Genomic DNA, 144,179 nt, shown 5'->3' with positions numbered 1-144,179 from the left:
CAACAACCGGTTTCAGTTTGGGACCATCTTCACGGATACTATCCCAAGGTACAAATAATTTTATGTAGTATATAGGAAATGTTAACGGTTCTTTTTCAAAGAAGTGCAAAATAACATCAACACGTACAGAATTAAAATGGTTTAAGGCAACACTTTACATTTGTTATTACTTAAATAATGTGTAGAGCATGTCATGAAGATCAACATACGACACAGGACTGGGTCCTACATTGGTACTCGTGACATGCTCTACACATTATTTAAGTAATGACAAATGTAACGTGGTGGCTTAAACCATTTTAATTCAGTACGTGTTGATGTTATTTTGCACTTCTTTGAAAAAGAACCGTTAATATTTCCTATATATTAGATATAATTTTTGTATCTTTCGATAGTAGTGTTCAAGACTGAAACCGGTTGATACTTGGGTTTAAAATAAAAACAGGTGATGGTCGAGCATGCATTTCATACACTACACGATGGCTGTTGATATTCACCTTCCACAAGTGTTTCAAATAATTATACAGTGTCATGCTGCTGCTAAATTGGCGAAAGTGTTATGCCGTCCAAACCCCATTTGACGAATAGCTTTTTGTTTCTAACAGTAGTGTGTCGATACGCAGAGTTTCGCACAATTTCCTAAGTTTCGAAGATGCTGCTTAATATGAACCAAGTGGCAACATCTTTTTCTTGAATAACCGTTCTTTTTTTTTCATTGTCTGTTTACCTATATAATACAGTCATGTCGTAAGTTTATCTACGTAATGTAAACTATTTACGTACATTAATATCATAAATTTCACGGAGTAAAAATATTTCGTTCTGACTCGTACTTATATTTGCTGCTATTTTGTGCACTGTTCTGAAAATTACTGTTTGTTTTTCACATATTTGTGTATGCAACCTCATCGCATAAGAATAAAATGTGTGTAAATTTAAAACAAAAATAAGAAACCATGAAATATTAAACAAAATAAAAAATTGAAAGTAACAAAATTATAAATATACCAAAAAACCAAAAAATGAAAAGAAATTAAAAAAATAAGAAACCAAACAAAACGCTTCAAGCGTGTATGCGTCCTTGACGTGGTTTGGAGGCTTCTGTGGTCTGAAGACGCAGCAGGCTATATTGGACAAATTGAAACACGCCAGTTAACCACAGAGGGGCAACACTAACATTGCCCAACTCAAGCAACATAGTTCGATAGACAATAAAAAAACCTATACCGAATCAGTCGTCTCCAAATCAATAAATATCTACATCGGTTATCAAGCTACGGAAGCCTAATGTCAAAAATATGCTAGAGTAAAAGTTGGCAACCAGAATGAAAAATGCTCCTATCATAGCACAAAAAAGGTGAATATGTCCTGGGCAGTGTTAGGGATAGAACATAAGGGAATTAGTTTTCCAACATGTCTGGCAGCTTCAAAGACATTTAAATCAAATCATCTTTACATATACGCCCTTTCCCACTAGTTCAATCTGCTTCCCCAACCCAGTCAGCTCTCTTAACTGCGAGGTGGTGGCACCCATGCGTCTCGTAACTTACAGCTCAAGTCTCTGATCCTGTGCCCAAAATCCAGAGGATTCGGCAGCCATGGTAAACAGTGTATAATGTTTTATGGCTGAAGAGCTTACGTGTAAGAGTTAAAAAGAGTTTTTCTGTGGGGATGAAACTCTTGGCAGTGGATTTGTTCTTGGGGGGGGGGGGGGAGGGTGCTGAAACAATTTTTGGATTTCTGGGTGAGGTGGGATTGATATTTCTCCCAGACGGAGCCATTTCTCCCTCCCTCCGCCCCCCCCCTTCTAATCTCAATATCACCCATATTACACGTATGGTGAGGGGTGTAACAATAGATGGACATAAGCGTATCTGTTTCAAGAGAGTGGGATGCATCTACATTAGGAATTATTCGAGATTGGGGATGCATCTATTATACGAAATATCCCAAACGGGGGATGCGTGCATTCTAAACTTTAAAGACACGTTTTCTCATGCTGCACGACATGACAGGTACCATGTTTGATGACATGATGGCGTGTGTGTCATACTATACGATATGGCAGCATGTATCACTTTACATGCCACCATACGTTGTGCCACAAGACAAGGGTACTAATCACAACTAGAAAAAAAAGCGCATGTACTTCAAGATGTTTTGACTTAAATTTCTCCGAATTGCCAGATAAATCGGAAAGCTAATATTCATCTTACATATTCCTAACACTGCCCGGGACATAATTGCCTTTTTCTGCTATATAGGAGTATTCTTCATTCTGGCCACTATTTCACTCATTTCACTGGTGCTGTAATTTTGATGACATATGTTTTGCGACTTTTTGGTGGGTAGTGCTTTTTTAAGTTCTTGGGATGCGAAGGCACCTGGGAGCTGCTGCTGCAGTCCGCTGATTGCGGACCAGATGACGTTTCCACGTTACAGCTCCCCTGATCCACCTGCTCTCGTTCGTCTGTGCTCTCTCTTCCCGACAGTGTAGTACCTTTTCGTTTTTTTTTTTTTTTACTTGAAACATTACAAAATAATCGAGTGGTAGTAAACATCTGTATTACAAAAATATTCAGATGACTGTTTCAATCATAAATAACAATCTACTATACCCATAATACGTTATATATTATCATTTGGTAGCTCGTTGCTCAGTACCAAGACAGTTAAAGCAATGTTATTAAAATTAGGGCGTTACAGGACCTTTGTCCCTTTATCATAATTCTGTCCTCTATGTGTGGGTAATGTGTCCCGAAAGACTTGCAAAATATTATTCCTCGGTCCAGGACTAATGTTTTCTAGATGGGATTTTTTTCTGTTCAAAGCGTCATAAATTTGAAATTAGGGAAAACAGGTAAGGGTGTGAAAGAGAAGCAGAGAAATGCAGTGCTCCCACAATTTGAGTGGGTATTATACATAACTGCTCGATGTGGAACAGTTTCACACTCCCAAATAAATCGCAAGCTAGTTACTGTGTTTTGACAGCTGCTGTAGGGAAACTGGCAAGCGGCGGAAAGAGAATATGGTCAGAGGAGAAGGCTACGCACTGTGGTATTAAGGCGATATTTCACGGAAACAGCCAGCGCAGAAATGAATTACGTTTCTGCGCAGGAGCAGGGATATCAGGACGCATTTACACATCCCATTCGTGCCCTCAACTATTCCTGGTCAGAATATTCGTTCTTCCGACGACAGCTGCTAAAATATCGCAACGTTCGTGATTTAGAAATGTGCCATGAAAACGTGTTCCATCTCGTGCACTAAATAATCGGTGTCAGTTTCGTTCTATAAATCTCCTGCCAGGTATTCTGTGACAAGATAGTATTTCTAAGGTTTGTCAACGATTCCAACCGCCTCAGATATATTTCTATCATTTTCTATCCTTATAAGAGATGAAATCTGTTGTGCTGACTATATACTCGAAACAGACAATTAACTATAACTTTTGAAACAGCCATATACACCTTGATATCAGATCCAGTTATAAATTATTATCCTTACGTACCACGAACTGGTATTTTAAATTAGGTCGTATTTATCACTGGAATTATTTCCATAAAGTACAAAATTGTTCAGATGGGTCTGAGCACTATGGCACTTAACTTCTGAGGTCATCAGTCCCATAGAACGTAAAACTACTTAAACCTAACTAAACGAAGGACATCACACTCATCCATGCCCGAGGCAGGATCCGTACCTGCGACCGTAGCAGTCGCGCGGTTCCGGACTGAAGCGCCTAGAACCGCTCGGCCACCGAGGCCTGCCATAAAGTACATTATCTTAAAATTTTTCATCTGTTATTTATTCCCTCTATTGTAATTTCCGGATTATATTTACTATAATTTCATTATCGCGTGTTTTATGTTGACCTGCTGTAATTTTTGATCTTCTTCTTCTTTCAAAAAGCTAAGCCTTGTGTCTCTGGCTTCAGCTCCCTCTCTTCTTAAATTTTCCTGTAGGTGATACGCATGGGATATCCAAATACATCATTCATGCGAAAGCTTCCCATTGTTTCCCAGATACCCATGCGGTTGTCCTTGGTGCCCCATTCTCCTTCAGAGATACCGCAGTTTGTGATCTCAAGGGCATGTGGGTATCACGCCTCTACAACACTCTTTCGCCCACCGAGGAGACAGTTGGGACTTGACAGTTGTTGACCCATTCATGAGAAACTCGGTTCCCATTTACATTTGCTGCCAGAAGTATTACACGAGGACCCGTAGGTTGGGCTTTTCCCATCAGTGAAGATGAGATCGTAAGGCATTCCTCATGCATCTCCAGTACCTTTTGTGAGAAATTTCTGATCATATGTCTACACTTTTCTTGTGAGGTCATAGTGAGTCTCTGTGACACAGCCTTCTTTGGCGAGATTGCCGCCGAATGACAACTGCGATTTTAGTGCCCGCCAGAAAGTTAGTTTTGGTCCTATTTCTTTTCTTTCCTTACCTGTCTCGTGTTTCGAATGCTTATTTTTAGTATATTTAGTGTTTATTATACGGAAGGTTTTCCTGTGCTCTGCGTTTCCGATACATGGTCACTATCTGGGTGCGACGTTTGTCTACACGCTGAGCTCACGTTCATAGCATATATTTTACATACATTTTTGCAGACAACATCTACACTAGTCTTCAATGGTTTGATAAGCACTTCGTGGCCCCTAGGAAATATTTCTTCATGATTTTAATTTGTGTTACGTGTGTCTTCGGTCTAACACTTTTGTTTATGTACGTACCTCTGACGTTACTGAACGTGAGGTAGTAGCGAACACAACATATTATTATCGTGAAGGTAAATGCTTTTACAGTGGAATAAACTTAATATATTACTGGGTATTCTAACAGTTTTACATATTTAGGGATTTCTTTTACTGAAGTTATCTTACTTGTCGCGCGTATGTAAGCTGTGATGTCGTCCGAAGAGCGAGTTGCGGTACCTCTCAATGCAACCGCAAAAGAAGGTAGCCGCTAGAAGGTACGTCGAAGAAAAACGAGACGACGCGTGTAGCCACGCCCAGAAACGTTTCGCTACGCTGCCGTATCGGCTCGTCTGCTTACGGCCGAGCACGACACACTACCGCTCTGCCCAAGTCCGCGACCATCGCGTCAGAAAACCGCATGGTATTCTAGTAGACCAGTTTATGGGATCAATATTTTGGGCAGCACTCAACGTGAAAGTTAGTGTCAAATCTATTCTGAGTGAGAGAATTGTATTCTGTCTGTGTCAAGTGCTACGTAAATGTTCAGAGAAAAGTTTTAAACATTCAAGACATTCCTGTTGAAATGAATTGTATGCAGATAAGTGATTCATCTTATCTGTTTTGTAAGAAAGCGAACTTTATTTTATGTGTTGTAATATTCATTTGGTCTCCTCCCGGAGCAAACCAAGGAACTCACCGTTGTAGCAATAAGTGTATTTTCGTCTTTTGTAACATAAGCTGTGGGAGTTCCCACAGCGAAGTGATCAGTGCGTTTCATTGTGGGAGCTGTAGGAAATGCTTTCACTGCCAATGTGGGGGAGTTGAGACCCCCCACTAGGAGCTACGAAATATACGGCAGGAGTAGACCGATAGAATGACGGAAGAGGATGAAAGGAGGATCTGTGTTATTCAGGTACATTTGTAGTACGGTAGAAGTAGTGAGCGCGTATGCAGGCAGCTGTGACTGGGCTGGTTGGGAACTGGCAGTTGGTAGAAAGACCAGCAAGAAAAGCCGCGATCTGACAGTTTTGTTGTGTCCACCAGTAACAGGTTCCAGCTGCCAGAGTTGAGAGGAGAGGAACTTCAAAATGGAGTAGCAGATGTGCAGCAAACTCTGCCCGTGAAACACTAACGTTGGGAAGAAGAGGGTATAGCTGTTAGGGATTAGTCATGACAGAGGCGTAGGGTCCTTATTACAGGAGAAGTTAGGGAACGGGTGTCAGGGCTCCAGCATTTACAAACAGAGCTGAGCTGAATCAGGTGACCCAGGACTTAAGTCTTGGTTCAAGGATTTCACAGAAGATGATCAAATAGTGATGATGAATGGGGCAGGGAACAGCTTGGATAGTGTAACGTCTCTTAGCAAAAGACATATTATGTAATAAAGAGAAAACATTGTGGGTCATGTTTTGTTCTTGTATAAAATTATGTACTTTTTTTTTTATTTATTTTAGATAATATCTGTGTCGGCGAGTACTGAAACCGCCACAGACGATAAATATCAAACAAAAATGAGAATATGTGACTAGTATAAATAATACAGAACGAACATTAATGTCTCTGTCGTCTTCTTGGAGTTACGTGAGTAGGATAGCCTGTGATGTTATATTGTACGCTAGCGTAGCATTCTTTTGTCAAGTTTGTAAGAGGGACGCCATTAAGTAAAGTTTTGGAATGGTGTGTAATTAATTGAATTGTTTAAATGTTTTGAATAGAGTTACTTAGTGAAACCTTGCATTATGATTTTTAATAAGCTTGCCTGGTATTTTATCCCATCCCTTTAAGACATTTTCAGTTATTTAAATATTAGTCGTGGTGCAGAGCTGCGCTACGAACGAACGAGCCGCTGCCGCGGCGCATTCAAATTGCATTAAATAAAATCCATCATACCGCAAAGAAGCGGGCAGGTAATAGTGAAGTAAAATTATTTCTTTCAGCTTTCAGAATTGCAGAGCAGAGCAGCAGATTTTATGATGTGTTTTACAGGTTGACGCGGGCTGCTGATAATATATTACTAACAGTTCAAAAAGATAATTTACTTTCATAACATTAAAGAAATCTTGCTGTGCGTAGTTCTGGTCTGGCAACCTTATAGTAAAAACATCTTTTTTCTCCGATAATAGTCTCATGTTCTCGTGTTAGTCGTGGTACTTATTGTTGTTTTACTGTTAACAAAAATCCACTGCAAAATTATGATGTTGAACAATCATTGCGTACCGTAACCTCAGTATTGATAACGAAGTAATTTTCATTAACCTTTTTAATAACTATAAAGTAAGGAAGATATGTTGAACTTTATGGCGAGTTACAGTAACGAAAAAATGTTCCTTTAATAGAAAGCCAGATCCAGAACAATAAGAACATAATATATTTCGTTTTGTTGAAAATTAATGATCCAAAGAAAGGCATAGCACAGCATCACTAAAAGGTATTTCGGGTCTCTTTTCGTAGTAACATATTTTATCTCATACATTAGTTGATACGCGAGTAACAGTAAAATAAAACCAACAGAAAAGAGACGAAGCGAAAATAGCTACCAACATAAGTGGTGACGTGAGCTAACAGCTTCGTTAACCGGTGACATCAATGTGAGAATTGCAGAGCTATTCCAGCGACATGACACTGTTGAACGGGAGTCAATCCGTAGCTGGAAATGATGTTGAAGATTGCAGAGTGGGAGCACATTGCATTAGTACCAGTGGGGAATATCGTGAGACGGGTCTGCACTAGGTACCCCTTGCATCTCAACAGGACTGGGAAACTGAGGATGGCGGAATTAGAGAGAAAGAAATGGGTAAGGGGCCGCAAATGGTCAAATAACTGTTGCCGTTGGCAGGACGGCTGGGCAATTTTTAGAATAAGTCATGACAACAGGTTTCCTTCCCTTTAAAGTGTCACAACATGTGAACATTTTTAGGTTAGGCTTTACCGTGACTGTTACTGACATTAAATGAAACAACAAGTTCACTGTTACCAGTCACCGTTTTATTTATTTCCACGACGCGTTTCGAAGATTTAAACCTCCATCATCGGGTGGATTTACATTAGTAAGTATTACATTTGTGTGTGTGTTGTGTGTTGTGCCACAAGTTCCTCCAAAAAATCGTAACACAACACACACACAAATGTAATACTTACTAATGTAAATCCACCCGATGATGGAGGTTTAAACCTTCGAAACGCGTCGTGGAAATAAATAAAACGGTGACTGGTAACAGTGAACTTGTTGTTTCATTTAATGTCACAACATGTTCTGAAAATTCTCGAATGCTTACACAGAAGCGTACCCTCACCAGTTAAGAGAAATTAAAACAAATCATATGGAAAAATAATACAAAAATTTTCTCAGAGTTATCCATTCGTCATCAAATACACAGTCTGTTAAGAATAAAGTACTTCAACTTGAAACAGAGATACAGACTCTTAACGGCACACTGCTATGCGCTACAGAGAACTAATGAAGAGACACTGGAACACAGTCTGCAAGTTACATTCTTGTCCAGCCCACTGAAAGATATGTTTGTATTCTCTATTTGCTCAGCGGGATCAGGACTATGATTATAAATGAAGATTTTGAGTTCTAATTGATAGATATATTCGGTAAAGTTTCACACGCCCAACATTGTAATATTCAGTATGTTACTACTGATAATAAATTTCTCTTTCTTAAACAGCACTATGAGCAGTTCAGAGACGACCTCTACAGTAAGTTCCTATTAAATTGTCTTTTGCCCTGACTTTTGATAATCAAAATAACTGCTCGCCACAAAACAGGAAAATAATTGTCACCAGTTGCGACGCAGTTTTTGTTAACATTACGAGCTGCACGCTAACAGTTACTTCGGCGAAATCTAACGATGCAGGATGGTGTACAGTCCTCACTTTCTATTATTACTGAAAATTAGCGTTAGTAACAGCCTGTCTCTGACGTCGTCCGAGGCGCGCAGCGCGCACTCTGGGGTTTGACTGAAGCTGATCGTACAGTTGCTGGGTGCGAACTGAAGCCTAGTCTTGCATCTGGGGCCGTATTTATACGAGGGTTGGAACTTAAATAGTGGCAACTATTTATTCACAACCAATACAAAAGAGTTACATGCTTGGACCTGTTACTGTCCTTCAAAGTAGTCACCAGCGTAATGTAGGACCCGTTGCCAGTGACGTAGAAGGCATGGTATACCGTTAGCAGAGCCTGTTCGGTTGATGGTGCCAATGAAGCGGTCTGTTGCCTGTCGAATCTCTGGAACAGTTCTGTAGCGAATGCCACGTAGTGGTTCCTTCATCTTCGGAATCAAATCAACGTCACAAGGACTTAAGTCCGGGGAGTATGGTGGGCGGTACAGTACTTTCCAGTCCCATCGACCGAACAGAGCAGCCACAAAAAGTTGTTCAAATGGCTCTGAGCATTATGGGACTTAACTTCTAAGGTTAATTAAAGAAATATTTTAGTCTTGTACCAATTAATTTTGATATACATCTAACCATTGTGAGCAATTTTTGGGTTTCTTGATTTATTATTTACCGTCACTTATTGTTTTCTTAAAACGATGTATTCAGGGAAAAATATTGACTTGATCATTCGGAGACTTGACAGTTTGCAAATTAATATACTAAAGCAAATGCCAACAAATTTTGGAGAAGCACCTTTAACTTTTAATTCAGTTCTTAAATTATGGTGCAATACTTGTGTCTACTAGCTGTGATCTGGGTAAATCCCGGCACACCCGCTCGCCTCTGTATCTCTCAAATGATAAAGCGCTTGTTTCGCCACATTACGGTCATACGAATATACACTCTGCTGCTGCAGAACTACGTTAAAGGATGTGGATCCTGTCTTTCTAGCTAAAATATAGAGATGCGGCCCCTCCACGCCCGCACCAACGTGGTGACCAAACCAAAAGTTCTACTGTCACCTCCGTAAAACATGTTAGTTATCTAGTAAGTGGATCACAGGATGCTGGGCTGCGATGTTGTCCGTGCGTCTGGGTAAGGCTACGCATTAACACGGTCCATCAGGTGATAGATAGTGGACGAAACGCGAGTGAGGGTAGCGATTTGAAGAGCAGAGGGAAAAAAGTGCCATGGCTCGTGCCGTGGGAAAAAAACCTCTGCGACAGTGGGATGGGTAGTAAGAGCAGTAGTGGCTTACTAGCTGCGATAGCTCATGCAAGGTTGGATTTGTTAGTATGGGTATCATGCATCATTACCGTGACAAGCGATGGCGATGTATCCCAGTGGCTGCGGCTGCTACATTCCTGGAACATTCAAGATCGTTATACAGTAGTGGGAGATAGGCCATAGATCGTCTCACTGTGTGGGGGATGTGTGGAGCTTGTTTGCATGCGGTGTACGGTACGGCTTCCCTGTGTGGTGCCAGTTATTCGGCAGTGTATTTCAGCTGGATATCCAGTAATAGCGTCTGATTAACAGGGGCTCGCCTGTGCCGTTATGTTTGCGTATGCTTGGCCATAGATGTTATGCCCTTACAAGTATGTCTTTTGGTCTTTTATGTTTCCATCTATGGTTATGGTCGTAGTTCCCCAGATTCAGAATAAACGGGTTCTGCGAATGTCTGGAGTTTCTGTATAGTCTTGTGGTGAGTTTGTGGATTACCTCCGTGAGAGTCTCAAGTCGGTATTCCCGGTGAAGGTCCGCGATGCGTGTGTATCGTGGAGCATTGCTTATGATTTTGAGTACTTTGTTTTGTATGAGCTGCAGACGGCGCAGGCGTGTAGGCGCAGCGTATCCCCAGACAGGAGCTGCGTACGTCATCAGGGGTCGGATAAGTGTCATGTACATGCTAAAGTTGCACTCACTATAGAGGTACAGAATATCTGATACCAAATAGTGTAGATAAGGGTTTTAAACTGTCAGCTGTTGACCTAACAAAACTGGATATTCACAAAGAGTTAATAATTCTGCAAAAGCCAGGATTACCCCTTCAGCAAGGCCACTGGCGCACACCTTTCCTAATCTGTTTACCTCTGTCGGTAACGATCTCGTCTTCGAAGGGAAGTTAAATACCGATCTTCCTGGCTTCAAGACACAGTTTGTTTGCTCTCTACCCGCAAGTATGGATGTGATTCACGAAGAAGCGACTAATGATTCTCGTAACAACTCCAAGATAGGAAATGTCACAGACTAAAGTGGCCGGTCCCAGGCTGTGCCAGAGTTGTCCAGAAGCTACGGCAAAGAGGGACTTCACAGCGGCGGCCGTGTGACAGATCCGGAAGGTACGTCACTGTTTTCCTGTCGATGAAGCTAAACTTCAAATTTCCGGACTCGCTGTGACATTCAGCAGAAAATCCAAAATACTGACTGCTTTTTGTCTGCTCTATGGTCTATGACGCGCACAGTCAAAGAAAACTACGACAATAAGCCTAACACAGAACTGTGACAAGGCCTTTTAAGGTTACGTCGGAAAATTCAAGCAGATGTTTCATAAAAAGATTTCATTACAGGAGCAACTGCAGAGAGACAAGGTAACATTTAGACAAAATATAAATTTCAAGGAAAAAACCTAGTTTCTCCGTATGTAGCACTACTGCACCCACAAGTGACGTAGGTAACCTATTATAGTGTAAATTAAACTGATTCAGACTCTGCCCTGTCCGGAAGATGTCTGTTTGAAATGCTTGCCATATAAGACAGTAAATGGAGCAATGGCTACTGCTTCGGATCTGTGCCTAACTATGGTGTGGTAGCTTTCACTTGCCGCCTCAGAGATTTTCGTGGTGATGGAAACAACTACTAACCGTTGCTACTACCAGCGTCGCCATTCAAGCTTTTACAACCGGACGGTAATATTTTAATATGATATTATGAATGTTTTAGTGGGTATTACGGAAGTGCTCCATGATTTCGAATGGGAATCCCTGAAGGAATTGAGACGTTCTTTTCGCTAAGCAATAATGAGAAATTTTAGAGAACCGGCATTTGTGATATACTGAAGACCGCACTGACTACCACTAGCGTACATCTCGCGAAGACAGTATAAGAGAGAGATCGTAGAGAAGCATACAGAGAGTCGTTCTCCCCTCACACCATTTCCATGGTACAAGGCAGACACCACCATGCTCCATATGGCAGCTTATGATGTATGTTGCAAGTGCTACTGTGAGAGAAATCAGTGGCGGGCTGCATCAAATCAGTCAGAAGGCTGATGACTCAAGATAAAAAAGAAGTGTATGTATTTACTATGGAATGTAGAAACGATTAGGTGATCTGCATTGCTGTACACGTAGTTCATAGCTGTCATGGTGCTTTAAATTACTACGAAAGCCCAAATGAATCTCCTCCATGACATAACAATGGTCTCACAGGTCTGCGTCTTGCAGCACTGTGCGTGTTTCGAGCATCCGATCGTCTGGATGGCAGCATATCCACACAACAATCGACATGGTGTACCAAGAAAAGTAGTTCATCCAATTAGGCAACAGTTTCCATTGACCCATAATCCAAACTCGATTTCGATGGCCACTGCTGTCGTAACTGACGATGAAGTTTGGCTACATGGAATCACGGAGCGGTCAACTACTTCAGAGCCCGATGTTCAACGATGTACTCTGAGCGGTGTGCTCTGTAACACTTGTGGCAATATTGGCTCATACTCAGTCCTCAGCTCGTTCACTGATCACCGCCTGTTCTGCTTTGCGGGATGGGCGAGTCATGGACCTGAACGTCCCGTGATGGGCCTGCACGACTGACACCTTATCGCCAGTTCGTGGTTTCACAGTTCTTCAACCACAGTCCATGAGAGATTACGACAAACGCACACGAACAGTTCACCGCCTTCGCGTTTTCCGACATACCCGCTCCCAGGCTTTTCTCCATCAAAATCTGTCCTCTGTTAAAATCACTTATCTCAACGCATTTCCCGATTTGCGACTCTTATCGTCGCAAATGTGATTCCTCATTCCTCTGCTCGGTTTGTGAAATTCCCTTACGACATCACGTTCCCACAGCGCCTCCATATGGCACACAATTTCGTGGTGGTCGGTGGTCGTGATGTTTCCTATAATCAGTGTACACTGAGGTGCCAAAGTCATGGGATACCTCCTAATATCGTATCAGATCTCCTTTTGCCCAGTATAATGCAGCAACCCTACATAACACGGACGCAGCAACCCATTGGAAGTCCGCTGGAAAAAATATTGAGCTCTGCTGCCTCTATAGCTGTCCATAATTCCGAAAGTGTTGCCGGCGCAAGATTGTGTGCACATACTGACCTCTCTATTATGTCGGGGATGTCTGATAGGGCTCATTTTGGGGGATATGGGTGGCCAGATCATTCACTCGAACGCTCTTGAGCGTTCGTCAAACCAATTTCGAACAATTGTGACCCTGTGATATCGTTGTTTAGGAACATGAAGTACACGAATGCAAATGGTCTCCAAGTAGCCAGATATAACCATTTCCATTAAACGATACGTTCAGGTGGACTAACTTTTCCTGTCAATGATAAGTTCAGGTGGACCAGAGGAGCCAGTCCATTCCATGTAAACACAGGCACCATCATGGAGCAACCACCAGCTAGCACAGTACCTTGTTGACAACTTGGATCCATGGCTTCGTGCGGTCTGCGCCATTCTCGGACCCTGCCATCAGCTCTTACGAACTGAAATCGAGACTCATCTGACCAGGCCACGATTTTGCAGTCGTCTAGAGTCGAACCAATAAGCTCACGAGCCCAGGAGAGGCGCTGCAGGCGATGTCGCGCTGCCGGCTGGAGTGGCCGAGCGGTTCTAGTCGCTTCAGTCTAGAACCGCGCGACCGCTACGGTCGCAGGTTAGAATCCTGCCTCGGGCATGGATGTGTGTGTTGTCCTTAGGTTAGTTTAGGTTTAAGTAGTTCTGAGACTAGGGAACCGATGACCTCAGATGTTAAGTCCCATAGTGCTCAGAGCCATTTGAACCATATTACATTCCTGGAAATGGAAAAAAGAACACATTGACACCGGTGTGTCAGACCCACCATACTTGCTCCGGACACTGCGAGAGGGCTGTACAAGCAATAATCACACGCACGGCACAGCGGACACACCAGAAACCGCGGTGTTGGCCGTCGAATGGCGCTAGCTGCGCAGCATTTGTGCACCGCCGCCGTCAGTGTCAGCCAGTTTGCCGTGGCATACGGAGCTCCATCGCAGTCTTTAACACTGGTAGCATGCCGCGACAGCGCGGACGTGAACCGTATGTGCAGTTGACGGACTTTGAGCGAGGGCGTATAGTGGGCATGCGGGAGGCCGGGTGGACGTACCGCCGAATTGCTCAACACGTGGGGCGTGAGGTCTCCACAGTACATCGATGTTGTCGCCAGTGGTCGGCGGAAGGTGCACGTGCCCGTCGACCTGGGACAGGACCGCAGCGACGCACGAATGCACGCCAAGACCGTAGGATCCGACGCAGTGCCGTAGGGGTCCGCACCGCCACTTCCCAGCAAATTAGGGACACTGTTGCTCCTGGGGTATCGGCGAGGACCATTCGCAACCGTCTCCATGAAGCTGGTCTACGGTCCCGCACACCGTTAGGCCGTCTTCCACTCACGCCCCAACATCGTGCAGCCCGCCTCCAGTGGTGTCGCGACAGGCGTGAATGGAGGGACGAATGGAGACGTGTCGTCTTCAGCGATGAGAGTCGCTTCTGCCTTGGTGCCAATGATGGTCGTATGCGTGTTTGGCGCCGTGCAGGTGAGCGCCACAATCAGGACTGCATACGACCGAGGCACACAGGGCCAACACCCGGCATCATGGTGTGGGGAGCGATCTCCTACACTGGCCGTACACCACTGAATAGTGCACGGTACATCCAAACCGTCATCGAACCCATCGTTCTACCATTCCTAGACCGGCAAGGGAACTTGCTGTTCCAACAGGACAATGCACGTCCGCATGTATCCCGTGCCACCCAACGTGCTCTAGAAGGTGTAAGTCAACTATCCTGGCCAGCAAGATCTCCGGATCTGTCCCCCATTGAGCATGTTTGGGACTGGATGAAGCGTCGTCTCACGCGATCTGCACGTCCAGCACGAACGCTGGTCCAACTGAGGCGCCAGGTGGAAATGGCATGGCAAGCCGTTCCACAGGACTACATCCAGCATCTCTACGATCGTCTCCATGGGAGAATAGCAGCCTGCATTGCTGCGAAAGGTGGATATACACTGTACTAGTGCCGACATTGTGCATGCTCTGTTGCCTGTGTCTATGTGCCTGTGGTTCTGTCAGTGTGATCATGTGATGTATCTGACCCCAGGAATGTGTCAATAAAGTTTCCCCTTCCTGGGACAATGAATTCACGGTGTTCTTATTTCAATTCCCAGGAGTGTATGATGTCGCGCTGTTTTCAAAGGCACTGGCGTCGGTCGTCTGTTGCCGTAGCCCAGTAACGCAAAATTTCGCAGCACTGTCATAATGGATACGTTAGTCGTAGGTCCCACTTTGATTTCTGCGGTATTTCACGCAGTGTTGCTTGTCTGATAGCACTGACAATTCTACGCAAACGCCGCTGGAATGAGTCACTAAGTGAAGGCCGTCGGCCACTGCGTTGTCCGTGGTATTCTCGGAATACTCTTCACACAGTGGATCTTGGAATATGGAATTTCCTAAGGACTTCCGAAATGGAATGTCCCATGCGTCTAGATCCAACACAATTTCACGTTCAAAGTCTGCTAATTCCCGTAGTGCGGCCTTAATCAAGTTGCAAAATATTTTTCCATTTATGACCGAATACAAAGGACAGCTCCGCTAAGGCACTCCCGTTTTATTCCTTATGTACGCGATACTGTCGCCATAAGTATTGTGCTTATTGCTACACCATGTCTTTTGTCATTACTGTATTTTATGAATTTGTCAATACTAATGAAAAGTTTTTTAAAGGTACAAGACTGCAGTTATAGGTATCTAAGGGCACGAAAGGAAACAATAGTAGAGAAGCGAGTGAAACAAGATTGTGGCTAATCTCCAATGTTTGACAGACAGCCCCCCCATATAATAACTTTATCGGGTTACTGGACGCTTTTCAAGGAGCTCTCGATAAGTCAGTTGTTTCCGTAGACACTGTGAGATGTAGTTCTATCTACTGGAATTATCTTTGTATACCTTAATTTTGTTTTATAGTGACGCTTCAGTTTCAGAATTTTAGGACGAAATTAACGTTACTAGCTTAGAGTATAATGTTTCACATGGGTGCCAAGGTTTCTGATTTTATTTTTTCGTGAATAACACATTGTCTATTGATCGATTCGCTACCGCGTAGTTGCACATTTTATCAATTTGTTTCAATCTCCCTGATTTAAATAAATTAAATGAGCGCCTAATGCGGTTATGGAGTTATAGATTTCCCCATTATTTGTGAACTGTGTTATCCGGTCAGCCACATTTCCGTTTGATGCTGCGATAGTGTCGACGTCTTCTGCTGTAGTAGTCTATCGTAACTTCACGAATTCAGTATCTGGAATGCGTTTATTTTCATTAAGATTTGAATGTTGATGCTAGCCCGCATCTCGCGGTCGTGCGGTAGCGTTCTCGCTTCCCACGCCCGGGTTCCCGGGTTCGATTCCCGGCGGGGTCAGGGATTTTCTCTGCCTCGTGATGGCTGGGTGTTGTGTGCTGTCCTTAGGTTAGTTAGGTTTAAGTAGTTCTAAGTTCTAGGGGACTGATGACATCAGGAGTTAAGTCCCATAGTGCTCAGAGCCATTTGAACCATTTTTTTTTTTTGTTGATGCTAAATTGTTGAGTTTCAAACTTCGTGTTCTGAGGTATGGGCTTGATCTGTTATTCTGCGCAACGGATTAATGTGAGATGTACCTTTTACCCTGTGGCTCCTGCAAGACGCAATTTCCACCCCCACACTACTACAGAAGTCAGACAGACACTCCAAACGTTCTAAAGAGAAATGCCTGAAAAACTTTCAGCGATAAATATCTTCTGGAGTCGTCCGCTGTAAGGAAATGACACAAAAATGCTTACGTAACTAGTGGTATACTTGGGTACTGGAGTAGTGCTAGTTCGTGTAAGAAAAACATGAAACTAACGAAAGTTATTATTTATTTTGCAAAAATCCTGAGAAATCACAATTTCACTTTTAGTTATGAATTGAACAAGTTATATCCTGGTTCTTTTCGGAATGTGAAGTTACCTTTCAAGGAAAGGATCCGCTAATGAAATTTCTGCACAAAGTTTAAGATCGTTGTTAACTTGGCAAAATGGCTGAGAGGCGCGCCTACTCAACTTGAATAATTATCCTATAGAATGTTGCTAGGTACGGTCGAGGCTGTCGTGTGTGAAATGCAGTGAAGTGTAGTGTCGTGGAGGAAATATGGGGCTCGCAATAGCTGTAGCACACAATACCGTAAGCTGCGATGACTGCTGTCTGCGCCGCTCGCTGCTGACAAATAAGATAACTCTCGTTCTATCTGGATTGACCTTCACCAATCACACTCTCCCTATGGCTTGATGAAGTCAAGGATTCCTATTCGCCCCTAGTCTAACTATTGGCGTGGTACACCAGTCAGATGACCAGTCCACCGCGATGCCACTCAAAATTCGCTCGCAGGCGTTTAACTATAACTCTGTCCGTTCACACCGCACATTGTGTCCGCCAACACAGTGAACAATGCTTAATCGCAAGGACTCAATATAGAGTCGCCCTTTGATTCGCTCTCGACGTAGGTGCTCTCCCAGTGAAGTATTGAGGGGAGACTTGTTCCTCGGTCTTTCGAGTACACGTACGAGCGCGCACGCTCTCGTTACGTGTTCTCGATCCAAGAGCGACAACGGAACCGCGCCTATCCACACCAGACGTGGAGGGGTATATCTTTCGGTCTCTTCCATTATTCCATCAGCTCAAGGCGTCAGAAATATCGTCTGCCAATCAGCATTGCTCTTCTAAAACGGGAGTACGACGTTTCGTTTAAGGCGACCAATCCGGAAACTTGTAGCCTTGGCGTTTGGCGTTTGCTGTCTCCCTGTGAAAATCTCTGAAACTGCGTGCTATGTGTAAAGAATGCGTAGGCTGGCCGCTCCCACACAATGTAGCGGAATTTGCTTTTAAGCCGAACACAGGGTTGTTCCCCCCTTTCCACTCGGGCCCACGCTGTCCTCCACGGGGGTCACCGGCCGACATGGGCTGTGTCTTCCTCTGAAGGGCTTGGCGTCCCGCTGTGCGGCCTCTCTCCCAAACTAAAAGTTCCTGTGACCGTCGTGTCTTGAATGTATGTGTGCACGCCAGCCTCGAGTATTTCAGGCACGGTGCGCTCACTTATCAATTGCATATCGTTTACATGAATTCATGCAACATGGACCTTATCTTATCGAGTTTGGGTTCGAATGAAGCGTCTTGATGTGCGGAATATGATTGTGAGGGCGGAACATGTAAGCAATGAAGGCTAGGAGACCACGACATATTACATACCTCCCTCCTTCTGACAAAATTTTTGTCTGGAGTTTGTCAATGCCGAGGAAAACATTGACCAAGTCAGGAAAAAATTGTTCTTTTAGATTTTCCAGTAAAAATTTCTCAGCCATTCTTAACAATTTTTTTTCTAATGATTTCTTTATAGCTATTGCTTCTATTTTTTGAATTTTACAATTTATGTTTTTTTGTTAGGCAAATATAGGCTTTACAAAGGTTGTTATTCTTTGTCGTTGCCAGTACGTGTCTCTGTTTCTCTTTTTCATTTCCTAAAATTTGTTTTTACAATATTAATTTTTTCTAAACTCGTAAGTGTACAGTGTATCATGTTTTAGTGTGGTTATATCTTTTCTTTAGTTAAGCTTGCGTAAATGTTCGCTAAAGCTGTGTTGTGTTACTTTGTTTTATTTGTTTAGGCATTATCTTCTTCTTTATGTGTCACTGCATTTTTTTTATTTTTTGTAAGATTGAAGCGTTGTTTCCTCTTAATTCTATCCTCGGTATTAATATTATTACCCCAAAGAGGTGTTTTTGAATGTTACTTAAAGAAGATAAATCCTGCATAAATCCTTTTCTAAATTTACATATAAAAGAAATATGTAGACTTTCCATGAGTTTATGAGATTATATAACTATACTAAGTAAGTTTCTTTACAAAAGATTTAAGGTATATATAAATTGTGGACTTTACATACATAATAAAATAATTACTTTTGCAAAAACGGAAAAGAAAATATTTTTACAAAAATATCATTTTCTTAACTCTACATTCGTATTTTATCAATTTTTTGTTTTGTTTTGCGGTGCGTCAGTTTCTGTGTTCGACGATCCCCACTGAAATGCTGGAAGGCGTCGACACATTTGTAAGGGTGCCACAAATCATGAGAGAAGCACTCTAGCATGCGATGCCGGGTCTTACTTGTTGACGTTGTCATCACGGAGTGGTATTTTTAACCGATGATGATGCCTGTGGTTTACTGCATAAACAGTGATGTCTTGGTACTCCTTTGCTGTCACACCTGGGACGGTATGGCAGTTGTAGATGACTACCGACGATCGTCACCCAATATTCTGCTGTGACGTCTTGGTACTTCACATCTGGCCCGGTATGGCGATTTGATGATGTGGTAGGGAGAATACTGTTCATTTTGCTGAATCTATTTCTCGATAATGTTGGTTGGTACTACTTAATATTCCGTTTGCCGTTCGCTTGCATTTGTTTGACGATCCAAGGTTTATTTTTGGAGAGGTGGTTGTAGTAGTTGCCATGCCTCAAAGTTCATGAAAAGACATTTGTAGCAATTTACTTTGTAGGATAGGAGAGAAAGGTATCTTGCTGTCTTCTGGCCTTCTTCATCTTGCATCTTCTGTTCTTCTCTTCTTTCTTGCAATCTTCTGTTCTTCTTGGGCTAGGAATATGTGAATTTTAGTGTAGGAGTGATATAGGATTTGTAGGATCTGACTGCCTTTCCAACTGTTACTTGATGAGTTTGTAGATCTTACTAATTTTTTGTACCTTCATTGTCTTCTCGTCGTATTATGGTTTTCCCCACGCTCTTCCGTTGTGTTGTGGTGTCGTAACATATGAAATGTCTGTGCTGCACGTTGTCCTTCCGAAGTCCAACCTGGTTGCAACCTGCATTTCCAGTGTGGTGTTAGTCTTCATGTTGTTGTTATTGCCCTAAGTGCTTTCTCAACATGTCTGTACCCTCTCCGTCGCTATCTCGAAGCATCTGGTGTTAAGGGAGCTGATCATTGGTGTCGGTGGCGATGTTCCTCTGATGCGTAGAAATATTTACAATTTTTTTACATATATTTGTTATTTACAAGAAAAACTCTGATTTTATATAATGCAAAAATTTTCTGTTAGTGGCAAAAATTATTAGATAGATATATTTCTTTATTCTAATTATGTCGTACTACTTCTTCATTCTTTTAATTGTTGTGTACCATTTATTGTTTGTGTGCATGTTGTAGTGTACTTGATACTACAAGATATTGTTAGTGTGAACTGTGTCTCTCTTTTCTTTTAATTAATGTGTTATTTTCTGGATTCTTAATTTATTTTTTGATTTAGTGGTTAGTACACGATTTGCGATTGCCCCTCTGTCTGTTTCCCTTTCTTCTCTTTTACCATTTCTTTCATTTACATTCTTTTAGGTGGCTCACGTGGTAGATGCCAATACTGTTACCTGTTTTTGGATTCGTTAGCTCTACGGCATTTTCGTGAGCAGTCCTGGAAATTATCATTGGCCCTTTATAGATTGCAAAATATTTTCCGCATTTATATTGAGTCTTGTGTGAAAGGTAATGAGTATTTACGAATACTTTTTGGCCCAGTGTGAAGTGTTTCTTTGTGGCAGATTTGTCTTGAGTGATTTTACGACTCATTGCTGCTGAGCGAATGTTTTGTAGGGCAGAAGCGACGATTTGTCTATATTGCTTTCGGAAAAAACTGGAAATTTAATCATTTCTTTTATTTTTTCTGGTGGATCTATATTCTTTAATACTGTAATTGGTGGATAAGTGGTGGTACTATGTGGTGTCTCATTAATTACCTCTTGGAAGTCTCGTATATATAGGTCCCTAGTACAATGGTTCTTTCTACAAAACAGTCTACAAAGTGTTCCCAAATATTTCATGGTATTTTTGGCCGGATTTCCACTTGGTTTATATTTGGAAATAAAGGTGGGTTTGATTTTTAATTTGTCTAATGTGTTTTTCCAATGCACTGATCTGTATTGGGGCCCATTATCTGAGATGATCCTTTTCACTCTCCCAACTTGTTGTATAAAGTCCTTTTGAAATGCTTTACTAATTGTAAATCCAGTGGCTTTCTTTAAGGGTGTAAGTGTAGTGTATTTTGATGCTAGTTAAATTACAACACATATGTAGGTGAAGCCTTTCCTTGTTCGTGGAATTGGACCATAAATATCGGTTGCAGCAATCTGTCTTAATTCATCAGGGATAATGGGAAACATTGGGAGTCTGGTCTGATATGTCACATGTTTTGACTGTATGCATTTTTTACAACTTTTAAGAACGCGTCGAATACGTCGCTCCATGTTTGGGAAGTGTACTGTTTGTTTCATTTTTAGATAGCATTTCTTGGGTCCAAAATGTCCACTGCTAAAGTGCGTGTACCAAATGTATTTATTAATAAGTTCGTCAGGGATGCATGCTAACCATTGTGAAGTATCATTATTACGTTTGAAAAATAGGATATTATCTTTTATTATGTGATTTTTTTCTAATTTCTGTGTTGGTTTTATCGGTGAGTTGGTGTTTAATCTTGAGGAGGGTCTGATCTTTGTTTTTTTCGTCAGATAAATTTTTTAAAGCATTTGTGATAAAATTTTCGAATGGTACGTTTTTTAGATAATGGATAGTCCGTTCTTCATCTTCAATGTTGATTTTCTGGTCCTCTGCCATTCTCTGTGGTGAACGAGTCAATGCATCGGCCAGAATATTTACAGGTCCTGGTATGTATGTGATTGAGAAGTCATACTCCTGCAGTATTTGCATCCAACTTGCCAAACGTCCGTGGGTTAATTTGGAGGAGATTAAAGACTCTTATGCTTTATGGTCTGTATATACTTGCGTTTTTCTGCCAGACAGAAAATGTCGAAATTTTTGAAATGCCCATACTATGGCTAGAGCTTCTAATTCTGTTATGGAATAATTCTTTTCTGCTTTCGATAGTACTCTGCTTGCAAAGGCTATTGTTTTATGTATTTTCTTACTTTTTCCTCAATTTGTTGAAATAGTACCGCCCCTAGACCGGTCTTTGCACTATCAGTTACTAGACAGAACTCCTGAATTAAGTCTGAGTGTGATAAAATTGGAGCATTATTCAATGCCTCCTTCAACTTATGAAATTCTTCATCTGCTTGTTTGTCCCATATCCACGGTGTGTTTTTTCCTGTCAGTGCACACAGTCTAGGTGCTGCAAGTGTGTCTATCGATATAAATTTTTTGTAAAAATTTATCAACCCCAAGAATCCCCTTAGACTTTTCTTGTTGTAGGGGGTAGGAATATTACGAATAGCGTCTATCTTTTGCAGATACGTTATGTCCTAAAAATTTAATTTCTGATTTTCCAAAATGCGACTAAGTAATGTTGACGGTGACCCCATGTTTTTTCATAATTTGTAGGAAATTATCCAGTATATAATTATGTTCTGCCCAAGTTGCCTCCGCCACAAGAACATCGTCCACGTAGCAAGTAATTTTCTGAAGTATGTCGAGATGTAGTACAGAATTTAGACGGCGAATAAAGGCAGCTGACAAAATTTTGAGGCCAAACGGTAAACGTTTGAATTGGTAGCAACGACCAAAGACAATAAAGGCTGTGCATTTTCGACATGAAGGCTCCAATTCTATTTGCCAAAAACTTGAACGCAAATCGATGGATGAAAAAATCTGTACTCCATGAAACTTCTGAATTAACTCTTCCAATTTCTCTGGTCTATCTGTTTCCGAAATTATAATTGTATTTATTTGTCTTGAATCGAGTACGAAACGTATGCTCCCATCCTTCTTACATACAACATGTAAGGGTGAATTATATGGTGACTTGGCGGGTTCAATTATGTCATCATCCAACATTTTTCTGATTTCAAGAAATACTTGCTCTCGATAACTATATGGTATGGAATAAGGTGGAACACAAAAGGGTTTATGATCTTTGACCTCAAATTTGTATTGAAAATCTTTAATGCTACCTGTCTTTGGTGCAAATACCTCCGCATGTGATCTTAGTATGCCTTCTAAATTTTTTTTATCGTGGAGTGAAATATCGTCTATTTCCTCTATCTTCTTATTAATTTCTTGATGGATTTCTTCGATTATTTCGGGTGGGAGTGAGTCAAGGTTTTCCTCAAACTTATATCTAGGGTGTCTCTCCTCCTCTATTTCATTCCCTTCTTGACTTAAATATAATTGCTTTACTTTTCCCTTTTCTTTTTCATCGTTCAAAGTTTGAATAAAATATAGTATTACATCATCTACTGTTACGAAGCCTTGTGGTATGCATATGTGAACCTTGCGCTCATTAATGAAATCTACACCGATTATCATATGAGCTGTAAGTTTTGGTACGATTATAAAATTGTTTTCAAATTCGTAATCTTGGCAATTGAATGAAAGACGTGTTTGGTATTTCACCTCTGTTGCATTTTTTCCTAAGGCTCCAAAAACTCTTATCCTTTTTGTCCTTAAACTCGGTAATTCTTTCTCTCTATTGCATCTTTCAAATAGGCTTTCTGATATAGCCGTCACTTGACTCCCACTATCTATGATTGCTTGTGTCGTGATTTCACCAATAGTTATCTTTAATATGGGTTGTATAATTGTGGATGTTACGATTTCCTTTTCTTGCATCAAATCCTCTGCTATAGATTCATAGCTTAACCTGTTGATAATTGTACCTTCCCTTTGTGTTTGTGTTTGCTTTGTTGTTAACTCTGTAAGCAAGTCCGTTTGCGACCTATCTACCTCTTTTCGTCTGTTTTCGAGCTCCTTTCTCTCCTTTTCCTTCATTTCCAAACATTCCCGAATGTACTCTCTCTCTATCTCCTCATAGTCACCCATGTTGTATACATTATACGTCTCTTGTGTTCATGGCGTCTGTTTTTTGTTTTTATCTACGATACTGTGCTGTGTTTTATCGCGTTCGTTTACTTGCTTCTCGTCAAATGTATTGCTAAGTCCGGTTAACAATTCTTCATTGCTTAGTTCTTTAATACACGGAAGTGGTGGCAGTTCATCCTCGGTTTCAGAATTTTCCCATTCCATGCTGCTTTTCCAGGCTATGTAGCGTAATTTAAGTGTATCTGGTGCTGACTCCTTATCGGAAATTTTCGTAAGCGCCTGTTTGTCTGAATTTTGGCTATTTTGAGTTTTTTCTAATTTTGATCTAGCTACTTCCAAAACATGAATGTCCTTTTCTGAGGATTTTAATGAATGGACGTCAGTTTGCCTAACCTCTTCCGGATTTTCCCGTCAATCTTTACGTTTTTCAGGATTTGGTGGCCTAATTTCTACTTCTGGTTTCCCTTTGCTGTGTTGTTCTTGTCTTTGTGGACCATAATTTCCTCGGTAATTATTCGTGCTCTGGTCTCGCCAGTTGCTGTTTCTAACATCGTGACCTCTTTCAAAGTACCCTTGACCGTTGGCATTTTGATTCTTAAACCCATATCCGCCACTGTATGAGTGTCCATTACCGTTCCTATTTCGGTACCAATTATTCTGGTTATCGTTTCTACGACAATTGTCTCCATTGCGCCACTGTCATTGTCTGTTAAATTGCCTGAAATTGTTAGTGTTAGGATTACGATTATTATTATTCTTGGAATATTCGTTCCTAGTCCTCTCCTTTTGCTGTTCCCTTTCCTTTCTTTTTTCTTTCCCCTCGTCTTCTTTAAACATAAATTCAAGTTCCCTTAAAACCTCTTTGAATTCTTCGGTATTTTCATTTTTTCCTAATGTCACCTGTTGATACTTTACCGGTAATTTCATTCTACACAGACGTATCAGCTCTCCGTTACTGTATGGTTTGTCTAGGCATTGATTCTTTTTGTCCATTGTATCAAAGAATTTTACCACGCTTTTCTCTCCTGAGTTTTCATATGGTGTCATCTGAAGCAACTCGTATTTAATTTTGTTTTGCGCCTCCTTGTACCAGTATCTTTCGAGAAATGCTGTTCTGAACTGTAGGTAAGACGTACAGGTAGCAGCAATCTTTTGCATCACCTCTGCTACTGTCCCTGACATGTGTGCACAAATGAAGTGAAGTTTGTAAGCTACGCTTCAGTGGTTTGGTAAGCCTATTTGAAACTGGTCTATGAATGTGCGTGCATGCAAGCTACCGCCTTCTTCCTTGAAATGTTGAAATTTTCTAACTGTAAGGAAGTGGTCTGTATCATATCTACTCATAAATCCGGTTTGTGGCTGATTCATGGACTCAAATAATCTGCCATTGCTTGTGTCGTCTTGTTTATTCTCTGGTAATCTACTGCCTGTCTGCCTATTCTCAATTTCCTGACTCATATCCGCGTCATATCGTATCATTGGTGAGCAATAGTGTTGTTCGTGTGTTTCTACTCTCGTCGTTCGCGGTATAGTACCTGTGCTGCTATTATGTTGTGTCAGTGGATTTACTGGTTCAGTTACCTGTCTTTCGATTGGTATCGGCTGAATGTATGTGTTCCGTTTTTCTGGGTACTGTGCCTGGTCCTGTGGCATGTCATGTATTACTTTAATCGGGGTTTCCTGTTTCGATTTCTGCACGAGTGTTACGTCTAGCCTTGGTTCTGCTTGAACTTTCTTAGACGGCGCGTGCTCATGTACTGAATTAATGCTTGACGCGTCAGTTTATTCGCTACAGGTGTAATCGGTCTCGATCTTTTCTTCGATAGTTTGTATCAACTCTGTTCGAAGATTCTCAAGCTGATACTTGTTTTTAAGTTCTATTTTATTAATCCGCTGATCATACTTTTTCAGTGCAACCTTTGCGACCTTCCTTTGAATTGACAAACTGCCTATTGGCTTCTGTCTCGGGTTCTTCGGCCGACGTTCATCTAATGATTTTTCTGACGTTTCGCCAGCACGAGTGGCTGGCATTGTCAAAGCTTCACCCTCCATTGCCGGTGGTGAACTGGAGGCGAGCTCGCGGCCGCAGACTATATGTACCTGGCGCGCCAATGTCCGAGGGCTTCTCCGCGGTCATTTCCGGTGCGGTTCTCCTCTTGCTACCTGCGACGTCCGTTCGCTGCAGTACGGGAAGCCAGGATCCGTTTACCTTCCCGTACTGCAGCGAACGACCGTCGCAGGTAGCAAGAGGAGAACCGCACCGGAAATGACCGCGGAGAAGCCCTCGGACGTTGGCGCGCCAGGTACATATAGTCTGCGGCCGCGAGCTCGCCTCCCATTCTGAGTTAGTCAGCGGTGGCGAGCGGGTGCGTGTTGTCGGGCGCTCTGCAACTGCCGCGCGAAGAGTAAGAGAGGGCGGTTCTGTGGTGAGTGCGCGCGTCTCGGCAATATTGTCGTGTTGCTTCAAAGCAAATTGTCGTGAAGAGACGCCGCACTTGCCATGGGTAAAGGGAAACGCGGGAAGGGCAACTCGTCCGCTAAGATGCTAACTCGCGCAGACTTTCTCCGGTCGGACGGCAGCGAGCGCAGCGTCTCTTCAGACCGACGCAGCTGCCCCGTGGCACCGTCTCCGTCTACCCGTGCAGAAGAAGAGTTGGTAGCACCATCATCTTGTCGGTCCTCCGCCCAAGTTCTCCCTGTGTGCATACGCTACACGGGTCGAGACTGGGTGGAGACATACGACGAGGTGACAATGGAGCTGCGCTACCAACCAAAAGTGCAGACGTTGGACAATGACGCCGCACTGTCCATCCAGCCACGATCGCAGGAGGATCGAAAGATTCTCTGCGATAGGCTGGAACCGTACCTCATGGAGCCACCCACTATTTACAAGAAGAAACCGCGGCTGAAAGTTCTACTAAGGGGGCTACCATGGGTCATGACGACCGACGCGGTGCGTAAAGCCCTGTTGCACCATAACTATGATGCCATAGTTAAGCTGCACAACAGGACGAACAAGGAGAGGCCGCCACTGTTCATCCTGGCTGTCGAGTCGCCTCAAGAAGACTCCAGCCAAGAAGGCAACAAAGACAGCGGAATCTGCGGGTTAACAACCCTTGCAGGTTTCGACGTGACGGTAGAGCCACTTCCGCTTGACCTCGACACGAAACCCCAGTGTTTCAAGTGTCAGAGGGAGGGTCACGTGGCAAAGCACTGCCGCCACGAAACAAAGTGCGCCAAATGTGGAGGCGGCCACGACACCCGCGAGTGCACTCTACGCAGAGATGACAAGCCAACTTGTGCGCGCTGTGGCGGCGACCATGTTGCCAGCTGGCGAGGCTGCAGGGCCTTTTCAGCGCACACAGATGTCGGTAGCAAGAAGAATCCGATGCCAGCGAAGAGGAGGAGGAGGAGGCGTAAGCGCATCAGCGCTGATGCCCCAGAGAAGGCGAACCAAGCAGCAGCGTCTCGCCACAACGAGCGGCCGGCCCCTCCACCCGGCAGCGGCGGTGGTGGGGGGCCCTCGGGCGAGCAGGAGGGACGCCACTCAGCAGGAGGCAGCGGAGGGAACAACACCGACGCGCTGATGGAGGAAGCCGTGTCACGTTTCCGGATGGCACTCCACGCGGAAATGGAGGCTGCCTGCCTCCTGCTAAGGGAAGCATGGGCTGCCCACCGGCAACGTGACGTGCCGACGGCACGTAGCAGCGCGTCCGCGGCCACTCAAACAGAAGACAACAACAACAAAAAGAAGAAGAGGATGGTGGTCAACCGTGCCAGTCAGACCACGGATGTTGTACCATCCGTCCCTACGGAGACCTGCGTGCGTGTCGATGAGGGCACCCAGACGTCGTCCAAGCGGTACAAGCGCCATCGAGGCGCCCAAACCGAGACGACGGATGCGGAGTCCATCGGCACGCAAACCGAAACGGCAGCCATGGAGCCCACCAGGTCCCCATGGAAGCTGCACAAGATCGCAACATCGAGCAGCAAACTTCTCACTCCGAGATCTCCCTCTCCGGAGGTAGAAGACCTCGGAGTAAGTCGAATATTAGGTGACGCCCAAGAACGTGGCCCCAGCACAACTCTGGATGCGCCACAGAGACGACCGCCGTGCCCTAGAGAGTACGACTATATCAAACAATGGAAGCCAAAATAGGTCCATTTAAATCAGAAGGTTGCAAACAACCAGCAGCTCCAGCCGGGTTTTGCAGGTTTTCCTTAGGCTGTAAGGTGAATACCGGAGCTGTCCCCATAAGTTCCTGCAAATAAATTCCCAACTGGGAGACAAAATCCCCCCACTTACCCCAGACCAAAAAATAAACAGAGTCCCATCAGAATTACTTTAAACTAAGGCTAAATAGAGCTGGTAGCTCTGCAGTAGCCCGCCCACTACCTCTCAGGTGTGGGAATGAAACAGTAAAAATAAAAAAAAAAAAAAAAAAAAGCTCGCCTCCAGGAGTCGTCGCGTGGACGCCGAGCGGAGAGGACCTCGCAGCGCAGCCGCCGACCGCCAGCAGCCGTAGCTCGCCCGCTACCCCCACCAACCGGCCGCGCGCCAGCCGGCCGCTACCAGCGCTCCGCAGCCAGTCGCCCGGGGAGTGCGCATCAGCCGCTCCCGGCGCAGCCGCCCAGCGGCTACCGGCCGAGTGCCGAAGGGTTGAGCCCGCTCCCCTTCGACGCAAAGCCGCGCAACCAGTCGCGGACTGCCGCGAAAGAGCTTCGGCTCGCAGCTCCCGGTAGTCTCCGGTTACCCAACGCCCCCAACGTGATTCTCACGTTCTTTTAGGGACTCTGAGACAGTACCAGGGCTCCTTCACGGGACCAAGCCCGCGTGCTACAGGCCATTCTTCTTCCGCACCTCCTTTAGGTGCCGCGCTTGCACGAACAGCGCATGTTAGCGTAAAGTAGGGACCACCCACTTCCATAGGGAACAAGCAACACTTCTCTCGCCTTTCGAGAAAAGTAAAATTGTCGTTTCCCCCTTCCCACCCAATAAATAATCCTAAGTGCGAGATGGCGGACGCTACTAGCACTTCCCCCGCTGTCACCCGCAGCAAGACTGCAACACAAGAGGCGCGAGGATCGACTGCACCCGCCGGAACTCGCGCCCCGCCCGCTACCGAAGGCAAGGGAGCGGCTGGCGACGCTCGACAGCTTGGCGCGAAAGCGCAAAAGCAGCTCGAGTCGCGCCGGCTAATCACCGAACTTTTCGGGGCGGACGTCTCTCCCACAAAAACAAGTACACTTAGCATCACATTACACTCACCTGTCACTGGACAGTCATGCACCATTCTCCCACCGACGCCGCAGCCTCAAGAGATCGAGGCAGCGACGGCGGATGTGGACACAGAAAACTATTACACAGAGCCCTGGCAGGTGGAGGGCCCAAAACGCAGACCCAAAAAAACACCAGCACAAACAAGCGAGCAACCAAACTCGCTAGGCAACCGAAAGGCGCTGTTGCCTACACCCACTAGCTCACCTCAGGCTAGCAACATTAACACACAACAAAACGCAAACACAGTTGTGGCGAACAACAACAAAGCACACAAAGCCACAACAGTGCCCACACAACATAAGACTGGTTTCCCCCCAGTTGTTATACAAAACTACGGGAACCTTAGTGCCCTTAACACTGCATTCGCGGAGAGGCACATAAACAGCACATTACATGCAAAGTACTCGGGGGATAGGGCCTCACTGTACGTTGCCACAGACAACGAATACAAAGATCTTCTGACCTTCCTCAAAGATCGGAAGATCGAACATTACACGTACAGAACGCTGGACGAGAGAACCCAGAAGTACGTGATCAAGGGAGTGGACCCCAGCACCCCCAACGAGACAGTACATGCGGCCCTTTGTTATCTGGGATTCGACTGTAAAAGTGCCTCCCGGATGACAGGGTTCCGTACACACGCACCGCTACCACACTACATGGTTGAGTTAGCCGACACGGCTGATTCCCGCGCCATCCTGCAGATAAAGAGCTTTCTGCGGATGGACGTACGTGTAGAACTTTACGAACCACCCAACGTCCCCCAACAATGCAACAACTGCCAGCGGTTCGGCCACTCGGCCCTCCGCTGCGGCCTGGCAACTCGCTGCCGCGGATGCGCTGGCAACCACAGATCCAACACTTGCACACAAACACAACCAAACCAGCGACGCTGTGCCAACTGCGGTGGGCCCCATGCGGCCAACTTCAGACAGTGCAACTCATACAAACAGGCGCTGAAGCGAAAACAAGACAAAAGCAGGGTACTGTACGACATACCATGCCCAAGGCCAGCGCCGAACCCAGTAAGGAACGGCGTAACGTTTGCCACGGTTGCACGCCCTGGCGGAACGGCACAGGCTGCGGAACCTCAGCGCCCTACACACACACGTGAAACAACCGCTGCAACAGCCACACAACAGCCACAGACAACACCTGAAACCCAACAAGCATCGGTACCAACACCTATGCCCCCAAACAACACGACCCCACTCCCGGAAATCACGAGCTGCGAAGAAACGCACCACATACAGGAAAACACATCCACACAAGAACCCCCCGAACCCCAAGCCCAGAGGAGGAATAGACGTACACGCAAACACAGGGCGGGGAACACGAAATCACCACAACAGGCCACGCAGCAACAACAGAACAGCAACACACAGGAAAACAGTCAACAAGTCACCGAGACTGTAACTCACACTACCATCCCCCTCACCACAGAAGTAACGCAGGCGCCACAACCTCTGTTACAAAACACAAATGCCGCCCCAAACAACACACCAATACCCGCACAAGCGGCCACTAACCCCACAACAGCACCTCAGGCTGCCACACCCAACACCAACACATCACCTGGGGGAATATTGGAAACACTATTCCCCCGACACACGACCATTGAAATCCTTACCAAGGTGCTGATGGCCGTCACTACACTCATCACCCAGCTCATGAGCGCCGAACCTGGGCAATACTGGGCTGTCATACACACTGCCATCACAACACTCTTTCACACTCTTACATGAATAATATACCACACCTGGCCCATAACGCAGACCCGCACACACTATCACGGATCCTGTTCTGGAATGCAGACTCGATCCACAACAAAAGGGCAGAATTTGCCGCGTTCATGGAGCGCAAGGGAATCCTTGTCGCGCTACTGAGCGAGACTAAACTTAAACCGCACAAACAATTAAACTTTCCTGGCTACTGTGTCTATCGTACCGACCGACCGGGCGACGCCGTGGCAGGTGGAACTGCAATCGTCATACACAAAGACATTGAGCACACAAACATAGAGCTCCCTGAACTGGAAAAAATCGAGGCTACGGCCGTCAGAGTCAAGTTCAACGGAGCCTACACCACACTGATATCGGTATACAACAGCCCTGTAGGCATTTCAACACGTGATATCAGCACATTACTCAACATCTCACCGCGAGTAATAGTCGCTGGAGATCTGAACGCAAAACACCCAGAATGGAATTCACGTATACGAAATCCCAACGGCAAAAAACTGTACGAACATTCACTTGGCAGAAACTACATTATACTAGCGCCGACTGAACCGACGCACATTCCCTATCAGAGGGGACTCAGGCCAGACGTGATAGACATGGCCCTCATCAAGGGCATTACAACGACACTCAACGTTGCCGTTGAAAACGATCTGCCCTCAAACCACCAACCTGTAATACTATACATTGAGGAAACACTGCAGCACATGGAACAACGCAAGATGTTGGACTACGGGCGTGCGAATTGGACAAGGTTCAAGCAAACGCTCGATAGCCACATCCCACCTATACACGAAATTAATGAAACAGCACAAATTGACGAGGCAGTAGAAACCCTCACTAACGCCGTCCAGGACGCAATGGCAGGCACCATACCTGATCGCACCTCCCAACAACGCAGTGCGGCCCTGCCCCAGGAAATCCTGGGCCTAATCTCAATGAGGAATCGCCTCAGGAGACAATGGCAGCGCACCAGGCGTCCGTACTTCAAACGGCACATTAACAGACTACAGGGCATCATACATGATAAAATACAAACACATAGAACACAACAGTGGAACCAAAAACTCGAAGGGCTGGACACCACACGACCTGGCGTGTGGCAACTAGCCCGACACTTCACCAGGGAGAAAATATACACGCCAACGCTTCAAGGGCCCGACGGACCTGCATACTCAGCGGAAGAGAAAGCAGAACTAATGGCCCGAACACTCGCAGCGTCATTCACACCGAACCTGGTACCATCAGATCCAGTGTTCACACTTTCTTCTGACCAAGAGGTTACACGCATTCTAGCCCAACCATCGCGCGACGACATTCGACATGCTAGCACAGCCGAAGTCTCCTGGGCTATAATGCATTCCGCCGCTAGGAAAGCCCCTGGTCATGATGGCATTCAAAACCGTGTCCTCCAGGAGTTCACGGATAAAGCAACTGAGTACCTAACACACATAACGAATGCCATACTAAAACACCAACACTTCCCCGCCTTTTGGAAGACGGCCAAGGTCCTGATGTTCAGGAAGCCGGGGAAAGACCACAGCCTCCCACAAAATTACCGACCCATCAGCCTTCTGAGCTCGCTCAGTAAGATTGTTGAGAAGGTGATTCTCAAACGCATCACTAGGCACTGCATAACAAATGACATCCTGAGACCAGAGCAATTCGGCTTCAGGAATCACCACTCCACAACACAACAACTCCTACGGGTCATTGAACATATGGCTCAAATGGCTCTGAGCACTATGGGACTCAACTGCTGAGGTCATTAGTCCCCTAGAACTTAGAACCAGTTAAACCTAACTAACCTAAGGACATCACACACATCCATGCCCGAGGCAGGATTCGAACCTGCGACCGTAGCGGTCTCGCGGTTCCAGACTGCAGCGCCAGAACCCGTTGAACATATAACACATGGTTTCAACATAAACAAAGCTACAGGGGCAGTGTTCCTGGACATCGAAAAGGCTTTCGACCGTCTATGGCACAACGGCCTCATCCGCAAACTCAGCGACGCGGGATTCCCCGACGGGCTGCTGCGTCTAATACACTCATACCTCACAGACAGGAGTTTCAACACTGATGTGCAGGGAAAACAATCAACACGACACGGTATACACGCGGGAGTACCCCAGGGAAGCATCCTAGGGCCCCTACTGTTTAACCTCTACATAAACGATCTCCCAACCACACACAATACAATGATGGCAATCTACGCGGATGACACAGCCATCCTTGCGCAAGATTGGAAACCATCAAACATTACGTCACGCCTACAGACTGCACTCAGAGTGGCCGAGCCTTGGTTGGAGAAATGGCTTGTTAGAATAAACGTCGACAAGTGCGAAGCCGTTCTGTTCACTAGAAGACCGAAGCAACTGCGCAAACACCGTTACTGCAGACCAATAACCCTACATGCACGTCCAATACGTTTCCGCGAGAAAGTCAAATACCTCGGTGTCTGGCTGGACCGGAAATTACTCTGGGGGGACCACATACAACACATGACCAACCGAGCTAGCGCGAGGCTCAAACAGCTCTATCCTATGCTCAACAGGCGTAGCACACTGAACAGAAGGGTGTCGAGGTCCATGTACATGACACTTATCCGACCCCTGATGACGTACGCAGCTCCTGTCTGGGGATACGCTGCGCCTACACGCCTGCGCCGTCTGCAGCTCATACAAAACAAAGTACTCAAAATCATAAGCAATGCTCCACGATACACACGCATCGCGGACCTTCACCGGGAATACCGACTTGAGACTCTCACGGAGGTAATCCACAAACTCACCACAAGACTATACAGAAACTCCAGACATTCGCAGAACCCGTTTATTCTGAATCTGGGGAACTACGACCATAACCATAGATGGAAACATAAAAGACCAAAAGACATACTTGTAAGGGCATAACATCTATGGCCAAGCATACGCAAACATAACGGCACAGGCGAGCCCCTGTTAATCAGACGCTATTACTGGATATCCAGCTGAAATACACTGCCGAATAACTGGCACCACACAGGGAAGCCGTACCGTACACCGCATGCAAACAAGCTCCACACATCCCCCACACAGTGAGACGATCTATGGCCTATCTCCCACTACTGTATAACGATCTTGAATGTTCCAGGAATGTAGCAGCCGCAGCCACTGGGATACATCGCCATCGCTTGTCACGGTAATGATGCATGATACCCATACTAACAAATCCAACCTTGCATGAGCTATCGCAGCTAGTAAGCCACTACTGCTCTTACTACCCATCCCACTGTCGCAGAGGTTTTTTTCCCACGGCACGAGCCATGGCACTTTTTTCCCTCTGCTCTTCAAATCGCTACCCTCACTCGCGTTTCGTCCACTATCTATCACCTGATGGACCGTGTTAATGCGTAGCCTTACCCAGACGCACGGACAACATCACAGCCCAGCATCCTGTGATCCACTTACTAGATAACTAACATGTTTTACGGAGGTGACAGTTGAACTTTTGGTTTGGTCACCACGTTGGTGCGGGCGTGGAGGGGCCCCATCTCTAAAAAAGCTCGCCTCCAGTTCACCACCGGCAATGGAGGGTGAAGCTTTGACAATGCCAGCCACTCGTGCTGGCGAAACGTCAGAAAAATCATTAGATGAACGTCGGCCGAAGAACCCGAGACAGAAGCAAATAGGCAGTTTGTCAACAAGTGGCCACGAAAGCCTTAACAATTTTGTATTCCTTTGAATTGCTTGTTCTTCCGAAATTTGTATTGCTGTTTGAGTGGCTTTTTTCGTAAATCGTTCCACCTTTTTGTCAACGTTTACGATGTCCAATTGGACCCTGTCCACGTCAGTGTGTAATTGCTGCTGACCTTGTGTTAGTACCTGAATTCTTTCTTTAGATTCTTTTGCGTCTTTGTTTATCTGAGTGATCTGACTATCAATTCTGGCGATTCCTTCTTCCATCTGAATTTTGACCTCTTGAATCTGTGTCTTAATCTCTTGTCTCAAGTTCTGATTATCCTGTTCGATCTGTGTCTTAATAGCCTGACTATCCTGTTTCAATTCGTGATACTGTTTTGTCACCTGCGTATTAATATCCTGAATCTGTGTATTAATGTCGTGATTCTGTTTCGTCATACTAGCGTTCTTTTTTTGTAACATCTCCATGATCGCGTCCTGTCCTGTAACACTACCCTCTGCTGAACTATGTATTCTTGATCTATTGTTTTCTACTCGGTCAGTTACGTCGTTTACTGGGCTATGCTGTGGCGTTTCTAAGTTTGATAGCTGCAATAACTCTTGCTGTCTGTGTTGAGGACTAGTTGCGTTTGTCATTGAACCATTACGTGGCGTAAACAACTCCGCATTCTGCCCTCTCTGTTGTGTATGTCTTGTGTTTGCAGGTACAGTTGCGTCTGTTGCGGAACCTTTTCGTGGCGCTCGTAATTCCGCAAAATTCTGTGTCTGCTGTTGGGGCATATTTAGAATGTGTACGATAGGTTCGTCGTATTCTAAATGTTCCCCCTCTTCCTCACTGTTTACTTCTCTTTGAACGTTAGCTAACTGCCGGTTCATTGACTGTATTGACGCGTATTCTGTCCCTGAATATGCGGCAAACAAACGCGTTTCCTGTGCCAATTTCGCTTCTAATCTTTGCCATTTCCTACGTGGGCTGTATATTTCTGGCTCAGAATGTGCCCTACCTGGAATTTCGTATTCTGGAAATTCGATGTTCTCATCCCTTCGATTCCCATCTATCTGATCTGTCTCAATTTTATCCCAGTCAAAGTGAGCCTGCTGATTCTGCCGCTCCCCGACTGTCCTATTCTCTGATTCACCGTCTGTCCTATTTTCAGGTTCACCTTCTGTCCTATTCTCAATAAGCTCGTTTACTTGCTGTCTATCTGGGCGATACTCTCCCATCTTGTCTACTTGCTGTCTCTCACGTAACCTTTTGGTTTGTGCTCTCGTTAACATGGAATTTCTTTCAACACACCACAACCCTATCTACAAATCTGTACGACCACTTACCAGTTGGTTGAAACAACAACAACAACGTCGTGACTTCTCGGCTAATGTTCTGTCTGCTCTGCTGCAGTCTCCAATCTCTACCTGTGCGCTTGCAAAGGGAGAAAAATCTTATTTCTTAATTCTAATTTATATGATGTTGCGTCACACTGCGTCTCTGTGGCACTCTGCGTCTGTGCCCATCGCCTGAAAATTCTATGCCCTAACAGCTACACAAAAATTGTAAAAAAATTCAAAATTTTCCCACACAATAACACACCCCCTTTTCCCTACAATTCTGCTTTCTTCACCACCTGTATCTATTCTGATACCAATCTTTGCAAATAGCTATTTAATACATGAAAGAAAGTTCTTCAAAGTGCTACTGCTGCGACCTGCCATACCTAACTATACTGACACTTTCATATCCTGGTAGCTCACCTATTTTACCTATCCTGAATGGGTCGCCATTTTCTGAGTGGGTGTGGGGTTGATCTGTTATTCTGCGCAACGGATTAATCTGAGATGTACCCTTTACCCTGTGGCTCCTGCAAGATGCAATTTCCACCCCCACACTACTACAGAAGTCAGACAGACGCTCCTAACGTTCTAAAGAGAAATGCCTGAAAACCTTTCAGCAATAAATATCTTCTGGAGTCGTCTGCTGTAAGGAAATGACACAAAAATTCACAAAATTTCTTATGTAACTAGTGGGATACTTGGGTACTGGATAGTGCTAGTTCGTGTAAGAAAAACACGAAACTAACGAAAGTTATTATTTATTTTGCAAAAATCCTGAGAAATCACAATTTCACTTTTAGTTATGAATTGAACAAGTTATATCCTGGTTCTTTTCGGAATGTGAAGTTACCTTTCAAGGATAGGATTCGCTAATGAAATTTCTACACAAAGTTTAAGATGGTTGTTAACTTGGAAGAATGGCTGAGAGGCGCACCTACTCAACTTGAATAATTATCCTATAGAATGTTGCTAGGTACGGTTGAGGCCGTCGTGTGTGAAATGCAGTGAAGTGTAGTGTTGTGGAGGAAATATGGGGCTCGCAATAGCTATAGCACACAATACCGTAAGCTGCAATGACTGCTGTCTGCGCCGCTCGCTGCTGACAAATAAGATAACTCTCGTTCTATCTGGATTGACCTTCGCCAATCACACTCTCCCTATGGCTTGATGAAGTCAAGGTTTCCTATTCGCCCCTAGTCTAACTATTGGCGTGGTACACCAGTCAGATAAATAGTCAACAGCGATGCCACTCAAAATTCGCTCGCAGGCGTTTAAGTATAACTCTGTCCGTTCACACCGCACAATAAGTATGTCGGCCAACACAGTGAACAATGCTTAATCGCAAGGACTCAATATAGAGTCGCCCTTTGATTCGCTCTCGGCATAGGTGCTCTCCAAGTGAAGTATTGAGGAGAGACTTGTTCCTCGGTCTTTCGAGTACACGTACGAGCGCGCACGCTCTCGTTACGTGTTCTCGATCCAAGAGTGACAACAGAACCGCGCCTATACACACCAGACGTGAAGGGGTATATCTTTCGGTCTCTTCCACTATTCCATCACCTCAAGGCGTCAGAAATATTGTCTGCCAATCAGCATTGCTCTTCTAAAACGGGAGAACGGCGTTTTGTTTTAGGCGACCAATCCGAAAAATTGTAGCTTTGGCATTTGGCGTTTGCTGTCTCCCTGTGAAAATATCTGAAACTGCGTGCTATGTGTAAAGAATGCGTAGGCTGGCCGCTCCCACACAATGTAGCGGAATTTGCTTTTAAGCCGAACACAGGGTTGTTCCCCCCTTTCCACTCGGGCCCACGCTGTCCGCCACGGGAGGTCACTGGCCGACATGGGCTGGCATCCCGCTGTGCGGCCTCTCTCCCGAACTAAAAGCCTCTATGTCCGTCGTGTCTGGAATGTATGTGATCGTTTACATGAATTCATATAACATTGACTTTATCTTAGAGAGTTTGGGTTTGAATGAAGCGTCTTGATGTGCGGAATATGATTGTGAGGGCGGAACATGTAAGCAATGAAGGTCAAGCACCGCGACCTCTTATACTGCGTTTGTCAGTGGTCTAACCTGTATTCATTAGATAACGGTGAATTGGCTATTTGTATTCACTACTGAATTGTGCTGAATTTCTTCATTAAGTGAATACCTACTCATATAGTTGAATTTTATCTCTTGTCCTTTTACTTTTTAAGTATTTCATGTTATTCTTACGTGATTACTTTGTGAGGACAGAAGTTTTCATCTAGTCACTTAGTGCGCTGTAGTTTTTCGCGTTAGACTTTTCTCTTTCTCGTACATGGAACGACTACCTGTACCTTAAACTAAATTTTGCCTTAAGTCTTCTAGTGATTCATTAGATGATTATTTCTGCCTGCCCAATAGCTCACCAGATTATGCTGGAGCATACTATAGCTTTCAGTAATCGATTGTTCTTTTTCTTTGAGACCGATAACCATGCAGTCTGGTCACTCCCCCTCCCCTCTTTTAAACCAACCAACCAACATTTCCTTTGATGCAGCATGTATAGCGGGATTATGATAGGATTTTATTTTAGTTAATTTAACGAAATTTAGCGGATTTCATATCTTCACATTGTACTAACTTTCTTACCTGCCCACTCTGCAGTACTTTCAGTAGATACAGTGCTGTGGCAGCTTCTGTCTAGCAAACTTTATTTTTGCATAGGCGATCGAGTTCAAAATATGGCTGTGAGCACTATGGGACTTAACTTCTGAGGTCATCAGTCCCCTAGATCTTAGAACTACTTAAACCTAACTAACCTAAGGACAATACACACATCCATGCCCGAGGCAGGATTCGAACCTGCGAACATAGTGGTCGCGTGGTTCCAGACTGTAGCGCCTTGAACCGCTAGGCTACTCCGGCCGGCGGCGATCGAGTGATTGATTCTGCATTTAATCGTTTCCCTTACGAATGAAAGTGTTTCCTTCCCCACTCCCACATTCTAGTGCAATGGTCTCAGCTTCCGTTTGAAATAAACGAGAGTACATTACCCATAATTGTATGTTTCTGGTTCATCTTATGCCGATCGCAGAACATTGCCGTATGTAGAGAATTGGTTGCCTTAAATCGTTTCCGGTTTCTGTTGAAACTAAAAGAAATTCGATTTTTGAATTCTTACACATCACGAATTATTCTAATTTGCCTCATCCCATACCGATCCAACCAGATGATATTAATGTATAAAGTACATTGGCTTAAATTTAAAGATAAAATGTCGTGTTCTTGCCTAAATTACATCCGGATGTTGATAAAGCGTGTGTTATGGAAAACTGAATTTGTCCCCCACATAAGATGAATGCATATGCAAAAGTGTCTGAAATTTTATCTCCGAAATAAAATTGAATTAAATGAGAATAAGCAAAGAACATGTTTTACTAACCCATGGAGGTCAGGGTAAATTAAATTCTGTAACCAGGAACAAACAGTTGTCTTTCACCCCATCAACGATAACTGAACCCAAAAGTTTGAGTCTGTTAGCACTTGGATATCAATGACGTTGCACGAATTTGTCTGTTACCTAACCAAGAGCCGTTCCTGGATAGCTCAGCAGAAAAGTGCAATCCTAGCTATAGACGAAGACCCGGATTCAAATCTTGGTCTATCAGAGAGTTGGAATCTATTCGCGTGTTCAAAAATAAAATAAAATAAAATAAAATGTGAGTAGTATGTTATTCTTTTCGGTTATATCTGAACTATGTACTGCAAAAGTATGACCATTTTAAAATTGGGATTTTTGTATGCATAGATTGATTTGAAATTTTGATAATATCCAAATGCCGTTTTTTTTTTCTTTTTCATTTGGTGGGAAGTCTATCGCTGTATATGTAGTGTATGAGGGAGAAGTAAATGAGCTGATCTGTACTAAAATATACTCAATCGTTTAAGATACTTGATGAACATGAAATGTGACTGAAAATGGTTCAAATGGCTCTGCGCACTATGCGACTTAACTTATGAGGTCATCAGTCGCCTAGAACTTCGAACTAATTAAATCTAACTAACCCAAGGACACCACACACATCCATGCCCGAGGCAGGATTCGAACCTGCGACCGTAGCGGTCACGCGGTTCCGGACTGAAGCGCCTAGAACCGCATGGCCACACCGGCCGGCTGAAATGTGACTGAATAGATCGATCAGTGAATCAATGAATGAACAGGATTCGGCAGTTTTCTGAAGGAAAGAGCACAATAGTTGGTCTGTTGTGCCCTGTCTGGTCTGTCTGGGTTGCTTACAAATTAGAGTCGCATTGACACACGTGGCTCTTGTGCTACGTCACGAGACGAGGATTTGCGTAGCACTCACGCAACAAAAGACTGCTTGGGCCGCCTTTGAAATCCGTACAAAGCTGGAAAGAGAGTAGCGAACATACGGCCAGTGGCTTGTCTCTGTCACTTCGCAGAGCAGCCCCACACAAAGCAAGATGCTCGATAAGAAGCGCCAGTGCAAACAAGAAATGATATATTGGGCCCTCTACCTCTTAAAGCGGTCGCCCTGCATCCGTTGCTCACTCCATAGCCCGCCAGCATGGCGCTGCCAAGAGGGAAAGGTAAGACGGCGGCAGCTCCGACATGTCCAACTGTTTTTGCGCCGCTTAATTAACAGGTGGCTTATGCGAATTTTTGTGAATTTGATGACGCACTGAGTAACTGACAGTGCCCGTATGAGACAGTGAGTGATGCTTCATCCAGCGAACAGCAAGTGTTTCTCATAGCAACTGCAGTTACGTAAGAGAATATTATCAATAGGCTGACGTATTATACACTAGACTGCCATACACTAGCGATTTAGTGTGGAACTGACGTGCACGATCTATGACTTGTACACAAAAACGTGTTATGTAAGCCTGAAATTATAAAGGAAATATGAGATTGCCTAATAACGCAGAAAATTTTACCTTCAGGAAAGTGTTCTTGGAACATATACATGCAGTTTTTGTCAGTAAGGTAATGGTGGAGGAAACCTACTCCGAAATATCTGCTCTATAATGTTCGATTTGTTCCTGTTGCATGATTTTCTGGGCTAGACAAGATAGTGAAGTCTTCCACATGTTAGTAAATACAACCCTGGTGTGAGTACTTGTTTACTATTCCTAGTATCATAATCATATCTGAAACGTAATTATGGGGTACTTTTGAGTTGATTAATTTGATATATCGCTGTCACCTTGCAAGCTTACTACTTACCGCGTGGTACTGAAACTGGGACTCAGACCAGGATAACAGAATCAGGTCGGAGTTCCCCGCTTCTCGTTTTAATAGACGCGGCTGCCCTAACGTGGGACCGGAAGCTTCTGCCTCGTATTTCAGTCACCTCGTGTAATACCTGCAGAATGTGACATTTACTGTGTTTGCCTAACTTCCCCGCGCTGCAGGCTGCATCATACTCTTTGTACCATCCCAAGGACTGCGTCTGTCTAAAAGCGCGTGATAATAACTGGGTCAGAGGCTTTAGATAGGAGCACAGAGATAGAGCCGTGAGCCGCAAGCAGCTACTCCTCTCCGTACGTTGAAGTGACACTTTTGCGATACGGCGAGGTTTGAACGATTTCCAGAAAGGAGAAACCACGACCTGGCTCCTGCCTGAATTGGGGAACCGTAGACGGCTAGGCTGCGACCGCCATCACAGCGCTCCGTCTCTGGGCATGCGCACTCGGCACACTGCGGGCCAATGGCTGAAAACGTTATGAGCCACACTCATGACGTCATCCAGTGACATCACTGCTCTTAAGTCACAATTGCCGTTAATGGCCCGTATTTCCCACAGTTAAATGGTTTACAAAACCAAACAGTTTGATCCTGGCCAATCAGCATCAACTGTAATGTAGCCAGCTATAACAGAAGCAATCTAACCCGCCATCATATCACTGTCCCAATTCACTCACCCCTCGGCGTGCGCTGTGACACTGAATAAACAAACACTATCTTAAATTTCACTACAACCGTCAAGTTATTTACTTACACTTTCAAAATTAACTGCGTGAATAGTAATCAGAAAAACCCTGTTACAGAATTTGACAATGAACTTGCTCAACAGACTACGTCCCACTCATAAACAAAACTTTATAGTGTTTGCACTAAATAACAGCCAAATATATGTGTGTGGTGAGGGAGGGCAGCCGGCCGCGGTGGTCTCGCGGTTCTAGGCGCGCAGTCCGGAACCGTGGGACTGCTACGGTCGCAGGTTCGAATCCTGCCTCGGGCATGGATGTGTGTGATGTCCTTAGGTTAGTTAGGTTTAAGTAGTTCTAAGTTCTAGGGGACTGATAACCACAGCAGTTGAGTCCCATAGTGCTCAGAGCCATTTTTTTGAGGGAGGGCAAAAGAAAAAGACACTCTCACAACTTCAAAGATACTACAATTCATTTCTTATAATAACACTACAGGTAAAAGATCCATACTGGGAGTAGTTCATTGCGACGAATCTGTATTTAATTTTATAAATATTAATTAATGATTTGTGATTTAATGAACTGATAAGATAATGTAATGAAAAGAAATTTCATTTTAATGCTCTCATAATGGCGTTTACTTCATGTTATAGGTGGTCTACAATAATACATTACACGCAAAAGTTTAACAATGGTCTAATTACACTAGAAAGTTTAATTTGCTGTTACGTTGTTGTTGTTCGCCTAGGACATCGTGTATAGTTCCCATAATGCTCCACTAATACTGTTGACTTGGTTTCAGTTTTTTCAGTTGGTATTACTGTAATTCATACAACAACAAATAATATTTATTATGAAATGTATTTACATCTACACTATGTGATCAAAAGTATCCGGACATCTGGCTCAAAATGACTTACACTTCAGAGGCGCCCTCCATCGGTAATGCTGGAATTCAGCATTGGCACACCCTTAGCCCTGATGACTTCTTCCAATCTCGCAGGCATACGTTCAATCCGGTGCTGGAAGGTTGCTTGGGGAATGGCAAACCATTCTTCACGGAGTGCTGCACTGAGGAGAGGTATCGATAGCGATCGGTGAGGCCTAGCACGAAGTCGGCGTTCCATAACTTCCCAAAGGTGTTCTATAGGATTCAGGTCAGGGCTCTGTGCAGGCCACTCCATTACATGGATGTTATTGTCGTGTAACCACTCCGCCACAGCTCGTGCATTATGAACAGGTGCTCGATCATGCTGAAAGATGCAATCGCCATCCCCTGATTGCTTTTCAGCAGTGGGAAGCAAGAAGGTGCTTAAAACATCAATGTAGGCCTGTGTTATGATAGTGCCACGCAATACAACAAGGGGTGCAAACCCCTCCATGAAAAACGGGACCACACAATAACACCACCGCCTCCGAATTTTACTGTTGACTCTACACACGGTGGCAGATGACGTTCCCCTTGCATTGGCCATATCCACACCCTGCCATCGAATCGCTACATTGTGTACCGTGATTCGTAACTCCACACAACGTTTTTCCAATCGTCCAATGTTTACGCTCCTTACATCAAGCGAGGCGTTGTTTGGCATTTACTGGCGTGATGTGTGGCTTATGAGCAGCCGCTCGACTATGAAATCCAAGTTTTCTCTCCTCTCGCATAACTGTCTCAGTACTTGCAGTGGATCCTGATGCAGTTTGGAATTCCTGTGTGATGGTCTGGATAGATGTCTGCCTATTAAACAGTACGACCCTCTTCAACTGACGGCTGTCTCTGTAAGTCCACAGACGAAGTCAGCCTATATGCTTTTGTGCTGTACGTGTCCCTTCGCGTTTGCACTTAATTTTCGCCTCGGAAACAGTGCAACTAGGCATGTTCAGCAGCGTGGAAATCTCGCCTACAGACACCCAATCACCTGACCACGTTCGAAGTCCGTGAGTTCAGCGGAGCACCCCATTCTGCTCCCTCACGATGTCTAAAGACTAACGAAGTCGCTGATATGGAGTAGCTGGCTGTAGCTGGCAGCACAATGCACCTAATATGAAAAACGTATGTTTTTGGGGGGTCCGGATACTTTTGATCATATAGAGTACTTAGAAATCGCTTTTGGCCTTTTGACTTTTGTATTTCCAGCTAAAACGCTGAAACTGGTCGGTTGATATATCTGTGACGTCACGAGTCACTATTTTTATCCTCTCGGATGCTGTGGATCTTGTACATTTTCCGCAATATCTCGTTAACGAGTAAACGAATTAGAAAATTGTTTACACGAGTTACAAGAGCTCCAGAATAAGCTTCTGCTGAAGAGAAAGAAAGTTGATTTTGTCTTGGAGGGAATGAGGAGTGAAAGAAATCGGTTTCTAGAGAAATCTATTGCCTTTAAACTACCGCCATCGTGTTAACCATTATCTTTGACGTCTGAGCAATTTTTTTTAAGTTATTGGGCCTGCACTGGGACCATGAGGAACTTCATCCGAATAACCCCCTACAAGGTAATTACGTATCTACATCTTTTAAAATTGTAGGGGAGCGCGCATCGCAGGATTAAAACAAAGGCTATTTCATTTTACATTTTTGTGGTGCTGGGCCCCTGTCGGCAGCCAATGTAACCTGTACATAAACGCGACCATGAGGTATGATCCTCATTACAATTAATATGTGTCAAGTATTGTTTTACTAAGTAGACAGTAATGTGGAACGTTGGGAAATACGTGGGGTGTGAATTTTGTGCAGTGCAGTGACTAGAATTCCGACACTGAATAAGTGAGTGGGTTCCCTTAAAAGAGTGGTGCCCTGCAACGTCAACCTCGGACTAGGAGAAGCTTCAAAGAGCAAGGTCCCGAGACTTGCGGGAAAAGGTTAATGCTCAGAATTTCATGTGACATGTAAGATAGTTTAATGGTGTCACATTGCCTTCAACTTTCGCCATAACACTGCCGAACACCACTGTAGACGTGTAACACGATGGGAAGATTGTCACGGCGCCCCTGTATCCACACCTCACCACTGCTCTCGGCGCCCCTCGATGGTCCGTCGTTGAAATCAAGCGGTTTTCTTATAGCTGGCTAAGGGAAACATTTCACAGATATCATATAACACAATAGTGCAGCGAATAATTCATTTTTAGCCTAATTAGTTCTGTAACCGTGTAGTAATTGTGACTTAATTTTTGTTATATGTACCTTCTACATTTTATGTTGTCATAGCCTACTACAGTACTACAAGTTTATATGCCAACTAGCTCTGCAGATGATAAAGAAATTGATGAAATGTATGATGAAATAAAAGAAATTATTCAGATAGTGAAGGGTGATGAAAATTTAATAGTCATGGGTGACTGGAGCTCGGTAGTAGGAAAAGGGAGAGAAGGAAACGTAGTAGGTGAATATGGATTGGGGCTAAGAAATGAAAGAGGAAGCCGCCTGCTAGAATTTTGCACAGAGCACAACTTAATCATAGCTAACACTTGGTTTAAGAATCATGAAAGAAGGTTGTATACATGGAAGAAGCCTGGAGATACTAAAAGGTATCAGATAGATTATACAATGGTAAGACAGAGATTTAGGAACCAGGTTTTAAATTGTAAGACATTTCCAGGGGCAGATGTGGATTCTGACCACAATCTATTGGTTATGAACTGCAGATTGAAACTGAAGAAACTGCGAAAAGGTGGGAATTTAAGGAGATGGGACCTGGATAAACTGAAAGAACCAGAGGTTGTACAGAGTTTCAGGGAGAGCATAAGGGAACAATTGACAGGAATGGGGGAAAGAAATACAGTAGAAGAAGAATGGGTAGCTCTGAGGGATGAAGTAGTGAAAGCAGCAGACGATCAAGTAGGTAAAAAGACGAGGGCTAATAGAAATCCTTGGGTAACAGAAGAAATATTGAATTTAATTGATGAAAGGAGAAAATATAAAAATGCAGTAAGTGAAGCAGGCAAAAAGGAATACAAACGTCTCAAAAATGAGATCGACAGGAAGTGCAAAATGGCTAAGCAGGGATGGCTAGAGGACAAATGTAAGGATGTAGAGGCTTGTCTCACTAGGGGTAAGATAGATACTGCCTACAGGAAAATTAAAGAGACTTTTGGAGAGAAGAGAACAACTTGTATGAATATCAAGAGCTCAGATGGCAACCCAGTTCTAAGCAAAGAAGGGAAGGCAGAAAGGTGGAAGGAGTATATAGAGGGTTTATACAAGGGCGATGCACTTGAGGACAATATTATGGAAATGGGAGAGGATGTAGATGAAGATGAAATGGGAGATAAGATACTGCGTGAAGAGTTTGACAGAGCACTGAAAGACCTGAGTCGAAACAAGGCCCCGGGAGTAGACAACATTCCATTGGAACTACTGATGGCCTTGGGAGAGCCAGTCATGACAAAACTCTACCATCTGGTGAGCAAGATGTATGAAACAGGCGAAATACCCACAGACTTCAAGAAGAATATAATAATTCCAATCCCAAAGAAAGCTGGTGTTGACAGATGTGAAAATTACCGAACTATCAATTTAATGTCAGAGCTGCAAAATACTAATGCGAATTCTTTACAGACGAATGGAAAAACTGGTAGAAGCGGACCTCGGGGAAGATCTGTTTGGATTCCGTAGAAGTGTTGGAACACGTGAGGCAATACTAACCTTACGACTTATCTTAGAAGAAAGATTAAGGAAAGGCAAGCCTACGTTTCTAGCATTTGTAGACTTAGAGAAAGCTTTTGACAACGTTAACTGGAACACTCTCTTTCAAATTCTGAAGGTGGCAGGGGTAAAATACAAGGAGCGAAAGACTATTTACAATTTGTACAGAAACCAGATGGCAGTTATAAGAGTCGAGGGGCATGAAAGGGAAGCAGTGGTTGGGAAAGGAGTGAGACAGGGTTGTAGCCTCTCCCCGATGTTATTCAAATGGTTCAAATGGCTCTGAGCACTATGGGACTCAACTGCTGAGGTCATTAGTCCCCTAGAACTTAGAACTAGTTAAACCTAACTAACCTAAGGACATCACAAACATCAATGCCCGAGGCAGGATTCGAACCTGCGACCGTAGCGGTCTTGCGGTTCCAGACTGCAGCGCCTTTAACCGCACGGCCACTTCGGCCGGCGATGTTATTCAATCTGTATATTGAGCAAGCAGTAAAGGAAACAAAAGAAAAATTCGGAGTAGGTATTAAAATTCATGGAGAAGAATAAAAACTTTGAGGTTCGCCGATGACGTTGTAATTCTGTCAGAGACAGCAAAGGACTTGGAAGAGCAGTTGAACGGAATGGACAGTGTCTTGGAAGGAGGATATAAGATGAACATCAACAAAAGCAAAACGAGGATAATGGAATGTAGTCAAATTAAATCGGGAAGATGCTGAGGGGATTAGATTAGGAAATGAGACACTTAAAGTAGTAAAGGAGTTTTGCTATTTTGGGAGTAAAATAACTGATGATGGTCGAAGTAGAGAGGATATAAAATGTAGACTGGCAATGGCAAGGAAATCGTTTCTGAAGAAGAGAAATTTGTTAACATCGAGTATAGATTTAAGTGTCAGGAAGTCGTTTCTGAAAGTATTTGTATGGAGTGTAGCCATGTATGGAAGTGAAACATGGACGACAACCAGTTTGGACAAGAAGAGAATAGAAGCTTTCGAAATGTGGTGTTACAGAAGAATGCTGAAGATAAAGTGGGTAGATCACGTAACTGATGAGGAGGTATTGAATAGGATTGGGGAGAAGAGAAGTTTGTGGCACAACTTGACTAGAAGAAGGGATCGGTTGGTAGGACATGTTTTGAGGCATCAAGGGATCACAAATTTAGCATTGGAGGGCAGCGTGGAGGGTAAAAATCGTAGAGGGAGACCAAGAGATGAATACACTAAGCAGATTCAGAAGGATGTAGGTTGAAGTAGGTACTGGGAAATGAAGAAGCTTGCACAGGATAGAGTAGCATGGAGAGCTGCATCAAACCAGTCTCAGGACTGAAGACCACAACAACAGTATTAGATGTGAAAGAATTAATTCAAACGAACTAATTAATTAATAAAATTTTAATTATGATGTAGTAAAGTCGCTGGCCTAGTCAGGGACGTTTACTAGTCAAAGAACAAAAAAATGGTTCAAATGGCTCTAAGTACTATGGGACATAACATCTGAGGTCATCAGTCCCAGGACTTAGGACTACTTAAACCTAACCAACCTAAGGACATCACACACATCCATGCCCGAGGTAGGATTCGAACCTGCGACCGTAGCAGTCACGCGGTTCCGGACTGTAGCGCTTAGAACCGCACGGTTACAGCGGCCGGCGTCAAAGAACACGTTTGAAGTAAGGAGTATTGTCACTCGGCCCGTCAAAGCGAGGAGTCGGGCACAAGTAGCAGGCGGAGAGAGTTGCTGGGGGACAAGTGGCGAAGTGGAGACGCGGTGCACGTGATTCTAAGGAGCAAACAACAAGAATTTTTCGTGTATGGCCAGGCGTATTATGTGGTTGTAAAGGGGCACAGCACAATATCATCAATAAGATTTAATATTAATGAAGAGTACTGTGGGCGCAAACTTGTTACATGCAGCGACGATAAAGAAAAACCGGCTGTCGTACATTGTCAACGAATAATGGCTCACATCGCACCAGCAGCAACTCATCAAATGAACATCCGACCCGTTTCATCTTCTGATTGTGCAATTCTAGAAGGCGTAGTAGTTATTAGTAGATAAAGAACAGACTGTTTAGTGCAGTGTCCTATCCAGTCACCATTACTGACTCCAAAAATACCGCCAACGAAAGAACAGTAAAATACTGAAAGTGGTGAGCTTATTTAATTCCCGTAATTACGATAAGGAGGTGCAATTTGCAAAACTGATATCTATCCAACCGGTAGTGCTGCGCAACGAATAAGTATTGGCTTGGATATGGGGACTTTTTGTAAATTTCGCGCAGCTATGACTGAAAGATAGCATTTAAGGGACTGTTATCACATCGGATGGAAGACGTGGGCAATTTTGACATTTAGTAAACGATTCTGAAAGACAGATTTACGATACCACGCTCAGGCGAGAAGGTACGGCCTGGTGGACACGGCGTACAGGTGTGAAGTGATCAGGGAATTACAAGGCACTGACATGCTGTTACAACAGCGCCCCGTAACCCGTGTGTAGAGGCCGAAGAGGGCTGAGGAAAGCTGACGTAATTATTAAAGAGCACTCCAATAGTCCCCTCCGGGTAACTACGTCAGAGGCATAGGGAAAAGACGTATAAATAAGAGAGCCTAGAGGCTCAAAGGGGGCAGTCGTCTCGCCATTCTGTCTGCGTGTGGAACCAGAGAGAACGACGATTCGTTAAGCTGCAGGCCAGCCACGACGATCTTCTAGTGATGGATATCGACGGCCAACCGGTCCGCTGAAGCAGCCTCCAACCTCCGCACCACGAACGCGCCATAGCTGTGGTGGGGCGCGTCGCAACTTGGAGCTGCACTGGTGCCCGGAGCGAAAGGGCTGCTATCCTCCGCTCACAGGGTGACATCGTCCGGCGGACTGCAAGCTACCATCCGCAGGAGCGGGACCGGGGTGCGATCTCGTGCCCCCCAGGGTGCAGAGCTGTCTGCCGCTTCTGACCGAGCTGCCCTGGGCAGTCGGTCGGAGCTGCTAAGGCTATCGGATCTTTCCCTTCTGTGCTCTACATGGGGTCCACGAGCTGCTCTTGAGGGGCAACCAGCTGTTACTGAGCTACCAGCTCAGACAATGCGCCGCAGACACTCAGTCACGGCGCTACGTCTAAAAGGCTGGGCGGCCGGACGCCGACGCAGCACATCTACATCTACATTTATACTCCGCAAGCCACCCAGCGGTGTGTGACGGAGGGCACTTTACGTGCCACTGTCATTACCTCCCTTTCCTGTTCCAGACGCGTAAGGTTCGCGGGAAGAACGACTGCCGGAAAGCCTCCGCGCTCGCTCGAATCCCTCTAATTTCACATTCGTGATCTCTTCGGGAGGTATAAGCAGGGGGAAGCAATATATTCGATACCTCATCCAGAAACGCACCGTCTCGAAACGTGGACAGCAAGCTACACCGCGATGCAGAGCGCCTCACTTGCAGAGGCTGCCACTTGAGTTTGCTAAACATCTCCGTAACGCTATCTCGCTTACCAAATAACCCTGTGACGAAACGCACCGCTCTTCTTTGGATCTCCTCTATCTCTTCTGTCAACCCGACCAGGTACGGATCCCACACTGATGAGCAATACTCAAGTATAGGTCGAACGAGTGTTTTGTAAGCCACCTCCTTTGTTGATGGACTACATTTTCTAAGGACTCTCGCAATGAATCTCAACCTGGCACCCGCCTTAATTTTATATGACCATTCCACTTCAAATCGTTCCGCTTACGCTTCACTGTTACGTACTCTGCAAATATGAGCACAGTTTGCAGTGCACAGAAGAAAAAAACTGCGTTACTCTGAATTAATATGTTTTTTGCAACAATCATTTAAATTAGGCTTTTACTATTTTGCTGTTCGTCGTTATTCTTCAACTAGTTGTGCCTCTTAAGCCCATCGGCTCTGGCGCTCTGGCGCCGACACATGGACGCACACCGCGCGTCCCCTCCTGGGGATTAGCGGAAGGTCCACTGGATACCTTCAGAGCAATAGTCACTTGCCGGTGTTTCTCTGCACGTTGCGGCGTGAGTCACCCCTCTCTCCCAAATCATACCTGTCAGTCGGTGTGACATATTACAACCCCTGAGATCGGGGTACTGAACTTTTCTGTTTAATAGAACAACTAGTTAAAGAATAACGACGATCAGCAAAATAGTAAAAGCCTAATTTAAACGATTGTTGCAAGAAACATATTAATTCAGAGTAATGCAGTTTTTTTTCCTGTGCACTGCAAACTGTGCTCATATTTGCAGAGTACGCAACAGTGAAGCGTAAGATTCTTCGCTTAATAAGACATCATAAACTTTCCAGAAATAACTTGCTGTGATAGAAAAATAGTACTCATGAGCATCTGCATTCCTTACATCATTAGCCGTTAGCACTGCAGCGAGTAATGCAAAGTTATTCATAAAGCGAATTTATTTGCTAACATCTTTTATGTGCATGTGCTTAGTGCTAACTGTTCTTGTGGGTTTGTGATTAACTTTAATTCACGGTATTAAAAATTTCACATCCGAGCTTGAGTTAGTACTTCTGGTTCTGTTGTCGCCTGATTACAGTTCAATGTCCGCCCTTGGTAGCTGAGTGGTCAGTACGACGGAATGTCATATCTAAAGGCCCGGGTTCGATTCCCGGCTGGGTCGGAGACTTTCCCCACTCAGGGGCAGGGTGTTGTGTTGTCCTTATCATCATCATTTCATCCCCATCGACACCCAAGTTGCCGAAGTGGCGTCAACTCGAAAGACTTGCACCTGACGAACGGTCTACGCGACGGGAGGCACTAGCCACACGGCATTTCCTATTAAGTAATAGTTTGCTCTTACAATTAATAGTCATACGGTAATTTTTGCTCACACAGTGAGGTGTCGACCGTTCTTAACTAATCTGAAATAAAAAATTATAACGGAATCATTTATTTATTCCAAATTTGGCTACTTCTTATTTTAATTTCTTTCGATCATTATTGTGTGAATGCAGTCGCCCGATAGCGACTTGGTTTTAACTTTATCTGCGCTCACCTGGAAATTCAGTTATACTTCGGAATACTAGTGTTTCCTAAACAACAGGCTTATACAGTAATAAGCACAAATAGACAATTGACGACCGAAAGTGTTAAAAGGAATTCGTTAAACTTCGGTTACACGATAAATCAGTCTAATCTAAAAGCCGTAAATTCAACTAAATACCTACACTCATGCTCATAAATTAAGGATAAATGCAGAATGTGGTGTCACACAACGAGGAACTACACAAAACTGGGAATAATAGCATAGGCACATAGGGAACACACACGGCAGAGATCTGTAAGTCCACGGTATTGGTGATAAGTCGAGAAAACCGTTCCGAAACACATACGCAACAAAACTCCACTGTTTCCTGCGCATGTACCCCGACATCAATATGGGATATGATCACCATGTACACGTACACAGGCCGCGCAACGGGTTGGCATACTCTGGATCAGGTGGCCGAGCAGCTGCTGGGTGTAGCCTCCCATTCTTGCAGCAGTGCCTATCGGAGCTCCAGAAGTGTCGTAGGGGTTTGAAGACGTGCAGCGATACGTCGATTGAGAGCATCCCAGACGTGCTCGTTGGGGTTTAGGTCTAGAGAACAGGCAGGCCACTCCATTAGTCTGATATCTTCTGTTTCAAGATACTCCTCCACGACGGCAGCTCAGTGGGGCCGTGCGTTATCATCCATTAGGAGGAAGGTGGGACCCACTGCACCCCTGAAATGGCGGACATACTGCTGCGAAATGACGTCCCGATACACCTGACCTGTTACAGTTCCTCTGTCATAGACATGCAGGGGTGTACGTGCACCAATCATAATCCCACCCCACATCATCAAACCACGACCTCCATACCGGTCCCTTTTAAGGACATTAAGGGGTTGGTATCTGGTTCCTGATTCACGCCAGATGAAAACCCGGCGATAATCACTGTTCAGACTATACCTGAACTCGTCCGTGTACATAACCTGCGACCACTGTTCTAATGACCATGTACTGCGTTCTTGACACCAGGCTTCACAGTTTCTCCTGTGACCAGTGGTCGGTGGAATGCACCTTGCAGGTCTCCGGGCGAATAAATCATATCTGTTTAGTCGTCTTTAGACTCTGTGTCTGGAGACAACTGTTCCAGTGGCTGCGGTATGGTCCCGAGAAAGGCTGCTTTCAGTTCTCCGTGGCCGTCTGCGGGCACTGATGGTGAGATATCGGTCTTCTTGTGGTGTTGAACACTGTGGACGTCCCGTACTGTAGCGCCTGGACACGTTTCCTGTCTGCTGGAATCATTGCCATAATCTTGAGATCACACTTTGTGGCACACGGAGAGTCTGTGCTACGACCTGCTGTGTTTGACCAGCCTCCAGTCGCCCTAGTATTCTACCCCTCATAATGTCATCAATATGTGTTCTTTGAACCATTTTTAACACACAGTCACCATTAGAACGTCTGAAAACGTCTGAACACTTACTAGCTGCACCGTACTCTGACATGCACCAACACATCTCTGCTTATTTGGAATGCTGCCAGCGCCACTGAGCGATGACCGCAGGGCAAATGCACCGCATGGTCATACCCCGAGGTGATTTAAGCCCGCAAACCGCCCACCAGAGCGTTGTTTGACCATGTATCAGCATCATCCTTAATTTATGAGCACGAGTGTAGGTATTACAATTACGAACATCTTAAACTGGAAGGAACACGCTGAAAATGTTGTGGAGAAGGCTAACCGAAGACTCCATTTCTGGCAGGACACTTAGAAAATGTAACAATCTACTAAGGAGACTGCCTACACTAAGCTTGTCCGTCCTCTTTTAGAATACTGCTGCGCGGTGTGCTATCCTTACCAGATAGGACTGACCGAGTACATCGAAAAAGTTCAAAGAAGGGCAGCACGTTTTGTATTACGCGAAATATGGAAGAGAGTGTCCCAGAAATGATACAGGATTTGGGCTGGAAGTCATTAAAAGAATCTTCTCACGAAATTCCTATCACCAACTTTCTCCTCCGAATGTGAAAATATTTTGTTGACACCGACCTACATAGGGAGGAACGATCACTACGATAAAATAAGGGAAATAAGAGCTCGTACGGAAAGATATAGGTGTTCGTTCTTTCCTTGCACTGTACGAGATTGGAATAATAGAGAATTGTGAAGATGGCTCGATGAACTCTCTGCCAGGCACTTTAATGTGATTTGCAAAGTATCCATGTACATGTGGATGTAGATGAGATGAAGGACGAATGCGAAGTTACATGCGGATTAATATATTGTCATTCATTGCAGATACGGAAATAACTCAGTAAAAATTATTTGTAGTGTAGTTTTAATGCTATGTTACAGGAGATAAACGAGAAATACATTTTCATTACTCCTTTTCTGGTTAAGAAGGAAATAAACTTGTTCACAAGCTGCCTTTATTTTCGAACAAAAGTGAAATATTAAAAAGTATTTCATTTTCAGAAAGACATGTAGTTACTACTTCTTAAAAGTTGCGATCCTGCATAGTGAGATTTTAGAAATCCACTATATACAGGATGATAATATGTACGATAAAATACATCATTTTTTATACTAGAATCATAAGCGGATGTGTTTACTCTACTTACTGAACTGAAGTGCCACTATCTTGCCCAACAACATACGTTATCCATTACTGAACTGAAATCCCGAGTGAGTGGACGGAAAAAAGGAAACCGAAAGAAACATATTAACGCCGGCAATCTCGAGATAAATCTACTGTAGTTACAACTAATTTCATTCTCAGCTGCATTAACACATTCCTATTGCTTTGTTGCAGGATGCCTGTCGTGCACCACCGTGCTGTGGTACATGACTTTCGTGGGCTGTGGAGTCAACTACATGATCAGGAGCAACATCAACATCGCGATTGTCGCGATGGTGAAGAAACGCCCGACAGACGGGAGTGCAGTGGCTAGCGAGTGCTACCATTCGGGTTTCAACTTGACCGGGAACTACTCCCTCAACGAGAGCTTTTCTCACGTCGAACTGATCGACGTTGATGATGAGGTAACTGTTTTATGAGAAGGAACCAGAAATGATGTTAAAAAATTTAAATACCAAATGCTCTAAATTCAGTTTCCGTCTGTTGTCCACATCTTCAAAATATGTAAATCCATACTGCAGTAATTCATCAGTCCAGTCCTACAAATATGTACAGCCTGACGGCATGCATTATTTCCTAGACTATGCTCGGTTCTGAGTGCGAACAACAGGGGCAGACCAGACGATTTGTAACTCTGCATTCCGTAAAGCTCTGTGATATTCATGTCAGACGGTACTTCCCATTGCATCAAATGCTGAGGACTTCTACCTGCCCGTTCTTCTAGGCAGAAAGAAAAAGATGACTGCTTAAATGCGCACGTGTGTGTTGTATATGGTTGTATTATCGCCCAGATTCCTCAAACGGTTTCTTAGAGTTTTGTGAGAAGTCTTTCTGGGACACATGGCGTGGTCAGGTGTTTGCTGAGAAGTTTAATGGTGCCAAAGTGCCAGCAAAGAGTGCCATGTGACGCTTAGTCCGCAAATGGCGTCGGACAGGATCTGTTTTGAATAAGTAAAAAAAAATTTCGTAACATGCCCGCGCACCAGAAAATGTGGCTGCAGTTCACCGCTCAGAGTTCTAGAAAATCAACCCAACGCCGGTGGCAAGCGATCGGCATATCACATCGATCATGTAGACGAATTCTCTATCTGGACCTGCACATGTATCGGTACCGAACGTTACTGTACATCCATTAAAACCAGCAGATGCTCCTCACCACCTCCAATTTTGTGAGTCGGTGTTCACTGTGATAACAATGAATGACTTGGACATGAACTGTTCTTTATGTGTGATGGAAGCCTGGTTTCGCCCGAGTGATTATGTCGACTCACAGAATCAAAGCGTCTGTGTAACTTCCACGAAACACTGTGCATGATCAGAGCGTTGGAGTTTGGTGTGCAATGTCTGCTCACTGCGTTATTTGTCCTATCTTCATTCATCAGACTCTGACTTTGGCGTGTTATGTTGCCAACATTTTGAAACCATTTGTGGCAGCATTAACGGAGGAGGAAAAAATCTGTAGTTACTTCCAACGGAATGGAGCAACTTCCCACACAGTCGACCTAGCCTTGGAGCACATTTACACAATCTTCACGTGTGACAGAGTAGTTTGCAGAGCCCTAGCTGGCTACCCAGGTCACCTGACCTGTTATTGTGCATTTGAGTGAGGAGCCCCCAGCTCTAAGGCGAATCGCAACCACCTTCAGTCTTCCAGAAATCCAGTAGAACATTTCGGATTAGATTGCAGCATTTCCAGCAGTCCAGTTTCGATCTGCCTTCAGCAACTTGCGGACCATGGCCCAAATGTGGCAAGAGATGAATGGTGGTCACTTTCAACATGTGCTGCAGTCTGGCTAGTAATATATTTCTTTTCCTCAGCTGTGTTTCTTTTCACCCTCGAACTCTGTTCTCTGGGCTAATTTCATTTGCGCCATCTGCATGATTAGCCTATTTCTGCCATGTCATATGACACGGTTACTTCTCCAGCCTATAGAGAGTCATTTTGAGTATAGCAGAGTGCTGGAGATGCCAGAGGGTGGTCGGTGCAGTCACATGACTGTCACGGGTGCCGCCATGGCAGACCTAGTAGCAAGCATGGGGGACGAAGTTTCCAGTCAGTTGTAACAAGTGTAAGCAGCATCGTCTCTTGGAGGCCAGGACCATCGCTGTGGTGGACAAGACTGCGCGCTTTGCCAGGGGCCGGATTGGTGCAGTAGCTGAGGCATCCGTAATGATGGGTTGGGCCTGAAGATGTTGGAGTTGTCAGTCTCTCCACAAGGTTTAACAGGTGAGTTCGGATAAGAGTTGCGAGAGAAGGCTTTGAGAATCTGAAGTGCTGCCGTTCTGTCACCCAGACGCCACTATGGGCTGTCTGGGGCTTGGTCGCTGAGTGAAGACAACTGGTGGTGTGGTTGCTGTCTTTTCTCGGCTGGACAGACGGCAGTCCTAATCGAGGCAGAGAAAGGCTCTTCTGCTTGTCAAGGCGAACACTGTCTGAAAGCTCTTGAGCTAACGGTTGCATGCTTGTCACTTTTGTGGCTGATACAGTGCACTATACAGATGGTGCATTGAGTTTATTTGCCATTGACTACAGTGTGCACAGAAGTCTGTGGTTGTCGTGCGACCAGTTGTGGTTTCTATCGATGATTCAATGTGTGCGTGACATAATTCTACAGACAGTTCACTTTTTTACTCGTCTAATATGAACAGTCAATTGTTTGTGTTATTGTGTAAGGATCTATTATTGTTGTGTGTAGCTTGTTGTGGTGGCTGTCTTGGAATGGTAGAAGCAGTAGTAGTAGTAGCAGGCCTTCGTGTAGTGCTGTGCTGTGATCTTAGTTAATCTAAAAGATATTTTGCCATCTTACGTTTTACTATTGAAGTTGCCTCAGATATAGTAACTGACTATGACGGAGGCCAGTTATGTATATTAGGGCAAAGGTTATAGTCGTATTCGCCGGCCGCAGTGACCGAGCGGTTCTAGATGCGTCAGTCCGGAACCGCGCGACTGCTACGGTCGCAGGTTCGAACCCTACCTCGGTCATGGATGTGTGTGATGTCCTTAGGTTAGTTAGGTTTAAGTAGATCTAGGTTCTAGGGGACTGATGACCTCAGATGTTAAGTCCCATAGTGCTCAGAGCCATTTGAACAATCCTTTTTATAGTCGTATTTCATCTGATAAGTTTTCGTACATATTGTGAAGAGCCCAATTTATAAGGGAATGGTCCAATCCAACAAGTGGAAACATGCTCAGAAACGTTTTATACAGAAATAATGCACCGAAAGACAGACTCTGCTAAAGTTTTAGCTGCCAAGTCGTATGGTAAGTACTATATAAAAAATGTTGAGAGTTAACAGATTCGTAGTTCGCCAGGTGATTGAGAAAATGTGCACCCCTACCGGGGCTCTAGCACACTGTGAATGAACAACATGGCAGGCACATATCCTTTGTTCACGGCGCGTCAGTAAACAGATAATACGACTCAGGGCGACAGTAATTTGTAAAGTGACTTTAATAACCATAGTAATTACCAGTTTCTTTTACATTAGAGTATGGCGTAACAATGGGGGTAAAAGTGGGTTAATATTCACTGTACTTAACGCTCAATATTAAGCAGTGTAGAAATACGTTTGTGCTTCATAAAATCTGTCAGTGAGCTGCAAAAAAAAAAAAAAAAAAAAAAAAAAAAAAAAAAAAAAAAGAAAAAAAAAAAAAGACCTACACGAAGTAGTAAGTTCGCGCCGAAATCAAACACGCGAACTGTGAAAGAAAAACTTAAACATTTGCTGTACAGCGTGGCCCCCAAGTCCCATTACCTCCATTATCCCTATACCCCATTAATAATCATCATAAACGTAAATGAATACCATGAACAACAATTTTTAGAGGAGTTTTCTTGTGATGTAAAACACGTAGAGTTGCTCCTGAGGGGCACAGAATCGTTACTGATGGACATCTACGAGAATGGGTCCTCGGGATCGCAACTGAGATGAACTCTTCTGCGACCTGTTTAAGTAGATTCAAGAAATCATACAGTATATGAAGTCGCCAACGATCCAAGTTTACTTCGAGTAAAAGTGTGGTGGAGATGGCATTAATTCGCAGCTGACGTGAAGATGAAACTTGCTGTTGTTCCCACTTCGACTGTGTCTAACGCCTATGGTCAGATTTCGTGAAATAACTGCGAGCAAGCCGCCGCGCTTTACCACTTCGAAGCGAAAACAGACAGATTCTGTGTACAGTCTTTTACTGCTCTGACACATTCATATACAACAATGACAGTGTAAGTAGGCTGTTTATGTTTTCTTATTGGCAACGTTACGTAGCGCTCTGTATGAAAATCACTGGCTGTGCTGTGTGCAGTCTGTGGTTAGTTTGCATTGATGTCTGCCATTGTACAGGGTTATTACAAATGATTGAAGCGATTTCACAGCTCTACAATAACTTTATTATTTGAGATATTTTCAAAATGCTTTGCACACACATACAAAAACTCAAAAAGTTTTTTTAGGCATTGACAAATGTTCGATATGTGCCCCTTTAGTGATTCGGGAGACATCAAGCCGATAATCAAGTTCCTCCCACACTCGGCGCAGCATGTCCCCATCAATGAGTTCGAAAGCATCGTTGATGCGAGCTCGCAGTTCTGGCACGTTTCTTGGTAGAGGAGGTTTAAACACTGAATCTTTCACATAACCCCACAGAAAGAAATCGCGTGGGGTTAAGTCGGGAGAGCGTGGAGGCCATGACATGAATTGCTGATCACGATCTCCACCACGACCGATCCATCGGTTTTCCAATCTCCTGTTTAAGAAATGCCGAACATCATGATGGAAGTGCGGTGGAGCACCATCCTGTTGAAAGATGAAGTCGGCGCTGTCGGTCTCCAGTTGTGGCATGAGACAATTTTCCGCGGGCTACGCGTGAAACTTGCCCGCACGCGTTCAACCGTTTCTTCGCTCACTGCAGGCCGACCCGTTGATTTCCCCTTACAGAGACATCCAGAAGCTTTAAACTGCGCATACCATCGCCGAATGGAGTTAGCAGTTGGTGGGTCTTTGTTGAACTTCGTCCTGAAGTGTCGTTGCACTGTTACGACTGACTGATGTGAGTGCTTTTCAAGCACGGCTCCTGTCGCCATTTTGTCTCACTGCGCTCTCGAGCGCTCTGGCGGCAGAAACCTGAAGTGCGGATTCAGCCGAACAAAACTTTATGAGTTTTTCTACGTATCTGTAGTGTGTCGTGACCATATGTCAATGAATGGAGCTACAGTGAATTTATGAAATCGCTTCAATCATTTGTAATAGCCCTGTAGTGTTGGGCAGCTGGATGTTAACAGCGCGTAGCGTGGCAGTTGGAGGTGAGCCGCCAGCAGTGGTGGATGTGGGGAGAGAGATGGCGCAGTTTTGAAATTTATAAGATTGGATGTCATGAACTGCTATATATACTATGACTATTAAGGTAAATACATCATTTGTTCTCTATCAAAATCTTTCATTTGCTAACTATGCCTATCAGTAGTTAGTGCCTTCCGTAGTTTGAATCTTTTATTTAGCTGGCAGTAGTGGCGCTCGCTGTATTGCAGTAGTTCGAGTAACCAAGATTTTTGTGAGGTAAGCGATTTGTGAAACGCATAGGTTAATGTTAGTCAGGGCCATTTTTTTTTTTGTAGGGATTTTTGAAAGTCAGATTGCTTGCGCTAAAAAATATTGTGTGTCAGTTTAAGCACAGTCATGTACAATTGTTCAAAGAGGACGTTTCAACAGGTATAACAGTTCCGGCTGCCGGCCGCTGTGGCCGTGCGGTTCTAGGCGCTTCAGTTCGGAACCGCGGGACTGCTCCGGTCGCAGGTTCGAATCCTGCCTCGGGCATGGATGTGTGTGATGTCCTTAGGTTAGTTAGGTTTAAGTAGCTCTAAGTTCTAGGGGACTGATGACCTAAGATGTTAAGTCCCATAGTGTTCAGAGCCATTTGAACCATCTGAACAGTTTATGCTGCTTTATAACTGTTTTCAGATACCTCCATGCGCTCTAACTGTTCGATGCGCATTTCTGACGTGGTTTTCACATCTTTGGAAATGTTATATTTGACTACGTTACGATGATTTGAAAATGGGTCTTGACCCAAAACTAGTCATCGAGTGAATAAAAAAGTAAAATTGGAGACTTTGGATTGGTTTTTTGTTCTACTGATTAAAGTAAGTTACTGGCCTACAGCTACTCCAGCATGCTGGAAGTTCCCCAAAAAAAGAACTGTTTACTGGCAAAAATCTTGCAATCGACGCAACCAAAACCCGGAAAGAAAAAGATAAAAGTATCTTTTTCAACATTTGATTCGAAACAATTTGTAACCAGTTACTGAAACTAATTCGTTACTTTCGCTGGAGTCCGTCGAAAGTAGATATATCCATGCCTCTCACTTTCAATAGGCCGACGAAAAGAGTGTTGACATATTTCAGAGTCCACCTGGAACCGCCAGTGTCACGCTGTATAAAGAATTCGTACCATTGTGAAAAATGTTTTAAGGAAATTGTCGGACAATATAATTTCCGATAACTCATTGTCATTTATCACAAGAGTAGTCTTAAATTTCAGTCATTTCTGCATCATCAGTCTACATCAGGACGTTTTACGAATTGCTTTACGTATGTCCTGAATACAGCACAATAAGCAGAGCAGCGGCCAGGACCAATTGCTACTTCATCGCAGTTCTGTCCACATAAAACTTTTAATTGCTGTGAAGTGCCTAAAAACGTTAATTTGTCTCCCGTGCCTGGTGTAAGAAAAACGTTTGTCTTCATCGTGGAAGTGAACTTCATTGAGCCGGCCGAAGTGGCCGTGCGGTTAAAGGCGCTGCAGTCTGGAACCGCAAGACCGCTACGGTCGCAGGTTCGAATCCTGCCTCGGGCATGGATGTTTGTGATGTCCTTAGGTTAGTTAGGTTTAACTAGTTCTAAGTTCTAGGGGACTAATGACCTCAGCAGTTGAGTCCCATAGTGCTCAGAGCCATTTGAACCATTTTTTTTGAACTTCATTGAGACGACTGTGGCGAACAAACATGGAACTAGTTGTTAACAAAATATAAATTACTCTAAAAAATATCAGTAGAACTGTGCTACTGGAATTGTTGCGAATTGATGATTGTATAAGATATATTTAATCTCGATAAATTTTATCTCATGACTGATGGAAGTAATCAGTAGTGTAACATCAAACACTGTCTTGATGTATTTTCCTTTCCTAGACAATTTTTTAAGAATTACGTATGCAAAACATTAATGGTACGTGACTTTTTTGTACGTTTTAAGTGCTTAAAATTCCCCTGTGTCATTGCGGACATTATCACTGCGTGGCGCTGCGCTCTCTTGTCACGGCCGACCGGAAAATTGGAAACTTGTGGTAAACTCTTATGGGACCAAACTGCTGAGGTCATCGGACCCTCAGCCTGCACACTACTTAATCTAACTTAAACTAACTTACGCTAAGGACATTACACACATCAATGTCCGAGGGAGGCCTCGAACCTCCGACGGGGGGAGCCGCGTGAACCGTGGCAAGGCGCCTCACACCGCACGGCTGTCCGCAGCTCGTGGTCGTGCGGTAGCGTTCTCGCTTCCCACACACGGGTTCGATTCCCGGCGGGGCCAGGGATTTTCTCTGCCTTGTGATGACTGGGTGTTGTGTGATGTCCTTAGGTTGGTTGGGTTTAAGTAGTTCTAAGTTCTAGCGGACTGATGACGTTAGATGTTAAGTCCCATGGTGCTCAGAGCCATTTGAACCGCACGGCTACCCCGCGGCGGCCGATCGAACGCTACGCAGGAAGGCCTGTGCAAACCGCTGTCATAAACAATTCTTAGTGCTACAAAAACAAGTAACTTCAACAATTTTTGAAAACTGCTTACAGCTAAAATTCTGGCACTGCTTTTTTTTTCGTTGTATTTTTCCTAGATGAAAACATTTCTATGTGGGAAATATCCAGTTTGGATCAATCCCTCGATAGCACCCTTTGGGCTGCAGAAATATTTTGCCTTGTTGAAAGGGTATTTCCGCTCTGCTCATTTTAAATAAATTAACTGATAAACTGACACACACACGTGCACAGCTCATAGGTTCAACCCCACTCCTGCTCAACCCTGCGCCACAAGAGTTAAGTAAGAATTTTCCTCCAGGCAATTTCTTAAATAAAGGGTGTGATTTACGAGCTACACACGGTCGACTATTGGTTCTGTAGAATACTGCAGTCTCAAATTGCCAACACACACAGGAAAACCACGTAACCACCACACCTAACGTGATGCAGATGTTGTATCTCATGCTGTTGGTTTTAGCATCTACATACACATCAGCTGCCTCATCCCAAGTGAGAATGGCTTAAAGATATTACTGCTAGTTTACACTCGCCCATTCTGGGAACTCACGTAAGCTGTGCATTCATAGTTTACACGTGTCACTTGTAGCCACGAAATGCAGATGGAGCATACCGCAGTCACGTGTAGAACACTGAGGTACATGCATGTATGCACGTTTCTGAGCTTTGAGCAGCACAGTGGGGATCAACTCAGTGCATTACACGTCGGAGCCAAGGTTCCTTTGACAACAGCCTTCCTCACCTTCTTCATACACCACGCTACTGAGTGGAGGGTGGCAGGAGGCGAAGAGGTGTTGAATTCTTAGTCATAATGAATACATAGAGACTAAATTGATCGTATCAAGGTTGCTTCATATGTTCTCTGTTGCCATAGCCTTCGTAGATGCCTCTATGAATGCAGCACCCAGTTCCGCCATTTTGTATTCAGGATACCTACGGCCTATAGCTTTTAGTCTACAATAATCAGCTGGTGGTGTGGTGTGGCCACTATGAGGCTGATACCTCAAGCTTTATCTTTCACGATAGTGATTGAATATGCAAACCACATCATGTGGATTATGATAACAACCATCAGCTGCAAACGAGTCTTCGAGCCATGTTGACAGACCATACGATGTTCGTAAGTAGCATTGCTGTATTGACGATTGGCGACATGGAGCACTCCGCTCAGTTGCAGTGAGAAAGCAGGTTTACTTTCACAGCCATTAGACAGGTGGCTGAACATAGTGAATTCCTGTGCTCAACAGTATTTTAAAAGCGATTAACGATGAAACATCCACATGCAGTGACACACACGCACATATACACTGCTGGCCACCGTAAATGCAACACCCTGAAGGAAGCATCCGAATCAAGTGAAATTTACACCATGGGTTTGCAGCGATGAGATATGCAACTGATTAGAACTTCAGCGCAGACGCAGATCACGCGCGCCTGTGGCGCCACCTCATAGCGCCATTTAAGGCTTGGCGATTTCGACGAGTGTACGTTCGGCACGTGTGTTTACCTTGTGGTTGTTTCACAAGACGATCAGTTATGCCTCGTAGACAACAGCGAACATCTTTTGATCAAGTATCCGAGTTCGACAGAGGAAGGATAGTGGCTTACCGAGATTGTGGATTATCATACAGAGAAATCGCTAGTCGTGTTGGACGAAACCAAACAACTGTAACGCGGATATGTGACCGTTGGATGCAGGAGGGTACGACGGACCGACGTGGTCGATCGCATTCATCTCGGTGCACCACTGCACGTGCTGATAGGCAAATTGTGCGCATGACAGTGACGGATCGCTCAGTGACATCCCGAACCATAGCACAGCACATTGCGTCTGTAACGCATCATCCAGTGTCTGCGCGTACCATTCGACGCCGTTTACAGCAGAGTGGTCTGTCCGCAAGACGTCTATTGCTTCGTCTACCATTGACGCAGAACCACAGACGTCTCCGTCGCCAATTGTGTGATGACAGACGGATGTGGACGGCAGAATGGAATGACGTTGTCTTTACTGATGAGGCACGCTTCTGTCTGCAGCACCACGATGGTCGGATTCGAGTGTGGTGACACCGCGGAGAGAGGATGCTGGACAGCTGCATTATGCACCGCCACACTGGTCTTGCACCGAGTATTATGGTATGGGGCGGCATTGGATATTACTCTCGCACGCCTCTAGTATGCATTGCCGTTACGTTAAATAGCCGGCGCAACATATCCGAGGTGCTGGAGCCAGTTGTCCTTCCTTACATTCAGGGCTCGGCCACAGCCATATTTCAACAGGATAACGCGTTGTCCAAAGGTTCTTCGTCAATAACCAGATTGAATTGCTTCCCTGGCCGGCTCGCTCTCCGGATCTTTCGCCGATAGAAAACATGTGGTCCATGATTGCTCAACGAGTGACCCAGATTACATCCCCAGCTGCCACACCAGATGATCTTTGGCAACGTGTGGAAGCTGCTTGGGCTGCTGTACCCCAGGAACACATCCAACGTCTCTTTGACTCAATGCCGAGACGTGTGGCAGCGGTGATCTCCAACAATGGCGGCTACTCTGGCTACTGATTCTGGCAGGAACCACATGTCACAGACGTCTGTAAACGTAATCATTTGATACTTGGTCAACATGTTATTCACAAAATAAATCTTGTTGTGCTACCTCTTGTCTTTCTTGGTGTTGCATTTACGGTGGCCAGCAGTGTATATACAAACTTTGCAAGTCACAAGATTGCGACGAAACGTCATTTGAGCACTGTATTATGCTGTTATTTTGAAAACTTTGCTTGAACCAATTTCTGTCATCTTTTTCAGATAAGATTTGACTGGGACGAACATCAGCAAAGCGTTGTCATGGGAGCATTTTTCTGGCTCTACTGGGCAACGCAGGTGCCTGCAGGAATTATGGCTCAATACTTCGGTTCGAAGAAAGTGTTTGGTATCGGCAACCTTATGGTTTCCATAACAACACTGCTGATACCACTTTCTGCATCACTTGACTACAGAGCTCTGGTAACCCTGAGGGCTTTCCAAGGAGTTTGTGGGGTGGGTACACCATTTATAAGAAATAGTGTTAAAGCAGATGGCTAATTACACACTAATATGCTGATAACACAGCATGATTTTGGTGAATGTAGACAGACTGCAGAAAACGATGATGAGCAAGGATGGTCATATGGACATGTGACCAGTAATGCATTTCAAGGGATTCCCAGCAGCTTGGAAGTGGATGTAAGACATCTTTGACTGTGTAGATTTCAGTGACTGAAAGTACACTGAAGCAACATCAGGTAAGTAGGAATGTTGTGTCTGTACCAGTGTTTTAGCTTCACAGTCAACAGGATAGTGAGCTGCAGCAGCATCATGTTGTAGCGACATGACCCTTCCTACCACAAAAAGCATGTCTTCCAGCAATGGAGGCACTATGTCCCACAAGAAAATGCAGATATACCTCGCATGTGAGGTGTTACGGAAGGATGGCTGGTCCCATGATGAAGCCACCAATAATCCCTGCCTAAACATTGAAGCTGAACCGGTGCCGATGGTTCACTACCAAGATACCATAGGGATTCTTCTTAGCCCACAGGTGGATGTTGTGAAGGTTGACGATACTGCTGCATGTTAAGATAGTCTCATCAGTGAATGGCATAGGTGACAAATCCCAGCATCATGGTGGCCTACACGTTGAACCAGCGACAAAACCATCGCCTCAAAGCTATGTCTGTAGGTAATGAGTCCTGCATGCATCGTAAGTGATACGGATAGTGGAAACTGTTGTGTAGAATGTTTTGTACCGTCGTTTGGATTAATCCTGGTGGCCAGCCTCCTGTCTGGAGCTGATACCAGAGTCAGTGTCAGAGATTATCTCCACGTTTCCATGGAACATATACCAAGAGAGATGGTGCAGTGGTGAGTACGCATTCTGGAGGGTGGCAGTTCAAATCCCCTGGCCATCCAGATTTAGGTTTTCTATGATTTCCCTAAATCGCTCCAGACAAATACCAGAATGCTTCCCTTTAAAAGGCACAGCTGATTTCCTTCCCCATCCTTCCGTATTCTGAGGTTCTGCTCCATCTCTGATCACCTCATTTTCGATGGGACACTAAAATCCAATCTTCTCCTCCTCCAATGAAACGCAATTCCGGTCATATATTCATATGATCTGTTTGCTCAGAGATCGTTTCTTGCAGTTTGTTCCCATTTAGCAAAATTAACCCATATACACTCCTGGAAATTGAAATAAGAACACCGTGAAATCATTGTCCCAGGAAGGGGAAACTTTATTGACACATTCCTGGGGTCAGATACATCACATGATCACACTGACAGAACCACAGGCACATAGACACAGGCAACAGAGCATGCACAATGTCGGCACTAGTACAGTGTATATCCACCTTTCGCAGCAATGCAGGCTGCTATTCTCCCATGGAGACGATCGTAGAGATGCTGGATGTAGTCCTGTGGAACGGCTTGCCATGCCATTTCCACCTGGCGCCTCAGTTGGACCAGCGTTCGTGCTGGACGTGCAGACCGCGTGAGACGACGCTTCATCCAGTCCCAAACATGCTCAATGGGGGACAGATCCGGAGATCTTGCTGGCCAGGGTAGTTGACTTACACCTTCTACAGCACGTTGGGTGGCACGGGATACATGCGGACGTGCATTGTCTTGTTGGAACAGCAAGTTCCCTTGCCGGTCTAGGAATGGTAGAACGATGGGTTCGATGACGGTTTGGATGTACCGTGCACTATTCAGTGTCCCCTCGACGATCACCAGTGGTGTACGGCCAGTGTAGGCGATCGCTCCCCACACCATGATGCCGGGTGTTGGCCCTGTGTGCCTCGGTCGTATGCAGTCCTGATTGTGGCGCTCACCTGCACGGCGCCAAACACGCATACGACCATCATTGGCACCAAGGCAGAAGCGACTCTCATCGCTGAAGACGACACGTCTCCATTCGTCCCTCCATTCACGCCTGTCGCGACACCACTGGAGGCGGGCTGCACGATGTTGGGGCGTGAGCGGAAGACGGCCTAACGGTGTGCGGGACCGTAGCCCAGCTTCATGGAGACGGTTGCGAATGGTCCTCGCCGATACTCCAGGAGCAACAGTGTCCCTAATTTGCTGGGAAGTGGCGGTTCGGTCCCCTACGGCACTGCGTAGGATCCTACGGTCTTGGCGTGCATCCGTGCGTCGCTGCGGTCCGGTCCCAGGTCGACGGGCGCGTGCACCTTCCGCCGACCACTGGCGACAACATCGATGTACTGTGGAGACCTCACGCCCCACGTGTTGAGCAATTCGGCGGTATGTCCACCCGGCCTCCCGCATGCCCACTGTACGCCCTCGCTCAAAGTCCGTCAACTGCACATACGGTTCACGTCCACGCTGTCGCGGCATGCTACCAGTGTTAAAGACTGCGATGGAGCTCCGTATGCCACGGCAAACTGGCTGACACTGACGGCGGCGGTGCACAAATGCTGCGCAGCTAGCGCCATTCGACGGCCAACACCGCGGTTCCTGGTGTGTCCGCTGTGCCGTGCGTGTGATCATTGCTTGTACAGCCCTCTCGCAGTGTCCGGAGCAAGTGTGGTGGGTCTGACACACCGGTGTCAATGTGTTCTTTTTTCCATTTCCAGGAGTGTATGTACACTAAATGAACATACTTTGTTCTAACAATAAATATAGACTTTGAAAATAAATATTACTTTATTTTTACACTAGAAACATTCAGTAAACAGGATAGAAACATAAACTTCGTGGTGGAATATGAAAACAATCGAAGCATCAATTTTCTAAACCTTAATATCAAGAAAAAAAAAACAATTCACAAACCTTCAAAGTTCACAGAAATACAACTGCAACAACTACCACTATACACAGCTCATCTTGCCACCCCATGTTGGACATGTATGCAGAACATTAGTTAACAGAATCAGCAGTACACAAATGGATTAATATCCAAAGCTTGTTGAGCTCAGTACAGTCAAGCAAACAGCTACATCAAATGGTTACGATGGCACACTAATTGACAGCTTTACTCAAAAAAGAAAAGCTCTATTAAACCAACATTCCGACAGAAAATGAAAAGGAAATTCACTACTTGCATTCCTTTCACAGGCAAACTCTCCTACCACATAGCAAACATTTTCAGTCTGCATAACTTTAACTGTGCCTTCACAAGACATAGCAAACCACAAATACACACACACACACACACACACACGATATTAACACAAATACAAATCAACATTCACAACCAGGAATTTACAAAATAATATATAGTACCTGCAAAGCCCTCTATGTAGGCGAAACTGGGCGAGAATTCCAAGTAAGATACTGTGGTACACTAACAACCATAATAAATCAGCAAGAGCCAGCTACACAAAAATTACAAGCCACACATTCCATGACAGTGCACGTGATCTTTACATATGACATAAATGGACAAGGAACAACAAATGGATTTATATGAAGAATTGGAAATATTCGTTCACAGCACAGTACTTGGAGATTCGTTACTAAATGATAAACTTGAAAGTAATAATAGTAACTTCTTTAACAACTTCTCTAGTGTTGAATGCGTATTTCATTAAAAGAATCTCCATTGCATAGTACTGTTTTAACTGTAGAAACCTTTTAGATTAACTTTTAAGATTCTTTATATTAATGTAAACAAATCATTGTGAAAGTGTTAAGTTTTGATGTACTTATTACTGTGCTCTTTGTGCCAGACAACGAAATTACCAACAAATATGTAAGTAAGTGTACTAACAAGAAGATCAGTCATGCTTATCACATAATGTACACGTTATAGGATGTTTATCTCCCTGAAGAGATGTCTTTTGCTACACATAACCTCACTGGCACACATAGACAAGAAACTAACTTCATACTAATTACAACGTAAAAGTAACAGTAAATGCACCTGATGATGGCAGCATGCTTCCGAAGAACGTCGTGCCAATAAAATATTAGCAACAAATGGCCGTTGCAGTATATATTATTTCATAAAAATCTTACTAGTCACAGCCCTCAAATAACATCCATATAAAGAGAATAAATTTAATTTTAATATAATTTTATATTTTTCTCAAAAACAGTATTTACGAGGGCCATTCTAAAAATAAAGAGCGTTTCTTCCTCCAAAAACTTTTATTCAAGATAATTCAACAAATCATTTTGCAACCTATTTTGATCTCTTAACTATTTTTCTACGTAGTGATGTTCACATTAAAATATTTGTCGTAGCACTCCACAAAATTTCCGAAGCTTTCTGCATAGCAATTACCGCTAAATTCTAAAAACAGTTAGTAATATCCTCTTCGAGTTCGTTGCCATTTTCGTAAGGCTTTCCTTACAAAAACCCACCAATTTGAAAAATTCGTGATGATTGCTCGGTGATGCGTCAGGCTATAGGGCGAATGTTTCTAAAATTTCCAAATTAAACCGTTGAATCAAATCATTCGTCAACGCACCGGAACGTGAAGAAATACTAGTACGACGCCGCTCTACAACAGTTCACTATCTTTGTTTTCAAGCGACTCGTGTTTTGGTGAAGAGTCTGACAGTATGTAGGCTGTTGCATTTATGGTCTCTCCGCTAGGTATGCAGTCGATGGACTAAGAGGCACTGCGGTCATAATATTTTTGGTTTTCGCAATTTATCTGGCAGTTTAAGGTTTCTTTTGGTATCGTGAATGATGGTATTCGATGGCCTGGCACTTTTTTTCTGCCCTTCGATGCGAAACCTAGAACTAGTCATCAGTAACGCTGAGGTTCAAGGACTACCTGCTATTCTTGCCATATCCAGTTAGAAAAATCAAACATTCGTTGTTTCTTGCGTTCATATGTCGAAAGTCGAGGGACCCATACAACTCACACTTTTCTTTGCTCCTCCAGCAACAATCTGATACAGAACCGATCGTGAAGATTCAGGAAAGCATAAGCCTAGTATGTCAATAACGGCCGCGCGGGATTAGCCGAGCGGTCATGGGCGCTCCAGTCATGGGCTGTGCGGTTGGTCCCGGCGGAGGTTCGAGTCCTCCCTCGGGCATGGGTGTGAGTGTTTGTCCTTAAGATAATTTAGGTTAAAGTAATGTGTAAGCTTAAGGACTGATGACTTTAGCAGTTAAGTCCCATTGTGTGTGTTTGTCCTTAGGATAATTTAGGTTAAAGTAGTGTGTAAGCTTAGGGACTGATGACCTTAGCAGTTACGTCCCATAATAAAACAAAAAAAATTCTATAATGAAACGTCTATTCTGCCTAAATTTTTTATCAATCCTTCAATTTGTCAGTCACAGCTGAAGGTCGGTCTGAGGGCTATTCATCAAGAATATTCGTTCCACTACCATTCAACATTACACACCACAATCCAACTGAAATCTAATTCCCACATTTACCTCTAAACTTTGATTACCTGCCTGTAAATGTCGATACGGCTGACTTCTTTTCAGTTTAGAAACTGTATTACACTACGAATTTCACATCTAGATGGCTTATTAATTTTGGCACACAATGTAAGATCGTGCGAATTATTAGTGCGTCATCGTTCCTGGTCGCTGTTAGTCATACTGGCATACAGATTGGGAAGATCTGTGACATGGCTACTGAGAACTGTGCTGCTCGCCAGAAAAACGTGCTTTACTTTTAAAATGGCTCTCGTAGGCGGTTATTGGCTCTATAAACCATTTTGTTCCTTAAGAAAGTTCTTCACAAGAAATAGCACATGTAATTTTTTTTTTTTTCGTTAGGGCTTCTGCTTTCCATCTCTCAGCTACATTGTCTCGAGATGGATACCAACCAATGAAAGGGGAAAATTTATGAGCGCATTCATGGGTAAGAGCAAATTTGACTGTTTTAGCATTATTTACCGTTTGGTGTGAAGTGTGTGCAAAACTGTGATTCTCATTATTTACTCTGTTGACTACGTTAGATTATAAGCTGTAAATCTATTGCTTTTCTGCTTCTTTACACTCGGTATATCATTATTATATGCCAACATGCGATGAGGAAATTACTTTGAACAAATTACAGGGAAGCATATATATGCAGGGGGTAAGCAAAAACATGTGTTTGTATTTCAGTATCTATTAAAGCTTATAACTGTATTTTTCCAATACTGAACACAGCAGCACAAACATTTTCTCGGATCTTGTTGCAGCTGAGTGTGGGCACAGTTTGTAGCTCGACATGTATCGAAAGGGTACTCCACGTCTCGCCACATGTTCATAAGCACGAGAGGCATTATGGCCTCCACTGTATCGTCGATCAGTTGTGTGAGGTCTACCAGATCTCGAACCCTTGCTTTGTAAACGATGTTGCTGATAAGCCCTTAAGCGTAGAAACCCAGCGGAACTGAACAGAATACCGAGAGATCCAGGCGACGAGACCCAGCCTACCGATCCAAAGCTTAGGTAACGTCTCATGGGTACGTGTTGTTACATTCCCATGATACTGGGGGGAGGAGGGGGCGGGAGTTCAAATGGCTCTGAGCACTATGGGACTCAACTGCTGAGGTCATGAGTCCCCTAGAACTTAGAACTAGTTAAACCTAACTAACCTAAGGACATCACAAACATCCATGCCCGAGGCAGGATTCGAACCTGCGACCGTAGCGGTCTTGCGGTTCCAGACTGCAGCGCCTTTAACCGCACGGCCAGTTCGGCCGGCGGGAGTAACTGTGGATCTGCGTAGCTCGCCAACATGTCGAGATTGGCGTGTCATGTCACTGTAGACGCCGAAAACAAATCATGTTTATGTACGTCCAACCACACATTAATTTTCTAGTATGACCCTTTCGTACTCAGTTACTTCTCCGAGTGTTTCCCTTCCACATATTCAATAGTTATAACCGTTAACTTTGCAACAGACATAAAAGACCTTAATACCACTCCGTGGAGGTAATCGCTGTTTTCGTCTATACGATGCATCATTTCCGTAACAAAATCACATTGTCTGTAGTGATCCTCAGGCTTAATGTGATGAAAAGCTGAAATTTGTAAGCACCCAACCAGAGATATTTGTGCACAACGTCATGCACCGTCGAAAGGCGGACGGTTAGTTCCCCTACTAGCGTGTCTAATAGGTTTACGTGGGCCTCTAGTGAATGGTTCGGACACACGTTCAACAAACAGTCTTTTCATTCACAAGCGTCTTACGATGTTTTACAGAATTTGCCATCAAACTTTCAGCTTCTCCAAGAGTTTTCCCCAGTGATAGTGAATTTGCATGTTGCAGGATCCTCGTTCTAATCCCTTCTTGGACGCATACGCTGCACCTTTGGTTGTGGCGTCCATATGTTGACAGTCAGGAATATGCCTTCCGGCTGCACAGTAAACATTTGGACGCTTGCACGCACATGCGCCATACGACTACTACTTATCGCTGTTCATAAAATGGTGAGGAGGCCGGCCGCGGTGGTCTAGCGGTTCTAGGCGCGCAGTCCGGAACCGCACGACTGCTACGGTCACAGGTTCGAATCCTGCCTCGGGCATGGATGTGTGTGATGTCCTTAGGTTAGTTAGGTTTAAGTAGTTCTAAGTTCTAGGGGACTGATGACCACAGTAGTTAAGTCCCATAGTGCTCAGAGCCTTTTGAACCATTTTTGAAAATGGTGAGGAGTGTGCCTCTATTCATCCAACAACACAAATTTCGAATTTTTTCGTTATAAGCATTTATTTGTATACACCTATGGGTCGAACACTCTTCATAGTACACTGAAGAACCATAGAAACTAGTACACCTGCCTAATATCGTGTAGGGCCCCCATTACCACGCAGAAGTGCTGCAACCTGACGTGGCATGGACTCGACTAATGTCTGAAGTAGTGATTGAGGGAACTGACACCATGAATCGTGCAAGACTGTCCATAAATCCGTAAGATTATGAGGGGTTGCAGGTCTCTTCTGAACAGCACGTTGTAAGGCATCCCTGATACCTTCAATAATGTTCATATCTGTGGAGTTTGGTGGCCAGTGGAAGTGTTTAAACGCAGAAGAGTGTTCTGGGGCCTCTCTGTAGCAATTCTGGATGTTTAGGGAGTCCGTTGAAATGCACAATGGACATGCTCTGAGCACTATGGGCCTTAACTGCTGTGGTCATCAGTCCCATAGAACTTAGAACTACTTAAACCTAAGTAACCTAAAGACATCACACACATCCATGCCAGAGGCAGGATTCGAACCTGCGACCGTAGCGGTCGCACGTTTCCCGACTGTAGCGCCTAGAGCCGCTCGGCCACGCCGGCCGGCTGACGTGAATGGATTCAGGGCCTCAGATAGGATACTTACGTACGTGTCTCCTGTCAGAGTCGTATCTAGACGTGTAAGGAATCCCATATCACTCCAACTGCACATGACCCACACCATTACAGAGCCTCCACCACCTTGAACAGTCCCGTGCTGACATGCAGGGTCCATGGATCATGAGGTTGTCTCCATACACACACACACGTCCATCGATACAATTTGAAACGAGACTCTTCGGACCAGGCAACATGTTTCCACTCATCAACAGGCCAGTGTCGGTGTTGACGGACCCAGACGAGGCGTAAAGCTTTGTGTCCTGCAGTCATCAATGGTACACAGTGGGCCTTTGGCTCCGAAAGCCCATATCAATGATGTTTCGTTGCGTGGCTGGCACACTAACACTTTTTGATGGCCCAGCATTGAAATCTGCAGCAGTTTGCCGAAGGTTTGCACTTCTGACACGTTGAACGATTCACTTCAGTCGTCGTTTGTCCCGTTCTTGCAGAATCTTTTCCCGGCACAGCGATGTCGTGGATCTGATGTTTCACCGGATTCCTAATATGCACGGTACACTCGCGAAATGGTCGTACGGGAAAATCACCACTTCATCGCTACCTAGGAGATGCTGTGTCCCATCGCTCGTGCGCCGACTATACCACCGCGTTGAAACTCACTGAAGTCTTGATAACCTGCCGTTGTAGCAGCAGTAACCGAACTAACAACTGCGCCAGACACTTGATGTCGCACATTATCGTTGCCGACCGCAGCGCCGTCTTCTACCTGTTTACATATCTCTGTATTTGAATACACATTCTTTTACCGGCTTCTTTGGCGGTTCAGTGTATAAACTAAAACACCAAAACCTTATGACCACGACCCACTGCGACAATGAATGCCACCTATTGGCGCTTTGCGCACGTGACATAGAAAAGAAAGTGTGTAAGAAGGTAAGCGGAGGCGAATGGGGAGAAACGATTGTCGCTACGATACTGCCCGAAAACGAAAAAATCCACCGACGTAGGTGACTTGCACCGAGGATAGATGTTTATGGCCTTGGCCTGGGAGGCACCTCGAAAAAGGCGAAGCAGGTCGTCTGTTCTCATGATACAGTCGTGAGTGTTTGTGAAAGTAGTTGAAGGACTGTGAAACTACGTGTAGGCGGCAACGTTTCCGACATTCACGCCTTATCACAGCACATGACGGTCTGAGCCTTGCCCCTTCTGTGATTCAGTATAGACATTGGTCTGTGGTATAGCTGACGACATGGTTCAATGTCATTGCAGGAAAATGTGTTTCAGAGTAGATTGTTCAGAGCGCACCTGTGTCATACAGAAAATCACTGTGTACCAACTGGCGTGGCTAGGTACAGATTTGAACACTCTTCAATTGATAAAAAAAACTCAGTCAAATGATGAAAACACCATTGTCAATGATCAAAGCCAAGTCTGAAATGAAAGAATTGAATTAGGAACCAGGACTGATATTTAATTAAAAAACTGTGAAACAGTAAATGAAATGAAAAATGGGTGGGGTACACCCCACTTTAAAGTTATCTCACCCAGAGTGTTGAGATGTTACATCCTTGTGAGTCTGAGCCATTTAATACAGGCACTGTACCTGGTTCCGACTAAGGGCAGTTACTAATTGTTTCAATTGTGTAAAGTAGTGATTAAACTCCACTGGGATGGAGAAGCGTAGTTCCACTACGAAATGTTAGCATAGTATAACGTTTAAGTGTGTTTGTCGCTTGTATTTCGTGTGTTTGATACAGAGTTAATCATGCCGTTACCGAAGCCGTAAGAGGCTATCCTGAGGATATGTTACAGACTTCAGCAGCCCATTTATGTGAGTATGGAGCAGCCAATGTTAACGGCGATTGGGAAATAGCTTCTATGGGAGCAGACCAGGTAGATACGCCAGAGAAACCAAAGATGGGGGAAAAGTAATAAAGCTTTGAAAAGTAGAGTAAACACAGGGTAATAAATACATAAAAAAAATTTTGCGTCACCTCGTTTCCGAGAGTTCCGGAACCTGTACAGAACGCTTGAATAGAGATCAACATGAAAATCTTTTCCGCCCTTTTTATTGTACATGAAAATCACACATTGCACGTTGTACCACCATACAGCGAGACCTTCAGAGGTGGTGGTCCAGACTGCTGTAGTTGCGCATCATGCAGCCAATTGTGCACAAGTTGAGTCGCAACAATACGTCCTGTAGCGGCGAAAAAGCATTATTCAACGTTGTTTCTGTCAGCGTTCCTCCGAGTCATAGTCCATAGGTAGCGGCCATCCACTGCAGTAGTAGCCCTTGGGCGGTCTGAGCGGGGCATGTCATCAACAGTTCCTATCTCTCTGTATCTCCATGTCCGAACAATATTGCTTTCATTCATTCCGAGACGCTTAGACACTTCCCTTGTTGACAACCCTTCCTGGTACAAAGTAACAATGCGGACGCGATCGAACCGCGGTATTGACCGTCTAGGCACGGTTGAACTACAGACAACACGAGCCATGACCTCCTTCCTGGTGAAATGACTGGAAATGATCGTCTGTCGGACCCCCTCCGTCTAATAGGCACTGCTCATGCATGGTTGTTTACATGTTTGGACGGGTTTAGTGACATCTCTGAACTGTGAAAGGGACTATGGTTGTGATACGATATCCACAGTCAACGTCTATCTTCAGGAGATCTGGGAAATTCACACGCACGGCACAGCGGACACACCAGGAACCGCGGTGTTGGCCGTCGAATGGCGCTAGCTGCGCAGCATTTGTGCACCGCCGCCGTCAGTGTCAGCCAGTTTGCCGTGGCATACGGAGCTCCATCGCAGTCTTTAACACTGGTAGCGTGCCGCGACAGCGTGGACGTGAACCGTATGTGCAGTTGACGGACTTCGAGCGAGGGCGTATAGTGGGCATGCGGGAGGCCGGGTGGACGTACCGCCGAATTGCTCAAAACGTGGGGCGTGAGGTCTCCACAGTACATCGATGTTGTCGCCAGTGGTCGGCGGAAGGTGCACGTGCCCGTCGACCTGGGACCGGACCGCAGCGACGCACGGATGCACGCCAAGATCGTAGTATCCTACGCAGTGCCGTAGGGGACCGCACCGCCACTTCCCAGCAAATTAGGGACACTGTTGCTCCTGGGGTATCGGCGAGGACCATTCGCAACCGTCTCCATGAAGCTGGGCTACGGTCCCGCACACCGTTAGGCCGTCTTCCGCTCACGCCCCAACATCGTGCAGCCAGCCTCCAGTGGTGTCGCGACAGGCGTGAATGGAGGGACGAATGGAGACGTGTCGTCTTCAGCGATGAGAGTCGCTTCTGCCTTGGTGCCAATGATGGTCGTATGCGTGTTTGGAGCCGGGCAGGTGAGCGCCACAATCAGAACTGCATGCGACCGAGGCACACAGGGCCAACACCCGGCATTATGGTGTGGGGAGCGATCTCCTACACTGGCCGTACACCACTGGTGATCGTCGAGGGGACACTGAATAGTGCACGGTACATCCAAACCGTCATCGAACCCATCGTTCTACCATTCCTAGACCGGCAAGGGAACTTGCTGTTCCAACAGGACAATGCACGTCCGCATGTATCCCGTGCCACCCAACGTGCTCTAGAAGGTGTAAGTCAACTACCCTGGCCAGCAAGATCTCCGGATCTGTCCCCCATTGAGCATGTTTGGGACTGGATGAAGCGTCGTCTCACGCGGTCTGCACGTCCAGCACGAACGCTGGTCCAACTGAGGCGCCATGTGGAAATGGCATGGCAAGCCGTTCCACAGGACTACATCCAGCATCTCTACGATCGTCTCCATGGGAGAATAGCAGCCTGCATTGCTGCGAAAGGTGGATATACACTGTACTAGTGCCGACATTGTGCATGCTCTGTTGCCTGTGTCTATGTGCCTGTGGTTCTGTCAGTGTGATCATGTGATGTATCTGACCCCAGGAATGTGTCAATAAAGTTTCCCCTTCCTGGGACAATGAATTCACGATGTTCTTATTTCAATTTCCAGGAGTATATATATATATATATATATATATATATATATATATATATATATATATATATAATGTCGAGGTTAAATAACTTAAATAACCCCTGCCTGCAACAGGTAACGATCCTCTGCTGATTATCCTACAGGCCGCTACAATTTTGTAGTGTTGTGGATTGTATAAATTGACAACAACACGTGAAAAATGCCTCAAGGAACTTCCGACGTTTTCCACTAGGTTATATATATATATTTAAGGTGTTCTTGTCGATATATACAATCCACAACACTACAAAATTGTAGCGGCCTGCATGATAATCAGCCGGGGATCCTGACCTGTTGCAGGCAGGGGTTATTTAACCTCGACATAGCAAACGCAACATGTTGGTCATAAATAGGTAATTCCACAGTTGCAGAACTAACACTGTAAGTAGTCATACCTATAAAATATATAGCAGTATACGTACAAAATGATTTTATTTTCGACGACCACATGAAACTAACTGAAGCTGCAGCAGATGCCAGAATGATATTCAGTGAAAGAATCCTCGAAAAATATCGGCCACCCCCCCCCCCCCCCCCCAAAGGCAAGCACAATATTGTAACCCAGATGATCAATCGTTTCCGGTGGGAATGAGCACAACAGAGGAGTTCTAGTGTTGAAACTGCGATAGCGTAGAATGTATTGCTTCCTGCAATGTATCCCTGACGAAAAAGCCACGAAGGTAAACGTAGAAAGATTCGAGGATTCCAGCTTACGTGGAGGCTTGCCATCAATCGTTTTTTCCACGGACCATTCTCGACTGGAATTGGAAAGGTGGATAGCCGGCAGGGATGGCCGAACGGTTCTAGGCGCTACAGTCTGGAACCACGCGACCGCTACGGTCGCAGGTTCGAGTCCTGCCTCGGTCATGGATGTGTGTGATGTCCTTTGGTTAGTTAGGTTCAAGTAGTTCTAAGTTCTAGGGGACTGATGACCTCAGAAGTTAAGACGCATAGTGCTCAGAGCCATTTGAACCATTTTGGAAAGGTGGATAGTGACTAGTACACGAAGCACCCTCCGTCGGATACTATAAGGTGGCTTGGGGCGGGAGGTGCAGATGTAGGTGTATACTAAGTCAAAACAAGAGACTGAATGACTCTTAGTACGTAACACTGATGACGACACGTATGTTTTCTTGAGCTTTTTCTGTTGCATTATCCAGTTTTCAGATTGAACATTATAAAAATCGTTAGGAGATGATATTTTCGGTTATATTCTAGTGAATAGAAAATATATGTGACGTTAATGAGGATTTTTCTCTGCGTATTGTGATAGTGTGCGGCTGTGTTCGCATGATTTGTCGACGACTTTGCTTACTTGCTCATTCCAAAAATATTACAGGTAGTTCCGTGGGTGCCGCACTGACCTTTCCTCTCTGTGGAGTGATCATTCACTTTCTCAACTGGCAGGCAGTGTTTTATATCACTGGAGCAATCGGGATACTGTGGTTCATCGGTTGGTGGTATCTTGTGTACGATAACCCAGTCGACCATCCTAGGATAAGTGAGTCAGAGCTCCAGCACATACAAAATGCCATTGGCGACACTATTTCGGAAAAGAAGGTGAGTATTAATGCTGGATGAAAATTAATATCAGGAATGACTACTGTTCACTTTTGTTAGACTTGAGTCTAACGCACATATAGGTTTGATATGTCTGTATGAAAAATGTGTATATGTGATGTTATGAACTAACCTGTGTAAATTGGCATATAATACCTGTTACTACTCACTTCGTTCCATAAATCCCATGAGTGCTTTCAGTGACCTGTAATTAATCAAATTTATAAAAGTTCTGAATTAAAATCTCCCATACTACTATCTGATCGTTCAGGCTACCTTCCGGAAATGCCGCACGCACTGCAATACGGTTTCCATTTATACATTCATACTGATGCATGGGGAAGGTGTGTATACGTAACTAAGAACTGGTGTGCCAGAAAAATTATATGTTAATTAGAGACAAAGCCCAGTTCGTACGGGTAGCACTGCCTATTGCCACAAGATTGTTTTGACAAAGGGGTAATAAATTACATACACAAACATTCCGTGTGTATCAGTCTGTTTATCGGTGAAAACCGTATCAGAATCCCCATAGTAGTTACATAGATTATCGTTCTTATATAGGCAGACAAGCGTGGGGGGGGGGGGGGGGTACTTTAATTTATGATACGTGTAGATTCAAGCAATGACGGTAACCTACTTCTGCTAACATCTTCATCTCAGTGTAGAATTTGCAGTCTACGTCCTCAATTACTTGTTGAATGTATTCCAATCTCTGTCTTCCTCTACACTTTTTGCCCTTCACAGCTCTCTCTCTAGTACCAGGAAAATCATTCCCTGACGTCTTAACACATGTCCTACCAACCATTATTTTAATTTCACGGAATTTCACAGAGGGTTCTTTTTACTTTCCTATATATTGAGTCAGTCCTCCGACAGTCAGTTCTATTTCGATTTCTTCACATGTTTCATGTAATCATTTGGTCTTAGCTTCCCTGCACTTCCTGTTTGTTTCATTCCTCAGCGACTTGTGTGTCTGCATTCCTGAATTTCCCTAAACATTTTTTTTCTTCTGTCATTCAACAACTGAAATATTTCTTCTGTTACCTATGGTTTCTTCGCAATTTCTTTCTTTGTACCTATGTTTTCCTTTCCAGTTTCTGTGATTGCTCTTTTTAGAGATGTCCATTCCTCTTCAACTGTACTGCCTACTGAGCTATTCTTTGTTGATGTATGTATAGCCTTAGAGAACATAAAGCGTATCTCGTCATTACTTAGTACTTCCGTATCTCACTTCTTTGCGTGTTGATTCTTCCTGGCTAGTCTCTTAAGCTTCAACCGGCTCTTCATCAGTACTACATTGTGATCTGATTCTGCATCTGCTCCTGGATACGCCTTAAAATCCAGAATATGGTTTCGGTATCTGTGTCTGACCATGAAGTAATCAAACTGAAATCTTACCGCATCGCCCGGCATTTTCCAACTATACCTCCTTCTCTTATGATTCTTGGACAGAGTATGGGCTGTTACTAGCTGGAATTTATTACAGCACGCAATTAGTCTTTCTCCTCTCTCATTCCCTCTTCAAGCCGATATTCTCCTATAACGTTTTCCTCTACTCCTCCTACAACTGCGTTCCAGTCCCCCACGACTATTAGATTTTCATCTCCCTTTACGGGCCGTATTACCCGATCAATATCCTCATATACTTTCTCTATCTCTTCATCGTCAGCTTGCGGAATCGGCAAGTACACCTGAATCATCGTTCTCAGTTTGGTATCGATTCTGATAAGAGCAACCCTATTGCTGAACTGTTCACTGCAACACACTCTGCGCCCTACCTTCCTATTCGTAACGAATTCTACTCGCGTTATGCCATTTTTACCATTTTCCGTTGCTGTTGATATTAGTCTATACTCATCTCACCAGAAAACCTTATCTTCTTTCCATTTCACTTCACTGACCCCTACTATATCTAGATTGAGCCCTTGCATTTCCCTTTTCATATTTTCTAGCTTCCCTACTACATTCAAGCTTTCACATTCCACGCACCGACTCGTAAAACGTTATCCTTTCGTTGGTAATTTAATCTTTTTCTCAAGGTCGCCTCCCCCTTGGCAGTTCCCTCCCGGAGATGCGAATGGGCGACTACTCCGGAATCTTTTCTTTTACAGGCCACGTGTCCCGTGAATACATGTTATGTGTCTTTAATGCAGCAGTTTCCGTTGCATTCTACATCCTCATACCACTGCTCATTGCTGATCCGTCTGCCTTCAGGGGCAGTTTCCCAACCGAGCACAAGAGAGTGCGCGAAACCTATGTGCACTCCTCCGCCCTCTTTGACAAGGCAGAATGAAGGTGGCTTTTCATGCCGAAGTCTTCGGCTGCCAACGTTAATTAGTAATCAGAATTCAAGAGGTGGAGCGTTTTGAACGTGGCACCGAGAACTTTGTGATTACTGATCAAAGACGCTACCCCTAGACCTGTAAAATATTCTGACCACCCATTCACACCAAAGATAGTCTGCTCACATAGATAATTACGGATACTAATTTACTTTAAACTGTGTACAAGAAAATGGGGAACTGTTAATTAAGAAGCACTGGTACAATATGTGTATGTACATCAAATAAACAACTCATGTACATTATTATTATAAATTTATTTATTCAACTTACTGCTTCAGTGGCGGTGGTTGTTCCACATGAACATGGTTACATATAGGTACAAAGATTTTCTGCAAATTAATGTTTTTATGATTGTAAAGAAATTGGAATGGAACAGGGGATTATTAGAGATTGTGACCGTATGATTAATTTAAATAATTTTAGTTGCACCTCGTATCCTTTTCTTGAAATTATAGTGCATTTTACGTAAGTAATCATAATGTCCATCCACACAGCGACTGCGAAAAGTTCTGAAAATTTGCCCAATAATATTTTTTGTTTCTTTTTTTTTCTTACAAATTTCAATGATGCCATCTAGGTTGACTCACGTTTGTGTTGGAATTACAACAAAAATAATTTTATGAATATGTTTTCGGTCTACTGAAAAATTAGTGCATGAAAAGAGCCGTTTCTAATTAAGGCCATAGAAACTTGCTTTTTTCCGAATATACTCCTGTCCGAAAAGTGATTCTCGTAACTGGAGTCGAAGGTTTTTGTTGCAGTTCTTGCGTGATATTTCCATAAGACTTTCATTTTCTAAAACAATTATTTACTTCTAACCAATAAGTCAAATTCAGTTCTTACGACTTTAGCTTGAATGAAATATTTTCATACAAATTTCATCCCCTATTTTGCCCACTTTGGAACTGAATCTTCAGAAACACTGAAACTAATATTTTTTATTTCCGACTGAGAAGCCAAATACATATATTCATATATTTAGCTTCATAAATGCTTTCATCATGAAATACTTCCATAAAAACTTCCATCCTTTATTTCACCCCCTTAGGGTTTGATTTTTCAAAATCACTGAAGCATGTCTTTTTTTTTAATTTCTTAGGTAGAAACCATATATAAGTTTTCACATATTCACCTTTAAAATGCTTTCATAGGGAACAATATTCATATAACTTTTCATACCTATTTCACCCCCTTAGTTGGTGAATCACTGTAAGTATGCCATACAAAAACTCAAGAGACATTACACTAAGATATTACACAAACTCTCCGTTTGATAACAGCCTCTGTTTTTCGAGAAAGTGCGTCCGAGTTTTTTCAGGTGTAGCGTCTTCCTCTGAAGCTCCATATTGAGGATTAGATCCTACATATCTGTCAAATTGCTATATTTCACATACTATTCCAAACGTCCCAAACATTTCCTATGTACAGAATATCAGGTGATTTAAGAGGCCAGTCGTGGCGCGAAAATGTGCTTGTGTGTTCATCGAATCATGAACATGCGCATACAGCACTGTAAAGATAGCTGTCATCACCGTGGAAGACAGGAGAGTTCACAGCAAACGCATCATGAAGGTATAGTAGAAGGGATAGTACTTGGCCACTGAGATTCTAGAAATAAACATCCCAGTTTGTGTTCACAGTAGCCTGAATATGTGGGTGCAATTCACCGTAAAATAAAAAAAGAAACCAAAATATCACCTGTGGCCTAAACTACATGCTCTACAACCTTAAGTTTAAGTTTACAATTGGCTCAGTCGTACTCTCAGCGCCTGGTAACATTCGAAAAATAGGAAAATTATCACTAGTGGGACAATAGTACATGTGTGTATAATCGGCTGATGTCCACTTTCTGTGCTGTTTGGCCCCCTGAAGAGGTGCAGCTTTCACAGCCGTTGTGAGAAACGTCTACTGCATGCACTTCCCTTCGCACTCTCAGACCGCATACTGGTTCAGGTGAAATATGAAATAACTACCGGCAGTAACTCTTACAGGGTTTGAACTAATTGTCACTGACAAAGCATGACATCTCACTTTCGTCCCTATAGGTTGGAATCGTCGTATGACCGGTGTTCTCATGCCAGGTTACATGGCTTCAAGTTGTACACCATTACTCTTAGAAACGTTTGTCTGCATTGATGTACTAACACATAAGGCAACTGCATTCACCATATGGTCGTGGGAAATGCGTAACATAATACTCCTACGTGTCGTTTTGTCATATATCCACATCTAGTCATTTTACCATGTTGATTCCATACAATCGATGGCATATGCTCCTAGAAGTGACAAGACGAAGCGGGGTACCACAGTGGTCAGGCCACTGGATTTGCATTCGGGAGCACGACGGATTAAATCCAGGTCCAGCCGTCCTGATTTAGATTGTCCGTGATTTCCCTAAACCGCTCAGGAAAATGTCTGGATAGTTACTTTGGAAGGGCACGGCCGTTTTCCTTCCCCATCCTTTCATAATCCGAGCTTGTGCTCAGTCTCTAAAGACTTCATTGTCGACGGGACGTTAAACACTAATCTCCTCCTCCTCGTAGATATGACCTGCAGTAATTGTTCAGCACCATTTATCCTTTCTCCACGAAAGCTCGCATTTTTCAGAATGAAGATCTTCTGCTTCGTTAGCGTTCCACAAAAAACAGGCGATAACTGATTTGATACACATATTTAGATCCTGTAATACTGCTCATCTACTTTAGATTACAAACAATGTTGTTCGCCTGTAAACACATCCCATTGCATACATTATCTCAACAGCTTCTTTTGCTCTTCATTTCCATTCATTAACTTGTTAACACTGTACAGAAAGCTAATATGTGAGTGAAACTGTTAGTTCAGTAAGGAGGCAAGAAATATCTTTCATTCTGAAAATAAGAGAGGATACGATAAAGATTTTCAATTATTCTTCATCGTCAAATGATGAATCACCAGCTATGGCTTCCCATGAGTCTTCCTATCAAAAAGCGTAGTCGGCAAAAAAAAAAAAAAATTAGAATTAAAATTGCAGATAAGTTTCTCTCGTTTGACTTAGTAAAAGAAGATGTTACTTGAAAAATGCATGGTTTTGAGGTCATGAGCAAAATTCAGACACATGAATTTTTGGTTGGATATGTTAACTTTTTTATGTATTTCTGAGGCGGAAAAGTTTAAATTCAGAATCAACATTTAAAGTAACAGATTTGTAAATTATAGTAACTTCTCTCAGACTTCACACATCACTACAGTGCTGTCATTGGGTGATATGTAACATACAGTAATAGTTTTCAGCTCAGAATGACTCCATTTTATTGCAAGTAAAGACTAATGTATATTTCGATCATTATTCCTCGCACTTGAATATATAATTGATACACATTTCTTTTTCAGCTTCCTATCCCATGGTTTAAAATCCTTACGAGCTGGCCACTGATTGTGAATCTATTGCTTGCATGGGGCTGTATTTGGGGAATGTTCACTATTTTAACCCAAGCACCTACATATTTCCGCAACGTGCATGGATGGAGTGTGCAGAAGGTAATAATATAAACATTATTCCTTCTCTATTTAATGGTCTCACATTATGAAGAAGTACATACACAGTTCAGAGCTTCTGTAAATAAATGTAGATTGGTTTCTGTGTTGCAAAACACATTGTATATAATGTTGAATTAACAGATCTAAACAAATGAACCATACTCATGTGTACAGCAAAAATATCAGAGACTGCATTCCAAAAAATCTAATTTTGAATCTCGTTAAGCATTTACAAAGAATTTCTGTCAGGTCTTAGCAAATTTCTCGCAGTGCATTGGGATCTTAAAGATTAACTGAAAAACAGTCACTGAATTTGGATCTCATGTGAAAACTGTGTTGATGAAAACGTAATGAAACTTAAAGCAAACGTCTGTGGAACATTAATTTCCTGATACGCCGTAATGGACGTTACTGAACCATTCACAAATAATTTGAGGTCCACAGTTCATCTGCTCACTAAAATTTCTAGTGATTCCATGTACTCCAAATACTTTAATTCCCATAGGATTCTAAAACTCTTTATGACCAATTGCGGTTATTTCTGTATTTCCTCAGTTCAGTAACAACAATGGCAATAATTGGTCTGATTTCTTCTCAAGTGTATTTAGATGTGACTAATGAGAAAGTAACTTAACCAGGATTTATCAAACAGTGAAGAAAAATATTTTATAATTACTTGTATCCGTTCTGTGTAGACTAGATACAGTAAAGTAATAACGGCTTACAAATTGTGACAAAAAAGAGGAATTAATTTTGTCTCTTTACATAGCAACCAAGTATTGCTGTGGTATGTAAGTTAATGCAAATTTCATAAAGTGAATGAGCAGTACACATTTCTGTCAAGTTTAACAGTTAAAGACCAGATGTAAAACTGGTCCCTTTCGCTGGTTCCCTTTGCTTCATTTTATTGCTCGCGTAACAACTAATATATGAGATAAAATATGTTGCTACGAGAAGAGCCCCGAAATACCTTTTAGGGATGCTGTGCTGTGACTTTCTTTGGATCATTAATTTTCAACAAAACAAAATATACTATGTTCTTATTATTCGGGATCTGGCTGTCTATTAAAAGAACATTTTTTCGCTACTGTAACTCGCCATAAAGTTCAACATGTCTTCCTTACTTTGAAGTTATTGAAAAGGTTAATGAAAATTACTTCGTTATCAATACTGATGTTACAGTACGCAATGATCGTTCAAAATCAAAATTTTGCAGTGGATTTTTGTTAAAAGTAAAACACCAATAAGTACCACGACTAACACGAGAACATGAGACTATTATCATAGAAAAAGATGTTTTTACTATAATGTTTGCCAAACCAGAACTACGCACAGCATGATTTCTTTTATGTTATGAAGGTAAATCATCTTTTTGCACTGTTAATAATATAACATCTGCAGCCCGTGTCAACCTGTAAAACACATCATAAAACCTGCTTCTCTGCTCCGCAATTCCGAAAGCTGAAAGAAATAATTTTAGTTCACTATTACCTGTCCGCTTCTTTGCGGTATGATTGGTTTCATTTAATGCAATTTGAATGCGCCGCGGCTACGGCTCGTTCGTTCGTAGCGCAGCTCTGCACCACGAATAGCATTTAAATAGCTGAAAACGTCTTAAAAGGATGGGATAAAATACCAGGTAAGCTTATTACAAATCATAATGCAAGTTTTCACTAAGTAGCTCTATTCAAAGCATTTAAACAGATTAAATTATTACACACCTTTACAATGGGTACGTAATGGCGTACGTCTCTCAATCTTGACAAAAGAGTGCTACGAAAGCGTACAATATAACGTCACAGGCTCTACCTACTCACGTAACTCCAAGAAGACGACAGAGAAATTAATGTTCGGTCACTATTATTTATACTTGTCACATATTCTCATCTTTGTTTCATATTTAATAAGTATCGTCTGTCGCGGTTTCAGTACTCGCCGACACAGATATTATCTCTAAAAAAAATCCGTACATAATTCTATACAAGAACAAATCATGACACATAATGCTTTCTCTTTGTTATATAATCGTTGTCCACGCAATTACAATCATCCAGTTCAATTATTCTTTTCTCCTTTTTTTACCACTAATAATATGTGTTTTCAGGATGAGATTTTCACTCTGCAGCGGAGTGTGCGCTGATATGAAACTTTGCCTTTCGCGGGCAAGTGCTCTACCAGGAGAGCTTCTGTTAATTTTGGAAGGTAGGAGACGAGGTACTGGCAGAAGTAAAGCTGTGAGGACGGGGCGTGAGTCGTGCTTGGGTAGCTCAGTGGTAGAGCACTTGCCCGCGAAAGGTAAAGGTCCCGAGTTCGAGTCTCGGTCCGGCACACAGTTTTAATCTGCCAGGAAGTTTCAATATGTGTTTTGCTAAAAGACGTTACATCCCCTCACTTTCACAGAAACTTCTCTTTTAACAGACCAGTCTGAGTTCTCTGCACAGACTGATTTAAAACTTAAACTTCCCACTCTAGCTCAATATTCTCCCATACCCCACCAAGGCTCCCTTAAACAGCTGTTGTTATAATATCACTGGGTAAAGGGCAGAGCAGGGATGGTGACTTTGCTTGGCTGACAGGCTGTTATTGAACTGAAGTGTATTATTTCGTCCATCTGCGACGCTTTTCGAAATACATTTTCGTTAATTTGAATCTGTGTACTGGCCATGAATATTGAAAAATTGTTTTACACCACATGCTTCTACGTTTAATCAAATGCACCAGTTGTAAGATACCACGAAACTTCATTGTCTGAGTTCAGTTCTTTTTCTAGTATATTATACTAACGTAACTAAGAGTTCTGTAGACCAAATACATTTTTAAAAGTAAGTTCTTGTACATTCATATTGATGAAGCTTAGCAGAAATGTTCAACATCTTTTGGACTATGGATTATACAGGCTAAAGAGGATATGAATGCAAAATACCCCAACACCTTATTATCATGTAAACTAATAATATACAGTTTGAGTGTTGGTGATTAAGAAGTAATTAGCAAAATGCTAGCCAAGAGGCCAGGGGTTACTCTGCAACATTACGGACACTACTGTGTTCATAAAAATGTTTCTAAGACGCCTTCAAAAAACAAGCTCAAGAAGCTGAAAATTACACTGAATGGTCGTAATTTCTAATTTAGAAACTTAAATTCAAATTTTGGAAATTAGGTCATTGTACTCGTTCACATATTTTAACGGTTTCCTCAATATTATGTGTTTGGTTACCTGCCATTTCATTCCTTTAATCGTTGAAGGTATCCCTAAAATTTAATTTGTTCAACATTTGTCATACTGCCTCCTGAAAACTCGATGTTTTATTTGCAGCCATCACAGAAGACGTTAATAGCTCTTTTATTTTCCCCAGATGTGTCTGAGTCTTTGGTTGGACCAGTAAAAGTTTCCTTAAGATTTAAGAAAGAAATTTGACAGATTTTCTTATACTATGTACCTGCATATTTTATATTTCCTTAGGTTGGATTTTTCTCTGGTCTTCCCCATGTTTGTAGAACGAGTTTCGCCATCATAGTTGGTTATGTTTGTGACCACTTGTTGTCGAGTGGAAAGCTATCAGTTACAGCAGTTCGAAAGTTGGCGGGTTTTATAAGTAAGTAAATTTACCCTTTTATGTTATTTACAGGACAAATAATGTATTGATTTTATTAAATGTCGTTTTTTAGGCTATTTTTGTTGATAATATAAAAAACTGATGGCACAAATGGCATTCAGAAAATCTTAAATAATTTTGTTTTATGCTATTTAATTGCCCTGTTTGTACCATAATCAAGGAGAATCTCTAGATACGTGGAATCGTTTTATTCAGTTTACATGAGGTCACACAATATCATAATACAAACTTTTGAAGTTATCAGAGTAATAAGAATGTGAATGATGGAACTCTGTAATGATACGTTTATAATTATTACTATTTTTATTAGTATTATTGTTATAAAATGTAAATAAATAATCAACAAATATTAATGAAGAGAAGGCTTATTAGGAAGAAACATTACAGAATTCTAGAATTATTTTGAAAACAATGACAAAATCAAATTTGTTTGTGCAAACAAAATCTTATGAACATATTCTTCTCATTTCTTAGAATGAAAAGAATAATGTAACATTTTTCACTATATGCCTCAGAATGAATGAATACTTTAAGCTACAAAATACATTAACTGCAATTTGTTTATTTTAACTCTCTAAAATTTTGTAACAGCTGTGGTTGATTAATACAAGAGCTGGCCACATTTATTGTTAAACAATGTGCATTTTATACCATTGTTTATTATATTTTATGTTAAGAAGTGAGGTTTTTTTCATTGTACTTAGCGTACTCATGTTTTTGTTGGCAGCAAATATTCTACAAGGCATATTCATGCTAGGGTTGGCCTTCTCCGGCTGTAACTCAGTTATGGCCACTATTTGCCTGACAGCAGCTCTTACTGTGAGTGGAGCTGAAACATCAGGTTCTTTCGCTACATACATTGATCTCAGTCCCAATTTTGCTGGTAAGTTTAGCATTTGGAAATGGCAGTATAGTTTGGTGCTACAACAAGTATTATTTATTTATACATCAGTTTCCATAGGTCCTATCATAAATTAGAATCTTTACAGTCTTAATATGTGAAAACAGAGGAAAGAATCTATCGACACTAATTGTAGAATGTATTATGTATATTTGAGCTGGTATGTTCTCATTTCTGCCTGCTCTAACTGGAAAGGACCAAACACCAGTAGGAAGGCAGATACTTTGTAAATATATGTTCTTCCACAATTATAATAACTGTTGAGCTAGTGCTTCTTTTCCACATACTTCCTACTCAGTTTTTTGAACAGTAGCAGTTACTTTTCATAGTGAATTTCGATCTTCCGGCATTCCCTAGTAGTTGACCAGGTGTTGAAATTTCTGTACAAATATTTAAGCTTTCCAATTCATGATAGTATTGTTAAATTACACCTTTCTTGCAGATGCATGCATGTTGTATGTGGACAGGGGCCATGACTTTATGACATTGTGCCAGTGAAAATAATTGTCTTCTCTATTTTATCAAAACATTTCTTCATTATAGAACTAGTAACTACAAGAAGTACACAACACTATGTAAGTGATTCAGTAGATGTATGTTTTTTTTGTTCACACTGTAAATTGATTGTCAATATGGCATTATAAGACTCAACTCACCTGCGACTGCACAAACAGATTTTCTGTGGGCAATAAGCGACCTAATATTCCAGGATAAATACAGACTTGTCATATACAATTGTTTTACAACCAAAACTGAAACTCTAAATTACTCCTGAAGGCCTTTACCAATATTGGCAACCGTGATATAAAACAAGAAATAATAGATAAATAAAATAAAGGGTAAAAATACAAAATTGATCATTTGTGGTGGTAATGTTCCCGATAATGAGTTGTCTACACTTTTCCTCAGAGATCTTATTTATAATAACCAAACAAGTAAATACAAATGGTAGCCTCATATGTAATAAATTGATAAATTAAATGAATACTAATTTAAAGTAGCAAAGCAAAATATGTTTACATAGAAAAAGCAAAGCATTTACAGAATGTGGCAATTGCAGACTAAATGCATAAGGCTGTGCATTAATTCACAAGTAAGTAGTAAGTCCTCGTTAAATCAAATTTTTTTGAATGTACAGAATCAGTCGCTGAAAGCGACTTAAAATGCAGTACTTACGATACACTGACCAATTTTTCGTATTGATTCAGTCCTAAAGTTATTAAGTAATATCGTGTCTGGCTTTGTATGTGCACAGTAAACGAAACTGATAATTACTTTATGCAGAATATAACATCACGTTTTTGTCTGTAAATGACTTATTGTCGAAGTTAGCTAATCACATGATTTAAATAAATGACGTTTACATCACGGCCAACAACGGACCATATTTTTGCGTACGAAGTATTTTGAGGACTTTGGTCCTAACAGAAACCAAATTTTAATGTAAGTAAATAAATATTATTTCTGTCTACTTATTTTAAACTAGTCTGCTGGCTCATCTTTATAGCACAGCAGATTGTACTGGCTGCTTGCCATGACTGTTTGGTCACCTATACCCATGGCCAGGTGACGGCATTTCACATGCTACAAACTGCCCTGCCAAATATTGCCTGAATGTTTACAGTCATCCACATGGAGTTCAAGGACAGACACCAGACGTTATCCTTACTGGATAGTTATGTTTAATGCATGATTAGTGCCTGTGTGGGACAGTCACTGAATTTTATCTATCTGACATCAGTGAATGGAAGTACGAAATTATGTACACCACAAGTGTAGTAAAATTCAAACTTTTGGTAAGAATATGTGATTTCCTGTTCATGTTCTCATCAGTATGCACCACCAGTAGTTTTCAACAATTATTTTTATATAAATCTCAAGGACTCATGAATAATACCATTAAATATTTCATTTATTCCCCTTTTGTCATTGCAGCTTCAGTGGGTTTCATTATCATCATTGCATTTTATTATCATCATTGCATCTTCAGGAAAAAGCACTGATTCTGCTTTGTCTGTGTAAGATGGAAGATCATTTATGTGCAAGAACAACAGGCGTTATCCCAGAATAGAACCCTATGAAACGCCAGTAGTTATTTGTCCTCAGTCATAAGTGTGAGAATTGAAGGAGCTAAAATGAATCTTTATCTTATATATGGAATGAAGTTATTCATCTTGGTGCACTGCTATAGAGGAAGGGTAGTAGCAAAACGACCAAAACCAGAACCACAAGAGAAGGTTTCTTAGATACATTTTAATATTATATTCACTATCCAATCGAAAGTATCCAGACACCTGTGTGTAATGCGTAATTGACCACAAGATGTCGCGAGAGGAGGACCCACCAGCATAAAAGGAGGCTGGGAGTATAGTGTTGTGGGTAGAGAAGCGGCAACAGCAGAATTTTTCGATTGGGAGAACTCAGTGACTTCGAACATAGTTTAGTTATTGGATATCACATGAGTAACAGACACTTAAGAGATATTTAAACTTTCTAAATCTCTCGAAGTCGACTGTTGGTGATGTGACTGGGAATCACGCTAGTTCCAAAGTGCTACCAGCCATCCAGTTATCACTATGAACGTGAGCACTTTCGTAGGGAGTTAAGAAAATGGGGGGGGGGGGGGGGTACAACGCCGAGCAGCGCCTCGGAAGCCACACATTTCTGTAATCAGTGCTAAGTGACACTTGAGGTGATGTAAAGAGCGGCGCCACTGGGCAGTGGGTGCCTGCAAACGAGTAATTTGGGGTGATGAGACATACTATACACTGTGGTAATCCGATGGAAAAGGCTAAGCCCTGGAAAACCATGGAGGACGTGATGTTACACTATGGGGCTGGATTTTTTTTATGTGTGGTCTCCCTATTGCGCTTAGGAAAATGTTAAATACAAAGGAACTCAACACATTTTACAGCGTTAGGCACTGCATACACTAGAGGAGCAGTCTGTAGACGATGACTGAATCAGCATGACAGTGCACCTTCTCAAAGCTTCATCCGCGAGGCGATGGTTTGTGGATAATAAATTACCGAAACGGACTGGTCTGCCCACAGTCCCTACCTAAACCCAACGGAACATATTCAGAATGACTTAGAACGTCGAATTCGTTTCAGATCCTGGTGTGCAACATCACTACCTTCTCTGGTTTTGGCTCTTGAGAAAGAATGGCTGTCATTCCTCCACAGATATGCACACACCTCATTGAAAGTGGCTCCACAGATTTCAGGCTGCCATAAAGACGAGGGGTGTAGATGTGTGGTAGTAATGTCCACTAACAGGTGACCAGATTAAGCTAAAAAGCGGTTCAGTTAGCTGCTGCACACAATTTTGTTACTATTCACCAACAACTTATTGGCTTCCCATGAATTATTCAGAGAAATATTTCATTACATAATATTGAGGATAATTATGAAAAATAAGCTAGCATTTTTCCTCCAGCTAAATGTTTTTTTTGTGTTATTCAGAGTAAAATCTGCAGGTGCTCTTTCACTACCTGCTTAACAGAGAACACCCACATTTACACTGTAGCCAAAGTATCAGAAAGTATTTACTTCCTCATGTTTTCTTAACCTAAAGTTTTCAGTAAATTATCTAAATAACTTTGAGGAGATAATAATCTGATGTTAAAGTATCGCTGATTATAGGGATGAATGACACAGGGCAAAAAAGTTTAGATTTGTGGAAGTACTCTGTGATTATGATATATAAGTGCAAGAAAAGCTGGATTTCAACAGATATAAGGCAGTTCATAGTGTTTTGTACAGATACCTTATAGGCTATATTTCAAAATATAACCTAGATGACTTCTGATTATTTCTATTTCTAAGATTAATGTTCCGATGCATCTGTAAGCAGAATTAGCGTTTCGTACTTGACTGAAATATGAGCTTCATCGCATATCATTGTCAAATGGTGGTTTTTTTATGAATAGGCGTGAAGAAAAAGATCACACTCAAAATTAAAATTGGTTTAGTGTGGGACTGAAGTTGAGAACATCGATGTACAAGTGCAAAACTGGATTTTTGTTTCCAAATTGTAGATTTCTGACCATTGTAAATAAACATGCGTTTTGTGGGGCCGTTATTAGTATACTTACCTTGTTAAAATGTGGGTACTAGAGATGTAAAGTTATAAAAATACATTGAATGTGATACTTATTTTCCATTTTTGATTTTCAAGGGAAATGATAACAGAACCTATTAAAAAGAGTGTAGAGAGAATATCCAGATATAATCTTCGGCTGAATAATGGAATTTACGCTATTGAAATTATGAGTAAGTTCTTTTCAACCTTGTCTTTCGCCTTATTTGTGCTACTCCAGCATAGTTTGCAGAAGAGCTTTTGTAGAGCCTGAGGAATAGGATAGGGATAACAGTAGACCGTATCTGTGAAGCAAACTATGAATTGTGTCTGAATAGCTCAACATTATTATTATTTGTGTTAGAGCATTACAACAATAGACAATTTCAAACTGATCATAAATTAACAAAATGATTTTACACAGGAATACATTTTATTAGTGCTGAAAGTGCAATAATATATTACAGTTAATGTATTCATTCATCTCATGGAATGGGTAGACAACTGACTATCCATAGATTATCAGTTTAATCTGATGTTCTGGAAGATCCCATACAACAATTTGCAGTTTATAAAATAGTTTGTGCCCAGTAAATTCATAGTTCTAAAAGGATCTCCTGAGTCTATAAATTCATTCATTTCTTGAGCTGTAACTAAAGATGTATTCTCAGTGCTTTAATCCTGGAAACCTCTTCTTTGCATTAATTAAAACTTTGTACAATTTGAGTTTATTGTATTTGTGCCCTTATATGTTGTGAACAGAAGTTTGCAATATGTTTTATAGGAAGACCGAAGAATTAACCTGTTCTCCTCTTCTGTAGCGACAGGATATCATCATCATAACTAGTTTTGCCCCACAAGATACTAGAGTACCATACTGTAGAAGGCTATGAAGAAAATTAAAAATAGTCATATCTTGAACGCTTTTCACGTATATGTCATTAGATGTATTAATAATAATACAGTAACATACCAGTAATAAAGGTCGTTCCCACATTAACTTGTCCACCAAATGATCAGCAGTTTTTAAACTAAGGACCATTTGTAGTTTTATTTTAAAAAGCAAAAATCCATTCGCTTTATGCTTACAAGATGCATTGACAGTTCTATCATCGAGACAGTTTTCCAGACTATTAAGTTTGTTACTACTGTGAAGGAAGATTATCAGCTGCATATAATACTGTACTGGATCCTATCAATAGTTCTCTAGATACAGTTTTAAAACATGTAGGCTGTAGTCTCTAATACAATAAAAGTCCACCTTGTGTAGATGTATCATTTCATTTACACAATCAAAAACTTTGCTTTTATCATAATTTGACCTGAGCAAAGGCAGGAAACTTTAAATACGTATGTTGTTACATAGTCTATAGCATCCAAAATATTCATTGTTCTGAAAACCATATTGTGCTTCATTAATTACTCCCAGATTTTCGAAATGAATACGACTGAATGTAAATGCTGCCATCCAACATTTCAGAAGAAGCTGGAACTTAGGAAAATGATCTCAATCTTGATGGAGAGTCTTTATCTGCTTTCATATAAAACAGAAATCCTCTAGACAGTTTACTGAAAGTCATTGTTAAGTTTCCTCCTGAGCTATTGCTTACTCATTGTAACACACCCGAGCGTACAAATGGGTGGAGTACCTTTAAACTGGTTGTCGTTTCGACAGTGCGTACCTGATAATCCCGCGGCAGTCGTATTGTTCTGCTCCACACTGCTGCTGGCTTACCTGAAATTATTTATCGAATTATGCAAGCGGGTTTATGGGAGTCACTCAACGTTAAAAGACAACACTGTTAGACGTCTGGTACGAACAACTATATTCTGAGACGATTACATTCTAATTCAGAAGTGTTATCCCAATTAATGGATGATTAACAGTCCACAATATCATTCAGACAAGCGTACGTGTAACCGACACGACGCGGGTGATTGTTGATGATTCGGAACGCGATGATCGCACGAAGGTTCTTACGCTCGTCACGCATACACAGATATTTGGTACCAGTCCTCCTTGACACTAGTAATGACATTTTCACACTGTTCGTAAAGTTTGTGTTTCAGTTCTCAGTTCTCACTTGTACGAGCGTGCGCGTAACCGTCGCGGCGCGGCTGATTGTTGATAATGTGGAAACGCGATGACCGAACGCACGTTCTCACGCTCCCTACGAATCACTGGCACTTGATTGCACTCTTTTATGGTAACTAATTTCTACTGATTCACATCAGTTCATTCTGGGAGACCGAACACGGCGCGGATGACTGATACTGTACGGTCCGACACGCAACGAGAGGATGCACAAAGACGTTATCAGCAAAACTGCTCATTTTTAAATTACTTCCTGACGCACTTTCCTCTGGATTATTTACTTATTTTATCACTTTACCGTAATAGCACTTGTAGCAACACTTCAGTTTCCATGCTAACAATGCCTCTCACATGCAGAGCTACACACTACACAACACAACAGTTCCGTGTCCCGCGCTCGACTCGACAGACGCGGCTGCCCGCAAAGATACTCCACAACTAAGCCAGCGATATGACAATATGCTTACATCGTATTCAGTTTATTTCAATTCTCAGTATGGGACAATTTTAGGAACAGCAAGTTTATGCTTGGTGTATTGACACACAAAAAATATTTTAACGAAGAACTCTGTCAAAACATGTAGTTACGGGCATCAAAATTTCGCAATATTATTTAATTATTTAAGGGTAGACACAGCAGTTAAAAAAAAAGCACATGACGTGGAAGCGTAAAATTTAAAAACAGGAATTTTAATAAGAACAGTATTAGGCATCCTCGACCCTATTGTTAGCTTGTGTAAGTCATTGCGTGTACTTGCTTTCATTTTTAAAAAGCAACTTCCAGATCTTTTCATGGGGGGGAACAGACACATCAAAGGAACATTAGTTTTCCGTATTATGTTGATCGATCGATAAATGTGTCAGTATCTAGGTGATACACTCCTGGAAATGGAAAAAAGAACACATTGACACCGGTGTGTCAGACCCACCATACTTGCTCCGGACACTGCGAGAGGGCTGTACAAGCAATGATCACACGCACGGCACAGCGGACACACCAGGAACCGCGGTGTTGGCCGTCGAATGGCGCTAGCTGCGCAGCATTTGTGCACCGCCGCCGTCAGTGTCAGCCAGTTTGCCGTGGCATACGGAGCTCCATCGCAGTCTTTAACACTGGTAGCATGCCGCGACAGCGTGGACGTGAACCGTATGTGCAGTTGACGGACTATGAGCGAGGGCGTATAGTGGGCATGCGGGAGGCCGGGTGCACGTACCGCCGAATTGCTCAACACGTGGGGCGTGAGGTCTCCACAGTACATCGATGTTGTCGCCAGTGGTCGGCGGAAGGTGCACGTGCCCGTCGACCTGGGACCGGACCGCAGCGACGCACGGATGCACGCCAAGACCGTAGGATCCTACGCAGTGCCGTAGGGGACCGCACCGCCACTTCCCAGCAAATTAGGGACACTGTTGCTCCTGGGGTATCGGCGAGGACCATTCGCAACCGTATCCATGAAGCTGGGCTACGGTCCCGCACACCGTTAGGCCGTCTTCCGCTCACGCCCCAACATCGTGCAGCCCGCCTCCAGTGGTGTCGCGACAGGCGTGAATGGAGGGACGAATGGAGACGTGTCGTCTTCAGCGATGAGAGTCGCTTCTGCCTTGGTGCGAATGATGGTCGTATGCGTGTTTGGCGCCGTGCAGGTGAGCGCCACAATCAGGACTGCATACGACCGAGGCACACAGGGCCAACACCCAGCCTCATGGTGTGGGGAGCGATCTCCTACACTGGCCGTACACCACTGGTGATCGTCGAGGGGACACTGAATAGTGCACGGTACATCCAAACCGTCATCGAACCCATCGTTCTACCATTCCATTCCTTGCTGTTCCAACAGGACAATGCACGTCCGCATGTATCCCGTGCCACCCAACGTGCTCTAGAAGGTGTAAGTCAACTACCCTGGCCAGCAAGATCTCCGGATCTGTCCCCCATTGAGCATGTTTGGGACTGGATGAAGCGTCGTCTCACGCGGTCTGTACGTCCAGCACGAACGCTGGTCCAACTGAGGCACCAGGTGGAAATGGCATGGCAAGCCGTTCCACAGGACTACATCCAGCATCTCTACGATCTTCTCCATGGGAGAATAGCAGCCTGCATTGCTGCGAAAGGTGGATATACACTGTACTAGTGCCGACATTGTGCATGCTCTGTTGCCTGTGTCTATGTGCCTGTGGTTCTGTCAGTGTGATCATGTGATGTATCTGACCCCAGGAATGTGTCAATAAAGTTTCCCCTTCCTGGGACAATGAATTCACGGTGTTCTTATTTCAATTTCCAGGAGTGTATATCCACATACATGTAGGCATCCTGGAGGCTCGAAAACTGTACAAAACGTCCAATGGGAACTGTGGGCCAACGCAGTAAATGTATCTGCAGTGAGATGAGATCAAGGAAAGGAGAAAGGATCCTTTATTGCTTTTGGACGTAAAATAATTAAAAAATGTAACTCTGCCAGTGGATGCGTAAGGATAAGACTGAAAAAGAGCAAGTGATTGTATACACACATACGACAAATAAAGTTTACCATAGCTAGAAAGCATTATTTTACTACTGGAGATAGTTTGAGTTTAAAGGCTCAAGAGGTACTCTGTCATATATGACTCGTAAACAGATAATCTAACGTAACAAACAATAAAAATGAAGAAAGACTTATAAAATGGTTGACAAAAGTTGTTTGCTGAAGCAGCAAAATGATACGACTTAAAAGCGACACGATGTACAATAAAACAATTGTCAGTTTATAATCTAGCACCATGACCACTTTTCAATATCGGATAATACTAAGGCATATTGGCACACGTACAAATTTTGAGACTATATTTTGTTTAAATGTTTTTTTTCCATTTCTGTAAGCAAAACATAAACTTGCTGCATCATTGTTCAGTTTTTTCGTAAACAGCACTTGAAATTCGCCAGTAAGATCGAAATTAATCCATTGTACGGATTTCAGTAAACACGTGAAAGTCACGAGTGAGGTAGAAACTTTACGATGTGTTTCCAGAAATTTATTGCTGTGGTACGCCACTCCAAGAAAATTTTGGGAAAATACCACCAGACACACACCTATTTTTGCAATATTTTAAATCATAGATAATACAAACAATTACTTTTTTAAGTTGTAAAGTGTATCTGATTTCACATTGTCAGATACTTTTAAAGTATTTAATATAGTTAGATTGATTAAACTATGTAGATCCTCAGAAGATGCAAATATATATATAAGTTAATGAGCTGGAACTGTTTTAGTGTGTCAGAAAGCGTATAAAATGCATTCCCCAAAAATTTTTTTCTGAATTTTGACAGTATATCTGAGAACTTGTTCTGCAAAGTTTCATTCATGTAATTTCACGTCGGTGTCTCCTTCTGAAATTTTGATTTGTTTTTCTTCCAATAGGTGTTCTCATGGGCATTGGTAACATGATCTGTGTGACTCCAGGATTTTTGTCCGCTGCAGTTGTTGGTGCATTGACATACAAAAATGTGAGTTATACAATTCTGGCTAACATTTGATAACTCCAGGTACCTGACATTTAATGATGTTTTTGAAACTTAGATTTCGCTGTTTAGTAAACGTGTGTCTACATCGTAATGTGTTTGACAATTTCACAGCTAAGGGGAAAATATGTATAATGCAAATTGTAACTCGCTTCTTTAACTGTACAGTGTAAATGAATTAAGATAGTATCAGTGTTCGATGTTCATTTCTGAGAAACCAGTCATTGTGTTTCGAGAATACAGTTTAATATATATTAGTGTTCAGAATTAAGAAAACCAACCCACACTTGTACACACACACACAAACACACACACACACACACACACACACACACACACACACACACACACACAGCTCTTTCATTAATTGTAGAACTCATTAACATCTTTAGATAACGTATCAGTTTTACGCCTTTTTGTAATTCAATTGATTAGTGTGTAAGGTATGTGATGCGTCTCAAACAGCCTCTCCATACAAATGCCAACCTCACCTTCACGAGTTGCAGCCAAGGATTGCTGCACGGTACACCCTGTTACCACTAACGAGGATATGGCGACCGAGTATCTCCCGGAATAAGGAGACACCCTCTACCAAGCGAAACGGCCTCCTAGGAGGGCGGATGAGCAGGTAGAGGCAGGGCACTCTCTTGTCCTTGGGATGGGAAACTGTCCCTAAAGGCGGAAGAGCCACATGATGGCCAACGGCATAGAATGAAGAAGGCAAGGAGAAACCACTTCATTAAAGATCTAATTAGATTTCTCAAGTATCAGCAGCCATAATATGAATATGAAACAAGCTCTAGTAAAAATGCAATCCGGAGTAATAGCCCCTCATTTGGATCTCCGGGAGGGGACTACCAGAGATCTCGTTTCAACAGTTCATAGGAAGAAAGGAAATAAAAAGAGCTATAGTAGAATTGGAACGTGGAACGTCCGCACCTTACTGCAGATGGGGAAGCTCGAAAACCTTAAGCAAGAAATGAAGAAAATGAAGTTGGATATACTAGGAGTGTCTGAAATGAGATGGCCTAACTGCGGAGATTTCTGGAGTGATGAGTACAGGATAATTCACACAGGAACGATAGAAGATAGACCTGGAGCAGGTGGGGTTGGAGTAGTTTTGAGTCGAAAATTGGGGCAGAGAGTGAAGGGATATATACAATATGGAGGAAGGATAATACTTGTCAGTCTGGATACCAAACCTACAGAGACGGTTGTGATGCAGGTCTATATGCCTACCACAAACCAGGAGGATGAGGAAGTTGAAGCTGTATATGAAGAGTTAAATGGAGCCTTGAGAGGAATCAAAGGAGAAACAAATTTAATAATCATGGGAGACTGGAACGCAATAGTAGGAGATAAAGAGGTACAGCCAGCTGTTGGACGCTACGGCCTTGGTAAGAGGAATGATAGAGGAGACCGACTTATAGAATTTTGTAACAGGAATCAACTGATAATATCGAACACGTGGTTTCAACATCACCCTCGTAGAAGATACACCTGGAAGTCACCAGGGGATAGAGAACGATACCAAATTGATTACATTCTAGTCAAAAATAGATTTAGAAATCAACTAAAAGACTCTAGAGCATACGCAAGCCCAGATATTGTGAGTGATCACAACATGGTTGTTGCGGAATGCCGACTCAAGTTCAAATGCATAAGGAAGAAAATAGGAAATGGAAAACTGGATATAGGGAAGCTTGGAAACCGTGAGACGCAGAAGGAGTTCCAAGAAAGGGCTAAGGATCTAATTCAACAGCATCCTATAGAGAATGTAGAACAACATTGGGAAAATATGAGAGATGGCCTAATAAAAGCAGCTGAAGAGATAATTGGAAAACAAAAACCTGAAAAGAGGAAGGAGTGGATAACTGATGAAATAATACTTATGTTTGAGGAAAGAAGGAAGCTCAAAAATAATGAAACGGAAGAAGGGAAAACGGCATACCGAGTGCTTAGGAACAAAATCAACAGGAAGTTGAAGCAAGTAAAAGAAAGATTCCTTGAAGACAGATGCAAAGAAGTTGAAGACCTTCTGAAGAAAGGGAACCTTGAATTAGCATACAAAACAGTGAAACGCTTCTTCTCAGGAGGACAAAGGATTAGATGTAATGCCCTAATAAGAGAGGATAATAAGATGGTGTATAATCATGAAGATATAGCACTTGCGTGGAAGGAATACCTAGAGAAATTATATGGAGGCAACGTACAAGATGACATGATTGAAAGTGAGGACGAAGTAGATAAAGATGAACTAGGAGACAGCATACTAAGGTCTGAATTTGATCAGGCAATACAGGCACTTAAGCACGGAAAAGCACCAGGAATTGACTCATTGCCTGCAGAAATCATCAAAGCAGCTGGAACAGAAATAAAAGATAAATTGTATAAATTAATCTGCCAAATATATGATACTGGAGAGCTGCCTGAGGACTTCAAAAAGTGTATTATTGTTCCATTACCAAAGAAAATGCCAGCAAAATCGTGTGCACAATACAGAACCCTCAGCCTAACATCACATGCATCAAAAATTTTGACGACCATCCTCCTCAGAAGAATTGAAGGGAATGTGGAATGCATGCTCACAGAAGACCAGTTTGGCTTTAGAAGAGGGAGAGGTACGCGAGAAGCCATTATGGCCCTAAGGCTCATAATAGAAAAAAGAATGGAAAAAGGAAAGGACACCTACATAGCATTTGTTGACCTCGAAAAGGCCTTTGATAAGGTTGAATGGAAAAAACTATTCCAGATATTGAGGGAAACTGGAGCTAAGTACAAGGACAGGTGAACGATATGGAACTTATACAAAGAAGAGGTGGCAATAGTGAGATGTGGGGAACATCAACAACAAGCAAAAATTAAACAGGGTGTCAGACAGGGATGTGCACTCTCCCCTGTCCTCTTTAATATGTACATACAGAAAGCAATGGACGAGGTCAGAGAAAAGTTAGGACAAGCTAATGGAATCAGGATCCAGGGAAAAATAGTTGATATGCTGCGTTTTGCGGATGACATTGCTGTCCTAGCGGAAAATGAGGAAGAATTACAAGTAGTGTTGGAGGAAATGGAAAACACTCTTGCTACACGGTACAACATGAAAATTAATAAGTCAAAAACAAAAATCTTAGTTGCAAGCAAACAAAATAATCAAGCAATTACGAATATAAGGCTGAATGGAGAGAAGCTGAAAGAAATACAAGACTTTGTCTACTTGGGAAGCAGAATAACATCAGATGGTCGTAGTAGGAAAGATGTAATAAGTAGAATAAATCAGGCAAAGACTGCATTTTATAAAAGGAAAGGACTCCTCACATCAAATATGATAAGTCTGGCGTTAAGGAAGCGGTTAATAAAGACCTTTGTTGGGAGTGTGCTTCTCTACGGCAGCGAAACCTGGACACTTGGAGAGGACGAAAGAAGAAGGATTGAAGGATTCGAAATGTGGTGTCTGCGAAGGATGTTAAAAATTCCATGGACGGCCAGGATGACAAATGAAGAAGTCCTGCAGAGAGCGGAGGAAGTTCCAGTTCTCTGGAAGACGGTCAAGAAGAGGAGAGGTATATGGATGGGACACATTCTGAGACATGAAAGTCTTCTCCACACTATAATGGAAGGCCTTGTGGAGGGCAAAAGGGCAAGAGGCAGACCTAGAAGAAAGTACATAAGCCAGATAATGCAGGACCTAGGATGCGGAAGTTTCACGGAATTGAAGAGGCTGGCCGACAATCGCACTGAATGGAGAGCTGCTGCAAATCAATCTTAGGATTGGCAACTTAAGAAGAAGAATTGATTAGTACCGATGCCCAGAGGAAGTCTCTATTGAACGTGTGTTTTATTTTATTTTTAAGTGCCATTTTTGATCAACCAATTCTGCTCTCTACTCCTTCACTGCCTTGCATGAAAATATACGTTTAGCCTTGTGTTGTGAGGAATTTCTACTCTGCCTTCTTGGAGAAGGGCAATGAACATACGTTACATTTCGTGAGATAATATCGGGATGGACATACTAAAAATCTGGTCAGAAGGAACTCCGACACATTCCTATGTGGCCTACGTTACATGTGAGGCGTACGGAGGTGGAGAAACCAGCTTTGTCCCCGAATTTTTAGGCGGGAAGTTTCGTCACCTCTTCTTAGCTCTTGAAAGAAAATTGTAGAAGGATTTGGTATCCGTAGTTTAACAAGGACGCCAGAAGTATTCCAACGCCCTTTCCCCTGTTCTGATAGGGATACACATAGATCGTGACAATGGACTAGTCAGATAAGATTGCAAGGAGTGCAGGCGAGAAGCGGTGTCTTTCGTTGGCCGAAAGGTAGATAGCAGTGGGGATTCATAGAGGACAGTTACATATCCATGGGGTTTGTATCAAATCTGTGTAGGAGACAACAGAAGGATTATGGAAGACTTCAGAGACTGCCCTGCAGAGCTGCTTCAGTCTGCAAGCTGAAATGGTAGGAAAAAATATAAGTGGGGTTAGAGAGGAGTTTAGGCAACAATGGAATCTGTTAGCGACAAGGCATTGCCAACATCCCATCCAATCTGAGAATTCATTTCCTTAATGTACTGAGTCCGCACCATGGTGATCATTTTTACCCACCCGTTTCCCCACTGAAAAAAAAATCATACGGGACAGAATTGCTTAGCAGTTCAGCATAATTTTGTAGTCGAAATTTAATGTCACAAAGATAACAGTAATAAAAGTGTCATCTTGCTATGCAACTTGTTCGCAGTCCTATTGTAATCGTGGTTAGTAGTATCAATATGAAAGGTGGAAACATGGTTTAAGGACCAAGTAGTCGTCTCCATAAGAACTGTTTCCCCAAGAAAGTAGTTAAATCTAACTGTAAGAAACCATGCAAAAATCTTGGCTTTCTAAAGGAGTAAAAATATCTTGTAACCACAAAAGGGAACTGTATCTAACAACTAGAAAGAGTAACGGCCCAGAAACAGCCAAATATTATAAAAACTACTCTGCTACATTAAGAAAGGTTATTAAAAAGTCCAGAAGCATGTGCATCATGGCTGAGATTAATACCTCTGATAACAAAACCAAAACAATTTGGAATATTATTACAAGGGAGACAGGGCAACCACGAGTACAGGATGATGGCATCACCATCAAAGTGAATGTAAACTTAACAAACAACATGCCAGAAGTCGAAAACATTTAGAATAATCATTTTTTAAATGTAGAGAAAATATGATCTAAATGTTCGTTAGAAGAAGCAAGGCAGTTAATGGAAGAGGCCTTACCCACACCATTTGATACAATTGAAATTCCACCCACCTCTCCTGCTGAAATTAGGAAGATAATAAACTCTCTCACATGGAATTGATGGCATTTCCAGCAGGATAATAAAAGCTTGTTCCCAAGAAGTAAGTGGGATTCTTAGCCACATATGTAATAGCTCTCTGAAGCAGGGTATGTTACCAGATAGACTGAAATATGCCATTGTTCAACCACTGCACAGAAAAGGGTATACTTCTGATCTCAACAACTACCGCGCAATCTCTCTTCTGACTGCCTTACCCAAAATTTTTGAAATATAATGTATTGTAGAGTAGCTGTAAACCTTTGTAAAAATAAAGTGTTAACAAAATGTCAGGTTTCCAGATGGGTTTTTCAACGGAAAACGCTATATATACTTTCACTAATGAAATATTAAATGCTCTGAGTAACCAGAAGTCACCTGTTGGGATTTTTTGTGATCTATCAAAGGCTTTTGATTGTGTAAATCATGGAAAACTTCTAGATAAGCTCAAGTACTGTGATATGAATGGGACAGTGCTCCAATGGTTTGAATCATACCTAACTGGAAGAGTACAGAAAGCTGAAATAAGCAGTTCACATAATATGCAAAAACTGGTGATTTCTCAAACTGGGGAACAATCAAGAATGGAGTGCCGCAAGGTTCGGTCTTGGGCACTCTGCTGTTCTTAATATATATTAATGACTTGCCATCCTATATTCACGGAGATGCAAAGCTGGTACTTTTTGCCGATGATACAAGTGTAGCTATCACACCCAACAGACAAGAATTAACTGATGAAATTGTAAAAGATGTTTTTCAGAAAATAATTAAGTGGTTCTCTGCAAATGGGCTCTCATTAAACTTTGACAAAACACAGTATATACAGTTCCACACAGTAAATGGTTCAAATGGTTCAAATGGCTCTGAGCACTATGGGACTTAACTTCCGAGGTCATCAGTCCCCTAGAACTTAGAACTACTTAAACCTAACTAACCTAAGGACATCACACACATCCATGCCCGAGCCAGGATTCGAACCTGCGACCATAGCGGTCGCGCGCTTCCAGACTGTAGCGCCTAGAACCGCTCGGCCACCCCGGCCGGCACAGTAAATGGAATGACACCATTAATAAATATAGACTCCGATCAGTAGCTAAGGTAGAATATTCTAAGTTTCTAGGTGTATGCATTGATGAGGGGTTGAACTGGAAAAAACACACTGAGGATCTGCTGAAACGTTTGAGTTCAGCTACTTATGCTATTAGGGTCATCGAAAATTTTGACGATATACATCTGAGTAAATTAGCTTATCATGCCTATTTTCATTCTCTGCTTTCGTATGGTATCATATTCTGGGGTAACTCATTGAGTAAAAGAGTGTTCTTTGCACAAAAGCGTGTAATAGGAATACTTGCTGGAGCTCATCCAAGGTCATCCTGCAGACACTTATTTAAAGAGCTAGAGGTCTTCCTGTAGCCTCACGATATATATATTCACTTATGAAATTTGTTATTAACAATCCGAACGATTCAAAAGTAATAGCAGTGTACATGGTTACAACACTACGAGAAGGGATGATCTTCATTACTCAAGGTTAAATCTAACTTTGGCTCAGAAGGGGGTAAATTATGCTGCCACAAAAGTCTTTGGTCACTTACCTAATAGCATCAAAAGTCTGCCAGACAGCCATATAGCATTTAAAACGAAATTAAAAGGAATTCTTAATAGCAACTCCTTCTACTCATTAGATGAATTTTTGTATATAGTAAGTGGGTAATTTCCCCAAACCCCACAAAAAAAATTAAAAATATTCAGTGTCATGTAATATTTTGTGTAATGTAGTATCTTGTATAGACACCTTTTATTAATCTGACACGTTCCACATCATTACGAAGTGTCATATTCATGATCTATGGAACAAGTACTTATCTAATCTAATCTAATAAAGCGCTACCGACTCATACATTGCTGCGCGCCGCATTAGTTTGAGAATAATCTCTGTTACTTTCAGGGCTTAGATGATTCATGCTTTAGTTAGAGCCCATTGTGGCCACTGCTCTTACGCTGACCAACGGTTAGAACCTGAAACAGACAGAATATCTGGTATCATGAGTTTCTATTGTGGTCCTGTGGGACAAGAGCTACCAGCTGTTACTAGTTTATAGGTCATTATCGACTATAATCCCCAGATATCTTCGAAGTTTTGTATACCAGTAGTCATATGAAATGAACAAGCACCTTGCAACACCGTAAAATTAGAGTTGAATATTCGTACTAAATGACAGTAAATTTGTTCCTCCTCTCTTACCATCAGTGATTCCACACGTAAAAAACTTTGAGTGAGAAATGAGATATCCCGAAATAGGTCACGGAAGTGAGATGTATTATTTACGAAGAAGTATACCTCACTTATTTGAAAGACAACGCATACATTTTCGCGAAGTCTTTTACCTTCTGTTTTTTTTTCCTTCCTGTTGCAGGAATTTAATATCATGTTATGTGAAGTCAATGAACAACTAATATAATTTGTAATGATTCCCGGTAGTGAATAGAGTTACAGTTGTCCAGATACTAATTCAAAGGCTTTAGGGTTCCTCACAGGCTGTGGGGAGTTACCGCACAACTACTAAAACACACAATAAAAAAAAGTGTAATTCAGTGAGCGAGATTTATCCAAATTTGGATTCGTAGTTAATCTGAATTCGTAAGGCTAGCCTCATGTCGCTACAGTGTGCACCACTAAGGGCAGTAGTATCAGAGCATGTCATGCATGGGAACCGTAGTACTTCTGTTTGTTCAATATTAAGCACAATTTTATATAGAATTAAACTCATTAAATAATAGTTACTGACTCTCCTGGAAATACACAATAGGAAAACCGTCTTGAGATGCATACTTGTGGGCTGACACAATACTGTGGAATTATGTTGAAGAAATCAACAATTGTAAAGAAGAATACATGTAAGCTCGACAGAAATAGAGTTTGAATACAAAATACGCTTTCGCTGCGCCCATTTGCAGTCGGTTCATTCACTGAAAACAAAGCTGTCGTTTGAATAGTGACCGAAGACAGCACCAACAATCGGCAGGCAGGAACGTTCCGTGATAACCAAATGTCGACGTAGCTAACAATATACACACATCAAAAAAAGTTTTGCATGACCTCGGTTCCAAGAATACCGGAACCTGTACAGAAAATTGGTATAGCGATCAACATAAACATCATTTACGCCCCTTTTAGTGCTCATGAAAACTACACATTGCATGTTGTACCACCATACAGCGAGTACTTCAGAGGTGTTGGTCCAGATTGCTGTACATACCAGTATCTCTACTAACCAGTAAGACGTTCTCTTGGAAGTTCATCAAGGCACTGTTGGTCCAGATTGTTCCACTCCTCAACGGCTATTCGGCGTAGATCCCTCGGAGTGGTTGGTCGGTCATGTCGCCCATAAACAGCCTTTTTCAATCTATCCCAGGCATGTTCGTTAGGAGAACATGGTGGCCACTCTAGTCGAGCGATACCGTTATCCTGAAGGAAGTCATTCTCCAGGTGAGCACGATGGGGCGCCAATTCTTGTCCATGAAGACGAATGCCTTGCCAGTATGCTGCCGATATGGTTGCACTATCTGTCGGAGGATGGCATTCACGTATCGTATAGCCCTTACGGCGCCTTCTATTACCACCAGCGGCGTACGTCGGCCCCACATAATATCACGCCAAATCAGCAGGGAACGTCTACTTTGCTACATTCGCTGGACAGTGTGTCTAAGGCGTTCAGCCTGACCGGGCTGCCTCCAAACACGTCTCCGACGATTGTATGGTTGAAGGCACATTCGACACTTATCGGTGAAAACGTGATGCCAATCCTGAGCGGTCCATTCGGCATGTTGTTGGGTTCATCTGCACCAAGCTGCATGGTATCGTGGTTGCAAAGATGGACCTCGCAATGGACGTCGAGAGTGAGGTTGCGCATCACGCACCTATTGCGCACAGTTTGAGTAGTAACACGACGTCCTGTGACCGCACAAAAGTATTTTTCAACGTGGTGCCGTTGCTGTCAGGATTCCTCCGAGCCATAATCCGTAGGTACCTGTCATCCACTGCAGTAGTAGCCCTTGGGCGGCCTGAGCGAGGCATGTCATCGACAGTTCCTCTCTCTCTGTAACTCCTCCATGTCCAAACAACATCGCTTTGGTTCACTCCAAGACGCCTGGTCACTTCCCTTGTTAAGAGCCCTTCCTGACACGAACTAACAATACGGACGCGATCGAACTGCGGTATTGACGGTCTAGGCATGGTTCGACTTCAGACAACACGAGCCGTGTACCTCATTCCTGGCGGAATGACTGGAACTGATCGGCTGTCGGTCCCCCCCCCCCCCCCCCGTCTATTTGGGGCTGCTCATGCATGGTTTTTTACACCTTTGGGCGGGTTTAGTGACATCTCTGAACCGTCAAAAGACTGTGTCTGTCACAGTCAACATCTGTCTACAGGAGTTCTGGGAACTGGGGTGATGCAGAACTTTTTTTGATGTGTGTAGTTCAAATTGCAGTCCAGGAGAAAACCCTGTAGTATAGGGTTGTCGTCAATGGATACACCGGCGAGGTTGTTGTAAAGATTGGATGGTTCCAACAGGTGGGGCTGTGACGAGCTTATCCACGGCAACCCTTAAATGTGCCGCGGATGTTTTTGCACATAACCTGATGCCTCAGGGTACTTACTTCCAATCCGCGCCTAGTGACCTTGCTAACTGTGGACATAATTTATCGACTGATCCGCTGATGCGTCCTACAGGTTTACAAGGGGAACCGTATGTGCATTTTGCATCCTGGAGTTCACTGAATGTGAATCGGCTGCAATAAACAGTGAGTCAGTTGTAATAAATAATTCAGTGAAGAATTCATGACAGTTGTAATGGGGAAAACAACTCGGCGAAGTTGTTTACATGTTTACTGTGTAAAATTAGGTTTCGGCGTGAGTGTCATAGCAGGTCAGCATGAGTAAGACATACATAAGGAGGCTAACGAATCAGTGAAATGCAAGGAGCGTTAGCTGTGAACTTGACATTCTATGCACCATCAACTTGATGGCAAATTTCTGCAGTAATGGATTAGATGTGCTACCTTTTCAGACACTTAACTCTCTCTCTTTGCATAATAAACTGAGCTAACTCACTGTGAAATGGAGTTACGTGAATGAATGCGTATTCATTTCTCTGATACTGTTCGATTCTGAGCAGCTATGAGGAGGGGCAATTAAACAAGTAATGTCATGAGTAAGAACATTCTGTTAGTTTGTTGCACCCAATCGGACAGAAAAGTTGAACGATTGTACAATTAGTTAAAACTTGGCTAGATTATTTAGCCACTGATGCATGTACGGTGTTATTTAGCCGCTGATATGAGTATGTTTTTCTACTGTGTATTGTAATTTTTGCACATTTATATTGCGAAATGTTTAAGATAGTATGAATCTATATAAGTTATAAATTAAAGTACTCCACTGTGTTTTCCTGCCTGCCCGCACAGGCGTATTGCGCGAACTACTGCAGCGAGTTTCGCTAATAGGCATAATAATTCACGGGGGATGTTTGTGTATATGCGTATAATTTATTACCACTATGACAGAAAAGTCATCCATTCTTAAATACTGCTAGCCATGAGAAGCCATGACGGATCGCTGGTAACATTATATTTGTTTAATACTGAGGGTAAGGAAGACATATTTTAAGGAGGCTATAGTGGAAAGTCTAGGGTGGAATACAAACAATAAAACGAGTTCATAGGTCACAGTATTGATATTGTCACTCTGCACTTGCATGTCCCCTATGTGTATGTTTTGTCATTTTATTTCTAATTGAGAATTATAAAAGAACGCCAGAAAAGAAAACATTTTATACAGGTAGCACAGATCATGGACAGAGGGCTGTCAAGAGCAGATTAAGAATATGAGTGAACCCAATGGTACAGGATACATTTTGGATGACTACTACATTCTAAACGTTTCACTGTTACTTCTCCATATTATTATCCTGTTTTGAAATGAAAAGTGCCCTAAGAACAAATTTCGGAAGTTAGAGACAGACAACCCACACTAGTTTCCTGTTTCTCTTGTCAATAAGCCATATGCCAAAAGTGTTTAACTAGAGGTTGGTGAAACTTTACAGTCAGCTCTAAATTTTAAAATATTTATGATACTGAAACATCCTGCATGAATACCAAAAATGTTATCATCACAGACGACTTTTGTTCGCATACATCAAGTGCTAAGCAACAACAAGAAAATTAAAAGAGTGAGAGCTCTAATCAAGCCATCAAAATTGTATTACACATGACAGTGAAATCCTGCTTGTCCCCCTTCCCACCCCCCTCCCCCTGCTTCTTCCCCTTTACAGTCCCAGTATGTAAGTTCACGTTCCCTGCATCTAGCGAACTCTGGATGTCAATCCGTCATTAACCAGTATTAGCTAATCCCAGTCCGATACTGGTAACGTGTTTGCCTACCATGCCGCGGGCCTGCATTCGGTTCCCGGCTGGGTTGGAGATTTTCTCCGCACGTCGACTGGGTGTTGTGTTGTCCTCATCATCGTCTCATCATCACCAACGAGCAAGTCGCCTAATGTGGCGTCACCTGAAATAAGAGTTACAGCACGGCGACCAAACTTCCTTGAATGGCTCACGATCATTGCATTGAAAATTGAACAACCAAACCAAAGCTACAACCACGACCTAAACCACTTATGATTTTATGCTGACAACGAAAACCATTCTGATATCCATTCCCATTCCTCCTCGAGTGGGATTCTTCTGCCCACTTAAACTGTGTTTGTTCTGCATCACACCACAATAACCACGACACAAGGCTCGTGTACTTGTAGAAGACTTTGCGAAAGACTTGTTCCATGTATCTTTCCACTGCTTTCAATTCCACCGTTTTCACCTACACGTTCTACCCCATAGAGCAATTATGCAGGTAGTTATGTCAGTTACCATATATACTGCAATCACTGAGCATATCTTATACGGACATCACGACTGACTAGCCGAACACTGGTGTGAACAGCCACTACCAGACTATGGCCGGAAAGGGGTTGAAGCATTTATGTACAATGCATGCTACTCTCCTCACTGTTGTTGATGTAACTAGTTGTTTCAGACATCACGCAGTTAGGATCTTCACCTCCAAAGGGCAGTTTCTGTTAATTGCGTATTTGAAAACTATTCACCCAACACAACTATACTGTTAGATCTACTAACTTGTCCTTAACGTACCTCTCTGTATCCCCAGTCCTCTTCCCACGCCCTTGTTCTCAGTATAATCTCTCTGTCCACTAATTAACGTCATTCTTTAGCTTGGCCCTACTTTAATTTTTAATTCCACTATCTCACTCTATCCTGTTTGGTGTCGGGAAGGTAATGAATCAAAAGTGAAGCGCAAAGATGACAAGTAATAATTTTGAATTTTCCATTTACCAATATTTATTAAAATTAATCAACCAGTCCCCAGAAAGTCATCAAATAGGATATGTTGTGTTAGTAAGGTTTGTCTGCTATTAATCAGTTCTGGCATTAATCACATTTATGATCCACACATTTTCTGGAAAATAACTGTTTTACTTAGCTTTGATATTTTCTCCATGTACTGTAATCAAATGTGAATGTATCACTTGTGCCTCTTCCATTTCGTAGAAGGTATGTGAAGAAACTCTACATATGCTTGCCTCCATTTGAACTAGAAACAATCTCATTTCACTATTTTAATTATTTCACAATATGGACACATGGGTTTGGGAGTGTTGTAGTAAAATATTTAATTATTTATAAATAAAAGGTTTTCGTTGTTTCACACCGTACAACGAATTATTTAACAACATTCAGCTATCTGTTTTGGTGCATTTCTCATTACAATAAAAAATTTTAATGAGAATAATTGAGGAATAAGGAAGACCACTCACCGAACAGTAGATTTGTTGTCTCGTGGGTAGGAACTAGAACAACATGGCACCTCTGAATTGAATGACGACGTTTATTAGTATCGGGAAACAAACCGTCGCTTTTCGTGGACACTGGGAGTCGTATAAAAGATCTTATAAGCTTCATTTGTTTGGGCTGAATCCAACTACATATTGAAAAAACGAAATTGCCCATATATGCATAAACACTACAGAAAATGCCCATGACGACTCTTAGGGGAGACACCCTGTATATTTCCTGAGAGCAGGGCACGTATATGTAAATGTGATTTTGTGGTAACATTTCAAAACATCTTACGATTATTTTCTTAAATACTTTTAGACTGTTCCTGACGTTAAAATCCTTGCAACGAACTTCATTTAGAAATTTATGAAATTAAATTTTAGCTAACGTAAACAATAATTTGTTGCAGCAATCGTCTGAACAGTGGAAGAAAATTTTCCTTATATCAGCAGGCATCCTTTTACCTCCTGGCTTCCTACATCTTCTCAGATCGTCATCTGAAGTACAAGAGTGGAATTTCCCGAAGTCATCGGCAAAAGAATTGAAATATGATATCTCTGCAAAGGACGTCGAAGCTCAGCAACATCTGACATCAGAACATGAAACTGAAGATCATCAGGATACAGAAGAGAAACAAAACCATATACTGTGAGAAGGATTTAGATGAGGAAGTTCAGTATTATAAGGATGTTGAAATATTTTTTCAATTTTTATATACGTTGAGAAGAGAAGATTAACAGATACCGTTTGTATTGAAGCACATTTAGAAAATAAAAATTCCACTAAAACTAATTTTGTAAATTATAATTTATTCATTCACTCACACATTATGATGTGTAGTTCCCTTCATCATGCAGAGCCTTTAGAAATGTGGGATAAAGTTGAAAAGTACTTGTTTTTTACGATTTACAGTCGCATATGTCGTCATAGATGTCTGAGGCTATCAACGACAAAACTTAAAAAAGATTTAACTGTTGACAGGTCCTGGCCTGTATATCAGTGTCTTCGCTCATCAGACATCCCAGCCACTTGTTACAACTTTAAATCGTTCGTCAACCCTCACTGCAATGAACGTACCGAGTTCTAACCACAGAAAATGAAGCATTTAAGCCAGGATTTATGATGATGAGGTCTTAACGCAACGTAACGCGCTCTGATTTGTACTACCGACCACAACTGTGTGGGTTGGGAAACTGGTAATTTTAAAGAAGCATTTTAAAATACGATATTTATTAACATTCTCTTGTCCATTTGATATGGAATTTCACAAGGAACGAATGGAAATTTACTTCATCTAATTGTCCCATACACGTTTGCAGCCGAGGGAAAAAAATGGTAGAAAGATCATCGTAGTGTGTGCTCTGTGCACTGAGTAAGTGGAAACTACATTGAATGGGAGGTTAATTATGCAAATACGAGAATTTCTCCGTTAAAGGAAACTACGATAAAACGAAAGCGAACACTGATTCTTTAGTAATGAACGCTACAGAGCACGTACGAGGCAAATTGAGGGAGGCAAGTTAAAGCTCCGCTAGTTAACGTTTCATTAGTTAGCAACAGGATGGACTATTTCGAGTCTAAGTAGTTCTGAAAGAACCAACCAGATACTCATACGAGCTGAAACAATGATGCTGAATCGCCTTATAATTTAGCTATTATCCAAAGGACGAAAGATTAATATACTGATGAAGTAACTCGTCGCTATCCACGCTTACATTACTTGATTCTAACCGTTTCGAATTGCTGGCTGCGACTGCTTCGGACGGCATCCAACGTCTGCGTTCTTCCATCACTCGTCTACCGCATCTGACATAAAACCATTTTTTGCAGCAACTCAAAGTTCATATGAGAACCTCATCATTGAATTAAATCCCCGATACTCCCAGCTTCTATCAGACCATGCACAACAATAAAATTTTTCTTCATAACCTTACAATTTCTCAACGCGATCTGACTGAACTTTATAATTACTCAAATATCTGACTGCACTTTCAACATACCTCAAAGCTATCTGCTTTTACTACAGCTATCAAGACGGCACTGACAGAAAATTTTTCGCAGTCTACACCGACCATTCCTTTGTCACGCTTTTCAGCGCGAAGGTACAGACCAATCTAATTCCGAGAAGATCGCGTAAGCATAAACTTGATTTGGCCACCTTTCCGCCCAGAGAATGCTACCAAAAGCTTCTAGAAACCTCGTCCGAGGAATCGGACGAGCCAATAAAAGGCCTTGCCTGTAAAAATGGTAGTATTTTCCTTTTGGACATTAGCGCACGCTGACTGAGTCACATAGGCCATACAGGAATGTGCAGTTCGGAGCTCCTAGAGTTTTTTTCAGCGTGACCAATCCGATGATGTGTCACGAAAGCTAACGGAATCTCCCTGCGCTCCCTTATCAAGGCTCAGTAGAAAAATCCGTCCAAAATCCAAGCCAAACTTACATAGTCATGTAGAGTTCGGATTTGCAAATCACAAGGACATTTAAAATTTAAAAATCAAACTGATGTTGCACGGACATCTTTGCATCCGTATTATTGCACAGAATCGCAAAGAGACAAATGCATAATATGACACCCAGTTAAATTAATCGATCGCACAAATGCTGAAAGAAGCACGAAAACAATGGACATGAAGCCATCACTGTATGTTACCTCGTAAAATACACTACCAAGCAATAATACCAGTAGTTAATAGCTTTCATGGCCAATAGTTTTTAGAGCAGATCAGATTTTTCCACGTAGCCTCTTTCCACCCATTACCAAAAAGCCGTCTAAATACTTCATCCTCTTCAGACCCAGCGTCCAGCCAGCTGGATGTTACTTCTCTATTTTTCTTTAGGTACAATTACAGTTTCTTCTACACCGCAACCATCTGTCCAGTATGCTGGAAATTTTAGCCGTGTCCGGAATTTTTTTCTCAGCGATGTTTGGTTTCTGATGTTGGCTGCACTGAGACGTTCCACTCACTGCGCCATAGTGGCACAGAGAAGTGCCGTGTTTTTTCCATTTCACTGACTTGGAGCTTGTGATCTCGTGGACTGCGTACAGAAAGGGCCAACAGGCAATTGGTGCAAGCAAGAAATCAGTATTGGACCTAGTGGATTAGATTTATATTTGTGAATTCTTGAGTTCAGCTGCAGCTGCAGCATGAAAGGACATTTACTATTCAGCCTCTTAACATGAATTTCATTGAATCTCATAAAGCAGCTCTTAACAGGCACATAAAAATAATTCAAGACAGAGATGTTAGGAAAAGTGAGAATAGACATATGCTCCTCTGCTCAATCACATTCAAAAACAAATGGATGAGATGCCGAAACAATGGCTGTGAAGCTAAAGCCTAGTTCATATACTTAGAATTCCAAGTATATCTGTGTATCACTAATGAGCAAACCATTCCTGAACCACGGAGTTCCTCTCGTCGTACCCAACAAATCGGGGGCCACAAACGTCTTTCTTCAGATTTCCAAAAATATGGTAATCGTAAGGGAGAGGCTGGGATTCAATGGAGGATGTGTAAGGTCTTCTGATAGAAACTTGAGCAGCAGACTCTAAACAATTTTGCCAACATTTGGGCCTACCATGTGATGCTTGAATTCCTTTACTTCAGTAGGCGATATATACGAAGACACTGTAGTTTTTCATAATTCTGTTCCTCAGCTTAGAAAATCTTAGATTTTACATTTTGTAGCACGTGAAGCTGCAGTGCAATTTATTTTTAACTATAACACCGGCTTCGGTCAGATACCTGTAATAAGAGAGGACAAATTTCATGCAAAAAGATGTCTGGAAATTGTTGAACAACACCAGGAATACTTAAAATTATTGTTAATAGCAGGTGTTACATATAGTCTATGTATCATGAAGCAAATATCAAAATATGTTTATAAATTACATTATGTCATGCAAAAGTAGATGCACGGAGTGTCAGTTACACAATTATCCAACGAATATATAAAATAAAACGGCAACGAAAATATCAGACCCAGAACCTAATCACCATCAGTCAGGAATAAATAAATCACAGTGTAGCTATTTGCAATAATTTTACACTGGAGAAACTGGTACAAAACCAACCCATCGACATTTGCTACACATTTACGGTATCAAAAGCATGATAGATACAAAACAGTGTTAATGTTCTATACGAAGCAGAGAAAGGAAGATACCGTATATTGATCTTATGGAAGAAATAGAAATATTTTCACACTGCGCTGAAGATCCAAATTTCGTTTTCAATGTTCTATGTATTACAGAGACTGTGCTAGCTGTGATGGCATATGTTTTCCAGTAGAGGTGTAGTAAGAGGAGCTCTCACAACATCACACAGCTGAAGCAGATGCGGACGCATGTTCGTTGCCACAAACATAAGCTTCTCGTGGAAGTGTTTGGATTAAAAATGTCAGCTTGATCCCTTATGGGTGTCCGAAGCGTCCTGATTATAGTGTGAGGTGTAAAGGAATCGCGTTTCATTCGTAGTAATCTCGCTCAAGCCATATTCCCTTTTACGTACATAAATTTTTGATGCACTGTTTCCTGTTATGATAGCTGTTTTATTCTTGTAATTTGTAGATTTCGCCTTCTAGGTGAATGCTGCGAGATTGGAAACCGAACAGACACAGTGAAATATGTTCTCAAAATTTTGAGGAAGAGAACATAGATCGAACTTCAGCGTCGTCAGTCCGTATTTACGAATATGTTGTATTACAGAACTAGCCTCTTTACAAGATGTAATTCTCTTGATGGTTTCTCTACACGTATACCAAAAATAAAGCCACGTTAATGAAGCCAAAAGCGCCGCATTACTGAACGAAATATGCATTTAAGACCAGAAAAACGTCTGACGATTTCTTTCTGACAATGTTTTATTCGCAAAAGCTCTATAACATTTACTGTTTAAAGCAACTATTTTTTGTACACGGCCCGCCGGAGTGGCCGTGCGGTTCTAGGCGCTACAGTCTGGAGCCGAGCGACCGCTACGGTCGCAGGTTCGAATCCTGCCTCGGGCATGGATGTATGTGATGTCCTTAGGTTAGTTTGGTTTAATTAGTTCTAAGTTCTAGGCGACTGATGACCTCAGAAGTCAAGTCGCATAGTGCTCAGAGCCATTTTTTGTACACGCCAGGAATTAAGAAGAAGGAGCATTCGTAAACAGTAATCTGCTAATGTTTTGGAGCAGATAATATGGCGGCGCCGACTTCAGAGCAACGTTCAGTGTGAGCCTGCTGCCCTTATTATACCTCCACGTCCTTGTCGTTTTATTTTATATATTCTTTGGATTGCCGTGCAACTGCTATTGCGTCCATCTACCTTTGCATAACAAAATATTGTTTGTAAATACCATATTTTGAGTGTTGTATTTCTAATTATTCCTTGTGTTTTAGTACACATTTTCACGTCTCTAAATCTCTCCTGTATCCTTAATGCTGTGTAGCAGGTACTGGTAAAGATATATGACTAAAACCGGTCGCAGAATTAAAAATAATCTGCTCATTAGCTCATATTTTACCACATGTCATCTTTAAAACTCGAAAACTTTTGTCTCTGAACTGCATAAACTGGCGCCGTTTCTCTCTCTCTCTCTCTCTCTCTCTCTCTCTCTCTGCCATTACCCTGTGGGTACTATTGGATGAGCCAGTGACGATGAACGTACGGGATTGACTGCTTTAACATACGTACTATGGGGTAATGCAATGACGGCCAATTTACAGGTCCTTATCGCGAAATTCTATCGGGTGAGGCATGATCATTAATTTACGGATTTACTGGAGTGACTGCCACTACTCTGCATCTGCATACTCCAGGGGTGGCGGGGGGGGGGGGGGGGAGGGAGAGGGTGTCAAAATGATTATCATTCTACACCGTATCTGCCTGCATTCTACCGTGCATACTAATGGCTGGGCAGGGTAAGGGGGGGGGGGGGGACAATGATTCTCCGTAAGCAACCGTGTGGAGCATGGCGGAGGGTACCTTTTATCACTAGTAGTGTTCCACTTACAAATGAAGCGGGGGAAAACTGACTGCCTAAGTGCCACCGCACGAACTCTAATTTCTCTTATCTTCGTGGTGTATTGCGAAATGTAGGTTGGTGGCAATAGAATCCTTCTGCAATCTGCTGCAAAGGCATGTTCTCCTACTTCTTTCAATTGTATCTCGAGAAATACAAAAGTTGTCGTCTACCCGGGGATTTCCCACTCATGAAGCATCTCCGTATTACTCACATGTTGAGCAAACCTATCGTTAACAAACCTAGCGGGCCGCCTCTGAATTGCTCCAATATCTTCCTCCAATCAGACCTGGTGAGGATCCGAAACATTCGAGCAGTACTCAAGAATGGGTCGCAACCGTGTTCAGTGTTGTATACACTGTCACCTGTTCAGACGTTCCACACTATCTTCAAATTCTTCAAATTAATCGAAGTCGATCATTCGCCCTCACTGCTCTATCTTTCCATCTCTAGCTCGTCACTCAATTTCACCTCATAAGTATAGACACAGTATCAAAATTTATGTAAAATATTTCCACCCCTAGAACATTTTCGTCATTATTACCATCATAACTACCATAATTAGTAAGATTTTCTCCCTGTACTTGTTACTTTAATTAGGCAACAACATCATAATATATTACAGAGGGAATTAAAAATGAGTTAAACACACGTTGGAAGGAAAAGTATTTACTGACCATCATCTACAAGTTCGAGCATGTCATCGATTGAGTTGACTTGTGCACAATTTATGATAATGTTTGAGATATACACATTCACTGCTGTATCTGCCTTGTACTGTATCTCCTGGGGTGATCCTGAATTTGAAGTTTGTCAATGCCATGTATTGATAATTATTGTATGAATAGATGGCGATGTATGCCAAAGAGTAAAAAAATGCGTTATGTTGCAATGTATGCCTTGATGAATATTCCATGGTCATTCGAGATTCTGTGTCTCAACTTTAGATTCTGAGTGTCTTCTTCTGTTCTTGGACTCGAAGAGGAAAGAAAGATTATCTGATGTTCATCTTGCTGTAATTGTCTATGTATGTTGCAAACGAAACCCAAAACATAATTACATAAAATTACAACCAGAGACACAGATATAGAAATCGTAAGGATAAACAACAACAAAAAACACCTCCTCACCTTACAAGAAAACTACCACATCCAAAAAACCACAACAGAACAGAAACAACTCACAAATGATCACATCAACTTGGCAAACCACACACTCTTTAAACTGATTGACTACTTAATACAACATTAAAAGTACAGATATAACCACAGGATCCATTTACCACTACCATTTCCCCCCAGATCTGCCCCATAATCACTGTCCAGGCCATCCCTGTCGTCCCCCCCTCCCCCTGGAGGAAAAAAACCGACCACCCCTCTCAGGTCTCTACCCACATACAAGACGATTTCACTAACTGTCTCTCTCTGTCTCTCTCTCTCTAACACACACACACACACACACACAATCGATTCATAGGTTGGCAACACTCACAAAGTGAACGAAAACAAACGAATAGGCATAAACACTGTAGCAGTGGTGAATGAGAAACAGTTAAGGAAGTCGATTATAAATAGTGCAGCGCAGGAAATAATGCAAATGCCAGAAACTGCAGATGTGAAATGAAGGCTGTCGACATCAACCACTGCTGGCAAGAGAAGGTGCAGACTATGTAAAGAAACATCGTAAATAGCTTTCAGACCAGCTTCATAAAGAAAACGCTGCTTTTAGCCTAAAAAAATCAAAAAATAAAGGTACAAACGTGTGTATCCAATTTACAGATTACCACAGAAGATGCTTTGTAAATAAAAGCGAAACGCATGTGGTGTAAGTGTTTTTAATTACATTGCAGTCAGCTCGAGACAGATAAACTACAATAACAGAAAAATATAAAAAATATAGTTGTTCATGACTTCAGACTTGTGTAGGGTACATAATTATCTGTAATCATAAACCTTGCTTGGCCCGAGTAGACGTGGTCTTAACGGAACACTGACCATTGTTAGGCGTCATACTAGTAAATAAATAGCAATTTTCTTTCAGCTTATCTGCGAGACGTGCCACCGGCTAGGACACTATACTTTCTTTCAGATTCCACGAGCTAAGCGGTGGCTACGAATAATTCAGTATACTTCACTTTCAAATTTTCTCAAGGCTGCGAGGTAACATCCGAGGCAGATAGGACTGGTCACAGGTTCCTGGTTCTAGTAAAAGATTTCATCTGCAAAAGAATATGCTTGTTATCTTATATTGGTATTCAGCCCCAATAAAACCGAAGTGGCACTGAATTGCTCTTTCTGGACAAACTAGTGTTCAATATGAATAATATACCGCAAATTTAGCAATTAGCCAGTTGGTTACATTGAAAAAATGACAGTTCAGTGTAATGAAAACATTCACAGCTATTATACCCGATTCTGCTTGTGAGTGGAATAATGGTGATAACGCAACGGCCCACAATTACTCAAGTACAACCGTAAGCGATAATAACATCTCCCAGACAATTGATACAGTTTATGAAATTGTTTCTCAAGATGTTTATAAAGTAAAAATCTTATATAATCAAATGTGGGAGAGAAATTTTCAAGAGAATATGTCCGTAGATACCAAAAAATTCATCTGAAGCTACTTTCGTAGTACGATCTGCCTACTGCAATGCTGTTCTCCTGCCAACTGTTATTATAAAACTCCTTGTTGTGGTAAGTGGAGTGCCTTCTGCAAATGTTTTCTTTCTGGCGAAAAAAAGCTCTCAGTTATTGCACGTTGCAACTGAAACGCTAAGCTTCAGTACTGAAAAGCGAGGGCTATAAAGGGGCAGAATCACGTCTGCACTTAAGTACCCTGTTATAGTTTCAAGTAAGCTGTGCTCGTAAAGCCGGTAGTAGACAAAATCAAATGTCCATACAGTGCTGGAGTAGTTCGCAGCACTGATCCACAAACTCTATTGCAGTGGCGATATCCATCATCTGGAGGCATAAATCCAACCCCCTCCAACTCTCTCGCAGAAATGACGAACCCAGATACATCAATGTTTCCATTCCGGTAGTGAATGTACGATGAATAACGAAAATTATTTGCTACTATTACTATTCCACTTTTGTCTCTGCTTCTTTCGTATGTCTAGTTTGACAGTCACATAACCTACTATATCCGACGATGCACCGACATCTACGCGTGGGTCCTATGCTTTTTGTCTACCGAAGACGTGTGATTTCCGTGCCAGTGTTAAATATACTATGGTGATAAGACATGAGCGACAGCTAGCTTTCCTTGATGTGTTGGTTACAAGGAATATTGAGAAGCTGGGACACAGCTTGTATCGAAAACTGACACACAGACTCATATCTGTACAAAATGTCACAGCATCAAGATCAATACGCTAGTAACGGCCACTAGACGAAGAGGTCACCCGCAGCAGCTCGTAAGGGAGATGCAACAACTAGACAGCATTCTGAGGAGCAATGACCAGTTCAACAGTTGCATAAGGTATATCACGAAACCTGACACGCGGCTAAGTGACACATCGAAAGAGGAAATGTCGGGTACGATCTTTCCGCCGTATATATTCATGGAGACGTACAGATTGCACAGACACAATGTAAAAACTATTTACGAACTGATCGAGAAGGTGGAAAAGTGTCTCGAAAGAGTATGTAGGTGAACCATTACAATGTCGGTGATGTACCGCACACTGTGAACATGTATAGGCGTAAAAGTCGGTGCTGGGATGACTGGAAGATCCGTTAACAATTGGATCGCGAACGTAAAGGGTATTTCAGTTTGGAACTTGTGGAGAAATCAGTAGGCCTAGTGGCGGAGTATGTGAGAACAACCACACAGTAAAATTCGCTGCCACATTGGTTCTAGATGTGCAGAAGATCTTCCACATCCGTATGTTTAGGGAAACCATTGAAATTTAGAAACGTGACAATAGTTTTAACAAGGATGAAGAAATCCTCATGGTGAACTGAGCCTGGATTTCTGTGCTGCAGTGCACGACTGTTGCAATAGGAAGTGGACAACCACAGCGATAATGAGCATGGATAAGCTCTCAAACGTTGGTGCATCGGGTACACACAACCACCGGCAGCATGCACAACTCCAGTCCGCGAACAGCAACAGAGGGTTGTGCAATAACATTAACAATTCAATTGCGAAACAAGGCCAAAAAAGGCGTTCGTTCATTTAATTAACAATATTTCACCAAGAACCCACAGTCGATTCAATTAAAAAGGAATGGACACTGTTTTTTTTTTTAAAAAAAGATATAAAATGAACATTAACAAAAGTAAACCAAGGGAAGTGGAATGTAGCTGAATCAAATCAAGTGATGCTGAGGGGATCAGATTAATAAATGGGACATTTAAAGTAGTATGTGAGTTTTGCTATTTGGACAGCAAAATAAATGTTGATGGCCGAAGTAGAGAGGATGTTAAAGCTAGATTGGCAATGGGAAGAAAAACATTTCTGAAAAAGAGAAACCTGTCATCATCGAATATAGATTTAAGTTCCAGGAACTATTTCTGAAGGTATTTGTCTGGAGTGTGGCCATGTATAAAAGTGAAATACGGAAGATAAGCAGTTTAGATTAAAAGAGAACGCGTAGCTACAGAAGAATGCGGAAGATTAGATGGGTCGACTGCGTAGCTAATGAGGAAGTACTGAATAGAATTGGGGAGACAAGAAATTTGTGGCACAACTTGACCAAAAGAAGGAGTTGGTTGACAGGACACGAAGTGGACGGGTGTTAAAATCGTAGATGCAGACCAAGAGATGAATACACTAATTTTTTACACTAAGCAGATTCAGAAAGATGTAGGTTTCAGTAGTTATTCGGAGATAAGGAGGCTCACACAGGATGGAGTTGCATCGTGAGCTGCATTAAACCAGTATTCTGACTGAATATTACAATAACAACAGCAGCTAAATATTAAAGGCACTGAATGTATTACTTACAGTCAGTCGTCCAGTAATCTCTGAACTCTTTCCATATCCCATTCTGAGAAATACATTTCAGTACTCTAACTCATGTGCTACGTTGATAACGAGTCTATCAACATCATAATCCAACAAGTGCCACTATTTCTCCTCTTCTTTTGACGAAGTCTACCGTTCTGTCACATCTGCGGCATAAAACAATTGACATAGTCCGAATAATGAATATTTGGTTTCTAATTTTTGTCATGAATATTTAGTTCTTTATACTTTATAATATGTCGTTAGTTAAGAATTTATATTTCCATTGAAAACTGGAATTTCGCGTACAATATGTAATTAGAAACAAAAACATATGCATTTTTCATAGAAATGATGATTAGATATGTGTTTATTAGTAAAAATTTGGTGAATTTGGCATGTAGAAGATGTAGCTATTCCAAATTGAACGGAAGAAGTTAAAGACCAAAGCAAGATTTGAACCACGGATTAGTTGCCTATGCTACATCGCCTCCGATTTAGCTAACCTTTTGAAGACGTTTCACACTGTGACGAAAGTCATGGGACACCGTTATACACATACACATTTGGAGGCGGTATCGCGTACACAAGGTGCAAAAGTGCAGTGCACTGGCCGACCTGTTATTTGTACTCAGGCGATACCCGTGGAAGGGTTTCTGACGTGATTATGGCCGCAAGATGGGAATTAACAACAGACCTTGAACGCGGAATGGCAGCCAGAGCTAGGAGTATGGGACGCTCCATTTCGGAATTCGTTAGGGAATTCAATATTCTGAGATCGAATATTCTGTGCCGAGTGTGCCAAATTTCAGGCATTACCTCTCACTACGGACAACGCAACGGCCGACGGCAGTCTCTTAACGATGATGAGCAGCGGAGTTTGCGTAGAGCTGTAAGTGATAACAGACAAGCAACACTGCGTGAAGTAACCACAGAAAGCAATGTGCTATGTACGACGAACGTCTCCTTTAGGACCCGTCAAATTTGGCGTTAACAGTCTATGGCAGCAGGCGACCGACGCCAGTGTCTTTGCTACCAGCGCGACATCGCCTGCATCGCCGCTCCTGGGCTCGTCATCAAATCGGTTGGACCCTACAGAACTGTAAAACAGCGGTCTGGTTAAATGAGTCCCGATTTCAGTTGGCAGGAGCCGATGGTCGGGTTCGAATGTGGCGCACACTCTACGAATCCGTGAACCTAAGTCGTCAACAAGGCTATCTGTAAGCTTGTAGTGGCTCCATGATGTTGTGGGCTGTGTTTACGTGGAATGAACTGGATCGTTTGCTGCAACTAAACCGATCATTGCCACGTAATGCTTATGTTCAGCTACTTGGCGATCATTTGCAGCCATTCATGAACTTAATGTTCCCAAACAAAGATGGAACTTTGTGGATGACAATACGCCAGTGTTCGCGATTGATTTGTACAACATTCTGGATAATTCGAAGCGAATGATGCGACCACACAGATCGTCCAGCATGAATTTCATCGAACAGTATTTCGTTTGAGTCCATAGACGTATCACGGCACTGCACTGAACTGAACAGATATTTGAATGTTGCGGTTCCCAGAATGAGATTTTTCACTCTGCAGCGGTGTGTGCGCTGATATGAAAATTCCTGGCCTTATTTCACATAAGCTTCCGCTGAAGGCCATATACTGAACATACAACAACTCAAGGTTTAAGGCCTGGATAACAAAATTAAGATGGAAAGGAAAATTTTCAAATTTTCAATTGTTTTTCAAATTTTAATTTAAGACGGCTGAAGGCCTTATCTTAAAATATTTCACGTAGAAGTTCGGCTGAAGGGCACACACTGAACATTAAAATAGCTAAATTAATACACGGCTGAAGGCCTCACACAGTACTTGAGACTAAAAGAAAATCACAATCCAAAACAGTGGTGCTCTGAAGTGCTCCAAGGGTCAGCCTGAGGAGGAAACTCTAACATAAGTTTAGGTGAGACAGGCAGCCAAGCATAGTACTAAATAATCGGATGGCAACACGACCTAGGGACAGCTGAAGAACCAACCAACAACCTAATCAATTCCCTTCCACCTGACCAATGGCAAGACAACCGAAAATATCAGCGAGGACGAAGATACCAGTAGCACTTCGTCTTGACACCTGGCGGTTAAATACTGTCAAGGTACAATGACCACCCAAAAAAATGAACAACACCAAGGCTGTTGAACTACACACCATGCCGGACAGCATCAACACGGCGAGGAAAACACACTGCCGGAAAGCTACACGAACGACCAGGGCAGGGAACCGCAGTGTTAACGACCACAAGGGAGAAGAAACCGCCGGTACACTTCACTAACAAGTTATAATCAATTTAATAGTTAAATAGCATACAGGAACAGCTGCACAATTTTACTGACTCCAGCACACCACTCGTTGGTGCTTGCAGGATCGGCCCAGGAACCATCAACTGGCAATGAACAAAGAGATGTCACAGCAGTTGAGGTTTCATAACAGGTTAATTGATTATATAACTGCATTATCCAGGTTCGGTGCGCGATGAACTTGGTGGCTCTCGCAGCTGACGCCTCGCAATTCCGACCGCTCGTGCACGCCGCTAGTGGCCCCAGCCTGACCCCGCACCGCGGAGACTGCCTCGCTGCTCTGTCGCAACCGACACAACTCCAGTGCATAGGTACCATTAATATAACTGCTCAATCGAAATCGCACAACCTAGACACAGTTGCACGAAAACACTTCCACAAGAACTCGAACAATCCTAAAAGCAATCACTGTGGAACAACAAGGACGAATCACAAGTGGAGACACACAGAGAACCTATAAGCGGTCGGCGACCAAATACACGTCGTCCGATGAGAGGACCGACCGAACGAAAAACCACGGTCGTCTCCACTCAAGTCACATGTGTCGGCAATGATCGGGCAAGTCTTGGCTGTCAGGACCTCACTCCAGCTCAGTCCCGGCTCCTTGATGTCCGTTGGGAACTCGGAGACACGACGACCCGGACACACTGGATGGGACCAAACCATGCAGAAGGAACGTTTGCCCACTGGCCACCCGACATTTGTGCACAAGGAAGTCCCGGCGGGGTCAGGGATTTTCTCTGCCTCGTGATGGCTGGGTGTTGTGTGCTGTCCTTAGGTTAGTTACGTTTAAGTAGTTCTAAGTTCTAGGGGACTGATGACCATAGATGTTAAGTCCCATAGTGCTCAGAGCCATTTGAACCATTTTTGCACAAGGAAGGAACCGATCACGTCCGGCAAAATGACCAACTGACAAGGCCCAGGAACGGTCAAAAGACCAGATACACCTCACCCGATGACACGACCGACCACACGACCAACCAACGGTCGTTCCTGCTCCAGTCTCCTTCCATTGGACTTAACATGCGTGTCGCCAGTGGTCGGTGAGTACTGGCTGTCCGCACCTGACTGGCGCACCATCCGGACTGAGCTGCCGACAGACCACGACCCGGAGATACTAACGGTCGCTCCAGAGATAGTACGACAGTGCGCTTATCGAGAAGCGCTGCTGCTGCTACTCACGGGCAAGCACACCAGAAACCTGCTGCTGCAACTCACAGGCAAGCAAACCAGCAACTTAGTGACGCCAGTAAATCGAATAAAAGAAAGGAGACGGCGGCACCGCAAACACAAGCTGTCAAGCAATAAACGGCACGAACGCGAGCCGCGCATGGCTCAGTGTGCAGTGTACTGCTGCATCCAGTTTCAATAAGTTACCACAAGAATTCAAAAATCTTAGCAGTAATCCACGCACTTGCAAATCGACACTGAAGAGTTTCCTCAAGGTTCACTCCTTCTATTCTGTTGAGGAGTTCCTTGAAAATTTAACCTGTTTGTTATGTTACATTGTTGACTGCGTTTACTTACACTTACGGTTTGACTTTTTTTGGGTTCATAAAGATTTTGTTTTATGTGCTATTACTTTTATGTTGTAATTTCATGTACTGACACCTTCCATGACCTTGGAGATTTGCTACTCAATTTGGTCGTACGTGTAAACAAAAATAAAAGTAAACTTGTGGGACATGCACAAACTCCTGCACCGGCAACAGTTTAGCAATTCTGGGTGGCTATAGAAGCTGAAGTTGATAGCGTAGAGGTGACAGACATTCAGTTTGGCTTTAGGAAAGGTGAAGGCAACCAGAGAGCTAGATCCAACGTTGCGGTTGATAATGTAAGCAAGACTAAAGAACAATGTATAAACTTTCGGCCGGCCGAAGTGGCCGTGCGGTTAAAGGCGCTGCAGTCTGGAACCGCAAGACCGCTACGGTCGCAGGTTCGAATCCTGCCTCGGGCATGGATGTTTGTGATGTCCTTCGGTTAGTTAGGTTTAACTAGTTCTAAGTTCTAGGGGACTAATGACCTCAGCAGTTGAGTCCCATAGTGCTCAGAGCCATTTTATAAACTTTCACAGGATTTGTCGACATGGAAAAAGCGTTCAGCAATGTCAAATGGTGAAAGATGTTCAAAATTATGAGAAAAATTGTAATAAGCTGCAGGGAAAAAAGGGTAAAATGCAAAATGTATAAAAGCCAAAAGAGAATAATAAGAGCGGAATCCAGGGCTATTGTCCTTCATCCTTACAGTTCCACCTATACCTCGAAGATGCAATTACAGAAATAAAAGAAAGGTTAATGAGTGAAATTAAAATCCTAGATCAAAGGATATCAGTGATACGATTCGCTGATGACATTGCTATCCATAGTGGAAGTAAATAAGAACTACACGAACTGGTGAATGGAATAAGCAGTCTAATGAGGAGACAATATGGACTGAGAATATATCGAAGAAAGACGAAAGTAATCAGAACTAGCAGAATTAAGGATGGCGAGAATCTTAACGTCAGGTCTGATGATCACGAAGTAGACGAAGTCAAGGAAAATAGGCAGCAAAATAACTCATGACGGGTGGAACAAGGATGATATAATAAGCAAAATAGCATTGGCAAAAAGGGAATTCCTGACCAAGAGAAGTCTACTAGCACCAAACATAGACCTTCATTTGAGGAAGAAATTTCTGGAAATATATGTTTGCAGCAGATTCATTAGAGGAAGAAATTTCTGGAAATATATGTTTGCAGCAGAGAGTTGTTTGGTAGTGAAGGTGGACTGCTAGGAAACCAAAAAAGAAGAGAATCGAGGCATTTGAAAATTAGGTGGACTGATAAGGTAACAAATGAAAATGTTCTGTGCAGAAAAGAAGAGGAAAGGAGTATATGGAAAACACTGATAAGAAGAAGGGACAGGATGGTAGGATATCTGTTGAGACATCAAGGAATAACTTCCACGGTACTAAAGCTAACATTTGAGGGTAAAAATTGTAGAAGAACACAGGGATTGGGATACAGCCAGCAAATGATTGAGGACGTAGCCTACAAGTGCTACCCGGAGATGAATAATTTGGCACAGGAAAGGAATTCGTGAGTGACGACTGTTGAGTTACTGCGCTAGGCCGGGAGAAAGGAAGCCCGATATGATATTAGGGAGTATCTCATGACTTTTGTCACCTCAGTCTAACTGTAGTGCATACAGTTCGTTGGAAAACTTCAAAGCCAATTGTTTCTGTAGCTTGTGAACAACATTAAGAACAATCCGTATATCGCCAGTTTGTCGATGTTCCACCCTCGTGTTTTACTATGGGACAGGAAGCAACGTCAACCATTTTCACACTACGTACTAACAACGTGAAAATCAGAGAAAAACTGTACAGAGATTGGAACTGCACACGATATTTGAAATAAAAACTACACAGCGTGATTATAAAAACGGCTGATGGCTGTTAATACGTTAGTATATTTTAAAGTTTCATTTACCATAACAAAATGATAAGATATCTAATGCATCGTTAGGACCTACTTCCAAGGGCGTAACGACGCGTATGTACGTATGCTACGGCTGCTGACCATTCGTCGCATTTGTGTTTGTTTACATCAGGTTTATTCATTTGACGGACAAAGTATAGTATGTCCATCAAACGCGTCACGTCGCAATTGTCAGTTCTGGTCGTGCAGTGAGCACTTTAAGACGTCCTGAACAATAGAGTCTTCCGCCAAGGGTTAAGAGCGTGCTGTCATTGTATTTCTTCATGCCGAGGGGTGCAATGGAGCCGAAATTTACCGGCGAGTGAGTACTGTGTTGGGGGAAATTTTCACAAGTGGCAGCAAAGCGCGGCGATGATGCACTTTAAGACGTCCTGAACAATAGAGTCTTCCGCCGAGGGTTAAGAGCGTGCTGTCATTGTATTTCTTCATGCCGAGGGGTGCAATGGAGCCGAAATTTACCGGCGAGTGAGTACTGTGTTGGGGGAAATTTTCACAAGTGGCAGCAAAGCGCGGCGATGATGCAGTAACTTTGTTGTAGCAGGACGTGCAAAAAAATGTTCAAGTGTGTGTGAAATCTTATGGGACTTAACTGCTAAGGTCATCAGTCCCTAAGCTTACACACTACTTAACCTAAAGTATCCTAAGGACAAACACACACACCCATGCCCGAGGGAGGACGCGAACCTCCGCCGGGACCAGCCGCACAGTCCATGACTGCAGCGCCCCAGACCGCTCGGCTAATTCCCCGCAGGACGTGCAGATGTCCAAGGTGCAGGCGTTCACGGAAGGAAGCGATCTCGTCCAGCAAGTCAGTAAGTGTATCAGGCGATTGAAGAAAAACGTAGGTTCAGTTTCTACATCGGGATGATTAATTACCTGTAACATTAAGGTTAGCTTTTTATACCATAGTGAGTAAGAGACTTCAGTATCGCGAAGACAGTGCGAGATGGATTCCCGTGATAATATCTTCAATTAACTACAGCTGAATGAAACATAATTTTCGTGCCATACGTGTTTCGCCTTCATTCTTTGCAATGCATCTTTAGTGGCCTGGAATACGTACATAATTTTACTATTAGTTTATATTTTGGGGCACTGTAAGATTACTAACAGTTCTGCTGGTTGGTTTTTTTCTATGACGTAGTAATATTTTAAATTCTACTTACAGGTTGCATGGACGATTTTTTACATGTTATGTTTCTGTTCCACTTTTTGGTGCTGTTCCTCTTCTTACAATTGCCACTTGGGGGTCTTGTTTTCCACATTTCACAGGACTAGGAACTCAACACTTGTTTTGATGCAATGTTCTGGTTTGTGTTGGCAACTCTCGGATCTTATTGCCAAAGATCGAATGTTTCTATCAGTTTTCGAGTGAAATTTTTGAGAGACCTGTGATCTGTCTGCGGCCCATTTCGAAAATGAAGAAACAAAAAAGCAATCCAAATAGTGGATGCGTTTTCATTTCTCGAGAAAATCAAAGAAGTGAAAGGAGCCTCCTCCACCACAAAGTGAATGGATACCGTGTTCTTGGACAGAAAATGAATGTTGTTGGTGGAATTCGTGGAACGTGGCTCAACCATCTCTGCGGCCTTATAAAGAGTCACTGTTTAGCGTCTACTAAGAGCTAATCAGAAAGAGCCAAGAGAAGTGCTGTCATCAGGCATTGCCATTCCAAGACAATGTTCGACCGCAAAGTGCAGCGCAACATTGACGGTCTAGCTGCGTTTTCTGCGGGGACGTTTTTGCTTAGGCATCACACAGCCCGGACTGGGGTCTCTCTGATTTTCACTTCATTGCTCATTTGAAACGCTGGCTAGGAGGACAGCATTTTACACACTCAACGAGGTGCAGATCAGCCCAGGCAATTGGCGGAAAGCGCAAGCGGTTGCTTTCTATGGCAAGGGTATTAGTCAGTTGGTACCAGGTTACGACAAATGTCTACGCCTGAGCGGCGATTATGTAGAGGAGTAAAGTGTAGATAAATGTCGCAAATAAAATATTTTATATCGGCTACTGTGGGAGTCAGCACCGACACAAACAAGGAAGAAGAGAAGATGTGACAGCCGGCAGCCGGAACCCAAAATTCAAATTAATAGGATACTCTATTTCTAAAAAGAAAATAACCATAACGTCTTGTTATGAGGCGGCTTCCAGTGCTTCTAGTGCCTGCTACATGCAGTTACGTTTGTACACTATTACTAGTTGCAGAACGCAGGCTGAGTATCTTCTTCCTATTACTCAATACCGCTGCTCTCGAAAACTGCGACCGAACGAGTCCTGACCAGCGATGGTCGGCTGGTTAAGTCAGCGTTGACAGGGGCCGCTGAACTCTATCTTCCTGGAATTGTGACTCGCCCCGTTTCGCTAAGCTGCGCTGGTCAGTGTGCAGTCGATGCATCTGGACCAAAAAAAGAAACTCTCTTATCGTTTCCAGAAAATTTACAACTTCTTTTCAACACAACATTAACTCCGTTCAATTACTCTACCACGTCAGTTTCCTTCTCTGACAGAATTACAAATGTCATCGACAAACCTCATTTTTAATTTCTTCTCTTTCTTACTTCTGATCTTCAGTTTCCTTTCCAAATGTCCCCTTTGCTTTTCCTCAGTTTCCTCACTATACGTAAAGAAATACATCTTTGTATGATACAACCCTCTCTCACTCTTTAACTGCGGCCTCCATCTCGTATCCATCAAATCTCATAAATGCAGGGTGGTTTCTGTAAAAGTTATAGATAACCCTTAGTTCCCTGTACTTCGTCCCCTCTATCGTAGTTTATACATTACGTATTTATAAATCTTTATGTCCGTTACTACGGGAACTCAATCATTTAACGTGAGAATAGGCACAGTGTTAAGGCAGTGGTTGCTTTTTACCGTTATTACTATCGCTTAGGTCAAAGGCCAGGAATGGTGCCTCTGGAAAGGAAACGGCCTATTTTCTTGAATTAATTTCGCGAACATGCCTTTCACTACGAAAGAAGAAATTCTCAACTTCTTATATGAACAGTACATAACCCAACAATGTGCCTGAACAGAATGCCAGGTTTGAAGATGGAACGAGAGAAGAAAGACTAAGGTTGCTGGGTAATCAGAGATGGAACGCATTCTCAGAGTGGACAAGGATGTTTTTTGTTTCGTCGTCAGTGTACCAATTGGTTTCATGCGCTTGGTACGATTTCCTCACATCAACTAATAAAATACAGAAAGCCAAACGATTTTTACAGCAGCAATTGTACTAGTCAAAGGACAACAAGGGGAAGCTGTGGTTCAGAAGGGAGTGAGGCAGGGCTGTGGTCTGTCTAATATTATTCACTTGCACAGTGATCAAGTAGTCAATGAAACCAAGGAATGAGAATTAAAGTTCAAGGAGAAGAAACGAAAACTTGAAGTGTGCCACTGACATTATAATTATACCAGAGTTGGAAAAGGACTAGAAAGAGTAGTTCAACGAAAGGTATTTTGTCCTGGAAAGAAGTAAGATGAAAAGCAAGAAAATAAAAAAAGTTGTTAGTAGGGGGACAAGGGGGGTGCCACCCCACTCTCCATTGTTGCCAAAATTATTCAAGATGGCGGCGATGACGTCATCCAAGATGGCGGCACATAGACTTGGCAACAGCACATGACGTCAACTAAGATAGCGGATTTTTGTTAGAGAAGAGTCCAATTGTGCTATGTCCACTAACCTAACCTCAAGAAAAAATGGCGGGAAGTTTGAATTTTGAGGGGAAAATAGTCCAATTATGCTGCATCCACTAACTTAAGCCTCCAGAAGAAAAATGGTGGGAAATTTGAATTCCAACATGATAATGCAAGCAAAGACCATACTTGCTTTTTTTTACTATTGATTATCATTCAATAACATTCATTATTACTTATTATCATTTATTATTATTTATTATTATTGACCTGCCTCCACTAGAAAATTCCCTCCAAATTCCAATTCCAACACGATGATGCCTGCAAAACCTTACTTTTTTTATTATTATTCATTACTATTTATTAACATTCATTATCATTCATTGTCATTTATTATCATTCATTATCATTTATTATCATTCATTATCATTTATTATTGTTATTTATTATTATAGGCCTACATCTGTTAGAAAATTGCCCCAAATTCAAATTCCAACACGATAATAGCTGCAAAACCTTACTTTTGTTTTTAATTATTATTCATTATTATTTATTAACATTCATTATCATTCATTGTCATTCATTGTCATTTATTATCATTTATTATCATTTATTATCATTCATTATCATTTATTACTATAGGCCTACCTCCACTAGAAAATTGCGCCACGTCCGCAGCTCGTGGTCGTGCGGTAGCGTTCTCGCTTCCCACGCCCGGGTTCCCGGGTTCGATTCCCGGCGGGGTCAGGGATTTTCTCTGCCTCGTGATGACTGGGTGTTGTGTGCTGTCCTTAGGTTAGTTAGGTTTAAGTAGTTCTAAGTTCTAGGGGACTGATGACCATAGATGTCAAGTCCCATAGTGCTCAGAGCCATTTTAACCATTTGAAAATTGCGCCAAATTCAAATTCCAGCACGATATTCTCTCGAAAACTGTACTTCTATTTATTATTATCATTTATTATTTATTTAAGATGTCCGATTTTCTCGGTGAGAAAGCAATCCTCCCTATGTCCATAACAAAAATCTATCACAAGTTCAAATCCCAATACCATAATTGATCACATGTACGCGCTTTCTCCGTCACTTATCTTTTTTCACTGGTAGCCTATCATAGTCGCATCAAATAATAAACTGCACTTATAGTAACGTGATTCACGTCCTTTGATTTTGCAGGGGGGGGGGGAGGGACTGAAGACTTTATTTCAAGCAGTACGGTCATCACTTGTTCTCCAACACAGTCAGCACACACATCTTTGCTATCGCAGTGCAGTCACCACTACGTCCACTCTCCAACTGAATTAGTTCAAATCCTCGCCACCCCGTGGCCAGCACGCGGAGACACTGCCGAAGCCTGTCACGTGAGGCGGCTGGCACTAGCGCGGGGAGCGAGCCCAGTGATCGCTCCCACGTCGTAAACATGTTTTAGCTGGACGGACATGGCCTTTTGTAAATACCTGGAAAAGGACTCTTTATTTCAGACATTACAGTCATGCAGCTGTGTCCAAACTGACATCTCCATGCTCACACAGTGAAACTCCAGAGCACAGCTGACGTACGTGCGGCCGCCAGAGCCCACTCCAGCGACAGCTCCCTGGCCAGCTGACGTCAAGCGACCAACGGTGCCCGCACAGCCCCCACGGCCTGCACGCCAGGTAGGCGGCGGCGAGTGGCGCCTCAGGGTCCCGCAACAAACGTTCAGCCTCGCTTGTCTCAGAGTCCGACTACATAAACATCTTTCGGCGACCGCAAGCACTTAACGCCGGACACGATGGAACCTGTCGACCACGTGCCGGACAAAGGATACATTTGGCGTCAGAGTTTGACCGACAGTGAAATTCACCATGACCGTATAACAGCGCGTTTGCTCGTCGCGAGAATGCTCGCTAATTCACCCTCACCACCCCGCTATATTAAATAATAGAATTTACAATTTCATATACGTATGCAAACGTGTTCAACTCCCTAAATTCAACTACTTTTCGAGGACGAGACCGCCACATCATCCTCCTAGGAACCAGCGCCAAGTTTGACATGTGCCAATAAACAAAGCTCACTTGCGCTTCCGCCACCAACCTAAGACAATTGAGGGGATGTGAATGGTAAATTGATTGATGGTCATGGTTTGTGGGGTGATATATGAGTGTCAAGTTGGGTTGAGGACGTTTGCATATGTTGATGGTGGGACGGTTGTGAGGTTAGGTGCGCTGGGAGGTGTAAATTAGATCTTATTTTTTTTTAAATGTTGTAAAGTATGATTAATATTGAGAAGGTTTTTAGATGGCTGGTCACGCGACGAGGCCGTACGTACATCAGCTGTGCTCTGGAGTTTCGCTGTGTGAGCATGGAGAAGTCAGTTGGGACACAACTGCATGACCGTAATGTCTGAAATAAAGAGTCATTTTCCAGGTATTTACAGAAGGCTATGTCCGTCGCGTGTATGGAAGGTGTGTGACGTAAGCGGGGTGGCGGCAAAGCGATTATAGAGTTATTACGCGCGCGCGAGAGCGAGTCAATTATAGGGCGTTCTAGTGCGGTCCAAACGTGCTGTTATATGGTCATGGCGGATTCCACTGTCGAGCAAACTTTGCCGCCAAAAGTGTAGCACTGCGTTCTCGCTCGCACAGGGACACGTGGTGGATGGCGAGCGGTTGGCATCGACAGGTTTGGACGTGGTGCCGAAAGTGTTGCAGGGAAACGGCCGACCGTTGTGTGATTTAGCTCCGAGGCAGACAATTTCGGCGGGAAACGTGCGGAGGTGACGAATACACGTGGTGAGCGGGCAAGGGGCCGCTGTGACGTCAAACTCGACAAGTTTCAGCGTGTCCAGTGAAAACATGTTTACGACGTGGGAGCGATCGCTGGGCATGCCCCCCGCGCTAGTGGCCGGTCGTGTCACGTGACATGTGTAAGCAGTGTCTCCGCGTGCTGATCTGAATAACCGAACACCACCCATTGGGATTTTTTGTGATCTCTCAAAGGCTTTTGATTGTGTAAATCATGAAATTCTGCTAGACAAGCTCAAGTATTGTGGCATGAGTGGGACAGTGCACAAATGGTTTAATTCGTACGTAACTGGAAGAGTGCAGAAAGTTGAAATAAGTAGTTCTCCCCAAAGATCAGCACATTCCTCAAACTGGGGAACTATCAAGAATGGGGTTCCACAAGGGTCAGTCTTGGGTCCTTTGTTGTTCTTATTATATATTAATGACTTGCCATTCTATATTCATGAAGAGGCAAAGTTAGTTCTCTTTGCTGATGATACAAGTATAGTAATCACACCTGACAAACCAGAATTAACTGATGAAATTGTCAATACTGTCTTCCAGAAAATTACTAAGTGGTTCCTTGTAAACGGACTCTCACTGAATTTTGATAAGACACAGTACATACAGTTCCGTACAGTGAATGGTATGACGCCATTAATAAATATAGACCTTAATCAGAAGCATATAGCTAAGGTAGAATATTGCAAATTTTTAGGTGCGTCCATTGATGAGAGATTAAATTGGAAGAAACACATTGATGATCTGCTGAATCGTTTGAGTTCAGCTACTTATGCAATATGGGTCATTGCAAATTTTGGTGATAAACATCTTAGTAAATTAGCTTACTACGCCTATTTTCACTCATTGCTTTCATATGGCATCATATTTTGGGGTAATTCATCACTGAGGAATAAAGTATTTATTGCACAAAAGCGTGTAATCAGAATAATAGCTGGAGTCCACCCAAGATCATCCTGCAGACATTTATTTAAGAATCTAGGGATATTCACAGTATCTTCGCAGTATATATTCTCTCTTATGAAATTTGTTATTAACAACCAAACCCAATTCAAAAGTAATAGCAGTGTGCATAACTACTATACTAGGAGAGAGGATGATCTTCACTATTCAAAATTAAATCTAACTTTGGCACAGAAAGGGGTGAATTATACTAGCACTAAAGTCTTCGGTCACTTACCAAATAGTATCAAAAGTCTGACAGATAACCAACAAGTATTTAAGAAGAAATTAAAAGAATTTCTGAGTGACAACTCCTTCTACTCCATAGAGGAATTTTTAGATATAAATTAAGAAAAAAAGAAAAAAAAGCAAAACAAAAATATTAAAAAAATAAAAAAATAAAGAAAAACAAAAAACACAAAAAATAAAGTTGTTATATTAACTGAAGTATGTTGTTAAATTAACCTAATTATGTCATGTATTGGAAAATTCGACTCGTTCCACATCATTACGAAATATCGTATTCATGATCCATGGAACTAGTATTAATCTAACCTAATCTAATCTAATCTACTTGCCTCCATCTTACATGACGTCATCGCCGCCATCTTGAATAAATTTGGCAACAATGGAGAGTGGGGTGGCACCCCCCTTGTCCCCCTATTGTAGTATTGATATGTAATCGCAATAAATAGCGATTCTGAGAAATATGGATTAGGAAATTACACACTAAAATTAGTTAATGGGTTTGCTTTTGGCAACAAACAAATGATGGACGAAGTAGAGATGATATAAAACGCAGATTGACAACAGCGAGATGAACATTTCTGAAAAAGAGAAATTTGTTAACATCGGATTGTTATACATGTGCCGGCCGGAGTGGCCGAGCGGTTCTAGGCACTACAGTCTGGAACCGCGCGACCGCTACGGTCGCAGGTTCGAGTCCTGCCTCGGGCATGGATGTGTGTGATGTCCTTAGGTTAGTTAGGTTTAAGTAGTTCTAAGTCCAGGGGACTGATGACCTCAAATGTTAAGTCCCATAGTGCCAACATTTGAACCATTTTTTTGTTATACATGTGACAGCATGCATACGTAATATGTTCCAAACGTCCTCACATAAAAGCGGGATTTTCGAGTGTTCATACCTCGGTTTCTGTTGGTGATGAAAAAGTATGGTCAAGGACTATGGATAGTTCTTGCGTTAGGGATAATTTATATACGGAACAGAAGGATTTCCTTGGTGTCAATTCCTACACTACTAAATAAAAAGTATGAATAGTATACAGTTCCTCCTGCTCAGGCTAATAAGGCAAATCAGGTGGTTCTTTTTGCATTTGACGTAATCTAAGGAGAACTAACGGCACGTATGAGCGATTCTTCGGGAAATCCCACAAAAAGGAAATTTTTACTACATTCGCCGTCACCAGCCGAGGATACCGAGACGGCTAGATACAGCAAAGGGCTGCAATTTTTACAATATACAGTGTTGCTATAATCCCTGTCTCGAGCAATCTTGAAAATTTTGTTTATTTCTTAATCCATTTCTAAGATACGGAGGTTCGAAGTTACCCTGCTCCTTCGTGTAAAATCCGGCATGAGACGAAATCTAAGCCGGCCGGTGTAGCTGAGCGGTTCTAGGCGCTTCTGTCCGGAACCGCGCTGCCACTGCGGTCACAGGTTCGAATCCCGCCTCGGGCATGGATGTGTGTGATGTCCTTAGGTTAGTTAGGTTTAAGTAGTTCTAAGTTCTAGGGGACTGATGACCTCAGAAGTTAAGTCCCATAGTGCTCATAGCCATTTGAACCATTTGTCTGAGAAGTAATAAATATTGGAAGATAGGAGACAGTGATGGCAGCGAGAAAGAAAGAGAGGGACACAGGCCAGTGGAATATAGTTGACAGTGACAGAACAGTATTAGGAAAAGATTGAAGAAGACATTTCTAGGTATGGAAGGGGAGGAACAAAGAGAATGTGGAAATGGTTGAGAGCTACTAATAATGAGTTGCAGAATTAGTACTCCAACAGATGTTACTTTTATAGCTTGTTAATTTGGTTACTAGTTCCAACTCATGAATAGAGTCATCTTCAGGCCCTGTAACAAGAACGACAAAAAGCTTCCAGTCATACATGCCTACAACAGGGAACCCAGACCTGCGCCTGGTTTCCACAGAAAACATCAGGAGCAATGTGTGGTCCGCAGCTCGTGGTCGTGCGGTAGCGTTCTCGCTTCCCACGCCCGCTTTCCCGGGTTCGATTCCCGGCGGGGTCAGGGATTTTCTCTGCCTCGTGATGACTGGGTGTTGTGTGCTGTCCGTAGGTTAGTTAGGTTTAAGTAGTTCTAAGTTCTAGGGGACTGATGACCATAGATGTTAAGTCCCATAGTGCTCAGAGCAATGTGTGCTCTTCACGCATGCACCCACGTAAAAGGTGATGTGGTCACTTGTACGATGGTTGCCCAGAAAGTAATTCATAATTTTTTTTGGTCTCAGCCGGAAACAATGCTACGAATGCGAAACGTTACGTATGTGTTACGAGGGTAATCCCAAAAGAAAGGTCTGCTATTTTTTTTTAAAGTACAGAACTCTGTTTGTGTAGCAGTTGGTCACACTGTTATGAATAGTCCTTCATATGCTGTGTATAACTATCCACACGCCGCGCTGAGGCACTCAGTTGGCTTGGCATCCGTTGTGAATGGAGCTCCTGTTGGGTGTTACCGCCAAGTGCGAATTCCGCGCAGTTATTCGGTTTCTGAACGCAAAGGGCACTGCGGCGATAGAAATCCATCGCCAATTGACGGAAGTGTATGCTGAGTCGTGCATGGATGTCAAGAATGTTCTAAAGTGGTATAGAGTGTTGCAGCTGGTCGGACCGAAATTCACGACTAACAAAGGAGCAGCAGACCGTCAATTTCTGAAGAGACAGTGCTGAAGGTTGAGCAAAGAATGCGTGAAGATCGGCGGGTCACTCTGGATGATCCCTGCACGTTGATTCCGGGGGTTTCCGAAGCACCGCTCACAGAATTTTGATAGAAACCTTGAACTACCGGAAGGTGTGCGCAAGATGGGTGCCACACATGCTGACTGAGGACCACATGAGACAACGAGTTGATGCTTCCCGCGCATTTCTTCACCTCCTTGCGGCCGAACAGGACAACTTTCTGGACTCAATTGTGACGGGTGAAGAAACCTGGGCATACCGCTTTACACCTGAGACAAAGCAACAATCACGCCAGTGGCGGCGTCGTTCTTCGCCAAAGCCGCGGAAATTGAAACAAACACAGAGTGCCGGTAAAGTCATGACAACCGTTTTTTGGGATCGGAAAGGGGTATTGTTGGTCGACTTTATGCCCAATGGGGATCCACAATTAACGCTGACAGGTACTGTGAGAGTCTGAAAAAAACTCAAACGGGCAATTCAGAACCGGAGAAGAGGAATACTGAGCAGGGCAAACCGTTGCTCTCCTGCAACAGTTTCAGTGGAACATAAACACCCACCCACCCTAGAGTCCTGACTTGGCGCCCAGTGACTATCACCTGTTCCCTATGTTAAAAGAACTTTTGGCAGGAAAGCGATTCACCTCCGGAGGTGAAAGAAGACGTTCATAGCTTTCTGAACAGCATGGCGGCGAGCTGGTACGACAAGGGCATACAGAAACTGCCACAGCGTCTACAAAAATGCATCGACAGAAATAGTGATTATGTCGAAAAATAGCTAAATGTTCAAGCTGTAAACTGATGTAAACCATTGTAGAAATAAACAGGTCTTTGTACGAGGGCAGTTCAATAAGTAATGCAACACATTTTTTTTCTGAAACAGGGGTTGTTTTATTCAGCATTGAAATACACCAGGTTATTCCCCAATCTTTTAGCTACACAACACTATTTTTCAACGTAATCTCCATTCAATGCTGCGGCCTTACGCCACCTTGAAATGAGGGCCTGTATGCCTGCACGGTACCATTCCACTGGTCGATGTCGGAGCCAACGTCGTACTGCATCAATAACTTCTTCATCATCCGCGTTGTGCGTCCCACGGATTGCGTCCTTCATTGGGCCAAACATATGGAAATCCGACGGTGCGAGATCGGGGCTGTAGGGTGCATGAGGAAGAACAGTCCACTGAAGTTTTGTGAGCTCCTCTCGGGTGCGAAGACTTGTGTGAGGTCTTGCGTTGTCATGAAGAAGGAGAAGTTCGTTCTGATTTTTGTGCCTACGAACACGCTGAAGTCGTTTCTTCAATTTCTGAAGAGTAGCACAATACACTTCAGAGTTGATCGTTTGACCATGGGGAAGTACATCGAACAGAATAACCCCTTCAGCGTCCCAGAAGACTGTAACCATGACTTTACCGGCTGAGGGTATGGCTTTAAACTTTTTCTTGGTAGGGGAGTGGCTGTGGCGCCACTCCATTGATTGCCGTTTTGTTTCAGGTTCGAAGTGATGAACCCATGTTTCATCGCCTGTAACAATCTTTGACAAGAAATTGTCACCCTCAGCCACATGACGAGCAAGCAATTCCGCACAGATGGTTCTCCTTTGCTCTTTATGGTATTCGGATAGACAACGAGATACCCAGCGGGAACAAACCTTGCAATATCCCAACTGGTGAACAATTGTGACAGCACTACCAACAGAGATGTCAAGTTGAGCACTGAGTTGTTTGATGGTGATCCGTCGATCATCTCGAACGAGTGTGTTCGCACGCTCCGCCATTGCAGGAGTCACAGCTGTGCACGGCCGGCCCGCACGCGGGAGATGAGACAGTCTTGCTTGACCTTGCGGCGATGATGACACGTTTTGCCCAACGACTCACCGTGCTTTTGTCCACTGCCAGATCACCGTATACATTCTGCAAGCGCCTATGAATATCTGAGATGCCCTGGTTTTCCGCCAAAAGAAACTCGATCACTGCCCGTTGTTTGCAACGCACATCCGTTACAGACGCCATTTTAACAGCTCCGTACAGCGCTGCCACCTGTCGGAAGTCAATGAAACTATAGGAGACGAAGCGGGAATGTTTGAAAATATTCCACAAGAAATTTCCGGTTTTTTCAACCAAAATTGGCCGAGAAAAAAAATGTGTTGCATTACTTATTGAACTGCCCTCGTACTTATAAAAAATAGAAGACCTTACTTTTGGGATTACCCTCGCACTTGAAGTCTCCTGAGTGAGCGCGCCAAGTTTCCGTCACTTCTGACGCATAGCGTAGCTGCAGTACAGTTTAAAAATAGCGTCTGTACGTGATGTACGTTACAAGCAACATTCCATCATTAAATTTCTCATTGTAGAGAAATAAACTGTGGGGAATATTCAGAAACGCTTGTACAACGTCTATGGAGCATCTGCTGTCGGCAGAAGTACAGTTAGTCGCTGGTCGCAGAGGCTGAGGTCATCAGAATGCGGTTCGGCGGAGCTCCACAATATGCAGCGGTCGGGGAGACCATCAGCCGGCCGAAGTGGCCGTGCGGTTAAAGGCGCTGCAGTCTAGAACCGCGAGACCGCTACGGTCGCAGGTTCGAATCCTGCCTCGGGCATGGATGTTTGTGATGTCCTTAGGTTAGTTAGGTTTAACTAGTTCTAAGTTCTAGGGGACTAATGACCTCAGCAGTTGAGTCCCATAGTGCTCAGAGCCATTTGAACCATTTTTTGGGGAGACCATCCACGGCTGTCACACCTGACGTGTTGCAGCGAGCTGCTGTTGTCATTCGAGAAGACAGACGCATTACGACTCGGCAGTTGGCGCTGCATCTGTCAATCAGCAAAGGAAGATCACACAATGAAGCACTGACCCCGCCACCAGGACAAGGATTGGTACCTACAGGGCACACACGCCCTTGTTTCACGCTGGAGAAAGGCCATAGAACGGGATGGAGGCTACGTACAAAAATAGGGTGTGTAGACAGAACACCATTCTTTCGTGTGTGTGATTCTAATTATGGTCAGTATGGAATTATTGAAGAAAAATATGCGATGCATTACTTTGTGGACAACCCTCGTATGAAGAGCACACATTGCAGGCGAAGTCTTCTGTGGAATCCGGGTGCAGATGTTGGTTTTCTGTTATATACGAGTACGACTGGATGCTTTTTTCGCTCATACAAGTTCTGAAGATGACTCTATTGAGGAGTCGAAACTGGCAATCTAAATAAAAGAATAACAGTTGTTGGAATACTATTTTTCTATTCATCGCCGCTATCCCACACTCTTTAATCACAAGGTAGAGTTACATATTGTAATAATGGGAGACAAGGAATATGACAATGGCAACGAAGAAGAGAGAAGAGAGACATAATGACAGTGACAAGAGACAGCAGCAGTAGGAAGGAATGAATGAGAGATGAACAGTAAGTGAGAGCAAATGGAAAACAATGCAGTGAGAGGAGACATAGTAGTAGGACAGAGCGAAGAGGACTGTAGCTGTGATGCAGGAGACAATGACAGAGAGACACGAAGATATGACAGTAAGTCGGCTGAATTAGTTAGTGAAAAAGGGCAACTGGGAGTGGATAGCTCTGAGCGACTTACAATGGCCTACTGAGTGTAAGCTACGATTAGGGGAGCTCGTAAAATTGTGGGGTGAGTTGTACATTAAGAAAAAGAGCGAATACGTTGACGTGCCAAAATAATTAGGAACATTTTTAAAACACTGAGGAAAGTACAATGTGGCAGCTGTAACACACTTTCCAGTCAGATTATTTTGAATAAACATATTCACATCATTCCGAAAGGGAAATTTTTCCGCTGATGTAATTGGGAAGTATTTTCTGGAGGTATTTGGCTTGAGGATAGCCTTTTGCTGAAGGTGAACGTCTGCGATAAGCATCTCAGAGAAAAAAAAAAGACTAGAAACTTTCGAAATGCGGTGTCACAAAAGGATTTTGAGGATTTGAAGGGTAGACCGAATAACTAACAGGGAGATACTGGATCGAATTGGGGGAAAAAAATAAATATCTGACACAACTTGACTTAAAGAAGAGATCGGTTGATTGGACTCACCCTGACGCGTAAAGGAATAGAAGGAATAGTATAATTAGTGAGGGGAAGGGGGGGGGGGGAAAGGGTAAAAGCTGTAGAGGGAAACCAATGCTCGCATGCAGTATTGAGTTTCAAGTGGATCTACGATGCATTAGAGGAGATTTGCACAGGATAGAGCAGCTTGAGAGATGCATCAAACCAGTCTTCGCTCTGTTAGCAACTACGACGTATTAGTATGTTAACTTTTGTTGGCTCTCTGCGGTTTCGTTTAGTAGCATGGAGTCGCGCGGGGTAGCCGCGTGGTCTTGGGTGCCTTGCCACAGTTCGCGCGGCTCCTCTAGTCGGAGGTTCGAGTCCTCCCTCGGGCATGGGTATATGTTTTGTCCTTAGCGTAAGTTACTTTAAGTTAGATTGAGTAATGTGTAAGCCTAGGGAGCGATGACCTCAGCTGTTTGGTCCCATAGGAACACCACCACCACCACCACCACCACCACCACAACCACCACCACCACCAGTAGCATGAAAACTATTCTGTCTTTTCTAAACACATTTCCTACCACCCTATATTTTATTCGAATTTTTTTATCGCCGATCCTACAGTGAATCTCATTTTTCTCTCAATTCACGTTAAACTCAGTCTTATACCGCAAAACAGCAGTCGAAACCTGCAGCTCGCTTGTTTACCGGTTTTCGTACAGTTCTTGATACAGTTACATACATGTTGCACTCCGTACGTATATGCTCAAAAATTTCTTACCGAATGTCTAATGTCAGCAGACTTCTTATAGAGAGCAACGCTCAATTACCTCAGTCTGCTTGTTGAAAGTTACAGCCGTAACGTTTTAATTACAAAGTCGAAATACAGAAGTAACGTAACTAATATTTTTGTTTGTAGGACGATGTTAGAAGAGTCTAAGCAAAATTTCGGGCTCCCGTCACCATTCTATCAATGGGCTACGTTGCTTTAGCGTGGGGATTTCAGTGTGCACCAAGACTACTGTCATATACCTGCAAACATACAAAAATATTAGTTACGTTATTTGTTTGTTTCTGAGTTCTTAACTAAAAAATTATAGCTACCTATTTATATATTCTCTTCGCTGCGTCCGTCGTACGTGTTTTTGTTCCAATGTAATAGAGCTCCTTCTTTTGGTCTACTTATCGGTCCCTAG

The 144,179-nt window shown here is 42.9% G+C and overlaps 1 protein-coding gene across 2 annotated transcripts; it reads left to right on the top strand.

Annotated features, from left to right (window-relative positions):
• The first annotated feature begins 40,288 nt into the window (after positions 1–40,288).
• LOC126234366 (sialin-like) lies at positions 40,289–112,600 on the top strand. 2 transcript variants are annotated; one of them, XM_049943053.1, is made up of 10 exons: positions 40,289–40,311; positions 54,103–54,332; positions 64,540–64,770; positions 70,478–70,562; positions 78,360–78,580; positions 84,301–84,447; positions 87,911–88,043; positions 88,792–88,947; positions 98,539–98,624; positions 112,284–112,600. In XM_049943053.1, exons 1-10 carry the CDS (start codon positions 40,290–40,292, stop codon positions 112,524–112,526), a joined length of 1,554 nt encoding a protein of 517 aa, XP_049799010.1. In that variant the 5' UTR covers position 40,289; the 3' UTR covers positions 112,527–112,600. The 2 variants fall into 2 exon arrangements, with proteins under 2 accessions (XP_049799010.1, XP_049799011.1); XM_049943054.1 differs by lacking the exons at positions 70,478–70,562; positions 78,360–78,580.
• The last annotated feature ends 31,579 nt before the right edge of the window (positions 112,601–144,179 follow it).

The sequence above is a fragment of the Schistocerca nitens genome, chromosome 2, assembly GCF_023898315.1.
Source record: "Schistocerca nitens isolate TAMUIC-IGC-003100 chromosome 2, iqSchNite1.1, whole genome shotgun sequence".
Taxonomy (NCBI): domain Eukaryota; kingdom Metazoa; phylum Arthropoda; class Insecta; order Orthoptera; family Acrididae; genus Schistocerca; species Schistocerca nitens.
Note: the sequence above shows the minus strand (reverse complement) of the source record. Positions and strands in the feature narration are given on the sequence as shown.

Coding starts and splice junctions, on each gene's coding strand:
- LOC126234366 (XM_049943053.1), top strand. CDS start 40,290: ATGGCGCTGCCAAGAGGGAAAG. Junction 78,581..84,300: donor ACACTATTTCGGAAAAGAAG/GTGAGTATTAAT, acceptor TTTCTTTTTCAG/CTTCCTATCCCATGGTTTAA. Junction 88,948..98,538: donor TCTCAGTCCCAATTTTGCTG/GTAAGTTTAGCA, acceptor TTCTTCCAATAG/GTGTTCTCATGGGCATTGGT.